The 101,281-nt window shown below is 36.8% G+C and overlaps 1 protein-coding gene across 1 annotated transcript; it reads left to right on the top strand.

Moving 5' to 3' along the window:
• The first annotated feature begins 3,314 nt into the window (after window positions 1-3,314).
• On the top strand, window positions 3,315-101,055 carry kel (kelch protein). Its single transcript, XM_089089982.1, has 13 exons — window positions 3,315-3,409; window positions 23,624-23,753; window positions 25,796-25,942; window positions 34,058-34,283; window positions 36,971-37,146; window positions 59,104-59,200; window positions 69,579-69,735; window positions 73,047-73,156; window positions 74,218-74,330; window positions 77,203-77,380; window positions 86,542-86,682; window positions 89,071-89,326; window positions 98,733-101,055. Exons 2-13 carry the CDS (start codon window positions 23,710-23,712, stop codon window positions 98,903-98,905), a joined length of 1,818 nt encoding a protein of 605 aa, XP_088946108.1. The 5' UTR covers window positions 3,315-3,409; window positions 23,624-23,709; the 3' UTR covers window positions 98,906-101,055.
• The last annotated feature ends 226 nt before the right edge of the window (window positions 101,056-101,281 follow it).

Here is a 101,281-nt window from a genome sequence, read left to right as displayed (position 1 = left end):
TTTTTTGAACAAAATTTACATAAATAAAATTGATAGTCTATGTACAGACCACTTTGCTATAGTTTGCTCCCTAAATGAACCTGCTGAAACTTTATCTCATACATCCAAATATATCAACACTAAAGCAAATTGGTGTATTTTCCAAAATAAGCTAAATGATGAAATTACAAGTTTCACCCAAATTTCATGCATTTCTAACACAACAATTGACAAACATGCTGAAGCATTGACATCTTTTTTAATAAATACAGCTAATCATGCTATCCCCAGGACAACACCTAAGAAAACATTCCCTAAATAAATTCCTAAAGCATGGGGAACAAATGAGTGCCTAAATAAATGGAGAATAAAAAAGGCAGCTAGGACAGAATTCATAAAAAAACCAACACCTACTACATATTTGAAAAAATTACAAGCAGAATCTAATCTAAAAAGGACTATAATATATGCTAAATATAAATACTGGAAAAATTTTGCAAATAATCTCTCCAGAGAAACAAATGAGCCAATTATACATAAAGTCATAAGCCACATATGTGGGAAAAAGACTTCTACCAACCCACTGCTGTATGAACTTATACATAATAATACCCATTATGACAATGATAATGAAAAGGCTAACCTATTTGCAACTCTTTTTGTTAATAAGCTAACATCAAATTATCAAAGCAAGCTGTCCACAATTCCTATGAACCCTAGTTACCAACCACCCCCAGGTTCCGAGCACATAACTAATCCATTTTCAATCCAGGAATTGAATAATGCAATACATCATATTAGGTCCAAAACTAGCAGTAGCTATGACAATATACACCCTATATGGATAAAGAATCTAACACCTTCATACAAACAAGAACTGCTAAATTGTTATAATCACGCTTGGGTATCTTTTAAGTTCCCCTATATATGGAAATGTTTGTCCCTCATACTAATCCTAAAGAACAAAAAACCAAAAGATAACCCTGAGTCTTAGAGGCCCATAATGATTACACCTGTTATAGGGAAAATAATGGAGAAAATGATTTATCACAGACTCCTCTGGTTTGTTGAGAAAAATAACATGATCCCACACACTCAAACTGGATTCAGGAAATACCACTCCTCAACAGATGCTTTCATTTTGCTAACAAATGCAATAAATGAATCTTTCTCAAAAAATAATATCCTAGTGGCAGCTTTCCTAGATTTTGAAGGAGCTTATGACAATGTGAACCACCAAATCCTTTTAAATAAACTTGCAAACCTTGGAGTACCCCCTAAGCTAGTATCTTTTATTAAATCCTTCATAGAAGTGCGAAATTTCATTGTTTGTGTTGGTTCAGCCTCTTCACCCCAAAAGACAATTTCCAAAGGCCTACCTCAGGGAGCAGTCCTCAGTTGCCTCCTTTTTGCCCTATATCTCTGGGACATGAACCTACCCCACACGAATCTACAATATGCTGATGATCTGGTGCTATGGTCATCTGGCAACACCTTTCAGATAGCACAGTCAAATCTGCAAAAGTCACTTTTCCAGTTTGAAAAAATCTCTCAACATTCAGATTTACCCATTGCACCCACCAAGTCAAAAATAATCCAATTTCACCGGAAGCGAATCCATGTTAATGCAAAACTAACTCTAAATAAAACAACTATTTCAGAAGATAATAATATTAATTACCTAGGTCTCATGCTTGACCAAAAACTTAATTTCCACCTCCACATTTCAAACACAATAAAAAAATGTTATAGAAAAGCAAATATACTAAAAAGACTTCTTTCCACACCCTGGGGTTGTAAGGAGAAAACCTTACTCCAGTTTTATAAATCACATATAAGACCCCATATTGACTATGGGCTCATTGTCTATGGTGCATGTGCAAAGACCCAGATGCAAAAAATTGAAACAACACAAAATGATATAATACGTCTCATATTTGGTCTTAGGAAACCCACAAGCACCAAGTCTCTGCTTATGGAGAGTGGATTAACAACAATAAGGGAGAGACGTAGCTTTCTCTTGATAAAACATCTTACAAAAATTGAATCAAATAGCTCACACACATTACATAATTGGTTAAGAAATCCAGCCATGTATAGAGGTATTGCAGATGAGTATGCCAATATTCAAAAGAAGTTCCCTGTACCAGCAAAGTCTATTGCACCTACTTTCCCCCAATCCCCTCCATGGAATTGGTCATTTCCCATAATAAATACTGAATTTTCAAAATGGAATAAAGATTTAACCCCCATTGCTTTTGTCCAGAAAAAATTTGCAGAACTTAATACAATTACCTATAAAAATCACTTCCAAATATTTGTTGATGGGTCAAAAATGGATGAGAAGGTTGCAAGTGGTGTTTTCCTTCCTCACCTGAAAATTGCAATGGGCGAGAGATTATTTAATAATTTATCTATAATGTCTGCTGAGTTAAATGCCATAATCATGGCATTAGAACACCTTAAGCAAAACCAACCTTTGATTGAAAATTCGAATAATATTATCATCTATTCCGACTCTTTATCAAGCCTTGAGTTGCTGGCCTCAGCTCCTCAATATAAGTTGGATATTGACACTTATCATTGTCTCAGTTTTATTGATAATCTTGCTTCAAGTGGCATAAAAACTTACTTTTAGCACATTTCTAGCAACTCTGAAATAAGTGGTAATCATCAGGTTGATGAAATAGCAAAAAATGCTATAAATATTGACCAGCCAAGTGGGAGACCAATCCCAATTAGAGATATTTACCGATGGAGGCTATCAGATATTAATTTTAATAAGATTAATCCTATCCTTTCCCCCTTTCCCAATAAGTATCTTTCTAAAATTTATCATAGAATTCGTTCTGGAACAAATGGACTAAATTTCCTTGCATTCTCATATAAGCTTTCTAATTCAAGTGGCTCAATTCCCCTGTCCCCTCTTAGCAGACATTGTAATATGAATAATGAAACAATTGACCATTGCCTATTTGAATGTAATATGCTGACGTCTGCACAACATACCTTGCTTTGTAAACTGTTAAAATACTTCAAACACCACAAAAGCCCACTATCAGCCAAGAGCCTAGCCAACTATACCTGCACACAGAGTATAGAAATCGACATCTATCATCTTATATTTGAACTCCTAGAGTCGAAAGATCTGCTGAAAGATATCTGAATATATCTAATAAATATGAGGCAATCAAGCCAGTAGCTCTGTAGCCCACAGAGTGAATCAAAAGGAAAAGGGCTAAATAGTGTTACTGAAAACCCCGCCTGCTGTTAAATAGAAGAAGAAGAAGAAGAATTTGAGTTTAATAGGTTATAATGTAAATATGTATTATTTATTATAATTGTCTTGTATAAGTATTTTAATTGCTGTATGATAAAGCACAGTTGCATTATTTTGATTCCTGTTTTTCAATGCAGGCAGTTGCTGCAGGTGAATTACTCCCTACCAATAGCAAGATAATTGATACATGATCAGGTTCAGTGAATATTGACTGAAGTGACACCCAAGCAGGTAAATATTTACCAAATCATGCTATTGACTCACGAATAAAGTGATTATACCACTTGATGCATTTTTATGCTCTTTACAAATATAATAATAATTTTTGTTGGAAATGAATTTACCCCCCCCCCCCTATATATTTAAATTCAGGGTATATATTTGCACATTAGGGGTTGGGGGTAAAGTTTAAACTTAACTCCCATTTACATCAGAAATAAAATGTACCCCCATCCCCCTAATGTGCAAATATATACCCTGAATCAGTATATATATATATATATAGGGGGGGGGTTAAAAATCATTTTTGACAAAAATGATTGTTATATTCATAAAGAGCATAAAAAAGGCATCGGTAAAATTCTACTTTAGTTACTTTTGGCTATCTTGGAAAGGGGTTAGGTTAAGAAAATGAGACTTTCAGGGATGGGTCTACAGGCTAAAGTATGTCCTGGGAAGATATTTTGAAGTACTCAACTCCACTCCTTCTCCCTCTAGAGGGTCCTGACCTTTGATGACCTTTAAAAATATGTGAGGTATAGAAGTGAAACCTTGCAAAATAGATCTTCTGCTTAAATGAAGTACAACAAAATTGTTTTCAGCTTCACAACTTTGCTCAATCCCAATTTATAAGGTTTTATAGGTATGCAAATACATTTCCTAAATTTTGGAAATAAACTATTTATGTGTCTTAAAATTCTGCTCAAATAACTGAAATTGCATTTTCAGAGCTAAAGCCAGAGAAAAAGAAACTGACAACTGAAAATTAAGGTAAAATGCTGTCATGTAGGCAAATTTCATGACCCTCTAGAGGGAGAGGGAGTGGAGGTAGGTACTTCAAAATACCTTCCCGGGACATACTTTAGCCTGTAGACCCCTCCCTGAAAGTTTCATTTTCCCAACCCAACCTCTTCCCAAGATACCCAAAAGTAGCTAAAGTAGAATTTTACCAAGGCATCAAGTGGTATATTCACTTTATTTGTAAGTCAATAATATGATTTGGTAAATATTTACCCCCAAGCAAGCTAGTGATTACAGAAGGCACAAAACAATTGAGTGATATGAATGCATATGAACTATTGGTCAAACATATCAAACCCCAAACAACAACAACAACAAATTTGAATTTTTTTTTAAGGTAAAAGACGAGTGCTAATATTTTAATGGAATTTCCAATGACAGCCAGGTCTATTGCCCCCAAACCCTTCCATGGACTTAGATTCTCCCCATTACAGGCTAGATACAAATTTTTGAACTGGACAAAAGAACTTAGCCCCCATTAAGTTTATAAGAAAAATTTGCTTAAATTAATAAAATTACATACAAAGACAACTTCCCAATTCTGGTTGATTGGTCTAAAATGAATAAAAAGGTCTCACATGGAGCTCATCAAAGCCCTTAATATTGCAATGGGTGAGAGACTATTTGATAATATTTCTATAGGCCAATGTCAGCAGAGCTAAATGCCATAATCATGATGTTAGCATATGTTATGAATGCTCACTTATTGAGTCCTAATGCACAAACTATTATTGTGTATTCTGATTCAATGTCAAGTCTGTATATAACATCTCAGCATAAGATGGATAGCCTGTAGTATAAGATGGATAAGCATATCTGTAAGAACATCATCTTAGTCTTACAGATATGCTTGCTTAAAGAGGCATAATGACATATCAATATTTAAAAAACCATTCAGGCATTACAGGTAATCATCATGCTGGTGAAATTGCAAAAAAAGGGTAAATTTTTGACAGTTCATATTATTGACTTACAAATAAAGTGTGCATACCACTTGATGCCTTTTTATGAATATAATAATTGCTTCTATTAGAAATTCAAATTTACCTACCCCTGCCCCTCTAATGTGCAAATATATACCCTGAATTGGAATATACCATGAATTGTTGACAGCAAAGTCTTGAATCTGCAAAGACAGCAAAGTCTTGAAGCTAAATTCTTTGCTGTTTCTGTTGACTGCATTTGAAAAACTTGAAACAGTAGGAAAACATTTTATATTTGAGTTGCCTAATAAATGAGGTTTGAATTGTTATAAATAAGTGTTTTTGGAATATATTACTCTTGAATAGCTTATGTATAAACTAGTGATATTTTTTTAACCACTTCTCAATAACTTAAGTTGTGTTGATAACTTCTTTGTCTGGTTACAATTCAGGGTAAGAAATTCAAATTACAGATTTGAAAATCTGATGGAAGCAATTATTATATTCATAAAGAGCATAAAAAAGGCATCAAGTGGTATGTTCACTCTATGCCTTAGTCAATAATATGAACTGCCAAAATTTGACCAAAAAAGACCCTAAATATTGACCAGCCAAGTGAGAGAACAATCCCCCTTAGAGATATATGACCTATCAGTGGAGATGGTAAAATTCCAGACAAGGTGCTTTTTGCTATCTTGTAAAGGGGTAAGGTTAGGAAAATGAAACTTTCAGAAACAGATTTACAGACTAAAGTATGTCCCATGAGGCATTTTGAAGTACCTGCCTCTGCTTTTTCTCTCTCTAGAGGGAACTAACCTTTGATGCCCTTTACAATCTTTGTGTTATAAAAGTGAAACATTGCAGAATAGATTCCATATGTTTGCAAACTCCACAACCAAACAAAGGCCATGGAGGAACTAATGAAACTGTTTATGGAACAAGAGCTTGTTGAAGCTTTGGAGGAAGTGAATGTTGACTCAGCATCTAGAGAGAATAAAATAAGTTACTTGATGCTGATTAATTCAGGGATGAGATTTAGAAGAGCCCTAATTGCTGTGTAATAACAAATCCTGGAAACTAAGTACTTTTCTTGAAATTTAAAAGAAGTCAATAATTACTCTAGTGAAAAAGCCAAGTAAACCACCTAAAAGGCTATCTTTTTACAATCTTATATTGCTTTTACTGGTCCTGGGCAAGATTATGGAAAAGATGATAAAGAAAAGACTTGAATGGTTTTGTGAACAAAATGGCCTCTTTCTGCAACAACATTGTGGTTTAAAGGAAAGGCTTCTACACAATTGAATTTGCACTTCAGAGCAAATTAAGATTCATTGTGATCTGTTACATGGTCCATACTTGATGATGTGACTGATTAAACATCAAATGCATCCTCTGGCACTTCCATGGAACACCATACCATTCAACATCCAATGAATTATTGAACACTTCTTTATTGGGTACTAAAAGTCAAAAGAAGGTCCTCATAGCAGCATTTGTTGACTTTGATTGCACTTTTGACAAGATATTAGAGAAGAAGCTCTGTCAGATTTTAAAGACCATTGATTACCCAGACAAGTTTAGCAATCTTGTCTCTGATTTTCTTAATGATAGAATATTCAAAGTGAAGATCAATGGTGCTACATCCTTTACTTATAGGCTTCATCAGGGTTTACTGCAGGGATTGCAACTTAGCCCACTTCTTTTCCTCCTCTTTCTAGCTGAGATCCAAATTTTCAAGTGTTGAGTGTAAGGCCAGCAACCTTTGCAGATAACCTCACCATTTGGGAAGTAGGAGACTGCATCTGCTTTGAAAGAATTAGTTAGATTCTCCAAAGATTTGGAATGAGTGTATCAGCCCAAGATATAAAAGTAGTGATGTCTATTACCCAAAACATTTCCACTTCAATGGTTAAGAATAAGTATTGGAGAAGAGAGACTTGAACTAGTTAAAGAATGTAGATTACTAGACTTAACAATTGACCATCAATAGACTTAAAAAAAACAAACAAGTAGAGGTGATAAACAGGTTGCCTGAAAAGAATTGCAATTCTCAAAAGACTTGCTTCTACAAGTTAGGGAAATTTTTTATAATCAATATATAAGGCTAAAAATGGAGTATAGAGTAGTTCCTTGTGGCCATACCAATAAAAAAAACTTGTCCAAATCAGAAACAATCCAGAACATGGCACTCAGAATGGCTCTTGGCTCATACTCACACACTTCTAAAAATCATACCTGGAAACTAGCAGGAGTTGTACCTATAAGCAAGAGAATAGCCAATGCCACTGTCAAATGTTATACCAGGATTCAAGCTTATGGAGAGCCACACCCTATTTTCACTCTTTGTCATAGAAGTACTAGGCAGCAGAATAAAATCAGGATTGCATCTTGGCAAGCTTTTTAGTACTCTGTCCTAAATGTTCATTTGATAAAATTTGGGTTTATTTTTTTTAAGTTTCCTCCTCCATGGAAGTTTTGCCCACCAAATGTCAGCCTGGAGGTTATACAGGGTAAGAAAGAGTATATCTCACATCAACTAATTAGGGCTGAATTTAAAAAAAAAGATACAGAGTCCAAATATCATCTATGTGTTTATACTGACTGATCCCTAGTAGAAAACAAATCTCCTGTAGCAGCAATAATCCCACAAACCTCTCTGACCATTTAAAAGCCTTTTCCACTGGACTCCTCAGTACTGACTGCTGAATTGGCAGTGATAGCTGAATCACTGAAGACATTCAAACATATACTTTTCCATTTACATAAATTACCTTAAATTGCATTGTTATATGAATAAGGAATTATCCTGTAGGTGCTGGTTAGTCAAGATGTTGAGCCAACATGTTGGCTGTGTAAAACAATTAGGCTTTTGACTGAAGAAATCTTGCAACACCTTCTCTTTGAATGCATGGCAAGGACTCCTAGAATTTATAAATTGAATGCCCTATCTCAAAGATGTAAACTTCCACATGACATTAACCTGGTTATGGATGCATCTTCACCATCTTCCATTGAAAAGGTATTTCACAGAGAGGCAATTGATATCTTAAAAAATTTAGATATGTTTTGTGGGATTTATTATGTCTATTGTAAACTCGTGCAGAAGAGAGCTTGAGCAAGCAGGCAGAGCCATATCAGTACCAGCCAGCCCGTTGGCCTTAAACTGTGGGCAATAGGCAGCTTGAAAACTTGCACTGTCTAAAAGTCAATGAAATTATGTATTATGTCTTGAATTGTATTTGAATGTCCCATTATGTATTTTGTGCAATGTATTATGAATGTGACAAAGTGCAGTTGGGAGCCAAAAGGAGCCTGTTCAGTATTCCAGGTACTTTTCTTAAAAAGAAGAAGAAGATCTTCTGCTTAAAAAGAAAAGCATTTTCAGCTTCACAACTTTGCTCAATCCCAATTTATGAGGTTTCAGAAATCTGCAAATACCTTGAATTTTAAATTGCATTGTCCAGCAAAATAAGGATTAAACCCTGTAGAATTGCTGTTTAGTGATGACAATGACTAGACGTCTTAATGGCATTCAACTCAATTTACCACAGCTTTGATGACAATTTGCCATCAATGGCTCTTTTAAAGGCAGCAGTACTGGGGGGAGGGACTGCTTCTTTGGTGAGCAAATTCTACAAAGTCACTATTCTATTAGTGAAGAAGTTATTGTGTAGTCTAGTAGCAGCCCTGTTCTGATATACTCTCCAACGGTGCCCCCTAGTTTGGCAGATTGGGCAAGCTGAATTGGCTTATTTAATGGAGAGTTAGAATTCAGTAGCTTATGCATCATAATAAAATCACCCTTTTTACATCTATAGACAAGAGTGGGGAGTTTTGGTCTCTTCAGACAGGATGAATAGTTTAAATATTTGCATCTGTCAATTGCTTTTGTTGCCCATCTCTGAACTGATTTTAACTTCTGCTTCATTCACCTTTGTTAAGGGGACTAGCAACACAGATGCCAAACTCCAAATTAGGCCTGACCAATGCCTTATATAATTTACTCATTACCATAGGTGACCTACTAGTGATTGTTCTTTTTATAATGCCAAGGGTTTGGAGTGCTTTGGTTACAACTGTCTGTGTGTACATAGTGAATTTTAATTCTTTATCAACCATGACCCCCAAGTCTCTCTCCACTTCAGACGAGACAATACTCTGTCTTGATCCGTCCATCCCTAACATATGATAAGTGCATTTCTCATTTGGCTTCCCAAAGTGGATTACTCAATGTTTTTTTTACATTGAATTTAATCCTCCACAAAGTTGCCCACTGGGAAAGTACCCATAGGTCATTCTGAATAGAGACTCTCTTATTAGGTGTATCAATAGGTCCTATGAGTTTGGAGTCGTCAGCATAAAGACTTATTTTATTTTTGACTGTGGTTGGTGCACCATTAATATAAATGTTGAATAGTGTTGGTCCCAAGGCAGTTCTTGGGGGCACTCCACTTAATATTTCCACTTCTTCTGAAAAGGATACCTGTCCATTTTTTCCTAATATTTTCACCCTTTGCTTTCTCCCAGAAAGAAACTGAGGCACCCACTCAACAATTTCATTATGTATTTCAATTACAAATGACTTGGTCCTTAGTAGATGGTGACATACTTTATCAAAGGCTTTTGCAAAATACAATAGAACCAAGTCAACAGGGATTACTTGATCTAAATGCTCATTAATGTAATCATATGCATCAATTAAATTAGTCTCAACTAAGCATCCATGTCTGAAGCCATGCTGACTATCACTGAGCACCTCATTAGTGGTCAGGTGTCCTACAATGTAAGGATTCGTGATTCCCTCTAAGATTTTATAAGTTACAGATGTGAGACTAATAGGTCAATAATTGCAAACACTGTTGCAGCTACCCTCTTTGTGTACCGTGTGATGTTAGCATTCCACCAATCCTGAGGAATGCTGCTTAGCATCAAGAGACCTTTGAAACATGTTTATAAGGGGAAGGGCTGATTTCCACATGAGCTTCTTTCAATACTTGTGGATGAACTTCATCAGGGCAAACAGATTTGAAAGGATTAAGCAGCTTCAGTCAAGTCTCCACATCAGAGGCAACCACAGTTATCTTTTGTATAGGTTCTTCAATAGAATATTCTAGTGCTTCTGGTAAGGGGGTATTGTCTGGAGGTATGAACACTGACTTAAATTGACTACTCAGTTCAGCTGCTATATCTTTATAACTATGTATAAATGTATTGCCATTCACAAGTAGTTCTGTAACTGAGTGTCTCCCTGGTTTCCGAGCTGAAGCATACTTCCAAAATCTCTTAGGGTTAAAGTTTGAATCAAATGCCAATCCCTCTTCATATTTTGTTGTAGGTTTTCTCCTGAGATACCTAACTTTATTTTGGGTTTGTTTAAATTTTTCGTGTTCTCATGGGAAGGGTTACTTTTGTATTTGCTCTAATACTTAGGTCTTCTTTTCCAGGGAATTACTTTATGTTTTTCTGTTGCTTCAATTCAAACCCTTTTCATTTCAAGTCTCCTCCATATTCTTAACATCAATGAATGACCAATCCTGGTGTGCCAACTCTTGTCTGACCTGGTTGTAATTTGTATACGCATGCTTAATCCAATTATACTTTTGTGGGGACAACCTAAGCCTAGAAGTGATTGCAACATGGTCACTCACTCTGAATGGTGGTTTCAAATCAACAGTGATGAGCACCTCATGGTCATTAATAAACAAAAGGTTTAGTAGGGTTGGGTTCTGCCCACTTCTATACTTGGTCAGAGAATCAATTGCTTGATGTAGCAAATGTTCATGAAGGCACTCTAGAAGTGGGTCAATAGTGGTTCCAACCCCTTCTGTGACAGCAAACCTATCAATCCACTGTAGTTCCAGTAAACTAAAATTTCCAACAATAAGAACATTCTTATAATATTGCTTCATCACACTATTAATAGAATATGCAATTGCTAGAAGGGAACTTGACTGACCTGGGCAGCTGGGGCTTCTATAAAAACAGCCTGTGACTATAGGGAGACTTCATTGCAATATCATTATACATATTTGCTGAACCAAAGGTTTGTAATCTGAATTTACTGTAAGAGTTCTTACCTGGAGTGGATGTGGTGATGCTGTCCAATTAAGTCAAAATCAGATTTTAGTAAAAACATTAAGACGCAAATACTAAGTTTCAAAATACCACTTTTTATTAAGATAAAGAACACATCCTGGTATGTGCATATTGAATAGGAAATTGAGAAATCATTACTTCCTTGCTAAGTGCATCAATGGGCCCGATAAGATGTGGTTGATGCAATGTATAATAAGTACATTTTATGGGAACGGGAGCCTGATACCAATTTTATGTTGGACTTACCTCTGGTCTGTTTATCTTAGAAATGCCTTGGATTATATGACAAATATTCTAAGTATTCAAGTGTCTTATTATGTTGTATCTTACCATAGTATTCATATAATTGTTGATTCCTTGGGACAACCAGTCACAGCTGCTTATATACTATCAAACCCTGGATTGTTGTGTGTTAGATAAATAAAAGTATGGTGTTATAGCCAACTTCTCTGCAATTTTATTTTAGTTCCCTCAAATAATTCCATCTGGTACACCCCATTAGTTAGGTCATAGCCTAAGGTACGCTACCAAAGTTTATTTACCTTAGGACCAATGTTATCTCCCCTATGAAGGGAGAAATAAGGTATCAACTACAACCTCACCCTAATACCTTAAAACCACTTTGCCACAGCTGATGGCAGTTGGAAAAACTGGGTCGAGAGGACTAAATACAAATTGTATACTGGAACAAATGGCTTTACTAGATGAAAAAATGGCTTCCCTATGAAGGGTGCTTGGAATTGCCAAAATTATACCAGAATATGTGGGAATTTCAGATGTCAATGAGTTTATTGTAAAATTGAACATTTGTGACAAATTAACCGAGTCGTTTGACGATAAGGTCAAAGAGCAATGCATTGCAGCTAGATTAAAGGGAAGCGCCCTTAAACACTTCAAGGCAAATAAGGAAAAAGAGCCCAAGGACATTAGCACTCTAATAGAATATTTTAAAACAAAGTTAGTAGAAACGAGTGTTTCCGAGAGGCTAAGAGGAGAGGTAGTGACATCCAATGCCTCAACTAGTATTGGGAAATATGCAGACAAAATTTGTCGGTCTGTATGTTTATACTTAGAGAAAGGTGGAAGTGATGAGACAGTACAACAAGTTCAATTACATACTTTTATGCAAGGGTTACCAAAAAAGCTGTTAAGACTAATATTATCACGTAAAACAGAAAATCTAGAGCAGGCTATAATCCTAGTAGAAACAGAGGTAAAAATTGACGAGACCATGAAAAAGTTTGATCAGATGTCAATAAATAACACAGGAACCCAAGAAAGTGTAAAATATGGAAGGGGACAAAAGCAGGTGAGCTTTGAGGAACCAAATCATGAACCAAAAAGGCACGACAGAGGCCAAGGGTCACTGTCTAGAGAATTAGCTGACAGATTCCACAACCTTGATTTGCTAGCGGCTAGTAATTATAGAAAAAATGGGCACCCACCGCCACCAAAGACAGATAGCGGGAAAACTAACAACAATAGATCAACAATATATAGAAGTAATTACACACCATGTAGAAACCAGGAAACCAACGAACAATTTAGGAGAAGGTTGAATTGCCATTATTGTGGCAAACCAAATCACTTGCAGCTGATTGCTGGCATAGAATACGCTAAGAAGGCCCAACATACAACACAAGACACCAGTTCAAAGCATGGGGGGCAGAAATTGAGGGACTTATGGTATTATATAGTAATGTAGACTGTAGACTTTACAGTCTACATTACTACATAATACCATAAGTCCCTCAATAACAGTCTAGTCATCATTAGCTTTACTAGATCCAGATTCACTTGATTCAAAAGAAATGGTATCCAATATGGGTTCATTATATCTGTTATCTGATTTAGCACTAAAATACAACTCAGTTTCAATATATTTCGTAGAGCCAACTTCACTAGTACTATCACAAATGGAAACACTACTTATAGAACTATCTACAAGTTTTAAAGGGGTATCAGATATATCTATGATTCCATGAATTTCTCTTGCAATGGTGACTGACGCATTACAAGGGTTTGGAAGTTTTTTGACACAATTTTATTTCCTCTGATTACTATGTCCACTACCCCATTTAATATTTTCTTATGTAGTTCTTCAGACAATCTTTGTATTTTTTCGTGATCCTGCTTTGACATGTCAAAGCATAATTTATAATTTACAATACGTTTTCTAAAATTAGATAAAATTAGACGATTTTCTAAATTTAGGAAAAAAAACCATTGATTTGGCTCAAAATTCTGCTCAAATAACAGGAATTGTATTATCAAAACTAAAACCTAAGAAAAAGGAACATCCGATTAACATAGTAGCTTGGCAATACCTTCCTAGAGTACCATATGTTTTTGGCCCTGGCTTTATTACTGAAAGTTTTATTTTACTAATCTAACCACTTTCCAAGATAGCAAAAAGCACCTTATGTAGAATTTTAACAACAGAACAATTGACCATTGCCTATTTGAATGTAATATGCTGAGGTTTGCACAGCTTGTCCTTCAAAGTAAACTGAGTAAGTGCTTCAAATACCATAAAATATCATCAATAGCCAAGAGCCTAGCTGACCTAACCTGCACACAGAGTACTGAACTTGAAATATATTCCCTGATATTTTAGTTCCTAGAATCAAATTAGCTACTGCATGACATGTAATCATAACCAAGCCATTGAATAAGCAACTAGCAACCACTCACAATAGTCCAACTGATCTCATATAGAGAGTCAAAAGGAAAAGGGCTGAATAGTCTTGACTGGAAAGCCCATTCAACACCAAACTGAAGAAAAATGTGTTGAGTCTGCAGTATTATTTGGGCTTAGTCAGTATATCATTGTCAAGCTTGTTTGTTTTATGTTATAATTATTTGAAAAAAACTACGTTTTCTAAAGAGTTAAAGAGGCTGAGTTACAAGGTCGAACCTTAAAACGTACAGGGATTAGGAGGCACAGTTGGGGGGCTGCCACCCCCCAAACCCCCCACTTTCGCAGCCTTTAAATAAAAAAAAAAGTTTTTTAAACTGAAAGTAAGGAGCGACATTAAATCTTAAAACGAACAGAAATTATTCCGTATATGAAAGAGGCTGTCCCCTCCTCAACGCCTCGCTCTTTACGCTAAAGTTTGACTTTCTCACAACTCTTTTTTTTAAACCATAAATCTTTAGCATAAAGAGTGAGGCGTTTAGGAGGGTACAGCCTCTTTCATATACGGACTAATTTCTGTTCGTTTTAAGATTTAATGTCGCTCCTTACTTTCAGTTTAAAAAACTTTTTTTTTTTATTTAAAGGCTGCGAAAGTGGGGGGTTTGGGGGGCGGCAGGCCCCCAACTGTGCCTCCTAATCCCTGTACGTTTAAGGTTCGACCTTGTAACTCAGCCTCTTTAACTCTTTAGAAAACGTAGTTTTTTTCAATTAATTTCTGCACTTTTTTGTACAGTTTATTACTTATTATTGCTTGACTAACTATTAGCTGATTTGACAGCTTGTGGGCTAGCCCGAACGGGAAACGATAAGAGCCCGCTTATAGCGGGTTCTTATAAGAAAACGAGGTTTTTCGTAAATGTAAATTCGGGGGATAATTTTTTCGGTCTGAAAATATCAAAAGGCCCTAACAGGTTAAATTCTGCTTCGAATGAGTCCTCATTCACCCGGATCAGTTGCCAACTGTGGCCTGTAGGCGTGTATAACAAGAAAAAAAAGAGAAATGAATTTTAAGTGGCTATATTTGTTTTGAAAACAGGGAAGGAGTTATCGGATTGAGATGAAATTTCAAAGATAAGCTCCCGGGTCCTATTAAAGCCTAACCTATAAATTTCAGCCCAATCGGACAATGTTATCGGCGGGCTGTGGTGGCAGGGTCGAAACTTCCGGCCCAGTTTACCCCATGAAGATAAAGTCGGAGGAGGATGAAATTTTGCACGTTTCTTAGTTTGAGCTTGGGCTACAAAATGCAATCACCGTCGTCTCTCTGCGACCTCTAGGACCTAAAATCGCTTAACATTGTGGTGGGTCGCCTCTTTATAGAGGCACAAGTGTGCCTCCTTGACTAAACAAGGGATCAATATCCTGATGAACCATTTCAAATTTTAGTAATGAAGGCCAATAATCAAAGTGGTAGGCTAGCTTAACAAATAAACAGGTCTTCACTCAATTGTTTGATAGTTTTTGGGTTGCAAAACCAAAAACAATGAAAGAGGATAAAAAATGTCAAATTATGACAGAGCAATTTATTTTTATAGATAGTCTTTAACGTATCTTAATCCTTATGCAGAAATTGGATAATAATAAGTAAAGATAGGTTTTGATAGGTGTAATACAATCAGTGTAGTGATTATGGAAGAGATTGAAAAAAAGTAGTGCATCCTTTGTAGAATGTCTTCCATCAAACCCTCTCAAAGAGCTGTAAAAGTCTATAAATAGATGCATATCCATATAATTTAGCTCGGAAGAAAGAAAATACGTCATTTTATGCTGATAATATTAACTCTTCAGGAAGAATAATAATCGACTGTGAGTGACTATAAGCAGATCTTGACTGTATTCAAAATTTGGCAACAGCATGGCACATAAGTTTCAACATTGAAAAATGCAATTTTATACATTTTGGCAAGTCCAACCCTGGTTTTAACTATACTACAGTCAATCCAGCTGTATGCATAAGAGAGCTGCAAAGTGTAGATCAAGAAAGGGATCTTAGAATTGTTGTTGACAACCAGTATAAATTCCATTCAAACTGTAAGAAGATTATGTCTCATGCAAACACTGTCCTTGGACTCTTAAAAAAAAAACATTTCCAGTAGATCTCCCTGTGTTTTTGTGCAGTTGTACAAGGCCCTTGTCAAGCCAGTGCATGATTTTGGAAAGTGCATAGCATCATCAGGATACAAGGATGATGTACTGCTTCTAGAATGGGTGCAAAAGAGCTAAGGCAGCAACAAATATGTGAGACAAGCCTTATGATGAACATTTGAAGGAGCAGAAATTATCTACACTGGTGTACTGATAAAAAGACAAAGAGCTGATATGCTTATGACTTATAAGTTTAGTTCACAAGACCCCCACCCCATCCCCCTCCAATTCATTTGTCAACTTCCCAAAATATTGCCACTGAAACAAGGGAAGATTCAAAGAAGCTGTTCAAGCCATCAGTCAAAACTCAACACCACCAACATTTTTTTCCTCCTATGTTGTCAACCACTGGAATAGTCTCTCAGATACAACAGTCTCATCACCCAATGATGAAGCTCTCAAGAAGCTACTAGATGTCAAATGGAATGCTGTTTACTGCAAGTACCAGTGGGATGTATTAGATGTTTGATCAACCACATCAGTAACTATGGAGTGATTCACAGATCTTGAAGGATTTTAATTTACTCCAAAGTACAAATTCATGTAATTAGTCTAGGCTAGTAATTATAACTAAACTATTAGGCCTAGTAATAGTAATTCAGATTTATTAGTTATTATTCAGGAGTAGTAGTTATTGTTTTGATTAATCTTAAATGCAAATTGTTATTTGAAAGCAAATTTGCTAGAATTTTTAAAAAGAGCCTAAAAACCCTCAAAAAAAGGCATCGTTGCAACATGAAAATTACAACCCCCGCCATGAAAAGTAAGGAAAATTACATCTTGGTATAAAGCTAGATTTTGGGCAATTGAGACAGAAACATATTAAAAAAATTCTTACTTCGTTATATACAGAAAAATCATAGTTATCACATTATGAATGTACTTCCACTAGGATCTACCCCCCTCCTGCTAATATGCAAATATATTTCCCCTGTAACTCTTGTTTCAACCCATATACCTGTCAATTGAATCAATACCGAAAAATCGAGAGATAAAGTTGCCCCAGAAGCGATTATTGAATTTGTAAAGAGTGTAAAAAAGAGCATTAAACAATGTATTCATTTTCTTCCTAGCAAAAATATATGAATATGTATATATTTACCCAAAAGTGTTAATAAAAGAAAAAGGTCCACACGTTTTAAGAGTGAATGATATCACTTGAACTCCTACCTCCATCAATAACAACAAAAAGGTAAAAGTTTGTTTGGTGTTCAGCATTATTTGGATTTAGTCAGTATTTTGTTTATTAGAAAACAAACAAAAACGGAGCACTATAAGCCCTAAACTTGTCTTGCTTCAAATACAGCAGAAAAATACAGCAACCAAACCCTAAATTTAACAGTGTCATAGCCCATACAAAGTAACAACAACAGCATAACAAAAATAGAGACAACACTTCTGATTCTGGGAAGCAAAGCCATAAATGTTATAGCCCCATTGGCCCTTCACTTGTTTGTCATATATTTTAGCTAAGCAAGGAATCAATGTGCTGATGAACCATTTCAGGTTTCAACAATAAAGGCCAGCAATAAAAGAGGTAGCTTAACAGTTTTAAGAAGGCTCATCATTGGGACAATTTGCAGTTGATGTCTAGTGCATGACCATATCTAAAAGGAAACACACTAGTGACATAAAACTAGTATCATTCGACTCCTTATTTTATGCTCTGTCATTGTTCAAGATTATGGGCTCCCCAGAAGAAAAAATTGGAATAAAATTAGTTAGTACTACTGCTGCATTCCCAGTTTTTAGAAGAAAACACTAAAATTCCAAAACTATTTTAAAACATTCTACAATGCTTACTGATATCACTTCTTAAGGTATAATAATAAACTTGACCCCCCCCCCCAATGCTCCCCCTAATGGTTAAATATATGTCATTAATTGTATTTGTTACTGTGAATGTCCAAAGTAACTTTTTTTCTCCTTGGATTTAGTCAGTGTTGCCAGTCAACTTTTTCAGTTTAATACAAATTTTGATTATGACAGGTTTGGTTAGCTTAGGTTTCCATCCATTTCTGATATTTTTAACCAAATTTAACCTAACCTAACATAGACTAACATAATCTAACCTAACTTTGACTTTTACCATCATAGTTTGCATAAGACTGAAGAACCTGATTTGCAAAGCTAATTGAATCCAAGCAGAGGAAAGTAAATTTTGGACATTCACTAGTGAATGTTAACATTAACAAGATTTCGGACATTCAGGATAACTTATACACAATAAAAATCCCACATGCTGTATTTGCTGTAATATTTTTTTGGCCGCCATCAAATCAATTTGTATAAAAGATTTGTATATAGAAAATTCATTATGTATGTACATTTTAGGGTATATATTTGATCATTAGGGGGTGTTGGTAGGGGGTAACATTTATTTGTAGGCTTATGCCTAAAGGACTGATATACTACTTTAAAATATTCTTAAACACTTACTAAATATCATTCACAATCTTGGACACACACAATCTTATAATATTGTATGTGTCATTCAATATATTCTGCAATGTACTTGCTGAAAATTATTTCTTTCTCAACATAAAAACAAACTATGTGTTTACTCTGTCTTATCAAGTGGAAGACAATGTAGATAATTTTTGTTATCCTTTAAAACTGATTAATTTTTGGAACCTTCAAGTTATTTTGATAACATAATGCTATTACGATCTAAAGCAAAACTGGTAATACCATGACAAAGCAGAGAAGAAAATCTTGAAAGGCAATGGGATTATGGCTATTAGGAGAAAAAGGAGATCAACATAATTTTTTTTTTTTTAGCCTACGCTAAAACTCTGCATAAATGTCTCTAAAAGTACTTTAAAAGACAAGGGGGAGGGGGGGGGGGTCACAGCCGTGGTATATATACAGTTAAGTACATTCTTTTCTTCTCTGCTGATGAGTTATGGGACACATCATATGTTGCAGGTTTTTCCATGGCCCCTTCTTCATGGGTGCGCAATGATCAATTTTTGATGATGGCTGGTCATACATGCGATGGGAATGTAGGAGACCTGTAGTTCACTCTGCTGATCAGTTCTGTTTGTGGGGCTGTGATGTGTCCCATTTCTGAAGCAACCGTTCATGACTTTATATATATATCTAGGCTGTGGAGAGGGTAAAGAAAGCAGATTCATGTCACCTGTTTAAAGGCAACTAGACTACTGGACATGCCAAGGTTTACCAAAGCTAGGCTTACTTTCCACAGACTGGATTTTGAATTGAAGTTATTCTTAAAAAAAATTTGTTGACAGAGAATTTCAGCTTTAACATTGCAGATTAATTGTACCAATTATCCAATTCTCTTTCTATCTTCAACATTATAAATGAAGTTGCCAGAAGTCAGAAGTGCTAATAGTTTTTAATCCATATTTACAGATCTAAAAAAAAATTGGATAGAAGAAAAAACGAGAACGTTTCCAACCAGTAAAAAAAAGAAAGGATACACATGCAGATATTTCGGTCGAGATCACTGCTCAATTGTGCTCAGTGCACACAAGTTGATAAAGAGTACAAAATATATGACAAAAGTCCTAAGGCCAAATAAAATAAATACAAACCTCAAAACAAAACACTAAATTAAAATAGGCCCTCTCCAAGCAATGGTGAGAGGGTAACTTCTTCTCCACAATTTTTGACATTTTGTCATGTCATGCATAGCCAGTGTGGTCTTAGATATTATTTATCCCTAGGGGAGAATGGGGCGAACTTGGACACTTTTTAGTTTTCCAAGCATAACTAGGTACTGAATTGACATAAAACAATTTAGTGTGGGTCGTTAGACAGTTATAAGTCTCATAAATAATGGTGAATTTTTTTCAAATTTTTTAAAGACCATTCTGAAGTGTGAGTACCATGAAATTAGGACCTTGTCAAGTGTCCTGTTTTACCCCGTACATTGGGTGAACTTGGACAGACACGGGACGACCTTGTACATGACATATCTAAGCAATTAAACTTTATCCAAATACAGAATTGTCGTGTAAAATGTTATATACTAACTCAAAATCATATGAAAACTAAAAATAGCATAAAAAAATCAGCCAGGAACATTGCAAGGGCATTCTGGTTTTAACTAGAATTGCCATTTTAAAGCGTACATTGAAAGATCACAACCAAAGAAAAGCCCCTGAACTGCACGACTGGTTCCACCAGCTGAAGAGGGGACATGAAGCTTCAGTTCTATGTCGGTAACGTCTATCTCAGCAATATCGGGAAGCTGAGGAAACATGAATTTGTCCCCTTGTTTCAGAAGAAAGTTAAACCTTGCAAACTGCTTTTCTACAACATCAAGAACTTCGCCAACATAATACACAAGGGCTTTCTTCTTTCCATACTCGAACTTGACAAGAACAAAGTCTTCGGCTTGAATGTCCTTGTCTACGTCATCCTTATCAGGCTCATGGAGGTGCAGAGAATCGTCAGATGAATTGTCGTCAAGTTCAATGTCATCACCACTACTTTCCACTGGAGATTCAATTTGCTTTCTTTTCTTGGCAGTGGGCTGCTTGGCCTGCTTGGGCATAGGCTTTCTACTCTGCTTTTCCTTTCTTGCTCGTGCTTCAGCTTCTAAAGCATCTTTTTCGGGTGTATCGGTAAGAATACGAGTTCGACCTTGCTTTCTCGCATTCCTTCTGGGCTTTGTCATATCTGCTCGTTGAAAGGGTCTTACTGCTTCAGGAGTCTGTTTTCCTAGCTTGCTTTGGGGAAGAGAAGGCGAAGGAGGAGAGAGGGAGGGTATCGACTCCACATCTAGTAATAAATCATCTAGGGGTGGACGATTTGTCACCTCAGCAGGTAGAAAGTCTACCTCAGAAAATACACTTCTGTTGAAGGGCCAAATTCCAGCTTTCGTGAAACCAACTGTTATATTTTCCGGGTTGAACTAGCAAAAAAATGGTTCTTTGCAGAGCTGGGCAGTCTCGTGAATCGTAATTCGTTTACCTGGATGGATCTGCAACCAAGTGTTCAGTGATTCTCTCATCGCAAACTTGAATGGTCCGTAGACAGAGACGTCCAATGGCTGTAAGCGGTGGGAACAATGGGGAGGAAAGGTCAGGAGGTGGACCCAATTATCTTTGCACAGCCGCACTAATTCCACCGAAAGATGGCTATCGTGGTTGTCAAGTAGCAGTAGCACAGGGTCTTCTTTCGATGGCTTCACCAGCTTGATGAAGTGCTCAATAGCAGCTACAAAGTTGATGGAAGTCATCCAACCACTAGGGTGAGAAAACCCAAGACATCCTGGGGGGCCTTCTAGAAAAAGCCGGTCATTCACCTTCACCCGTGGGAATATAAAAACGGGGGGAAGAGCTTGACCAGTGGCTGAAATAAACCCGAGCATTATAACATTTTCCCCTCACTCTGCTGAAACTGTCTGGGAAACTTGCTTCGATCCTTCCCTTGCGATTACTTTTGGAGCTGGAAATACAGTAGGAACCCCAGTTTCATCACAGTTCCAGATGCGGTTTGGTGGGAACTTGAATTTTTCGTAGAGTTTCTGCAGGTTGTCGAAGAACAGATTCACAACCACTGGATTGAAGCCAGCAGCCCTTGCCTGGCTGGTATTTTCAGGCTTACGAATAGATAGCTCTGGGTTTCGTTTCACAAAGCCTGAGAACCAGTCAACCCCAGCTATGTCGTCTCGCACCCAGCTCTCCGGCGTTTCGACGCCAATCAATTTGCCCCATTCAAAGGCAAGTTTCCTTGCTTCTTTCGGAGTGAGGCCGTGATTAATCAGCTGACCTTTTAGGAGAGACTCTACAAACTCTGTTTCGTGTTTGTTAGAGAAAACAGTTTTTCTCTTCAGGTTGGGCGATGGGCTTGGGCGACCTGGGGGTGTAACTGGATTTGCTCAAGGTTCTTCAGTAACTCCTTGTCGATTTTTCAGAGCATAGGCGACGGTTGATTTCTTCAGTCCATAGGTTTTTGCGGCATTTCTAATAGATAGTCTACACTCTAAGACTGCATTCACTGCCTGCTCCATGGATTCGCCATCTGGTAGATCGTGTTTCCTGATGTAGTTGCGAACCATTGTCCAACTAGAAAGAACAAACAGTAAAGGCACAGGAAATAACCTGGAAATAGCTTTAAGAAGCAATGATATGAACCGGGTCCCTCCTTACTTACAGTTCGTTACCATTAATTTTTTGATCATGTAATTAAAAAAAAATTATATTAAAAATTGAATTTTTTTTTTTTAATTAACGGCTTTTGTGATTAAGGGGTCATTCTTAAAGCATTGGAACAAATTTGAACTTTAGCGTAGAGTGAGGTATTGACTAGGGGGTGAACCCCCTAAAATACGTAATAAAAATATACGAATATAGTTTGTTACATGAGTGAATTCATAAGTTACGTCAGAACAAAATTTCGAGAAAGCCATTTGGCCAAAAAATAAATAAAATTGATATATAAATTTTGTTTGAATTATTCATGTACGATGAGCCAAAATTGAAGCTTCATTAATTCAAAAACGCCCTGAAATTATATTACAAAAGACAAGTTTTCTTAGCTGAAAGTAAGTAGCGTAATTAAAAACTAAAACAAACAGAAATTATTCTGTATATGAAAGGGGTTTTCCCCTCTTCAATGCCTCATTCTTTACGCTAAAATTTTTTATTGTTTAAGGAAATAGAGTTGTGACAACGAGTGAAACTTTAGCGTTGTAAAGAGCGAGGCGTTGAGGAGGGGATATACGGAATAATTTCTGTTCGTTTTAAGTTTTAATGTTGCTCCTTTCATTAAGCTAATGAAACAGCCAACTTAACCTCGTTGTGTTGTGCAAAAAAAAAACACATCTACACACAAGCAACGCCATCTAGCATCATCGATCAAACTCCAAATATTAGTTAAGAAATTCTCTAAAAATTGCCTCCAAAGAGGCAAAGACATTCTCTAAAATGATAAACAAAAATAGCACGGGGTGAAGTTGGACACACGGGGCGACCTTGGACAGTGTCCAAAGTCGCCCCCAAATTGCTGTCCAATCTCGCCCCTATCAAACCAATTTTAGAAAATGGCGTCCTGAAAAAGAAGTACTTGGAATAGACAAATCAAACTCAGGGCATAGATAGAGGATGTATCTAGCAACTGTACAACATCAACAACAAAGAAAAACTACCACCTTTTGTTACCGCAAATCGAGCTGATGTTGCAACTCCCAGATTTTTTTTAAGCATCAAAAAACTTTCTTACCTCTTATCCTGGTGTTAACAGTTCCGTTAGATTTCAAACTTCCCGCCAATGTAGACACACATAAGCCCCATCTACCCTATTTTTGTGGATCGATAGAAGCAATAGGCTAGTTGTCAGGTTCAACATCCAAGTTCGCCCCTGTCCCATTTCACCCCGTTCTCCCCTATCTACCTATGTTAAGTTGCTCAAGATCTAACTTATAAGTCTCCCATACTCTTGGCCTTGCTGCATAATCTTGAAAGATAGTTAGTCCAACCAATAACAGTTTGTTTTCTTACTTTACAGTTTTTAAGCTTTGAACTGGAGAGCTTGTAGCAAACAATATCCCCTTGGTTTGGTGTAAAGAAAGCTGTTCTAATAGTTCCAATTGAATGAGTTGCACAGAAGATTCTTTACCTTGTGATCGCCAAGCTGGGTAAGTCAAAATTTTGAATATCTGGCATAGTTCAACTGGCTAATTCTTGTTCTTATAGTTGTCTCGTGCAACTTTACCTTAGTAAAGAAAAAAAAACCTGATTTTTCTTATTTGGCAGAGAGCTGACTAAGAACACTTTTGTGTTAAGAACCAAGCAGAAGATGGAACATTCTCTCAAGTAGAGTAATAGAAATACCATTACGTAGTTGTTAGATATAAGCGCCTAAGCTGAGGAAACAAGAGCAAGTTGTATTTGTGTTTTTAAAGCAAAGAAGTGCATTTTTGTTTCTTGTTTTGACTATGAAATTAGTGTTGCTTAAAGTGATTGAAAGGTAAACCAAAGAGCATGGGAAATAGAATCGAAGAGGGTGATAGCGTTTGTTCAAAGCGGCTTATGGCACATGTGACCCTTTATGACGCGAGAAGGGCAAAAAGAGGTGAGGGGGGCTGTTGGGGAGTGGTAGCTCTCCAAAAGCCCACACGTCTGCACACAAGATAGAGTGATATCAGTTCCCTGTGAATTTTAAGGTGAGCTAGATATAACTCAATATTGATGTTTAACCAAAAACGTTCACCTACAATGAGCATGAGTAATATGGTAAGGAATATTAATGTAATATTGATAGCATAACACCCAAATTCAATCAATCAATCATTTTATTCTAAAATAAAACTTTCTTGGCCATTGCCAAATTACGGTTTGCATCATAAATATATATTATCAGTCATTATAACATAGGCTATTGGTAAAAAAGAACAACAATAAATAAACAATATATTTTTGGGCAGCATTGTACTCTTGCACGAAAATTGGGACAAACGTTCTTTCATACCGCGTATATCTTGCGTTTATTTCTGTCAGCTTTGGGACTGGTCCTGCAACATTTCCTGGAGGTCATTTGGTGATGAAATCTGAGGGGAGGACATCATGGTGTTTATGTGTATTTAGGCTTCTTTTTTTCCAAAATCCATACTCAGCTTCAACCTTCTTAGCTCCAGCGAAATTAACTCAAATCTGACTAACAATTCAAAATATGGAATTTCCAGGCTAGGGGAATTAATAGCCAGAGCACGTTTATGAATTTTTTCAACAAAGTTAGCTTGTTCCAAATATACACCGAAATGTCACACCATGGCAGCATACTCTAAAAGTGATCTAATAAAAGTACAATAAATTCTTTAAAAATGGGACGATGAAGCACAAAATTGGCCTTAAATTTTAACATTTGGAAGCTAGCATTGCCTTTCTTCACCTACTGTGTAGTGAGCAGCTCCCACTTAAGATCAGAAATGTGGGTTATTTCTAGTAGTTTCTTTTATATATATATAATTAATTGTTCAAAGCAGGGGGATTAAAAGTAGAGGCTAAAGTTCAAAAAAAAAAATGGTAAGTTGTTACTCTTATTTTTATTCACAGTCATTAGTGAAGATGCTGACTACTGTCTCATTTATTCAATGATTGCTGCAGTTCTGCTGGGGTCACTTTTATCACATATTTGCAGTTGAGGAAGGCACTGACTACTGTCTCACCTTTTCAATGATTGCTGCATTTCTGCTGGGCTTACTTTTGTCACATATTTCTACTAGGCTTAAATCGTAAATGCACTTCTATCTAGTGTCCATGTCAATGGCAATACTGTTAACCATGACTAGAAATAAGATTGAACCTAAAATAGTCCATTGAGGAAGGTGCTGACTACTGTCTCATCTTTTCAATGATTGCTGCATTTCTGCTGGGCTTACTTTTGTCACATATTTCTACTAGGCTTAAATCGTAAATGCACTTCTATCTAGTGTCCATGTCAATGGAAATATTGTTAACCATGACTAGAAATAAGATTGAACCTAAAATAGTCCCTTGAGGAAGATGCTGACTACTGTCTCATCTTTTCAATGATTGCTGCAGTTCTGCTGGGGTCACTTTCATCACATGTTTCTGCTAGGTTTAAGTCGTAAATGCACTTCCATCCACTATCTATATCAATTGCAGTATTCCTTGTAAAACTCTGAGCCTTCTTAATGATTTAATATTGTATTTCTAGATATTTGTTGCTAAGACATGCAAGCCAAAGTTCATTGGATGAAAGCTCTCAGAAGGACTACTCCCGTGGAAGCACCCTTGATAGAGTTCCCTATCGAAATAGTAATCACTATCAAAAGGCTTTTTGCACCTTGAACTCCATGAGAAGGTTTGTAGTTGCTTTTTGGTTGTAATAATGACACGGTACCACGGAAAGGCTCCCAAAAGTCAATATGTGTAAATAAAGTGGCCCCAACGCAAGATTGGTTGATTCGAAAATTACTTTAGATCAGAGCCGTAATTTGCTATGGGACAGTGGGGGAGGGGCAACTGCCTCCCCCCCCCCCCCAGTTGAAATTTAGTTCCTCCAAAAATATTGTCAAAACCAAGATAATCCTACACAATTCAAGCATCCGCAGAAACGGGTCAGTTTTCTTTAATACATCTTTACCTTTATGGTACTATATGGTTCAGTTTTTCAGTTTTCACTGTCATTTACGCTTGATTTGGGAAAATTGGCTACAGCTTTGCCTCCACTCCCCCCCCCCCCAAGATTTTGACGAAATTACGCCACTTCTTTGGATTCATACTTGCATTGCAATTGCTTCAACGACGATTAGAATAGTAATTTTTTATTTTTCGGCTGGTCACTTCAAATATTATAATAGCAGTTTAGGATTATTCATCCCAATTATCTAACGAAACAGATCTCCTCACATAGCTGCACACTGAGGGTTCTAGGGTTTACTGCTTGCAGAAACCCCTCTTAATTGGTCCAAAGATCTACCGTACGAAAAATCGAAAATCAGTGACGTAAAATACGTTTTTTGTGTGTCTGACCATCCCTCCGCTATAAGAAGAATATGATCCCCTTTGTCCCCTTATGATGGTTGCATCTGTGTACACTAGGGCCCAACTGGTATGAGGGTCAGTGTGATTATTGGATGTCGAAAAAAATATCGGTTATTGGTCTTTTTTTTTTCTTTTTTTTTTTTTCTTTTTTTTATGTGCAGCTTGTCCAGAAGATGGCACCAGTTTCTTTCAGGTATTTCGCTTGTTCAGTCATTGGAGGTATAACCACCAGCTAACTCTGAACATGGTGGAGAGAGCAGCAGAGATGAGTCAAAGTATATTTGTTGTCAATACTCACCTGGTGCAGCAATGTTCTAAAAATATGATGATTTAAAGAACGTACATCTTCTACCAAGACAACTGAAAAGAATATAATAAACTATACGGTTCCTGTTTAATGAATGTTCACTTGTGTCAGATTTTCAGATTCAGATTCAATCGGGTTTAATTAAAACAAATAGAAATAAATAAAAATAAATAAACTTCTCTATGCAAAAAAACGCACGTTGAGTCCCTTAAAAAAATAACGATTCCTCCTAATCACGCTTTACGACTCTCGCTTTACTCCTCAACACAACCACATCCCTCAACCATACAATTCACTATCTAAGAGATTCCCCCCTTCCTCCCCAAAAGCACAGCTACCTTAACCTTAAAAAAAAATAATCAATAAATAATAAAAAAAAAACGAGATAATAATGATAATAATTAAAAAAAAATATCAATTATTAATAAACTCTATTTATTGAACATTCAATAAGATTTTTTTTCAAATTATTTTTAAAAGACCCAAGTGAGCTTCTACATCTCAGCTCTTGTGGAAGCATGTTCCACACTTTTGCGCACGCCACATCCGGTGCAAAATCCGACCGTACTGTAGGTGTTCGTCTCACCAGAAGGTTTGAGGCATATATCGTGTTCCTAGGATGATGTTCTGATACCAACTGGAATAGACTGTGGAATGCTGATGGAAGTAATCCGGAGAAAAATTTGAAAACGATAACTGAGCACGATAAATGATAAAGTGATTCACGGGAAAGAAAATCGTCCATATTTCTGATTATTTTCAGGGCATGTTTGTGGATTGAATCAAACCTATTCAGGTGGGATGTAAATATTGACTGCCAAATTGACACACAATACAGTAGATGAGGCTTGATAAGTCCATTGTGAAGTAGACGAAGGGTATTTTTAGGGAATATGTGCTTTAGTTTCCTGATAATCCCAAGATTACGGGAGAGCTCTAGCTCTACAGCGTGGATGTGATGTACGAAGGAAAAGTTTTCGTCAAGGAGTACACCTATTACCTGGCATAGTCAGTTTTTGGTCGTCTGATCGTTCCTCGAGAAGTCGTTATGCCCGATACTTCTGGGCGAAGAGGTCTAATCCTTGAGAAGAAGAGAACGCAAGATTTGTCAACATTTATTACAAATCAATTGGCATCCATCCAAATGTAAGTTTTTTCTAAGATGACCTCAAGTTTACTCTGGAGTGCTGACATGTCGGTGTCACAGGAGGCCATTGTAGTGTCATCCGCGAACGCCACAAGTTCATCCGATTCATCATCGCTGCTCGAAATTTCTGGGTCGTAACATAACTTGCAGTACCGTGAAGTCCTGGAGTTAGGGCTCAGAACGCGACTTAGGTCATCCACATGAACCAAGAACAACAGTGGGCCTAAGATTGAGTCTTACGGCACACCGAAGTTGACAACGGTGTCATTCAGCGGATCTTCTCCTATATAAACACGTCGGCTACTAAGGTAAGACCGGAACCATCGTAAAGCCTCTCCTCTAACCCCAATGTGCTCTATTTTACCTAATAGAATCCCATGATCCATACTGTCGAACGCTTTTTGTATGTCAAGCAAAATAGCAGCTGGCACAAGTTCCAGATCAAGTGCTTTATTAATGAACAGGCTTAGTGATGCCAGGGCATCTTCCGTCGAGTGTCCGGGTCTGAATCCAAATTGGCGTAGGTTAAGGAATCCCTTAGCTTCCAGAAAAGAGTAAAGTTGGTTCTTCATAGGTTTTTCAAACACTTTGTGGGTGAAAGATCCAAGATTCCATCGGTTAAAACCATGATATCCAGTCAGAGGCATAGATAAGGGAGAGGGAGGGGTTGCTGTCGCTGCCGCGTGCCAACACCTTGCAAAATTTTCTTTTTATACCTTGGAAATTTAGCGTATGTGTCCGCATTTGTCAGCATACTGGACGATTTTGTCAAAACATTTTTAAATCCCTCCTCCAAACTTAAAACTCTTGCTGCCCTGTTCCCAGTATGCCAAACATGGATTCGTTAGTAAGAGACCATACCATATGAATGTAAAGTTAATTTTTCACATTAATATGTGAATGACTAAACTTCAGCCCCCCCCAAGTCCCGCTATTGAAATTTGGATTTAAATAATTAACTTCAATAAATATCTTACACTTCTTTCAATCTGTTTTTCACGTATTTGTGTTTGTGTAACTAAACCGGCTTCTTTGATTATTTTTGTTCTTATTTGTCACTTTTGCAAATATCCGCCATTTCTTTTGTGTGCTCAGAAGCTGCTGATCGAAAAAGATAAAAAACTCAAACAATTCTTGTAAATAGCCTAGCCAATTCTTGTAATAGGCAAATTATATCGGTATCGTATCGGTACGATGCCAATATATATATATATATATATATATATATATATATATATATATATATATATATATATATATATATATATATATATATATATATATATATATATATATATATATATATATATATATATATATATATATATATATATATATATATATATATATATATATTTATATATATATATATATATATATATATATATATATATATATATATATAGATATATCCTGCTATTCGAAAGAGTTCAGATGATCGACCTTCGGGGGGGGGGGGGGCTTGGACTCGTAATTAGTCGAGAGCTAAATGCATCCATTATTGCATCATTTGATTACTTCTTAGCAGTTAAAGCTGAAGCAGCTCCGATAGTCAGCATTGTGACTGTTTACTTACCCACGAACTAGAGAAACCAGGCCTCAGAAATGAAATTCAACGACGCCTGCTCTCGCCTTGGCCGACTACTAGCTTGGCTGTGCAATGAAAGAGTGGTAAAATGCGGTGACTCCAATTGCTCACCAGACGACGATAGGCGGTTCACTACACTATTTGCCTGTTTGCCTACAGGCATGCGACTTGTACCAAAGACAATAGTTTTGCCTTCGTCCATAATACCTCTGGTGCAACTTCTGATATAGACCATTTTTTCTGCAACTTTACTGCCTGTGATAGACTGAGTAAAGTTGATAGTAAAGGCGTTTATAGTGACCATTTTGGCCTTAGCCTCCGAATAAGTAGGGCTTCCCCCAAACAGGCTAGAAAGTCGCAATGATACACTCATAATGATTGGAGTAAAGCTGATCCTGTGCTATATAGAACGCTTTTAGACTCTGTGCTTTCAAAAATTAAGATCCTGTTTCAGCTACTTGAACATGGTTGTTGTGAAGACCGAACTGGGCTTAATATTTGTACTGAGTAATTTATTCATAGTATGAAAGTAGCACAGAATTACGCTGCACCTGTTTCGAGAGTTCGCCTTGGCACGCGAAAGCCGGGATGGCCAAACCCACAAGTAAAGGCAGCAGCAAATCGTGCCAAACAGTGCTTTCGGAAATGGAATTTGCAAGGTCGACCTAGATCTGGGACGGTGTTCCGGCTATTTCGCGAGTCTAAAAAGCAATATAGTCAAATAGTTGATGAACTGCAAGTGCAAAATGTGGAAATGTTATCAAAAACTCTGTCAGATTCACCCGAAAAGCTGTGGAGACTGTTAGTCACAGAAACGAAGTACTGATGGTGATGTGAAAATATCCAGTGTGCGGTGGGAAAATCCCTATCGGAGTGTGTATGAATCCGTGGACCTAACCTTGAATACGAAATATGAAAAAAGACTTCAAGCCTCACTACAGGTTTTCCCTAATCACCGTAGCTTAATCAATGTGAGTGTTGGTCAAATTATAGCTGTTGTTGTGAAATTGAAAAAAGGGAAAGGAATGGGACTTGATAAGAATTAAAATGAGTTAGGTTAGTGAGTAAAATTAAGTTAGGTTCGAGGCTTCTTTTTGAGTTGATTGCACTGCTTTTTTTGATGTGTCTGAACACTGGTATGGTCCCGCAGAATTTTTTTTGTGGAAAAAAATTAACATAAAGAAAAAAGGGGGTGACAAAAGTATATGTTCCTCATTTCGCCCCATAACAGTTTCTTCGGTTCTTGGTAAGGCTTTCGAAAGAATTCTGTTGCCACATCTAGTCCGGTCCTGTGTTATGGGTTTTATGCAGTTTCGTTTTAAGGCTCGTCATGGTTATGCAACGACGCATAGATTAATGAAAAAGATTTTCAGGCGAGTAACCGAGTCAAAAACAACTCTCTTCATGTGTAGTGTTGATATAGCTTCAGCATTTGATTCAGTTTTGCACCCACAGTTTCTTCTGACTATTCTAGAGAATGGGGTTGATCCCAGCGTAGTTGATGTCCTGCATTTTTGGTATAATAATAGTGTTATTCGTGTTTGTACCGATATAATGGAACGTGAACATGGACAAGAGTTGACCTTGTTGGAATATGTCTGTTCATAAAAATGTAGTGCTTTTCTCGAACCCCACATTTAAATTTCTCCTATAAAATATCGTATGAAATGTACGCCTATAGAATGACCTGTTTCGTGTAAACGCTTTTTTATTCAATTTGTTAATTTTCTGTATATTAGTTGATTTTTTCCGCTCTTTATGGCGCGAAAAAAACTAAAGTTCTGAACGCTTTATGTTTATGGGTGGAGATGGAAATTTAAAAACTTTGATAAAAAAAAGAAGTTTTTGTATGTTGGCTTTTTGGTTTCGTAGAAAAAAAAATATGCCTTTTGGTATGCATGCTTTTAAGTTTGGGCTGAATGCTCAAAACAAGTTTACATAAGAAAGATTTGTCTGGGAATTCAATTTTTTCAAAGGAATACTCTAATACAAATTGTTTCTAATTGGTTGTCCCCAAGTTTTCTGAAAGCTGTATATCCAGAATATGCTGAAAAACTAGATCCTTAAAAAAAAAAAAAAAAAAAAAAAACGGGAACAAATATTTTTACAGATTCGTTATTTCAAAGTTAGCGAAAGATAACTTGTCAACTAAATCAACATATTTCGAGCTTCGTTTATTTTTTTATACAAAATATAAGACCTTAAACTTTTAAAAGGGAAGTGTTTTTTAAGAAATATAAAGTCGGTGTAAAAGCAGCAGGGAGCCTGTATTTTTTTCTAGAACTAAATATATGGTTGAGACACAAATGCTGGATCTTAGATGTAAGCTGCGACTGCGATTTAATTCGTGTATAATTCGTATTTTTTACTGGGTCAAAATTTCACACAAAAGAACCACAGTCACATTTTACTTTGTTATAAACGAATTATAACAAAATATTGGCAAATACTGAACCATCACATAAATCTTGACGTTTTGTATAGAGATCGTCAGAGATACAAATAATATATATCATCAACGAAGAAACAAAACCTAATTTTAGTTAACAATGAAGCCTTTGAAGGTAAAATTAACACAAAAAAAAACTAAAGTCTTGTTGTTCTCTCATTTGAATCTCATTTGCACAGTAATGAAAACAAAATGTTTTTGAATAGCTTTTCTCTTTTATTAAAAAAAATGAAAATAATGCTAAAATAGTGAAAATTGCCAAACACATATGGAAACAATCAGCCTAAGAAGGTGTAGTTTTCCTTTGAAGGTGAAGTTATGTTTGGGGCTCGATATACTGTTAATGTTTTAGGTTTTGCGATGAAAAGAGTCGTCAAACTTAAGTAACGAACTTTGTTTTCTAAGACTGCCGCAAATTTTATACTGACCTAAAAACTTCATTATTTTAAACCGTCAAAAGAAAAATGTTAGATTCGTGGCTTTCAGGTATTAATAGAATTAAGATGGATGAAAAGACAAAAGCTTTTTATTTGATATCTATGGTGCTTTAAGAGAAGAAATGCCTAGGGATTAGCAGATCTGAAACATAGTCCTCAGTGTTTCCCAGCACGAAATTTTCTACAGTTTTTTAAAAGGACCTTAGTGCAAGCCTTTTTGTAGGCTGCAATGTTATTTTTACTGATTTTTTTTTCCTGATTTTTTTATTTAAAGAAAAAAACTGGCTCAAACCTGATATGCGTCTAACTTTTTTGAAAACAAACTGAAAACAAAATACATTTAAAATATTTTCATTTTTACTTTAATAAGCAAAAAATTTAAAATATTAAAACTTAAAAGAATAAATATCAGTATATGCATATTAAACTGACAATCCATGGTCATTTGTTTTATTCAGTAAAGTGTGAATTATGTTCCGGTCTTGAGAAGGCATAGGGGTTGTCAGCCCTACTCATTTTAGATTTTGCTCGTTTTGAGCTCGACTCGGTTATTTATTGTAATTTCTATTCTTTGAGTTTCATTGATTTATTTATGGTGATTTGTGGTAGTTTTACGCTTGGAAGGTCATTTGACTTTATTTTCTGCTCATTTTTGGCTTAGTGGAGCTCTACTATTCTTTTAAATTTTCTTTTCTGGAATTTTTTTTAAAATTAGTCTTTGAAAGGGGACTTACTCGGCAATGCTTCTTATATACGGTTCCTTTTGAGTGCTAAAAAGAACTTTGAATAGATTGGGATGGAGGAGGAGCGTGCGTAGCTGTGTTGGCCTCAGGCGGTGCTGCGTTTAGTTGTTAGTAGTAGTAGTAGTAGTAGTAGTTATGAGTGCTAAGCTCACGCTTAGTAAAATCTATATTTTTAAATTGCTAAAAGTTACTAAACAGACATTTAATTGAACAAAAATTCAAAATCAAAAAATAGTTTTGTGACTTTTTGATTTGTAACATTGTAAAGGCAAATCCTCCCCTAAACCTAGAGCGTTCAAAATGTACATGTTTTCATTTTGGACCAAAGGGAATTAGAAAATATCTGAGCATCACATTTCAACATCATATTTCTACTCAGAGGTGCTGGGATATGTGTTGTTATTACCAAGGTAAATGCCCTAGTTTTGTGTGATTCCTACCTAGATACTTCAGACGTTTGACAATTTAAGATTTTAAGTACAATTTTTACTTGCAACATGTAAGAACTAAACCGTTTAATTCAAATATACTTGAAAAAGTAGCACCTACTTCTGACTAAATCGTAATGTTTTCCAAAATATGGTCGCGTCGTTTTTACCAATGCTTTCATAAAACCATTTTTTAATCGCATTCCGAAGTGGTATCGCTTGTATCCGAGATAGGAGTATTTACCCTACCTGCATTATTGTGTATGTATCATTTTTTTTTTAATTCTTTTAAATTTGTTAATTTTTTTTTTTATTTTATAAAGTTTTTTTTAGTCGTGGTTTCTTGTGCGACATAATTTTGGTCTCGGATGGAGTGTCCTTCCCAGTTCACAAAGCAATATTATCATCCTGTTCAGCCTATTTTCATGCCATGTTTACGAACTTTGAGGAAAGTAAACAGGATATGGTTCCATTGCAAGGAATAGATCCACAAGCATTGCAGATTCTTCTTGATTACATATACACTGCCGAGGTACATGTGACTGAAGATAATGTACAGGTGAGACCATGGGGCTACGGGGCTACGCTCTGTAGTAAAATGAAGAGTATAGCTCGTATTTAATTTTTTCATCGTTGCTGTTACTTTCAGGGCTATGGAGTCGGTCTAATTTACCACCGACTCCAACTCTTGAAACTTTGAACATAATTACTCCATTTCCTAAGATTTCTCTAACATACCTGCTAATTTACTGCAGGAATTAACAAGAGAAATGAAGAAAAGTAATTTTGTAGGCTAATAATAACCCATAATTAGCCTACACAACAGGGCCGTATTTACAAAAAAAAAAACTTCAAAAAACGCATAAAAAACTTGTTTATATTCATTTTTGTTATGTTTTTATGAGTCAGACAAACATTTCGGTGGGGGGACGGGGGTTCATACCCCCTAAACCCCCTGGATACGGCCTTGGCCTACAATATTAATTTTGTTTATTATTGCCACTTTTTAGCAATATCTAAGAGTATTTGACTTGATTCCAGCCTTTATGTGTTTGCGTAACTCTGACTCCAAATAGTCAAACATATTTCTGTTGCTCCGACTCCATTCAGCAAGAATTTACTAAAACTCTGACTCTACGACTCTTACTCCACAGCCCTGGCTACTCCTAAAGGTCGTTTCCTCCCCTCAACGAGGTAATCAGAAGAGTAATTTAGTTCAATAGCACTTTGATCTTCCTGAGATACAATCGCTTGCTTTGTCGTCCCTTTGAAAATTCCTTAGCAATTAGTTTTTTTCTATTATTTGAATGGTGTTAAAACGTTTGATGCGACCTTAAAGCCTAAAAGACGATATTTCTTCTCCTAATACAAAAAAATAAATAAACATGTTTCAAAAGGAAAGAAAATGGATTTCGGAATGATTTCTAACGAAGAATTTTTCTATATCTTTGCCTCCACCCAAAAATAAAACCATCCCCTCCTTATTAGTTGCCAACTACTGACGTCCAAAAAGAGTGCAAATCAAGTCCAAAAAAGAGTGATTTTTGCTCAAAAAGAGTGTAAGTCAAAAATGTGCATGCGCACGGCTGTCAAAGCTTATGTATCACCTCTGAGGCATAAAAGAGTATATTTCAAATGAAAAGAGTGCAAGTTGGCAACCCTGTATCTTGGGTTTTATACTTCTGACGAAGTTACCGACTACTGATGTTCAAAGTCAATAAAAACTAACACCCAAAAAGAGGGATTTTCGCTCTTCCACTTCCCCTCTGAGGTAAAAAAAGAGTGCATTTCACAGGAAAAGTGTGCAAGTTGGCAACCATGCTCCTTATCACCCAAAGAAAACATAAAATGGTATCTGAAACTCTGAGAAGAGTAAATTGGACATCGTCAAACTCCAAGTGATATAGTCTTGTAGATCATTATTTGTATACGATTCTAAAGCTAATTTGCATGTGAGCGCAAAGGCTAACGATTAGCTCATAATTTTTCAATGTCCCAGTTGGTAAGATGAGCTGGGGACCAGGGTCTTGAACTCATTTTCTGATTTGTATAGTTTCTTTCATTAATTGTTGTATTATTTGCTGTATGTTTTGATGAACTTCCCTTGCCCCTCTAGCGTCTAAATAAAATCTTTCTTTATAGTGATTCGTTAGAAGAGCGTTTTTATAATTTAATATCAATTATTCACAAAATATAACATGAACACATCCCTTCTAAATGCCACAGCATGATATGGAGGAGGATAAAGAAACAAATCAACAAAAGAAAAATAATTAGCGTTAACCTCAGAAGGGGTTTGAGAAAACAAAACACAATTAGAACATCATGGCACTCTGCTACCATTAACTTAACACTCAACTCCTTCATTAGCACACATCAATCGAAATAAAACAATAAGTTTAATGATTTAATACAATTTTACTCTATCAGCTATGCATCCTATTAAATTAATCATTTAAATCATACTTAGAAAACAATCCAATCTTCAACAGACTTTTAAATTTCTTTAAGTTATGCCAGAAATTGAAAACGTCTTAGCTCAAAATCCTGTGGCAAGAATTAATTTCATAAATAATTAAATAGAATAATCCTTACAGGTGAAAACATTAATTCGATTATTGCTATAAAAGAAAATTAAGTAAAATATTATGTAGTGATAAAAGGAATATGCACACTAGAATACACTACAATAAATGTTGTTTTAATTACACTCTAGATTGGAAACTATTGTTGAAGTATTCCTAAGTTTTGAATTTAGATAAAAAAAAATATTGAATCCCAGTGTTCATGTCGAATCGTATAGAGGGCATTATCGGTATTCGAAATAGATATTTTACAGAAAAAGTAATTTGAAAACAACGTTACTAGATGCATGGGCGCCTGGAGGAATTTTCCCTGGGTGGCGAGGAGTACCAGGACATATCATCGGTGTATCGCTTGCAAAGACAACGCTGTGGACATTGTACCAAATAATACTGATTAACAAAATACTACTACTACTACTAACAACTCACCGCAGCACCAAGCCGCCTGAGGCCAACACAGCTACGCACGCTCCTCCTCCATCCCAATCTATTCAAAGCCTCCCTTTTTACACCCTCCCACGAGGTTCCTATTTCCTTTTAAATCTTTCTTAAATCATAAATCTATTAAATCTTTTTTTCCTTAAATCTTTAATTCTTTTTTCTTAAATCTTCTTTTTTAAATCTTAAATCTATTAACAAAATAATTTGTTTATTTTTTCAGACACTGTTGCCAGCTGCCAATTTACTGCAGTTAAACGATGTAAAAGACGCGTGTTGTGAATTCCTTGCCTCCCAGCTTCATCCTTCTAACTGCCTTGGAATTAGAGCATTTGCTGATGTTCATGGATGCGTTGAACTACTTAATTTAGCTGATAAATACACGGAACAATATTTCTCGTAAGTTTCGATTGTCATTATAGTTGAAAACTGGCTGAAGGCATTTGTGTCTATATCAAACAATTCATGGTAACGAACTGCGAGTAAGGAGTGACTCGGGCTGATAGTAAGCAAAGCTCTAAAAAAAATGAACTTTGATAAGAACTTTGTTAATTTAAAATGTACCCATCAAAAGCCACAAGCCTGAGAAAATTTGTCTGATTTTGAAAAAAGAGGGGAAACGCCCTAAAAATGGCAAGTAATTTTGATGAGAATCACGCCATTAGATGCAGCGTATCAAATGCGTAGGCCTATCAACATACAGTGTGGAATTTCGGTATTTCTTCTCGGAGGGATGATCACGGATGCGTGTTTATTTGGACTTTTTTTCCTACTGCTGATCGTATCAAACCAATGGTCCTTGAAAGTTGGGAGAGGGCTCAGTGCAAAGGAAATTAAAAGTTTTAGTGCCCTTTTTAACCAGCCAAAAAATTGTGCCATGAGAAAAGTGGTGTTTAAGTAACACTGGGTTTATTTAAAAAATAAATTATAAAACATCGATTACCTTAAGCAGGCTTGTACGGGAGAAAACCCACCTAATAAATCAATAAACCAAAAAAAAAAAAAAAAAATCATAATTAGAGGTCAACTTATCGGACCCGAAAACCACCGAACCTCCAAACAGTACCCACCAAAATTATAATATTTATAATCGTAATCATATTCAGCTGCAACTAAACTGCAACCTTGTGGCACTAGACTAAGATTTTGCCTCGAAGAGGCCAAATTTGCCATAAATTGAAAATCCTGATATAGCCAACCGACTTGAAAGTGTCAAAAACTATATAATGAGCTTCCCAGTTGCAGAAGAAGTAATGCCGCACGGTAGTGCATTTGTTCCCCAAAAGTCACGTAGTTTATACAAAATAAATTGTTAATATCTGTGTCCAAGATAAATGGGTAATATGTTAATATTTTTAATATTTGAAAAGGTAAATAAATTTAAATTTATCTTATTGCTTGATTTAACTAAGTTGATTCACTTGGTTAAATTTTTCATAAAATTATGTACAGTGATGTATAATAGCTCATCACTTATTATGAAGGATATTACTTATTATGTATGTCACTTATTATGTATTGGCAGGGGGGGGGTCAGATGCATGAAAGAGTGCATTTCAATGCCAAAACCGTCTAGCTCTCCTTGAGCCTTCAGATAAACATGAAAGGCGTGTACGTATGGGGGGGGGGGGAATTAATCCCTTATCTCCCTTCATGTAGACTAAGTCTGAATAAGGGTGCTATGATGGTAATAGCCCTTTCTGTGTTTCTTTATGTTTAAAAAAAATCTCAAATTTGTTTTAAAGCTTCTTGTAACCATATTGATTCGCTTGATATTTCATAAAATCATGTAGAGTGATCTATAAGTGCGCATAAGCAATTACAAATAAGTGGTACTGGGTCATTGTTAGGGAGGAGGAGCTGCCAGATGCCTCAAAGAGTGCAAATTAATGCCCAGATTTCCTGACTCTCATTGAGCCTTCAGAAAGATATAGATTGTTTTGGGGGAAGGTAGGGGGAGATAGAAATTGATATTTAGTCCTTCTTGATCCCGGGAATATTGTTGGTCTACGCGTTCATTATTGGTGTTATGGTAATAGAAATCCTCCCATCGTGACAATCTTTCTATGCTGCATAAAAGATTATATTAACATGCCTACCGTCCCAGAGATCGAAAAGGGATGTCTTGGGATCATTCACATCGCCCGACAATTTCTGGAGGGGGGGACATGTATTTCTAGAAATTTTATTTCCCTATCATACAATTTTTAATATCTGGAACAATTTTTTGTTCCACGGGGGGCGCCGACCGCCTACCAGCGTCCACAGGCCGTCCTGACCAAGTGGACGTGCGCTGGGTTGAGAATCCTTTGTCCAAGGGGCACGGGTTCGATCCCTGGCGTGGTCAGTTATTTGGTTTGGGACGAGGGTCAGTGGCGTGACTCTGTAAGCTCAGCCAGAGTCAACCCAGCTCTAAATGGGTACCTGGAGAAATATGGGGAAGATAAGCAGGAAGGGTGTGTGAGAGCACAGGATGGCTGGCCCCCAACCCCCCATTGTACTTCCTGGCTGAAGGGCCACGAAACGGAGATCAGCACCGCCGGTTTGGACCTTAAGGGTCTAGTGCTGTCATACTTACTTACTTACTCTTACTTACAGCGTCCACAGGTAATATGCTTATAGAACAGTTTTGTTAGCCCTTGTGAATCTGTCTTTAAGATCGTGAAAATGATAGCCCTATAAATACCTTTTTATATTTGAACCCTTACCCTCATAATAATTATTCGAGAGGTGTATTTTGTTAATATCATTCTCAAAGCATTGTTTTACAGATATTAAACTTGAAAGTAAAAAAGGGAGTAGAAAGAGACAATAGTGGCCCTCCTTTACAGGGGATGCTACCATTTCATCTAACCGTCACAAGCACTAAACGTCATTTTGTTGACAAGGAAAATCCGTCAGAACATCAACACGTCAAGACATCGACAGTCACAATCGCTACCCGTTGGAACGTCGACAGTCATGAAAAAAAATTATAAGTTTATACAATAGTAATAAGTATATAATAGTTTAGAAGCAAATTTCGGCTTTATATTTGCACATCAGGGGGGTGGGGGTAAAGCATAGCATATATTAAATACGTAACCCACCCTAACCTAGGTACCTTTTCCTCCCTAAACCCAAAAAAACTAAAGTTTTAAAATTTTAGATGTTATGACGTGTCGATGTTATGACTGTCGACGTTTTGACGGTTAGGGGTTCTGACGGATTTTCGTTCTGAAAATTTTTTAGATTTTATGGCATGTCGATGTTATGACTGTCGACTTTCTGACGGTTAGTGGTTCTGACGGACCTTCGTTAGGAAAAAAAAAATTGATGTTATGACGTGTCGATGTTATGACTGTCGACGTTCTGACGGGTAGCAGTTGTGACTGTCGATGTTCTGACGGGTAGCGATTGTGACTGTCGATGTCCCGACGTGTCGATGTTCTGACGTATTTTTTGTCGATTTTTGACGGATTTTGTCGATGTCCTGACGGTAGTGGTCCTGACGTGTTGATGTCCTGGCGCCTTCCTCTTTACAGTTAAGAGATACTTTCTCCAAATGGCCCTTAGTAACAAACTCGAAGTAACGCATCTGTTTGCTACTCTTTCCTTGCAAAAATGGAGGGCTCCGCGGGGAATACATATAACGTCGAAGGGTCCCAATGATTTGCCTCTTTCATTTTTGACACGTTCTTATTCTTGCTTTTGCTTGTAATTCTCGCTGGCGCTTATTCTTTTAACCGCGTATTTTTTTTGTTCTTGCTATGGCATATCTTTTAACTGCATATTTCTTTGTTCTTCACTTTCATTTTTAATTTTTTCTGTTTGTTGTTGTCGCACGTCTTGTAACCGTATATTTCTTTGTTTTTCACTTTTATTTTTGACTCTTTCTAATTCTTGCTACCGCTTATCTTCTAACCGGATATTTCTTTGTTTTTTAATTTTTTTTTTTGTTCACTTTGTTCTTCATTTTTCATTTTGTTTTTCACTTTGTTCTTCAATTTAGTAAAGCTTTGTCTAGTCGTAACCACTATAAAACAAAACAAGAGGCATAAGCAACTTGCCAGCGATAGACAATGTAGAGTAGATTTTTGTGTCCGGGGAGCAGTGATAAGTGATATCAAACCGTTGCATGCTTATTAAGTGGCCACAGCACTGCCACCGTCCAACTCTTCTGTCCTTGGTCTGCCCTCTCCTGGGTTCTCTCTTACCTCACGGGAACGTTATAGTCTTGCGTTCATAATACTGACTTTTTATGAACAATTGTGTTGTGTTGATAAAACAAATGTTAAAATTCTGTTAAAATTCACATAAATGGATTAAAAATCTGCATAATCTTTGGCCTTCCACACAATTGAAGCCATTCCGAGCTCTATCATGTTACAATCCTGTAAATAGACAAATATTAACTGAGGGGGATCAACCATCCCTCTAATAATACATTATACCCATATTGATCTTTACTATAAAAATTTCAAGCCTTCTAATAACTTTTCATTATTAGAAATGGCACTAGGCCTTTCGATTTCCAATCGAATGAGCCCTTTTTGAGTTTCTACAACAACGCTTTCTATAAACACCTTATTTGCCCCCAGGGCATAAAATATAACCCTTACCCCCAGGGCTGTGTGGGTGGTTGTAATCCTCTAAGACATAATTTCCAGAACTTTCAACTAAGTTAAAGAAAATGGCTATCTCAAAATTTTGATTGAATTTGTCTGGGAAAATGGTGGGCGTGAGAGGGGCTTTAATCGCTCTCCAATCACTTCCGACTATTAAAAAGGGCAATTTCAATTTCCAATCAAATGAGCCCTTTTGAACTTTCTACGACAACGCTTTCAATAAAAAACTTACATGCCCCCAGGGCAAAACTCAGCCCCTGCCCTGAGGGCTGGCGGGGGAGTTGTCATCCTCAAAGACCTAATTTCCAGAATTTTCTGTAAAGTTGAACAAAATGGCTATCGCAAAATTTTGATTGGATGTGTTTGGGGGAATGGTGGGCGTGAGAGGGGGGTTAGTTACCATCCAATCATTTTCAACTATTAAAAAGGGCACTACCCCTCTCAAATTCCGATTGAATGAGCCCATTTTGAAGTTTTTTACGACAACCCTATCTATAAAAACCTTATATGCCCCCAGGGCATAACTTACAACCTTTGCCATGGGGGCTCTACCTTTGCCCTGGGGGCTCTGGGGGGTTTGTCATCCTTAAATACATAATTTCCAGAACTTTCAACTACGTTGAACAAAATAGCTATCTCTAAACTTTGATTGAATGTGTTTGGGGAAATGGTCAGCGTGAGAGGGGGGTTAATTACTCTCCACTCACTTTCGACTATTAAAAAGGGCAATGCCAATTTCCAATCAAATGAAACCCTTTTTGATATTTCTACAACGAATTTCTATATAAACCTTGTATGCCCCCAGGGCATAACTTACAACCCTTACACTGAGGGCTCTGATGGGGTTATCATCCTAAAAGACCTAATTTCCAGAACTACTGACTACGTTGAACAAAATGGATATCTCAAAACTTTGATTGGATGTGTCTGGGGAAATGGTGTGCGTGAGAGGGGGGATAGTAGCCCTTCTATCACTTTCGACTAATAAAAGGGCACTAGCCCTTTCAATTTCCAATTGAATGAGCCCTTTTTGAAGTTTCTACAACATCGCTTTCTATAAAAACCTTATATGCCCCCAGGGCATAACATAAGACCCTTGCCCTGAGGGCTGTGGGGGTGGAGGGGTTGTCATCCTTAAAGACCTAATTTCCTCATAAAATGGCTATCTAAAAATTTTGATTGGATGTGTTTGGGGAAAAGGTGGGCGTGAGAGGGGGGCTAGTTGCCCTCAAATCAATTTCGAGACTATTAAAAAGGGCACTAGCCCTTTGAATTTCCAATCGGATGAGCCCTTTTTGAAGATGCTACGACAAAGATTTCAATAAAAACTTATGTGCCCCCAGGGCATAATTTATAACTCTTGCCCTGAAGACTGTGGGAGTGTTCTAATCAAAGGTATAATTTCCTGACCTTTAAACTGCGTGGAACAAAATGGCTATCTCAAAATCTTGATTGGATGTGTTTGGGGAAATGGTGGGCGTGGAAAGGGTGTTATTTGCCTTCCAATCACTTTTGACTATTGAAAACGGCACTAGCCATTTCAATTTCCAATTGAATGAGCCTTTTTGAAGTTTCTACGACAACGCTTACTATAAAAACCTTATAGGCCCCAATGCCTAACTAACAACCCGTGCCCTGCGGTCGGGGGGAGGGGGGGAGTTGTCATCCTCAAAGACCTAATTTCCAGAACTGTAAACTGCGTTGAACAAAAGGGCTAGCTTAATGTTTTGATTGGATGTGTTTGGGGAAAATATGGGCGTGAGAGGGGGGTTAGTTGTCCTCCAATCACTTTCGACTATTAAAAAGGGCACTAGCCCTTTGAATTTCCAATCGAATGAGCCTTTTTTCAAGTTTCTGCGACAAAGATTTCAATAAAAACTTATGTGTCCCCAGGGCATAACTTATAACCCTTGCCCTGAAGACTGTGGGGGGAGTGTTCTAATAAAAGGTATAATTTTCTGAACTTTAATCTGCGTGGAACAAAACGACTATCTCAAACTTTGATTGAATGTTTTTGGGGACATGGTGGGCGTGGAAGGGGTGTTAGTTGCCTTCCAATCACTTTCGACTATTGAAAAGGACACTAGCCATTTCAATTTCCAATCTAATGAGCCGTTTTTGAAGTTACTACGACAACGCGTTCTGTAAAAACATTATATGCCTCAAGGGCATAAATTACAACCCTTGCCCTGAGGGCTGTGGGGGGGGGGTGTCATCCTCAAAGACCTAATTTCCAGAACTTCCAACTACGTTGAACAAAATGACCAGCTTAAAGTTTTGATTGGATGTGTTTAGGGGAAAGGTGGGCGTGAGAGGGGGGTTACTTGTCCTCCAATCACTTTCGACTATTAAAAAGGGCACTAGCCCTTTGAATTTCCAATCAAATGAGCCCTTTTTTTAAATTTCTACGACAGTGCTTTCTATAAAAACCTCATATACCCCCAGGGCATAACTTACAGCCTTGGCCCTGAGGGCTGTGGGGGATTGTCCTCCTCAAAAACATAATATTTATCTGGAAATCACTACCCTGAACAAAATGGCTATCTAAAAATTTTGATTGGATGTGTTTGGGGAAAAGGTGGGCGTGAGAGGGGGGTTAGTTGCCCTCAAATCACTTTTGTCTATTAAAAAGGGAACTAGACCTTTGAATTTCCAATCGAATGAGCACTTTTTCAAGTTTCTACGACAAAAATTTCAATAAAAACTTTTATCCCCCCAGGGCATAACTTATAACCCTTGCCCTTAAGACTGTGGGGGGAGTGTCCTGCTGGAAGGTATAATTTCCTGAACTTTAAACTGCGTGGAACAAAAAGTCTATCTCAAAATTTTGATTGGATGAGTTTTGGGAAAAGGTGGGCGTGGAAGGGGTGTTAGTTGCCTTCCAATCACTTTCGACTACTAAAAAGGGGACTAGCCTTTTCAATTTCCAATCGAATGAGCCCTTTTTGAAGTTTCTACGACAACACGTTCTATAAAAACCCTATATGCTCCCACGGCATAACTTACAACCCTTGCCCTGAGGGCTTTAGGGGGGTTGTCATCCTCAAAGACCTAATTTCCAGACCTTTCAACTACGTTGAACAAAATGCCTATCTTAAAATTTTGATTGGATGTGTTTGGGGAAAAGATGGGCGTGAGAGGGTGGTTAGTTACCCTCCAATCACTTTAGACTATTAAAAAGGGCACTAGCCCTTTGAATTTCCAATCGAATGAAAATTTTTTGAAGTTTCTACGACATTGCTTTCTATAAAAACCTTACATGCCCCCAGGGCATAACTTACAACCCTTGCTCCGAGGGCTGTTGGATAGTGTCCCCCTCAAAAACATAATTTCTATCCGGAAATCAAATACGCTGAACAAAACGGCTATCTCAAAATTTTGATTGGATGTGTTTCGGGAAATGGTGGGCGTGGAAGGGGTGTTAGTTGCCTTCGATTCACTTTCGACTTTTAAAAAGGGCACAAGCCACTGCGATTTCCGATTGAATGAGCTCTTTTTGAAGTTTCTACGACAACTTCTTCGATACGAAGTGCCCTGGTCTAAAGGAACAAAAATAATAAAAAATGAATAAATAATAAATAATACATTGTGCCAACATTGTTCGTATATGCCCCCAGGGCATAACTTAAAACCCTTGCCTTGAGGGTTGTGGGGGAGCGACCTCCTCAAAAACATATTTTCTATCTGGAAATCAACTACGCTGAACAAAATGGCTCTCTCAAAATTTTGATTGGATGTGTTTGGGGGAATGATGGACGTGGGGAGGGGCTAATTGCCCTCCAATCACTTTTGACTATTAAAAAGGGCACTAGCCTCTCCAATTTCCAATCGAAGGAGCCCTTTTCAAAGGTTCTACGACGACTCCTTCGATACGAAGTGCCCTGGTCTAAAACCAAGAAAAAAAAATAAAATAATAATTTATTGTGTAAACATCGTTCTTTACTTAGGCAGCGCTATTGCACTGCCTATGATAAGCATCTTGCAGACATCTGCAATATTGAGAACAATCAAAATAAAAAAGCTTTTATCTTAAACGTATCCATATTAAACGTAATTAATACCGTTCAGTATTTGAAATTAATTATAACTAGGAAATACTAAATTCAATCTACGTTATTGATAATGCGCTTAATATCACGAGCACAATTTAGTAATTAGCTGTATTTCTTGTACTTACTTGTACTGGGATCAGGACACAAGCTATGTAGCTCTCCCTGGCGACAGGATCTGGCAGATTGTTGAATTCCACAGGTTATGGTCTTGGGTTAATGGGGTGATAATTTCAAGCCATGAAGGGTCCCATCTGCAAGCATGTCTCCAGAAACCGCTAATTGGCTCGAGGTCAGATCTGACTGTATTAAGCCAAGTTTTGGCTTGTCCTCCATGTCGTTTCCTCCACTCAGGTGCTGGTTTGCAGCGTAGGCTTTGATTTTTAAAAGTTTCGGCTGGTCTTCGGCAAACATGGCCGAACCAGGTCAGGCGGCGGCGTTTAATGATAGATGTGATGTCATACCTCTGGTCAGATCGTTGGCGGATGATCGTATTTGGGATTCGGTCGCTGAGTCGTAACCCCAATATGCTCCTCAGGCATCTATGTTCAAAAGGGTTGAGGGAGTATGCCTCGGTGTCTTTTAAGGGCCACGGCTCGCAGCCGTGCAGTAAGACCGATCGGACTACGGCATCGTAATTAAGAATTTTCGTTTCCCGATGGATTTCCTTCCTTTTCCATAGCGGCTTCTACAGCTGTGCAAAGACAGCGGAAGCTGATGCAATATGGCATTGGATTTCTTTCACTAAATCCGCCGTTAATGTTAATGTATGATCCGAGATACTTGAATTTATTGACAACTTCAATCTGCCAATGGTTAAGGGTTATACGGATAGAATTTGTAGCCGGGGCGTTTGACACAGGTTTAGTCTTGTTAATGTTAATCTTAAGCCCCACTGAGGCAGCAACTTTGAAGACTTTCAGTAGCATTTTCTGGGCTTCGCCAACAGATTTTACAAAACAGCAACATCATTGGCATGATCCATGTCAGTTGTACTGAAATCAGGGCTAACCTTGACTCCTGCGAAGTTAAGCATTGCTTTTTTCATTACCCAATCGACGACAAAATTGAATAGTTCGGGAGAGAGTACACACCCTTGCCTCACACCGAAGTCGATATCAAATAGCGGAGAAAGTTCTCGTTCATCTTGATGCGGGCTCGTGTGTGTTGATAGTAAGCCTGAATCAGTCGTGTGATCTTAGGTGGGACACAGTCCTCTTCCATTGCTATCCAAATTCCTCCCCGGATGACTGAATCGAAGGCCGTAATAAAGTCGATAAAGACAGCGATGGTGATTTGTTGATGCTTGGCTCTATGTTCAAAAATCTGTCTCAGGGTGAAGAGTTGGTCAATACAGCCCATGCCGGCTCGGAAACCAGATTGGTTTGGGCAGGTTCTTTCGTTGTGGACTTTGCGGAATCGGTTAAGCAGAATCATTACAAAGATCTTTGCCGCAATGCTCATAAGTGAGATCCCTCTGCAATTTTTGCATTCAGTGCGGTTGCCTTTCTTGAAGACAGGCAGTATAACTGAGTCTTGCCATTCCTGGAGAAACCGTTCCTGAGACCAGACTGAGCAGAAGAGCTTCTGTAGTGTCTCTGCGAGAATAGGAGCAGCTTTGTAGACTTCTGCCGGGATAGAATCTGTGCCTGGCGCCTTGCGGTTTCTACACTTCTTGATTGCCTCTTTGATCTCTTGTATTGAGGGCAGGTGAATACTGACCTTATTATATGGGGCTTTGTGACTCGGTAGTACTGTGTGAAGGATCGGAGTCCTTGGCTGGAGTGGCGTGGCGCTATTATTGGGGGGGGGGCGTTTGAGTGAAAGGGATGTTGTGACTGGGATTCAGCAGCTTCTGGAAGGGATATTGCCATCTTGCGATTATGTCATCTTTTCTTGACGGAAGCGTTCCATCTTCGCCTCTCACTATCTTTTTACTTTTCCCAGTTGCTTCTTTTAGTAGTTGGTAAAGCTTTCTGGTATCTGAATGAATAGCAGGCTTCTGCATATCTGCTGCCACGTGGTCCCAGTAGCGTTGTCTGTCACGGCGGGCGGATTTATGGCATTCTTTTCTCAGTGTTTTGAACACTGTGGACTTGGTATTTCCGGTTTGTAGTTTCTTGTTTATTAGCTTCATGGTGTCTTCTGAGATCCACCTCTTCCGCTTCTGACTTCCGAGATTCCGCTTCTGACTTCTGACTGCCGAGGACTTTTTTAGAGGCGTCTGTTATGGTGTCTCTGATCTTCCTCCACTCGTCTTCTATGTTTATGGTGGTTGGTTCGTTATCATAGTCCGCGGACAAGATGTCAAAACGGTTATATAATTCCAAGCGGAACTCCTCTGCGACTGCTTTATCATGAAGATGTGCTAAATCGTATCTCGGAGGAGGTTGCGTTCGTTTCCTGGAGGCGAGTTTTGAGGTTAGGGAAGCTTTTGGCAGCTTATGATCGGATCCATTCTTCGCTCCTGTGTCGGCTCCACGGTAGGCTCTACAGTTCTGTATAGAGCTTCGCCATCAGGAGGAAATTAGCAAGTAATCCACCTGGGATTTGGCTCTTCCATCTCGAGAGCGCCAGGTGATTTAGCTGTATAGGCTACTACTAAAATTGGAAGTGCCTAAAGAGAGTCAGGTTTTGGGGGGGAGATTGAAGATCCAGCCTGCAGAGCGAACAAAGAACAGGTTTTTGGGGGAGGGGTAGAATTAAAAAGAAGAAATGTAAACTGTATGGAAAATATAACAAATTATGTGAGAAAGTTGCACAAATCTTCGAATTTTCACAATGGTTAGAGATAGGCTGGCTTAGCTTCTTTCTTGGACAATTCCTAGGGGACAAAAACCTGTGATATGTTCCTTCGCCTTTGTGAGCGACCAGTCCTTACTTTATCGCTTTAATTACCAGCGCTTTCTATTTTCAAATCTTATTTCACATTGGCTACTCTACTTTTTACATAAAAAAATTTGTGACATGTTCCTTAGCCTTTGTGAGCGACCATGTTTCAGATCCTTACTTGACCGCTGTATTTTACCATTGCTTTCTATTTTCAGATCTTATTTCACCTTGGCTACTCTAATTTTTGCATCCTTACGCATATACTATATATATCATATATATATATATATATATATATATATATATATATATATATATATATATATATATATATATATATATATATATATATATATATATATATATATATATATATATATATATATATACATACATATATATATACATATATATATATATATATATATATATATATATATATATATATATATATATATATATATATATATATATATATATATATATATTTTTTTTTTTTTTTTTTTTTTTTTTATATATATATATATATATATATATATATATTTATATATATATATTTATATATATATATATATTATATATATATATATATATATATATATATATATATATATATATATATATATATATATATATATATATATATATATATATATATATATATATATATATATATATATATATATATATATATATATATATATATATATATATATATATATATATATATATATATATATATATATATATATGTATATATATAGAATAGAACTTATTGACACAAAAGCCCAAAGGGCCGTGGTCACAAAAACAAAGACACTTTCATACAGACATAAATTGGCACAAAAGTATAATCTATGCTAAAGAACTATCACCCTCATCCCTAATCTTCAAAAAACCTTTCTCTATGTTCTATGCCCATCGTCAGGAACCTTCCGAATCTCTTTATACCTCCCATATCTTTCCTTGCTAATAAATTTATTATCTCATTTCTCTCCCAAACCTCAACCTCAAACAATTCTTTTGTTAAATCTATTAATTCACTACACTTCCCCGCAAAATGAACCAAATATTCCTCTTTCCTGGACATTGGACAGAAGTAAGGACCAGAAGCTTGCCTAACCTCTCCCAGATACTTCCTTCTCTCACCTAGTGGTAACCCATCTGACCTAACACAAATAATAAACTTTAGCTGCCTCTTTTGAAGCCCCGCCTTAAAATACAATTCTTCTCCCCACTGCTCCTTAGCCTTTGTATATAACTCCAATGATCGGGTCTCATTCACTCGCGCATGCCACACCTGGATCTCATCGTCCCTTAACCTCTCCCTGACCCTACTTGCAGCTTCTCCTTCCTTTAATCCAATCCCTTGCCCACCATTCCATAGCTCTGAAAATCCACAGTCATCCAATATCTTCTTTATTTGAGATGGCCATGTATCGCTCTTTGGGATCCTCAGAGCTTCTAAATATGCTGCTTTTGTTATCCTTACTCTGGGCATACTCAGGATTTTCTTCCGTAGTCTTATCATCCCTACTAGCCTATCACTTCTTGAAGAAAATAAACCTAGATCTCCTCTCAATACTAAACTATTCGTTGAAAAATGTAGAGCTAACACTCTCTAAAAATACTGAAGTTGAATTTCCTCCATCCTCTCATCAGCTATGTATCCCCTAACTTCAGATCCATAATGCATAGCCGATGCAATCTTTACCTGAAATATCTGCTTATACATCTTCAGGTTCTGTATGTTCACTAATTGGCTAGCAGTCACAGCATAGGCGCAGGACTTTCCTTTAGCATGACTTAACTTCAGTTGCTTTCCAAACTTACCATTTGACGAATACTTACATCCTAAATACGTAAACTCATCCCTACTTTCTAAATCTATTCCCTCCCATTTTACTCTATCCCCACTTGTAATCTCACCCCCTTTTCTAAAAACCATAAATAATGACTTCTCTACATTCAGACTCAGTTGTTTCTTATCTATATATTCCTTAGTTCTATCCAACAAGAACTGTAAATCCTCTCTAGACTTCGCTACTAGTGCTAGGTCATCAGCATGCATAGTTTACACACATATAGTGACACCATTGGGGCTCCTTGCTGCCTAAGAAAATCCGGCAAATCATAAATAAAGAACGAAAATAACCGCGGAGACAGGGGGCAACCTTGTTTAACCCCCTTTCTAGCACAAATTACATCTGAAAATTTTCCTGCCACCCTAATAACAAACTTTGTAGCTTCATACATACTTACTAAAATCCATACAAGTGGGTATGACAGGCCAATATTTATACAATCCTTCATTAACAGTTCCCTCTTTACATTATCAAATGCCCCTTTTAAATCCAAAAAAGCTACATACAATTTACCTCTCTTCTTATTTATAAACTTGTCAACTAAACACTTTAAAGTAAAAATTTGATCAATCGTACCATGTCCCTCCCTGAATCCTGTCTGCTCCGCGGCTAGCTTTTCAGTTTTCTGGAGCCAACTTCGAAGTCTGTTGTCTAATACCTTCGCCATTAGCTTTCCTAGTGTGTTACCTAACTGTATACATCTATAATTTTCGTATAGTTTCCTATTCCCTTTCTTAAAAATCGGCACTCCTACTTACAGGTTCCACTTACTAGGCTAAGTTTCAGATCGAAGAAATGCTATAATTATCAAAAAAATAATATACAATGTTACTCTTCCACTATATTTCCATAAAGCTGCTGGAATACAATTAGGACCAGGTGCTGAACCGCGCTTCATCTCTTTTAAACGTTTCCATGCTTCTTCTACCCTTACTGGCTCGATTAAAGCATCATTTTCTTCCTTCATACGGCCATAAGCTTGATCTTTGATACTCTTCTTCCAATTATCTTCAAATACACACTCATTTTCCGTTGTCTCCTGTCTCTCTAATTCACTCGACCATGTGTCCGCGGAGAGGGGGGGGGGGGTATCTTGGCTTTTCTCCCTTCTGGTAGAACTTGTAACCTTCTTCCAAAAAACTTTGCTATCCTTATCCTTTAATGCCTGCTCTATCTCCTTAATATCTTCTTCTTCTTTCATCTTCTTACACTTTCTTACTACTTTCTTATACTCTCCTAATTCTTCGGTATGCCAATAAATTATTATCTAAAGTCCCTGGAGCCTGACTACATCTAACGCTTGTTGTAGCCTAGCTTTTAACTTTTTACTATCCATTTCCAATTTCCTTTCCTATGAATTCCTAACCTCAATTTTATCACTTTCTCCTGCTCTTACGCATATATCATACACTACGTTGTTCAGTCCCTTTAGACTCTCCTCCACCTTACCAATTTTACAAAATTCCTCACACTCTTCTACTAGCTCCTGAATACTACCTCTTATTATGCCTTGTTTTAGTATCTCTTCTGTCTCCTTGACTATTTTTATCAGTTTTCTAATGCAAAGATCATTCTTTGTAAAAAATACTTATCTCCCCTTCTCTTTGCCAATTCCGAACCCTTATCTCGCATATAGACCCATGGGACGCAGGAAGACTCAGATTAAGAGCAATTGGGACGTGATCCGACCCTACACAACCCATCACTCTAAAATTGTAACACATTAGCCACAGATTAAACCTAACCAAACAATAATCTACCACACTTGGTGACCCAGAAAAACAAGTAAAATTCCCCACTTCTTCATCTTCTCCTTGTCAGTATAGATTCAGTCATTGACTAGTTAACACAAGAGAATTGTATCATACTTTTTTGGATATTTTAACTTGGATACTTGGTAAATTTTCCATTGGCTGTTTTCAGCTCTACCTTTTTTTGATCCCGCCCACTGTCATCAGTCGCTGCTAGGCATTCATGCACATAAGGTTTGCGGACGTTTTGAGAGAGAGATTTTGCTTTTTTTTTTTAATTTTGTCATTTGCCGAAGCTATGCAAGTGGGAAACCGGGCGTTTGGTCAATTTAAAAATTAAAAACTGTGGCCTTTCAAAATTAAGCCGGGGATAACTGTCAAATGTGATTGAAGTAATTATGAAGTTTTCTGTTAAGGAACTGACGAAATTAAAATAGTAAAGTCCGAGAATATATGGGCTTACGCGGAGAAATATGAAGAAGCGCTGAGAGATGGCAGAAAAAATGTTCAGAGAGCGATAAGGCTGTGTACGGAGGACTCGGAAGGTTTAGCCGGGGATTTATCTGAGTCGGTTAACTTGATGCAGTCAGAAATTGTTAACCTTCGTGACGGCATACAGGATGAAATTCGTAGGAGAGTGGAAGAACAGTGCAGTAGATTAGGGAGTTCTCCGGTGACACAGATTAAGTCAGATTTTCTTGATACTGTTACGCAAGCTGTCTATGAGGCGATCGATCTGCAATTCAGGGGTAAATTTGAACTGCTTGAGAAATCACTTGGCGATTTGCGGGCAAGAATTGTCCAAAATTGCGCAAAGCTCCAAAAGCTTGAAACTAAGCTGGATGATATAAACCAGTCTTCTCTTTTGACTAAGGTCATTGTATCTGGGATAGACTCTCCCACGCGTGATTTTCCTCACCTTGTTAAGAAAGTATTAGCTCGACTTAACAGTGAAATGGGACTTAATCTTGATAAATCCGTTGTCAAGGGTGCAAGGCGTTTGGGAGGTGCCTCGGAAATAAAAACTCCGATTGAACTTACATTTTTTACCGAGGCATCTGCAGTTGAGATCCTGCGCAATCGCAAGAATTTGAAAGGTACCCGAATCTATGTAAATGCTCTAACCAGGGAAAGGCAAGAAATCTACAAGCTTGCGCGCAATAAGTTTGAATTGAAAAATGTATGGACTTTACGAGGTGTTGTTTATGTCAAGTGCGGTTCGCAAATCATTCCGTGTAAAACGAAATCATTCCGTGTAAATTCCGTGTCGTCTAAACTAAGAAGCTGTTAATTTTTCTTTTCTTTTTTTGTTTCATGGATCGTTTTCAGTGTTTTCTTGATTCTCGTTTGAAATTAGATGTTATTCTAAATTCAGCTACCGGAAGTGATAAAGATATGCCTTATGTAAATAATCTACCTGAATGTGATTATTCTTCAGGCGAGTTTCTATCGGATAAAACAAAAAGTTGTGATTTTCCTATCAGATCGTTACATGTAAATGCCCGGGGGATACAAAGTGCATTCAATTAACTGAAGCTTTTGCTTGCATCTAGTCCTATAGACATTGTTGGAGTTTGCGAAACTTTTCTGTCTGCTAATACACCCCTTACAATGTTAGATCTGCCCGGGATAAAGTGTATTTCGCGTACAAGGTGTCAGAATGCGAGAGGAGGTCAAATGCTGTATATTCGTGATGACTGGTCTTTTAGTATTCTCAGTGATTTGTCTGTATTTGATGAAGGGTTATGTGAGACTTTTTTTGTTGAAGTTGTAACTTTGTTCTGTAATAAATTTATTTTATGTTCTGTTTATAGATCTCCGTCGGGTAACCCAAAAATATTTTTTGAAGTTTTTGAACCGCTGTTGAAAAATCTGGAAGCGTTGAAAAAACCGCTTATTATTTCGGGTGATTTTAATTTTGATCTTTTGAATCTCGATGTTGGAAATAATAAGGAGTTTTTAACTATGATGTTGTGTTCTAATTTTCTTCCAGGTATTTCTCTGCCGACAAGAGTTACAGCTAACACAGCTACATTATTAGATAATATATTTTTTTCTCCTGTTTCATTTGATGCTGAAAAATCGTCAGTAATTTTGTCTGATATGTCAGATCATTTTCCGGTGAGTGTTCTTTTAAATTTAAATAATAGCAATAAACAACATCGAGATTCAACAATTGATAATTCAAAAAAGCGATATATATGGATTGATTGTAAAGTTCTACGTCAGTTAATTGGTGACCATGATTGGAGTTCGGTTTATGGCTCAGATGACGCAAATTCTGCGTTTTCAGATTTTATTGATCAAATGATGCGTCTGCGGGATCGGGCTTCTTCAACACGAGTTTCGCAAGGAAAGTTTGCGCAGAAATTTGACCCATGGATTACTGAAGGTATTTTGGCATCGTTAAAACATAAAAATAGAAAATTTAAGAATTATTTAAAATTACAGAAACCTGAGTCGTTTGAAGAATTCAGAGTTTATAGGAATAATTTAAATTCAATTATTAGACATGAGAAGAGAAAATATTATAAAGAGAAATTTTTTGTGTATAAATCGGATATGAGAAAAACATGGCAATTGATAAATGAAAAGATACGTCCTCATAGTCGTAAGAATACTAGTGTTAATTGCCTTGTTTTAAATGGGGAAAATGTTACAGAGCCCAATGAAATTTTAAATGCTTTTGGAGATTATTTCAGTAATATTGGTTCTAGACTTGCATCGACTATGAATATGCAACTGAATTCCCCCTCTGTTCCAGTTAATGAGCAACATGCGGAAAATTCGTTTTCTTTTTATGAGATTAAGCCTCGTGACATTGAAAAAGTTATTCTGAAGCTTAAATGGAGTTTTTCTAAGGACGAATTTGGATTTTCGGCTCAAACCGTAAAGCAAATAGCGTCAAGCATTTCACCTTTGCTGGCACATATTTTTAATTTAATCACTTATGCATGGGGTTTTTCCTGAGCTTTTAAAAAAAGCAAATGTTATAGCATTACCTAAAGCTGGGAGTTCAACTGACCCTTCAGAGTTTAGAGGCATTTCTCTACTTTCGGTTTTCAGCAAAATTTTGGAAAAACTTGCAAATAGTCAATTACAAAAATATATATTTGATAGTAAGATTTTACACACGTCTCAATATGATTTTATAAAAGGAAATTCAACTGAACTGGCCATTCATGAGCTTTTACTAAATATTAATGATTCAATAGACGATGGTCAACACGCGTTGGCGATTTTTCTTGATGTCGCAAAGGCGTTTGACACCGTAAATCATTCGTTGCTTCTTTTTAAACTAAAGTCTTATGGGTTTTCAACACAAGCTGTTAAATTTTTTTCATCTTACCTTTCTGGGAGACGACTCGATTGTGTTGATAAATCTCGTGATCTCCGTTCCGAAACTTTTCCAATTAATTACGGAGTGCCTCAGGGCTCTGTTCTTGGGCCTATTCTATTTATTCTTTTTATAAATGATTTGCCAGAAGTTTTGCCTCTTTGTAAAATATTATGTTTGCTGATGATGTAGTAATTTTTGCTTCTCACCGGGACCTATCAGTTCTTTTCCAGAACCTTGGAAGTACGTTACTAACTGTATCTGATTGGTATTCAAGGAATTTACTAGCTCTTAATGAAAAAAAATGCCAGTATATGTTATTTTCGCGAACTGGATCAGTAGTGTCAGATACCTTCTCTCTTTTTTTGAATGGTTTTGAATTAAGACGGGTAGGCCTATCAGTTCAAATATCTTGGGATTATTTTGGATGAAAATTTGTCGTTTCATAAATATGTAAAAACACTGTCGTTAAAAATTTCCCGAAATATTGGCATGCTAACTCGTCTTTGTCACTTTTTTCCTGAAGCTATTCTAAAATCTATTTATTATTCTTTCGTCCACCCATATTTTCTCTATTGCATTTCGGTTTGGGCATCTACCTTTCCGTCTGTTTTCAAATCTCTTCAAATACTTCAGAATAAAGCAATGAGGATTCTTTTTAATATTGATTGCAGAACTTCAGTTAGACACCTATATGGGACTTCAGGAATTTTCTCTTTGGACCAACTTCATTTAATTTCTATCTCTAGTATTTGTCATGATTATGAATATAGTAATTTACCTGTAAATTTCTCCGGCATTTTCTCAACTAATTCTCAATTTCATAATTATCCTACTACGCATCGTTCAGACTTTTCGTGCGAAATTCGCCCGACGCGTTAAAGTCACCTGTAAGAATAAAATAGCTATCACCATACAATTCAACATATTTTCTCATCTCTTTTGATACCAACTCCCAAATATTTTCCTTCATATACGAACTATTCTGTGGTGGTATATAAACAGCTCCTATAACCAGATCTAATTCATTCATTTTTCATTTACCCACACAATATTTTCAGACTCACTTTTTAATCTCAAAACCGAGCGGAAACAACTTTCACTGCATAAAACAGCAACTCCTCCGTACACTCTGCCATTCCTCGATGATTTTCTACAAGCGCATTCACATATAAACCCTTAAAAGCAAATACAAGAACTTCTCCACGTCTCAGCTAGGCTTATAATATCCCACTCATCTAACCTACATAAATCACTTAGTTTCTGACCACTAAATCCCTGAATATTTCAGAAACATATTTTCAAATTCATTGCACAACGGCCCACAATATCCTATTCCCTAATTGCCGGATCAAGGATAAACCTACTAGATTCGTTTCTTCCTCCCAAGCCTCTGCTTCTCGTTCGTCCTTCCCATACTTTTCCTCCCGACCCGCTCGTGCTCCCTCTTCCCGCTCTAGTGCTGAGTCGACGATTTGCATCTTCCGGTCTTCTCTCCGCCAGTCTTTTTTGAACCCGTATTGGTCTAACTTCCGAATCCGCTGGCCCTTGAGACACCCTTGCCGGCGTCTTTGTTGCGTTGCTGTCGATGACCGTAGTATCGGATACCTCACTCATAACCGATTCTGTTTCTCCGTCTGCAATCCCGTCACTTTCCCCGCCGACCACATTCATACGTGTCAACTTGTTTCTCGCTTCCCATTCAGCCTTGGTATAATCAGGGACCACTTTCAACCCGTATTCTCTCAGATATCGACTGCTCCGTAGAAGCGAGTCGTGAATATCTTTAGTTGTGAATCTAATTAGGAGCGGAGAGACTTCTCCTGAACGACTTTTATTCTAAACGCCTCTTTAATGTCACTCCAGCGAATGTCTAAACTGGGCACAACCCTACCAAAACACTGTAATAAGTCATCCTTTAGCGAACGACCTCTTGCTCCTGGGTTGAACTCGTATAGCACCAAGTTATTTTTCTTAGGTTCTAATTCTAACTTTTTCAACATGAGCGAGAGTTCCTCAACTTTAGTTTCCAAAGCACTAACTTCTTTATCTTGTTTCTTCTCAAACGTAGCCCATTCCCTCAGTACAGGTTCAGCGCTGGCAATGGCATTTTCAATTCGCTGCAACTTCTCCGTAACATCACCTCTCATCTTTTGCATTTCGGATAGTAGTTCTTCCATTTCAGCATTAGATTCTACTTCAAATAAAATATCAAGTACCTTAAATAACCTTTAATATTTATCCACGCAAAGGTTAATCATGCATTCTGCTTTTGCCTTCGGTGCACGGCTAAGGACGGCTTTGCGACTAGACCACCTTTTCCAGAAAAACCTAATTGGTAACAATTGGCAACTAGAATAGCTTATTGCTTTTGCCCTGAGGGCCGTGGGGTGGGGGGTTGTCATTCCCAAAGACATAATTACTTGATCTTTCAAACATACTTAACAAAACGGCTGTCTTATAATTTTGCTTGGATTTGTTTGGGGGAAATGAGGGGCGTGGGGGGGGGGGCTGGTTGCTCTCCAGTCACTTTCGACTATTAAAAAGGGCACTAGAACTGCTGATTTCCATTTAATGAGTCCCCTCTGAAGTTTATGCGACCACTCTTTCCTTAAAAACTTTATATGCCCCCGGGGCATAACTTACAAGCCTTGTCCTGAGGGCTGTAGGAGGGAGGGTTGTAACCTTCAAAGACATAGTTATTCGACCTTTCTACTGCACTGAACAAAATGGCTATCTCTGTTTAATTGGATGTATCTGAGAAAATTATGGGTGTGGGGAAGGGGCTGGTTGCCCTCGTATTACTTTTGACTATTAAAAGGGGCACTAGAACTTGCAATTTCCAATCGAATAAGCTCCTTTTGAAGCTTTTACAACAACTCTTTCTATGCGAAGTGCCCTGGTCTTAAAAAACATAAAAACCAAAAAAAATAAATACATAAATAATACAATGTATCCACGTTGCTCTTTACTTAGGCACCGCTATTGCGCTGCCTGTGATTTTGGTTAATATGATTTTCTTTCTTTTTTTCTTGTTGATATAACGAAAAAAATTGTATTTTGAAATAAGAAATTGTTTTCAGTAAGGGACAAACGACGTTCCGGTCTTTACAAGGTCACTCTCCATATAATTTTCATTACTAGCTATTATGCTTGAATTGCAGAATAGGCTTGCTCATTTAAATCGGTTACAGCAAAATATATTTTTCAAACTATGTTGTAGCAAATATGTGATTATAAAAAATAATGTGTAAATATATGCTAATTATTTGGGTCGTTCCTCCACATAGGGGGAGAGAGAAGTGGCGAAAATTCTCCATCTATGTATGAGAAGCACGAATTTTGTGGTTTGTCTTTTCAGCTATATGTATTTCCCAGGAAAGTTCCATCCAAAAAGTATTTTAAAGAAGGTCTCAAGCTTTACGTTTATATTTTCTGGTACCAAGGGAACGAACTTCCCTCAGCGAAAAGAAAGACACTTCTTTCTCGTGTTACTACTTAATTTACTACTATTTTAATTTTTCTGACGCAATGCAAAGCATTTGTTGTGAAGCAATTAAGAATCCGAGACCTATCACAGCTATCAAACGGGAATGTGTATCTAAAAGCTTGGAACCAATAGATTTGCCAATAAACAAATTACTTTTGAAACTCCTATTTATGATCAGGGCTTCCAACCTTCAGGGATCTCAGTAGACGTTCGATGAAAAATATTAAGGGGTCTTGGAGGGGGAATTGAATTTCCCGAAGTCGTGACCTATCTAGATCGTTTTTTTTTCACACTAGAAAATCGTAGCATGCCAATTTTCAGAAAAAAAAATTATTGTGCCGTTTGTGTTTAACTGTTTTTTTTTTCAAATTGATTTATATGGGCTTAATTTAGTGTGGTTATTGTTTATTGTTTCTTTTCTTCAGGGACGTTGTTGAATCAGAAGAGTTTTTTGGTTTGAGCGTAAACCAAGTTTGTCGTCTAATAAGTAGTGACAAGCTTACAGTACCTAGCGAGGAAAAGGTAAGGTCCCTTAATGTAATGTATAATATAATAAACCTTAAGACAGTGTAGAAATTATATTTAGATAAATAGTCATAAAGCCAATACCTTTCCATGGAAAATGAACAAAAGCTAATTGAAGAGATATGACTTTCTTCTAGAAATAAAAGGATGAAAAAGTAAATAAAAATCAGTAATATCGTCTTAAAACTAAAATTTGACAAAATAATACCTGACATTGAGAGAGCCTTTTAGCTTAAACAAATTTCACCAACGACCTTGTGCAAATGCAGGATCTTGTATCGTTTGTTTTCATATATTCTCATTCTAATTATTTTTTTTTTCTGTTTTTTCTGGAGATGAATATCGACAAAATATGGATACAATTTTCTTCGACGAATACTTGTTGATGTGTGCAATGACTTTGACGGCAGTGACTCTGTGACATTTCATGCAGTGACTGTCTTGTCAAAAAGGTTTTCAATATACATGACGTTACAACTCAGTAGCCGTACTTTATTTTATTTTGGAATACTAATGTTAGCTTACTATTTGTTCTAAGTAGTAAAGACATATTCTAATGTATAGGATTTTCAAAATGGAAGCTATCTATTTTGTTAGGCTAATTACATAGTGTGTCTGAATATTCTGCATATTGTGTATGAATATTTTATAAGGTTTTAATGGGTAGCAGTACAGGCATGTAAATTCTGTAATAGAAGGGGTAGAATAGAGTAAAGTGGGTAGGGGTATATGCAAATAAAAGAGCTTATTGCAAGAAAATGCGTAAAACTAAGGAAAAAATCACAAAGATCTCGTACTCCCAAGGGGGCAGTCACCCATGGAACTATGGATGACTTTAGTACCTCAGAATTTGCCAAATCGACCATCTTTGTGTATTATTTTCTTGACAGGACGTATTGAAAATCGAGGTTGTACCAGATCTTTCTGGGGACTTGAGCTTGCGTCAAATCATCAGACTTCAAGGGTCTGTGCTTTGATGCTAAAGAAAGGCATAACGAAGAAGGGTGCTTTCGGCTCGAGTGGAAAGTAGGCTTCATTGTCTAGCATCTCGTCACCTGCCATCTTATCATAGCCAAGATGACTCTTGGGTCAAATTTCAGGATTCATGGTACATTCAAATCTTCCAGCGATGGTTGTTTCAACTACTTCTGCCCCTTTATTTTTAATCAAGCCTTACTTTCTACTGAGAATGGCAGTGAAAACACAGATCATCGCTCCTACAAAGAGAGTGTCAATGTCTTTGCAGTTGATCGACTGAAGACATTTCAACTTTTACTCGAGCTTGTAGTCATCTTTTTGGGTCGTGATTCTGTCATAGAATGCATTTTTTATATCCTTTCTGGGTTCAAGAATAGGTTTGAAAGTTAATGTTGAAAAGACTAGGAATAAAGGAGGGTGAAGGGGTGATGATAACTAACCAGAAAATTGATCAAGTGGGTTGGTTTTACGTAAATTGAGTAGAATTATTAGCAAAGATGGTATATGCGTAAGGATGCAAAAATTACAGTAGCCAAGGTGAAATAAGATCTGAAAATAGAAAGCAATGGTAAAATACAGCGGTCAAGTAAGGATCTGAAACATGGTCGCTCACAAAGGCTAAGGAACATGTCACAGATTTTTTTATGTAAAAAGTAGAGTAGCCAAGGTGAAATAAGATTTGAAAATAGAAAGCGTTGGTAATTAAAGCGATAAAGTAAGGACTGGTCACTTACAAAGGCGAAAGAACATATCACAGGTTTTTTTCCCCTAGGAATTGTTCAAGAAAGAAGCTAAGCCAGCCTATCTCTAACCATTGTGAAAATTCGAAGATTTGTGCAACTTTCTCACATAATTTGTTATATTTTCCATACAGTTTACCTTTCTTCTTTTTAATTCTACCCCTCCCCCAAAAACCTGTTCTTTGTTCGCTCTGCAGGCTGGATCTTCAATCCCCCCCCAAACCTGAGTCTCTTTAGGCACTTCCAATTATAGTAGTAGCCTATACAGCTAACTCACCTGGCGCTCTCGAGATGGAAGAGCCAAATCCCAGGTGGATTACTTGCTAATTTCCTCCTGATGGCGAAGCTCTATACAGAACTGTTGAGCCTACCGTGGAGCCGACACAGGAGCGAAGAATGGATCCGATCATATGCTGCTAAAAGCTTCCCTAACCTCAAAACTCGCCTCCAGGAAACGAACGCAACCTCCTCCGAGATACGATTTAGCACATCTTCATGATAAAGCAGTCGCAGAGGAGTTCCGCTTGGAATTATATAACCGTTTTGACATCTTGTCCGCGGACTATGATAACGAACCAACCACCATAAACATAGAAGACGAGTGGAGGAAGATCAGAGACACCATAACAGACGCCTCTAAAAAAGTCCTCGGCAGTCAGAAGCGGAATCTCGGAAGTCAGAAGCAGAAGAGGTGGATCAAAGAAGACACCATCAAGCTACTAAACAAGAAACTACAAACCGGAAATACCAAGTCCACAGTGTTCAAAACACTGAGAAAAGAATGCCATAAATCCGCCCGCCGTGACAGACAACGCTACTGGGTCATTCATGTACCAGAAAGCTTTACCAACTACTAAAAGAAGCAACTGGGAAAAGTAAAAAGATAGTGAGAGACGAAGATGGAACGCTTCTGTCAAGAAAAGATGACATAATCGCAAGATGGCAATATCACTTTCAGAAGCTGCTGAACCCCAGTCAGAACATCCCTTCCACTCAAACGCCCCCCCCCCCAATAATAACGCCACTGCACTCCAGCCAAGCAACCCGATCCTTAACTCAGGACTACCGAGTCAACAAGCCTCATACAGTAACGTAAATATTCACTCTCCCTCAATACAATAGATCAAAGAGGTGATCAAGTAGTTGAGGAATCGCAAGGCACCAGGCACAGATTCTATCCCGGCCGAAGTTCACAAATCTTCTTCTATTCTCGCAGAGAAACTACAGAAGCTATTCTGCTCAATCTTGGCTAGGAAACGGTTTTTCCAGGAAGGGCGAGACTCGGTTATACTGCCTGTCTTCAAGAAAGGCGACCGCACTGAATGCGAAAATTACAGAGGGATCTCATTTATGAGCATTGCGGCACAGATCTTTGCAATAATTCTGCTTAATCGAGTCCGCAAAGTCCACAGTGAACGAACTCGCTCCAAATAATCTGGTTTCCGAGCTGGCATGAGCTCTATTGACCAACTCTTCCCCTTAAGAAAGAGTTTTGAATATCGAGCCAAGCATCAACAAATCACCGTTGTTGTCTTTGTCGACTTCATTACGGCGTTCGATTTAGTGATCCGGGGAGGAATTTGGATGGCAATGGAAGAGGACTGTGTCCCACCTAAGATCACACGACTGATTCAGGCTTACTATCAACACACACGAGCCCGCATCAAGATGAACGAGAACTTTCTCCGCTATTTGATATCGACTTCGGTGTGAGGCGAGGGTGTGTACTCTCTCCAGAACTATTCAATTTTGTCGTCGATTGGGTAATGAAAAAAGCAATGCTAAACTTCGCAGGAGTCGAGGTTAGACCTGATTTCAGTATCACCGTCCTGGATTATGTCGATGATGTTGATCTTCTTGGAAAATCCGTTGGCGAAGCCCAGAAAATGCTTCTGAAAGTCTCCGAAGTTGCTGCCCCAGTGAGGCTCAAGATTAATATTGACAAGACTATAGCTATGTCTAATGCCTCGGATATAAACTCTACCCCTATAACCCTTAACTATTGGCAGATTTAAGTTGTCAATAAATTCAAGTATCTCGGATCATACATTAACATTAACGGCGGATTTAGTGAAAGAAATCCAATGCCATATTGCATCAGCTTCCGCTGTCTTTGCACAGCTGTGGAAGCCGCTATGGAAAAGGAAGGAAATCCACCGGAAAACGAAAATTCTTATTTACGATGCCCTTGTCCGATCAGTCTTACTGTACGGCTGTGAGACGTGGCCCTTAAAAGTCACCGAGGCACACACCCTCAACACTTTTGAACAGAGATGCCTGACGAGCATATTGGGGTTACGACTCAGCGACCGAATCCCAAATACGATCATCCGCCAACGATGTGACCTGAAGTACGACATCAAAACCTTAATTAGATTCCGCTGTATGTCCTATTTTGGTAATCTTTGCTAAAGACTGACCAAAACTTCTAAAACTCAAAGGCTACGCTGCAAACCAGTACATAATTGGAGGAAATGGCACGCAGGACAAGCCGAAACTTGACCTAACACAGTTAAATTTTACCTCGACCCAATTGGCAGTTTCCGGAGACATGGTCGCAGACGGGACCCTTCATGGCTTGAAATTATCGCCCCATTAACCCAAGACCGTAACCTGTGGAATTCAACAGTCTGCCAGATCCTGTCGCCGGGGAGAGCTACATAGTTTGTGTCCTGATCCCAGTACAAGTAAGTACAAGTATACAGCTAATTACTAAATTGTGCTCGTGATATTAAGCGCATTATCAATAACGTAGATTGAATTTAGTATTTCCTAGCTATAATTAATTTCAAATACTGAACGGTATTAATTACGTTTAATATGGATACGTTTGAGATAAAAGCTTTTTTATTTAGATTGTTCTCAATATTGCAGATGTCTGCAAGATGCTTATCATAGGCAGTGCAATAGCGCTGCCTAAGTAAAGAACGATGTTTACACAATAAATTATTATTTTATTTTTTTTTCTTGGTTTTAGACCAGGGCACTTCGTATCGAAGGAATTGTCGTAGAAACGTCGAAAAGGGCTCATTCGATTAGAAATTGGAGTGGCTAGTGCCCTTTTTAAAAGTCGAAAGTGATTGGAAGGCAACTCGCCCCCCCCCCACGTCCATCATTCCCCCAAACACATCCAATCAAAATTTTGATATAGCCATTTTGTTCAGCGTAGTTGATTTCCAGATAGAAAATATGTTTTTGAGGAGGTCGCTCCCCCCCAACCCTCAAGGCAAGGGTTTTAAGTTATGCCCTGGGGGCATATACGAACAATGTTGGCACAATGTATTATTTATTATTTATTCATTTTTTATTATTTTTGTTCCTTTAGACCAGGGCACTTCGTATCGAAGAAGTTGTCGTAGAAACTTCAAAAAGGGCTCATTCAATTGGAAATCGCAGTGGCTTGTGCCCTTTTTAAAAGTCGAAAGTGACTGGAAGGCAACTAACACCCCTTCCACGCCCACCATTTCCCCAAACACATCCAATCAAAATTTCGAGATAGCCATTTTGTTCAGCGTAGTTGATTTCCAGATAGAAATTATGTTTTTTAGGAGGACACTCTCCCGCAGCCCTCAGGGCAAGAGTTTTAAGTTATGCCGTGGGGGCATATAAGGTTTTTATAGAAAGCGTTGTCGTAGAAACTTCAAAAAATTTTCATACGATTTAAAAGACAAAGGGCTTGTGCAATTTTTAAATGTTGAAAGCGATTGGAGAGCAGGTAACCCCCCTCTCACGCTCTCCATTTCCCCTCGCTCATCAAATAGAAATTTTATGATAAGAATTCATTTCAACATGTTGAAAGGTTGAAAGGTATGCCTTCAATAATGGGAACCCCCCTACTGACCCCAGGGTAAGGGTTGTAATTCTTACCGTGGGAGCATATAGGGTTTTTATAGAACGTGTTGTCGTAGAAACTTCAAAAAGGGCTCATTCGATTGGAAATTGAAAAGGCTAGTCCCCTTTTTAGTAGTCGAAAGTGATTGGAAGGCAACTAACACCCCTTCCACGCCCACCATTTCCCAAAACTCATCCAATCAAAATTTTGAGAAAGACTTTTTGTTCCACGCAGTTTAAAGTTCAGGAAATTATACCTTCCAGCAGGACACTCCCCCCACAGTCTTAAGGGCAAGGGTTATAAGTTATGACCGGGGGGCATAAAAGTTTTTATTGAAATTTTTGTCGTAGAAACTTAGAAAAGTGCTCATTCGATTGGAAATTCAAAGGTCTAGTTCCCTTTTTAATAGACAAAAGTGATTTGAAGGCAACTAACCCCCCTCTCACGCCCACCTTTACCCCAAACACATCCAATCAAAATTTTTAGATAGCCATTTTGTTCAGGGTAGTGATTTCCAGATAAATATTATGTTTTTGAGGAGGACACTCCCCCACAGCCCTCAGGGCAAAGGCTGTAAGTTATGCCCTGGGGGTATATGAGGTTTTTATAGAAAGCACTGTCGTAGAAATTTAAAAAAAGGGCTCATTCGATTGGAAATTCAAAGGGCTAGTGCCCTTTTTAATAGTCGAAAGTGATTGGAGGACAAGTAACCCCCCTGGAGGACAAGTAACCCCCCTCTCACGCCCACCTTTTCCCTAAACACATCCAGTCAAAACTTTAAGCTAGTCATTTTGTTCAACGTAGTTGAAAGTTCTGGAAATTAGGTCTTTGAGGATGACAACCCCCCCCCCCCCCCCCCACAGCCCTCAGGACAAGGGTTGTAAGTTATGCCCTGGAGGCATATAAGGTTTTTATAGAACGCGTTGTCGTAGAAACTTCAAAAAGGCTTATTCGATTGGAAATTGAAATGGTTATTGCCCTTTTCAATAGTCGAAAGTGATTGGAAGGCAACTAACACCCCTACCACGCCCACCATGTCCCCAAAAACATACAATCAAGATTTTGAGATAGCCATTTTGTTCCACGCAGTTTAAAGTTCAGGAAATTATACCTTTTATTAGAACACTCCCACAGTCTTCAGGGCAAGGGTTATAAGTTATGCCCTGGGGACACATAAGTTTTTATTGAAATCTTTGTCGCAGAAACTTGAAAAAAGGCTCATTCGATTGGAAATTCAAAGGGCTGGTGCCCTTTTTAATATTCGAAAGTTATTGTAGCCCCCTCTCACGCCGACCTTTTCCCTAAACACATCCAATCAAAACATGAAGATAGCCATTTTGTTCAATGTAGTTGAAAGTTTTGGAAATTAGGTCTTTGAGGATGACACCCCCCCCCACAGCCCTCATGGCAAGGGTTGTAAATTATGACCTTGGGGCATTTATGGTTTTTATAGAACGCTTCGTCATAGAAACTTCAAAAAGGGCTCATTCGATTGGAAATTGAAATGGCTAGTGCCCTTTTCAATAGTCAAAAGTGATTGGAAGGCAACTAACACCCCTTCCACGCCCACCATTTCCCCAAAAACATTCAATCAAGATTTTGAGATTGCCATTATTTTCCGCGCAGTTTAAAGTTCAGGAAATTATACCTTTGATTAGAACACTCCCACAGTCTTCAGGGCAAGAGTTATTAATTATGCCCTGGGGGCACATAAGTTTTTATTGAAATCTTTGTCGTAGAATCTTCAAAGAGGGCTCATCCGATTGGAAATTCAAAGGGCTAGTTCCCTTTTTAATAGTCTCGAAATTGATTTGAGGGCAACTAGCCCCCCTCTCACGCCCACCTTTTCCCCAAACACATCCTATCAAAATTTTTAGATAGCCATTTTATGAGGAAATTAGGTCTTTAAGGATGACAACCCCTCCACCCCCACAGCCCTCAGGGCAAGGGTCTTAAGTTATGCTCTGGGGGCATATAAGGTTTTTATAGAAAGCGATGTTGCAGAAACTTCAAAAAGGGCTCATTCAATTTGAAATTGAAAGGGCTAGTGCCCTTTTATTAGTCGAAAGTGATAGAAGGGCAACTAACCCCCCTCTCACGCCCACCATTTCCCCAATCACATCCAATCAAAATTTTGATATATCCATTTTGTTCAACGTAGTCGAAAGATCTGGAAATTAGGTCTTTTAGGATGGTAACCCCATCAGAGCCCTCAGTGCAAGGGTTATAAGTTATGCCCTGGGGGCATAAAAGGTTTATATAGAAATTCGTTGTAGAAATATCAAAAAGGGTTTCATTTGATTGGAAATTGGCATTGCCCTTTTTAATAGTCGAAAGTGAGTTTAGAGTAATTGACCCCCTTCTCACGCCGAACATTTCCCCAAACATATCCAATCAAAGGTCAGATATAGCCATTTTGTTCCATGTAGTTAAAAATTTATAAAATTATGTAGTTGTGGATGAAATAACCCCCAGAACTCCCAGGGCTAAGGTTGTCAGTTATGCTCTGGGGTCATATAAGGTTTTATATAGATAGAGTTGTCTTAAAAACTTCAAAATGGGCTCATTCAATTGGAAATTGAGAGGGCTAGTGCCCTTTTTAATAGTTGAAAATGATTGGATGGTAACTAACCCCCCTCTCACGCCCACTATTCCCCCAACCACATCAAATCAAAATTTTTAGATAGCCATTTTGTTCAACGTTACAGAAAGATCTGGAAATTAGGTCTCTAAGGATGACAACCCCCCCCCCCCCCCAGCCCTCAGGGCAGGGGCTGAGTTTTGCCCCGGGGGCATGTATGTTTTTTATTGAAAGCGTTGTCGTAGAAAGTACAAAAGGGCTCATTTGATTGGAAATTGAAATTGCCCTTTTTAATAGTCGGAAGTGATTGGAGAGCGATTAAAGCCCCTTTCACGCCCACCATTTCCCCAGACAAATTCAATCAAAATTTTGAGATAGCCATTTTCTTTAACGTAGTTGAAAGTTCTGGAAATTAGATCTTAGAGGATGACAACCACCCTCACAGCCGTGAGGGTAAGGGTTGTAATTTATGCTCTGGGGTCATATAACGTGTTTTTAGAAAGCTTTGTCGTAGAAACTCAAAAATGGCTCATTCAATTGGAAATCGAAAGGCCTAGTGCACTTTTTAATAGTCAAAAGTAATTGGAAGGCTTGACATTTTTATAGTAAAGATCGATGTGGGTATAATGTATTATTTTTTTGTTGGTGTTGTTGTTTAGACCAGGGCACTTCGTATGGAAGGAGTTGTCGTAGGAACTTCGAAAAGGGCTCGTTCGATTGAAAATATAAAGGGATGATGCCCTTTTTAATAGTCGAAAGTAATTGGAGGGAAACTAATCCCCCTCCCATGCCCTTCTTCCCATTTGCCTTTATGTTTAAAAACTAAATGTTGCCTTAAGATTAAATCAAAATGTGTTAATGCTAATTCCCAATAAGGCATCTTAGCAGTATCCCAAGAACGACTGATCATATTATGTTCAAACTTTTTGGGCTACTTCTGCTCTTAAAATTTAACCTAATCAAAATAGCCTGAGAGTTTCCACAATATCAGAGAGATTAAGCAGATTTTTTTTGCGAATGGTATCCAGTTTTTCATTTCAAGGTGAACTGGAGGAGGGTTAAAGCTTAATTAAACACTACTATTTGTGTCCAGATTTTTAAAAGGGTGTATGTTGTTAAAAATTTCTGGAAAATTTTCTCCAGCATACAAATAGCAGGCCAAACTATAAATTTTTGAAAAAACGAAAAGATTTAAAGTATTATTTTTTTTCCCCTGAAAAGACTATGTCAATATAAAACGAATAGAAATTAATTGAAAAATCTTTTTCCACAAAATAAGTTTTTCAAAGAAAAGTAAAGAACTCCATTAAACAAAAAATTAGTAAAAATAAAATCAAATAATCTACCAAGCGTGAAACTACCACAAATCAGCATCGATAAATAAATGAAACTCAAAACGAACAGATATTACAATAAATCACTTAGTCAAACTGAAAACGAGCATAAATGAACCTGAGTAGGGCTGAAAATTGCCATGCCTTCCTAAGACCATACCAAAATTTGCGCTTTATTGAAAAAACTTCAAATGAATTTGCTTTATCAGGTTAATATACATATGCTGATAATATGTAATCAAAATGTTAATATCATTTGATTTATTAAAGTTATAAAAGTATAAACATTTATATTTTTTCAGTTAAGTGCAAATTATGTTCTGGTCTTTGGAAGGCATAGGGGTTTTGAGCCCAATTTACGTTAATTTCTGCTCGTTTTGTGTTTGACTCGGCTATTTATTGTAATTTCTGTTCCGTTTAGTTTGCATAACAAGGATAAAAACTACTTATCGGTAAAGAACTTAACCATTACAATCCTGGCATTAGTGTTCGAAGAGAAACGCTTATAGTTAGAACAGTTAGGGCGGTGTTAGAACAGAAATACTTATAGGTCTACTTGTCATAACTGTGGCAAACTTGGCATTACAAGATTGGCAACAGTGTTAGGAAGGAAATGCTTATATTTAGAACAGTGTTAGAACAGAACCGCTTATAGGCTTACTTGTCTCAAATGTAGCAAAGGATTTGACCATTACAAACTTGGCAACAGTGTTAGAACAGTCAGAAAACAGATCCTGCTGACCTTTTTTTTCATCTTCTTTACCGTCTGTTGAAGTGCAGTTTGCCTTCCTGACTAAGAAAGACAGACTGGAAAATACAAAAGAAAATACATGCCTAATATTTACTTTTTTATTTCTTTATTTGGTAATCAAGTCTTTACGAAATCTTTCAGTCTACTCCTATGTTTTAGGTGTTCGAGAGTGTGATAGCCTGGGTAAACCATGAGGGTGAAACACGGTCCCAGCATTTGCCTACTTTGATGGAGCAAGTCAGATTACCTCTAGTCTCTCAGGATTTTCTAGTTCAAAGAGTAGAAGAAGAACCGCTTCTTCGATCTAGTTCTCAGTGTAAAGTATCACCTTTTATTCTTAGAAAGTGTTCCAATTTCTTACAAAAAAAAAGAAAATTTTCTTTCACTAAGTGTCTTGGAGAATTTGAGCTGCTTTTTTACAAGACCTTCTTTTAACAAGCTGAGGTTTGTCGATTAATACTTTTTATTACTTTTCTGGTGGAACTGTTTAATCTGAATATAAAAGTGTAATCAGAACGTTTGCATTGCCAGTGGTTGCCATTCAGGTCTCAAAATCTGCAATACCTAGAAGCCTAGTTGATATCCTTTGAGAACCATGTTTTGCCATTCAGGTCTCAAAATCTGTCATTCAGTTCCATTCAGATCTCAAAATCTTCCATTCAGTTCCATCAGACATCAGAATCTGCCATTCAGTTCCATCAAGTCTCAAAATCTGCCATTCAGTTCCATTCAGGTCTAGAATCTGCTATACCTAGAAGCCTAGTTGACATCCTTTATCAGCCTTATTGTACAGCTACAACGACATAACTCTAGTTAGAACTGTATCTGTTATTTTTAATTCAGACCAAGAGTTTTGTAAACCCCAAACTCGATTTTATCCATATAGTTAGCCACGAAACGAGACAACACGAAGAAAACGCCTTAAAAGACAATTGGATCTACACTTTATGGGACGTTTATGTGGTACAAGCATCTGAAATCAAAAGCAAAAACTAGATTAAGATCCAGCCCCTCCCCCTCAGTCTTTGTTTAAGTGCCTACCATAGGAAAAACAATGAATACACAGATGGGGCTTAAGACCTGTTTACTAAAGTTCCATGATATACACTATTTTTCACATTTCAGATAATATTCGTATGATTTGCTGATGTTATTGCTATTTGGCGAATTTCCAAGAGCCAATAATTTTATCACATGAAGCTATGAACTGTGCCTGTTATATATCATGTCTTAGCCAATAGTTTTGCAACTCGTGGATTCGATTTAATCCATGGTATTAGCCACAAAAAGAGATAATACAAAGAAAACACCTTAAAAAGTGCTTTGGGTCTAAATTGTTGTTGTTGTTGTTGTTGTTTTGACCTGGGCACTTTGTATCGAAAGAATTGTCGTAGGAACTTCGAAAAGGGCTCATTCGATTGAAAATAGAAAGGGCTGATGCCCTTTTTAATAGTCGAAACTGATTGGAGGGTAACTAATTATACTAAAAGTGAAATGAGAACTGAATACTCGTCCCACATATGGAAATTTTTACTAAACTCTCTCTACCAACGTCTTAGCCAATAGTTTTGCGAATCTTGGATTCGATTTAATCCATGGTGTTAGCCGCAAGAAGAGAGAATACAAAGAAAACACCTTAAAAAGTGCTTTGGGTCTAAATTGTTGTTGTTGTTGTTTAGACCAGGGCACTTTGTATCGAACTATTGGCTAAGATGTTATAAGGGTCTTGCCAGCGGTCTGGTATTTTTCCCTTTGTTCAGTTTGAAACTTACCGCCATAAGTCCCTGGGCGAAGGAATGCCTAAATAAGAACTGTGAAATCGAAATCGTATATTCAGATTCTTCTGCACGGAAAGCAACTCATTATAACTACAGAAATAAAAGCGTAGGTTGATTGGACGTCGTTACTTACTGTTGCAAACTTAAAACTTAAAACGCCTTAAAAAGTGCTTTGGGTCTAAATTTTATGCGACTTGTACGTGGCACAGTATTCAAAATCAAAGGCAAACACTAAACTGGATTGAGATCCGGTCTTGCCATCCCGTATTATAGCTGCCAAAAAAAATTGAAATATCATAAAAAATGGAATTAGAGCAGCAGTCAGAAAGGTATGAAGGACACTAAAAATGAAATCAATTCTTTAAATTGATTCAGTGGAAACCTACACAGCCGTGTACATCTTTAAAAATTATGAAAAACCGTCAATTCAAATTATAGTGGAAATAATCTTCAAGAAAACACAATGACTGGCAGCCAACTGGGTGTAAATCCAGTGATTGAATGAGTAGAAGTACGTAAAAATATAGGCTAGCCCTAACTTCTGATATTTAAATTGTTAGTTGTTGACTTACCTGCAAGACAATCTTTTTGGAAAGACCAATTATTCTATTTTGTTGATAGTATATTTATCCCTTCCAAATATTTATTACAAAAGTATCACTTTTATTGCTGAACTTGTATCACAAAAAGTGCAAGTAATAAATTCATTGTTTCACTTCAGAAAGCAAGAAAGAAAATACAGACATAACATGTTCAAGTGTAACAAAGATTTATATTGAAAAATCACCCTAATCTGTTCGGCTAGCGCTAGAAATATGATAGACAATTAGACTTGCTCGCGGAAGATAAACATGAAATATTATGTAATGGAAATCTCAAAACATGTCTTTAAACGGTTTATTTGCAGGTTTCTGCAATATCTTTGAATCTTTAAGTGTAAAAAGCGTTGCCAAATTTACCGAACTAGTTTCCGGATGTTTTGCACGGTTCGGTCTGGAAACACTGGCGAAACTTTCTGCATACACATTCTGATCTCTAATATTTTGTACAAACCAAAAGAAAGATCATAGAAAATGTTGGCTTTCAGGTATGGATAGACCTAAGATGGAGCCATTTGGCAAAAAATGTTTTCATTTTGATGTCCTTGGTACTTCGAAGATTTTTTATACTGTACACCAGAAACCAGATTGAAAATGATTTACTATGTGGCAAATGGGAAAATTGAATATAAAATAAGGCCAACCAAAAAAGCCTAAAACACCAATTAAAAAAGAACTTACATTGAAACCGTATGGTTAGTAGCATTTATAAGGATATTTCCTATTCTACACCAGAAACTACATTACAATTGATGTAACATATGACGGATACAAATTGAGTTTTTGAAGTATTGCCTGGATTAGTTGAAAATACTTTTGACCAGTATCTGCTCATTTAACTTTTAGTTTAAGCAGCTTAATATCAATAACACAAACAAGTATTTAATTTTAAAAACACTTAAATAGAGTGGTTAAAACCATTAGGCTATCTATCCCACCTCTAAAAGAGATGGAGAAACCTTAATAGGATATTTGTTGTATGAGATAAATGTATGGGAGAGCTTAAAGTTGGCAGGCCAACAGTTTTGTGAATCACAAGCCTGATTTCGTCCATGTTCATAGACAAGGTCCCTTCTCTGCATACGAGTATGCATGAAAATGTCAAATTCCATACTTATTTGTTTTAAAACACACTCTTTTTTTAAGTACTCCTTTTCTTTTTTGTGTACTTGTCTTCTCTTTTGAAGTCCTCTCTGTATTTTGTTTCCATTTGTTTCTTTCTAATCATTTATCTTTTTTTCAATTTTTAGGTAAAGATTTCCTAATTGAAGCTTTAAAGTATCATTTATTGAAAACCGAACAAAAATTACTCTATCGATCACCTCGAACGAGACCTCGTTTTCCTTATGGACTGCCTAAGGTAAATTTGACCACGTCTTTCTGAGATATGATATATAAATGATTTAATAGTGTACGCGATTTCATTTATTTTGAATTAATAGATTCATCTAAAATATTTATCATTGTGTTTCGTTTTTCTTTACATTTGAAATCGAATTACTGATAAACCGTTTTAATATACTATTTTGGACTAGTTTTGCAATGTAGAGTAACTTGGTTTGATCTGTAGACCAAATTGCTTTCAATGGTTAATTTTATTTTAGAAAAAATGACGATTTGTAATTTTTCTAGTTTGCTGGGTTAATATACCGTACGTTCTTTCATAAGAATAAAAAATTAGGGGTTGCAAGTACATGGCTCAAAATAATAACTTCTGGTTCATTCACTAAATTTGTCTGAGAGAATTCAATAACTGAACTCTCAATAACTGAAAAGAAGAAGAATTTACGTCTCGAGATTTTGGATGAACCCAGTTATTCAACTCTCTCAACAAATCTAGTGAATGAACCGGAAGTTATTATTTTGTCTTTTATAAATATGTTACTTTTAATTTTAACGGTTTAGTATTTATGCTTATGACGATCGCTGTATATGTGGTCGAAATATACAGACTTTTGTGTTGGTTTTCAATGTCTAATAAATAGACTTGTCCCCTTTTGAACGTTTATTTGTTCTTCATAGAAAGGTAGTGTGGTCCGAGTAAAAAAATCGCCTAATATAAGGTATTACGTCGAAAATATGTGCTGATGAAAGTGCATTCGTTTTAATGGCTGAGATCCAATGATATCTGTGCATGTGAAAAGCATGGTGAGGAGTGACAGTTATGTATATTTGGGAGGGAATTTTATGGCACTGTTATGCAGTTAAGAAAATTCCTCAGAGTAACTGTGGGTCAATTTGGAAATGGAAGGGCATTATAGAGCAAGTGCTTTCTTTTTTAATATTTTGATGAATTGTTCATTTATTTTTTGTTTACCCGTGATTATTCCGTTATTTTCTTTGTTTTCATGGTCCTGTGGCTTTGGTACAAGAAATATTGTCTATTTATACCCATATCTATATAATATTTATCTATGTCAGGTGCTGGTTGTTGTTGGTGGTCAGTCTCCCAAAGCTATAAGAAATGTTGAGTGCTACGATTTTAAAGAAAATAAATGGTCAGTTCTTGCGGATATGCCAACTAGGCGTTGTAGGTGAGTTGTTGTGGTATATATGTTTTTAAGCTATGAAATTTTAAGTGCCTTAATAATAATACCTTAATAAGTAGGATTAAATCAATTAGTTTAGTACTAAGCTATTAAGTGTTAAGTGCTTTAAGTGTTTGTATTAATTAAGTGTTGTTAATAATTACTTTCATTAGTATAATTAAGTATTAAATGCTTTTAGTTTGGTTAAGGGCTTTTAGTTTGAAGCTTTACACCCACAGAACACGGATGTCAACCGTTGGTTCTTGAATTAAAATCAAGTTGCTGGCATCAAGCCATGGCTAATTGGAGGTAAAGCCAAGACAGACAGTGTGAATGAGAGGTAAATCTGGCATAAGCTTTTTTTAGGATTGTATAAAAATGATGTCATTTCACTTGTCGGGTTAGGTTAGGTTGCAACATTACCTTTTGTGCAAGTTGAAACGAAGCTGTTTTTAGGTCAGTTTTTTTTTGTTTCATTGTCAAGCAAAGCGAATCATGATAAACGGTAAATTGTTGTGTTCTATGGGTATTTGCCTCTATAATGATTTTTGTTTCAATCTATTTCTTATTGGTTGAGGCTGTGTATATTTTTAAATTGAAATATTCTTACAAAAGTTTGTAGGAAGTCGGCTTTGGATTTATTTTTTTGTCGAAAAAAAAAATGATTGGTTGACATGGTAGCATGAGTACAGTTAAATGAAATAAGCTCTGAAACAAGGCTTGTACTGGTTTGTTATTGGGTATTTTAGCCTTCTTAAAAGAATTTTTTTTTTAAACAAAATTCTTATGAAAATGAATGAAAAAGCAAATTTGGCAAGCACCTTTGGAAGTTTTCTACCAGCACATTACGCGTCAACGCGTCATTAGCAATATCCAAACCTAATTTTTAATTGAATGTCTAATTATTTATTGTTGCTCATTCAATTATGGTCGTCACTACCAGACTTGTTCAGTTCAATATTTAACAAGTAATAAAAGTCTTTTAAGTTATAGGGCCAATTGTGATGCTAGTATTTGAGTAGATTTTAACATTTTGTATCATGACAAAGATAAGCATACTAATTTGACTTATTAATGGTCAAACATTTTGATTGTTACTAACCAGGAATTAAAGACGACTCAGTACACCCTTGAAACTACTCAGAGTGGGGAAAGAAAGAGATACTTCAAGATTGTTTGAAAGGATCTCCTGCATTATTTGACAAATTTGCCCTTTAAAACATGGTTTTTTATGTATTAGACCCAATTAAGGGTTGGATGTTTGCATAACATTTACTTAGCATTGATTTGGCAAGTAATTGCATTCGAATTTGACAAATAAGTAAATGTCATGTAGTTTTATATCATGCTTTAATCAGCTAAATTAAAATTGACTTTCAAAATATTTTATAAATTATTTTGAGTCGTTCATTAAAGTGGATTCGGCCTAAAGAAAAATTCGAAATTTTGAAATTTTCTAATTTGCGACCCATATTCTCCAGAAAAGTTAATCGACTAAAATTTTTCTTTCACATTGTTTTTTAGTTCCTTTTTGTTTCTATATTTGCAGAGCTTCCCAAAATCCTAGACTAAGGGGGTGAAGTAAAACAAGATTTGGGTGGCTGCTGTCCCCCTTTCGTGTTTTGTATGCTTGGTAAAAAGAGGAACTTTTATAAAATTTGCTACTGATAAACTCTGAAGCATACTGAAAGTACTTTACCTTCTTGTATAAGGAAAACGGCTATAAAATTATGGCTCCCCAAGGTCCCAAAGAATACTTGGACAAATAAGGAAAAGATTAAATGCATATTGTGATGTGGCGCGCAATTTGTCTTCTTTTAAGGTACCACTTTTATCGTCTGATAGCCCTTTTGCTAACGAAATAATGAGTTTCATCTTAGTGAAGTCTCAATTGCACTCTCCAGTGCGTGAAGTTTGAGTCCTAAGATATGCCCCCCTGTACTCACTTTTTATGTCAGGGTGAAGCCATTCAGGTTATTTGGTCCTTTACCTCTCTGGTTTATACTTCCTTTTGAGTAGGAATGATGTTACGTGAATCCTTTAAAACTTTATTTCATATATTGTGAATTTTTATTTTACCCTCGATTTGGTACATTAATACTGGAATAGTTGGTAAATTCAATTTTCCATGTGTAAGACTTAGGTTTACTGTGCAGAGCTAGGCTATGAGTCACGATATTCCTCTGAATTTCACCCCATCATGATTAAATTCATTTCTTTATTAATTGAAATATATTTTTTTAATACTCTACAAGTTTTGTACCTTTTGTGTAATTAGAAATAAATTATTATACCGGAGAAGTATTTATTAATTTGTTTCTATTATGTTCTATATGTTCTCTTTGTTCTATTATGTATTATGCAGTGAAAAATAGATGCGCATAGGTCTAAGGGAGGGGGACTCAAAACAGCTTACTTCTAGGCCGTTATACTTCCTAGAGGGGAATCCCCCCTGCCCCTTCTGTGCAGTATACAAGAGAAGAATTTTAGATCAAGGCAATATTGCAACGACTTGGTTTGGAAACTTATCAAGTCCCAATTATTGAATTTTATTAGTCAATGTATCAGCCAGAACGTGGTGATAGCCAAAGTCTTTTCAAGCATATTTAGGAATTTGAAATTTTTGAATAATGCTATTTCCATGGAGATTGTGGGCTGCATCCCCACCCCCTCCCCACCCAAAAAAAAAAAAAAAAAAAAACGACAAGACAATGATGAAAACAAGGTACGTTTGAGAACTCTTAAAGAATGTTTGGGCAATGTCTCCTAAAATGTAGATCCCAGGTATTTGGCACTCTGGAACGAGTTTTTGAGATATAAGTTTATTTTTAAGTTTTGACCCCAATTTTACTGAAATGCCTTTCAATTTTGTCGGTAGGGCTGGACTAACTTCATTAAATGGAAGGGTGTATGCAGTCGGCGGTTTCAATGGATCATTAAGGGTGAGAACGGTCGACACATACGAGCCAGCATTAGATCAGTGGTTCAACGCACCGGATATGCTAACTAGACGGTCTACCCTTGGAGTGGCTGTTCTAAACGGGTGTGTTTACGCGGTATGTATTTTTATTTTTCTATGTGTACCATTTCTTATTAGTTTGCTTTGATTTAAATGCTGAAGGCCTTAAGGGGCCCTCAGCCTTTGGGTCCCTTAAATTGACTGGATACAATCGGGATCTATATTATTGAGCCCTATACACCAATATAGTATGCGCAGAGGGGAAAAAGGTTAATATAAGTAAAATAAACCAGGTTAAAATCTAGTAAAATGGAATAAAATAACACCTCCTTGCCGTATTTGCTTTCTGTATGTTCTGTAGGTATATGTATATACATAAATATACATGCATTTACAATTTTCTGTAGGCTTTGTCCAAGTGGGCATGTTTAACTAAAACGAGGGATTATTTAGTTGAAGTTTAGTACATAGTCGCTCTTCAAGATTTTCACGGAAGGTGTTCTCTCTTCTCTCTTGTTTCCAATTTTCTAATCATCTTCTTGATCAGGTTCTTTTTGTACCCTTAAGTAAAAATGACAAAAAGAAATGCTCGACACTTTGCTAAGACCCATCGATACTAAAAAGAATTGCCCTATCGCGTCCATTATAAACGTTTTTAGTTTGGGTGGCCAAACTATTAAGAATTATGGTGGCGACCTTGATATTGCTTGCAGAACTTGGATAATAGATTTGAATAAACCAGAGAAAACTAAAACCCGACACCGAATTTCCCAGATATCTCAGAAAAACTATTTAATTTCTTTCAGTTTGGGCTTGATGTAGAGATATCCGATTTTGATGAGACTTACATTAACTGGAAGTCAGAATTTGTTTTTTTCTGTGAATTGGAGCAGAATTTTCTAATTTAGTTTCAGGAAAGGTCAGTCCCTGAAAATATTTTAGTCTACCTGCTCGAAAACCCTGAAAATCAGTTCTAAGGAATTATCATTTGATTGATCTTGCCGCTTTGGGACTTCATGTACTGTCACCCACCTTGATTGACAGGTTACCTGAGAAAAGCTAATTACATTTCAGTGTATCTACCAATATTTGTAAACTGATTGGTAGCTTCCAGCTTTTTGATTTTGCTGCTTGAGAATTCATATTTAGTTACAATTTTCAATCAATTTTTCATATCCCTTATCATTTCCTGAAAGTTCCAAATTAATAAACTTGACATTTTTGACTTAAAACTTTTTGACAACCCGTATACACATAACGTGTTTTGATTTAGTTCAACACTTCACTCAACATTCTCTGAAAGGCACACCTGAATAACCTTGGTCTTTTTGGAAAGTAAAAGTCAAACATGCATACTTTTCTCAACAACATTTACTATATGTAAACAATGAACGAATTGCCTAACTTACAGCCCTTGCCCTGAGGGCTGAGAAAAAGGGGTGACATCCCCAAGGGTATAATTACTGGACCTCCATAAATATTTATTCACGTTTCTACCGGCACAGAGGGAGAAAAGGCGAGGCAAGGCATCATGGGCCTTGCCAGGAAATTACCATGCTGGTAACATGGTAATTTCCTGGTAATGGTAATAACATGGTAATGGTAACATGATGGTTGGTAACAAGTACTACCAGGAGCATTGTTTTCACTGATCTTTAACGGTAATTTTCCTCTTTCAGTATACACATTTTTTAAATGTATTTAAGCCAACGCATACAATGTATTTAAGCATCAAAGAACAGAATTGTGGGAGTAGTAATGTCTTCACCCACGTAGAAGACCAATTCATGCAGAACGTCCATCCACATGAACAATAATGCCCGTCTCTATCCAAATTTCTTTAGTAAAATTATTGTAAAGAACTTGTTCAACAAAATTTCTTTTCATCGAAATTTTGACTAAATAATCTTGTCCAAAATTTTACTTACAATTCAATATTTGAATTCGCAAGCAGAAAACTGAAAAAACGAGAAGCTACCAACCAACTTTCAAGCATTGGTACATGCACTATAACAGCAAGAAAAACAACTTCCAATATACAACAAAGAGAGAAAAAACTTATAGAAAAGACGACAAGCGACGCAAATATTTCGCCTTTATGTAAACGAGGCTTCTTCAGAGACAACAAAGATAAAAAACCAAAATAAACTAAAAACAAATAAAACCACCACCAACATTAATAAAATACATTTGTCGCAGCTGATCCACGTAGGTCACAAGCTAATAGAGTTACTTCGATGAGAACACCAAAGCAATTGCTTTGTTGCTTTTAGTTGCTTTGGTGTTCTCATCGAAGTTAACTCTATTAGCTTCTGTGATCTAGGGGACTTACGCCAACTCAATTTTGCATGTTGAGATGCTACGGGGAATTATCTTGGGATATTTTCACTGTGTTTGGATTTCTGGGAAAAGATTTCCCCAGAAGGGGCGATTTCCTGAGTGATCGAGAAAACAATTAAATATTAATATATTTTTCAAATGAAAGTATGCTAAAGAAAATTTTTCAGTTTGAATCGTCCTACGAAATTTTATGAAGGGGGGATTGTCAGCAAGGATGGAATTTTCCGCAGGGAATCTTATGGTGGGGATGTGTTGGGAACTTTCCACGGAAGAGTTTCCCGTGAGGAGAGAGAATTTTTCATGGGGTGTGTGTGTGTGTGCCAGATTTACCGGCATTATTTGAAAAACGATCAGAAATTAATTGTAAAAAAAAGTCGTCCGAACGATCACGCCACTTTTGTCCTTAGCTTTATAGGTTATAAACAGGCATTTGATTCAGCTTTTAGAAAAGCATCTGTGGAGGTCCTATTATAAGAAATGGAAACGATCAAAAATGGGGTTTTAAGGCCAAACGTGAATACTGAATAAACAAACAAAGCGAATATTTCGAGAGGACAACCGCCTCTCTTCTTCAGCGCAAAACTAAATACTGTATTCAAGAAAAGTGCCGAAGAAAAAAAAAACAAAAACAAACGCGGCAATCACTGGCAATCAGCAACAGAAACCCTATAAGAAAATTAAAATATATTTTCTTGTGAATTATTATCGCTTCTAATCAGCAGCTGTACCAAACCAATCTTGCTCAACTCATCCTCAGGGCTATACTGTGCTGTTTCTCCTCCCCATAGTATAGTGCAGACGGTTTGATATCATTCTATTTTCCCTTCTTGTAAAAGTTTTTTTTTTTTTTTTTTTTTTAAAGCTTTTTCCAATAGGCAATGTTTAGAAGTACTCCAAAAAAAAAGTCCCACCAGATCCCAAATCAAATTCCAGTGAAAGTGCCACAGTGAAAGACACCCATCATGGCTAGTCAAGCACACTATCTCAAAGTTCAAATGATAGCTCCGATTCGAAGAATAGGACAATGATAAGTGTACGGGCTAATGTAACCGTAAATGATGATAATGGGTTACAAGAGGTCCTTTCTAGAAGCTCTAAAAAAAGGAAAAAAATCTCCTTAATCAAAAGCATTTCCCCTCTCCCTGCCCAAGATCCTCCCTCCATAAACTTAGGAATTTACCTTAAAATTACTCCTACTACCCCCTTTGAAATAAAAATGATCACTGTAAATAAGAGTTGTAATTTTTAAATTGCTAAAATCAATGTTCTCTCTTAATATTAACAGTGATGGATCTCTGCTAATCGCTGTAGAAGATCAGAATTCAGCAGATACAATAATTAACCTAAAATTCCTTCTGAATACCCCAATTATTGCATCCAATTGGAACCCAAAACAATCACCAACAAAAATAGTAGTTTATAATGTTCCCCCAGAGATATCCACTCAGGAGTTAGAAGAAGGCCTCTCAGATAGGACTGGAAACACAATCCCAGTTGAGGATGTTACCCAACTTGGCAAACCTAACTCTAATGGCTTAAAAACTAGTAGATTCTTCTTATTCACACTGAAGGAAAAAATTAATATCCCAGAAAAATTATTCCTATATGGGCAAATCAAACCACACAAAGAATACAAACCTAAGCCTATCCAGTGTCAGAAGTGTCACAAACTGGGACACACGACAAACAAATGCAATGAAATTCTCCGAGAGTGTAGTAATTGTAAAGCTTTCCATCCTAAAGAGCTGACAACTTGCAACAACACTCAGCCTACATGCATCAATTACAAAGGCCCACATGAATCTACAAATAAATCATTATGCCCTGCATACAAGAAAAGAGCTCTAACACTCCAAATATCAACAGAGAAGGCCATCCCATACCCCTTTGCAGCAATGGAAGCAAATGCTGCCCACCAATACCAAATAAAGCCTGTAATGAAACCAACCACAACCCCCCCGTCAAGCGCCCCCAATGCATCAAGCACCCCACAAAACACCATCTTCTAAGCCCCCTAGCTCAAATCCCTATCAGAAGGAATCACCAAGCCAACAAGCCTCCTTGTCCGGTAAGATGAGGTCCGTCTGGCCCCCCCTCCCGAGAAGAAACAAACCAGAAACACTACCAGGAATCAATCCCCTAACCGACAAACAGGATGCACAACCAAAAATGCAATCCCCAAATATATGCATATTCATTCTAAACTGTAATGCAGTTCAAGCCATGAACATACATCAACTACAGAAAACAAAAATCATTGCAGAATTGGCAAAAATCTATATCCCCGATGATATGCTCATTCAAGAAAAAAAAGATCTTGCTTTAATTTTAACAAAGCTGAACATTAAGACACAGTCATATGAAAAATAAATCAACAACAAAACATATATCAATACTGCAATGGAACGTAAGATCCCTCACAGAAAATAAGCTAAATGAACTAAAATCTTTTATGAATAATAATTCCATTAATATTGCTTGTCTCCAGGAAACTCATTTAACCCAAAATCAAAAAATTAAGTCTCCGGAATATACTATCCTCAGAAAGGATAGATCTTCAGAGAGAAAAGAAGGTGTGGTAGCTTTATTATTTAAAAATAATATAAAATTCTGTGGCATCAATTTTCCAGATTTTGCAAATGATGTTGATGTAATTGGTATCAGTGTTTGGCTGAATAATTTAAAAACCTACATAATAAGCTTTTATAACCCTAATGGCCAAAGTACAGATGCCAAGGATTTCTTTAATTATATGAATAATCCTAATGTTTTAAAAAATATAATTAATTGTGGAGTTTTCAATGCCCACAGCCTTTTGTGGGGGAATAAACCAGCAAATAAAGCTGGTAAATTCATTGAGCATATGACTTCAAATAATAATGAATTATCTGTTGCTACCCCTCCAAACCTGAATACATATTTCAACCCCAGAAGTGGCAGATTCTCCACAATTGACCTACAAATTGTGTCATTAAATTTTTTGAACAAAATTTACATAAATAAAATTGATAGTGTATATACTGACCACTTTGCTATAGTTTGCTCCCTAAATGAACCTGCTGAAACTGTATCTCATACCTCCAAATATATCAACACTAAAGCAAATTGGTCTATGTTCCAAAATAAGCTAAATGATGAAATTACAAATTTCACCCAAAGTTCATGCATTTCTAACACAACAGTTGACACACATGCTGAAGCCTTGACATCTTTACTGATAAATACAGCTGATCATGCTATCCCCAGGACAACACCTAAGAAAACATTCCCTAAACAAATTCCTAAAGTATGGTGGACCTATGAACGCCTAAATAAATGGAGGATAAAAAAGGCAGCTAGGACAGAATTCATAAAAAAACCATCACCTACTACATATTTTAAAAAATTACAAGCAGAATCTAATCTAAAAAGGACTATAATAGATGCTAAATATAAATACTGGAATAATTTTGCTAATAATCTCTCCAGAGAAACACATGAGCCAATTATACATAAAGTCATAAGCCACATCTGTGGGAAAAGGACTTCCCCCAACCCTCTCCTGTATGAGCTTATACATAATAATACCCATTATGACAATGATAATGAAAAAGGTAACCTATTTGCAAACCTTTTTGTTAATAAGCTAATATCAAATAATCAAAGCAAACTGTCCACAATTCCTATGAACCCAAGTTACCAACCACACCCAGGATCCGAGTTCATAACTAATCCATTTTCAATCCAGGAATTGAATAATGCAATACATCATATTAGGACCAAAACTAGCGGCAGCTATGACAATATACACCCTACATGGATAAAGAATCTCACACCTTCATACAAACAAGAACTGCTAAATTGTTATAATCACGCTTGGGCATCTTCTCGGTTCCCCAATATATGGAAATGTTCGTCCCTCCTACCAATCCTAAAGAAAAATAAACCAAAAGATAACCCGGAGTCTTATAGGCCCATAATGATTACTCCTGTGATGGGGAAAATTATGGAGAAAATGATCTATCACAGACTCCTCTGGTTTGTTGAAAAAAATAATATGATCCCTCACATTCAAACTGGATTCAGGAAATACCACTCCTCAACAGATGCTTTCATTCTGCTAACAAATGCAACAAATGAATCTTTCTCAAAAAATAATGTCCTAGTTGCAGCTTTCCTAGATTTTCAAGGGGCATATGACAATGTGAACCACCAAATCCTTTTAAACAAACTTGCAAACCTTGGAGTACCTCCTAAGCTAGTATCTTTTATTAAATCCTTCATAGAAGTGCGAAGTTTCATCGTTTGTGTTGGTTCAGCCTCTTCACCCCAAAAGACAACAACCAAAGGCCTACCTCAGGGAGCAGTCCTCAGTTGCCTCCTATTTGCCCTATATCTCTGGAACATGAACCTACCCCACACGAATCTACAATATGCTGATGATCTGGTTCTATGGTCATCTGGCAACACCTTTCAGATAGCACAGTCAAATCTGCAAAAGTCACTTCCAGTTTGAAAAATTCTCTCATCATTCAGATTTACCCATTGCACCCACCAAGTCAAAAATAATCCAATTTCATCGGAAGTGAAACCATGTTAATGCAAAACTAACTCTAAATAAAACAACTGTTCCAGAAGATAATCATATTAATTACCTAGGGCTCATGCTTGACCAAAAACTTAATTTCCACCTCCACATTTCAAACACAATAAAAAAATGCTATAGAAAAACAAATATACTAAAAAGACTTCTTTCCACACCCTGGGGGTGTAAGGAGAAAACGTTACTCCAGTTTTATAAATCACATATAAGACCCCATATTGACTATGGAAAATATTGAAATAACACAAAATGATATAATACGTCTCATATTTGGTCTTAGGAAACCCACAAGCACCAAGTTTCTGCTTACGGAGAGTGGATTAACAAAAATAAGGGAGAGACGTAGGTTTCTCTTGACAAAATATCTTACAAAAATTGAATCAAATAGCTCACACACATTACATAATTGGTTAAGAAATCCAGCCATGTATAGAGGCATTGCAGATGAGTATGCCAATATTCAGAAGAAGTTCCCATGCCAGCAAAGTCTATTGCACGCACTTTCCCCCGATCCCCCCCCGTGATTTGGTCAAGTCCCATAATAAATAATGAAGTCTTAAAGTGGAATAAAGATTTAACCCCCATTGCTTTTGTCCAGAAAAAATTTGCAGAACTTGATACAATTACCTATAAAAATCACTTCCAAATATTTTTTGATGGGTCGAAAATGAATGAGAAGGTTGCCAGTGGTGTTTTCCTTCCCCATCTGAAAATTGCAATGGGCGAGAGATTATATAATAATTAATCTATAATGTCTTCTGAGTTAAATGCAATAATCATGGCATTAGAACACCTTAAGGAAAACCAACCTTTTATTGCAAATTCAAATAATATTATCATATATTCCGACTCTATATCAAGCCTTGAGTTGCTGGCCTCGGCTCCTCAATATAAGTTGGACATTGACACTTATCATTGTCTCAGTATTATTGATAATCTTGCTTCAAGTGGCATAAAAACTTATTTTCAGTACATTCCTAGCCACTCTGGCATAAGTGGTAATCATCAGGTTGATGAAATAGCAAAATATGCTATAAATATTGACCAGCCAAGTGGGAGGCCAATCCCAATTAAAGATATTTACCAATGGAGGCTATCAGATATTAATTTTAATAAGGTTAATCCTACCCTTTCCCCCTTTCCCAATAAGTATCTTTCTAAAATTTATCATAGAATTCGTTCTGGAACAAATGGACTAAATTTCCTTGCATTCTCATATAAGCTTTCTAATTCAAGTGGTTCAATTCCCCTGTCCCCTCTTTGCAGACATTGTAATATGAATAATGAAACAATTGACCATTGCCTATTTGAATGTAATATGCTGACGTCTGCACAACATACCTTGCTTTGTAAACTGTTAAAATGCTTCAAAAACCACAAAATCTCACTATCAGCCAAGAGCCTAGCCAACCATACCTGCGCACAGAGCACAAAAATCGATATCTATCATCTTATATTTGAACTCCTTGAGTCAAAAGATCTACTGAAAGATATCTGCGAATATCTAACAAATAAGGGACAACCAAGACAGTAGCTCTGTAGCCCACAGAGTGAAGCAAAAAGAAGAGGGCTAAATAGTACCAACTGAATAGCCCGACTGCTGTGAATTAGAAGAAGAAGAACGCGGAGAGTCAATGTGGAAAGAACCACAAAACTAATGAAAAAAAACAAGAATTAAAAGATGAATAAAACTCAATAAAAGCCAAAATTATAAGAATAAGAACCAAATACCTAACAACCATAAAAGCGAGTCATTCGCCAATATCCGCGATTTGCATAAAATCCAAAAAAAATTATGAACTGCCATCGACGGGTGCTAACAAACAACTGAGAAGTTGAAAGACAACAATTCATTCACTCAAAAACAAAACGAACCAGCAATTAAATAAGTTGGAGAACTATATCATCATATTTCCGATTTTAATTATTGCATTCCTTGCAGATACCCTTTGAGCCTTAAGGGGTTGTTCACGTTTTTGATTATATGATTGGGAAAGTGGCTGTAAAAAAAAGAAATATTAAGAGGACCAAGCCACTTTTACAGATGCAGAATGATAAATTACCAAAAATTGTGCTTTATGGCATTTGTTTTGAAAATTAAAAATTCGTGGGGGGGGGGGGGTTAAGTGTGGAATTTTTGATGGATAGGGGTGGTGGAAGTCTGCGTAGCTGTGGCCTCTAATGGCTTGGTGCTGTAATCAGTTGTTAGTAAAATCAGAATTAATCTCCAAAGCATCTTCACACAGAGATCACTTGCAGTGCGTTTTCATCCTTGATACTGTCATGTTCTAAGATAAGTTTAGCAACTCTTAATTATTTTTATTGAATATTTTAAGGTCGGTGGATTTGATGGAACGTCTGGTTTAAATACTGCTGAAAAATACGATCCAGCTGTGGGTGAATGGAGAATGATAGCTAACATGTTTACTAGACGGAGCAGTGTGGGGGTAGCCGTACTTCATGGGATCCTGTACGCAGTAAGTTATATCTTCATATCTAAAAGGTTTTCATAAAAGGGAGGTATGTTTAAAGGTCTGGGTAACCATTGCACTCATATTCAGATACGTATTCCGAAATTTATTTTAGGGGGCGAATAAACAGACTGCAAAAACAATTAATTTACCCGAAAAAATAACATAATCTGGCTGACTTCGAAACAATCTGGATATTTTTCAAGGGGGGGGGGGGTGTATTTTTGAAGCTCTTCCCTGTACTTGTCTGCTCGTCTTTTACAATTTAATATTTTTTCTAGTTCTAGTAAGGTCTGATCTTAACGGTTGTCCAGAATATTTCCAACAATTAGTTATTCAAATTGTCAAAATATTTAATATTTATCGCAAGAGAGTTGAACTGTACGCTCCATCCTATGGGGCTCCAAACCATCCCTATTCTTGGACCACTCAAGGCTATAATCCCTTCCTCCTGATATTTTTTCTTTGGTTGGAATAAAAATCACAAAAATCAACTTTAAAATGTTTGCTTATCTTGTTCCATGGGGCTAAATCTGAAAAAAAACGTGACACATTTGTTGATCCTAAACAGAGACCATAGACGGGAAACTGTCCAAACACCACACAAAAAAAAAACAACAAATAAAGACCTACTCTAGTGTTGCTGTTGGACATGGAAAATCTTAAATATACCCCTCCCCTTCATTGACCCCTTCCCCTTCATTCTCCGTACTGAATGTTTTCCTATATCTGACGTTTTTTGACAATTAATACATATTTCAAAGTTGTTGGTTTTCTTTTTGTACATTTTATTCTGCCTGAAAGTCTTGCAATCGAAAACATCAGCCTCAGCAAAGGGGCTTTGGGGTAGAAGCCACTAAAATGGCACTAGGGAGCAGTCTATATAAAGAGTGCATTGTACATATATCACTAAGAAAATACAATCAAAGTAGTAAAACTGCCCAAAGCCATAAATTCTGACTTCTAGGCATTCGACCAAGGAAGCAAACATTGTCGACATTTCCTCTAACGTCATCATTAACGCCGTCAGGACGAAGCCGCTTGAGACCTACGAGTTGCGCGCGCTCTTTATCTGTCCAATCTGCTTAAATTTTGCTGCTTAGCCCCTCCCGCTAACTCCCCCCCCCCCACTCTTTCTCTCTTTTTGTATCTCTATCATCCATTTGTTTAGTTCATACTTTTTTGCTCCTTCCTCGTTCTCTTGCGAGATTTACATCCGGACATGTCCGAGTTCGAGAATCACAGAGGGGAAATTTGAAAAATATATAGAAGAAATAAAAAATCAAATCGAAAATCACGATGAAACAATATTTTACAATATTCTCGGATTCCAAAATTCAATTATTGATGTAATATTTAATTCAACTCAATATTCAATTCAAATTACACCACGAAAACCGGGCATGTCCAAGAATCCGAGAGTGAAAATTTTAAGCTCTAAGCTAAAAAAAAAAAATCTAACAAAAAAATATGGGTTTAAAAAAGGATACGATACAATAGTCATCATTTCAGTCAAATCTTCTTTGTGGTTAAGAACGTAGACGAGACAAAATCCAAAAATAAATATATAAACAATCCAAAAAAATCCAAAAATAAACAATAGAAAACCTTATGAAACACATAAAAACTTCACGTACAGTTTTGTTACATTTTTAAGAGTCGGACAATATTCAAGGAGAGGGGGTCAAACCCCGTAGCCCCCCATTTGGATATGGCCTGGCGTTACACATATATTGACCTTGTTTGCGGTCCGTCTCCTTATAATTGTGATGGGCTCACCCTGTAGAGCTTGAATGATAAAATTAGAGAGTACTCGTCCATAATCGAGATGCATACGGGGTCCGTAAGATCCTTGCTATTCGGGCACCAATCAGGAATAACGTATGTTATTCCTGGGTACATATTTTTTCGAAATCCTAGTCTGAAACTTGTTACTGTCACTGAAGTATATGTGTTACTGTGAATGTCCGATATTGGCGAGTGTCGACATTCACCGGTGAATGTATGAAATTCCTTCTTTTTTTTCTGCTTGGATTTAGTCAGCTTTGTCAGTTTTATGCAAGGTTTGATGGTGACAGGTTAGGTTAGATTAGGTTTCTAACCTATTTAAGAGATTTGTAACATAACCTAACTTTAACTTTTACCATCAAACCTTGCACAAGACTGACAAAGCTGATTGAATCTAAGCAGAGAAAATTTCGGACATGCACCGGTAAATGACGACATTCTCCAATTTCGGACATTCACACTAACATATGCACACATGTAAACCCTGTAAAAATTTAATTGCATAAAAAGCACAGAAATAATTTATATTAAGCTATATATGAAAAAAAAAATTCACTTCAAGAAATAATTGAATCTCTAAAGCTAGCTAATCCCTTCCTATTTCAGGTTGGTGGTTATGATGGTCAGTCTCGTATGTGCTTGGCTTCTGTGGAGACGTACAATCCGGAAGCAAACACGTGGAGTCCAACTCCTGATATGAGTGCTCATCGAAGTGGTGCTGGTGTGGCAATTCTTGATGGTCAGCTGTATGCTGTGGGAGGGCATGATGGACCACTTGTCCGCAAATCTGTCGAGCGGTTTAATCCCTTAACGCAAAAATGGACCCCTGTTGCTGATATGTGTTTATGCAGGCGGAATGCTGGTTAGTATTTTCCTCTTTATTAATTAAAAAAAACTTTCCGAAAAATAAGTTTTTCTAATAAGAGTAAAGGCCATTTTAAACTTAAGCTCAGCAGATACTAATACCTGTTAAAATTCAAACTCAAAACGACCAGAAATTACTATCAAGGAATAAATGAAACTCAAAACCAACATAAATTAAATAAACAATCATAGCAAAAACACACAACAAGTAATAATATTAATGAATAAATAGATCTTAAAGCAAGTAATGCTTCGATTGAATATGAAAATCAAGCTTAAAACGAAAAAAAAAATTTTGCTAGTGAAGTATAAATGAAACTTAAAACGAACAGAAATTAAATAAACAATCAATGCAAGCAAACATACAATAAATATTAATGTAAATGAATGAATAAATCTTAAAACGAGTGAAACTTAAATTGAATATGCAAATCAAGTTTGAAACGAACAAAAATCACTACAAACAAGAGTTTGGGTATCGCCTCCTTCTCTCACCGTAAAAGTCTAAAACCTACTGCGTCATTGGCGCTTTACTGAAAGCCAATTATATTACAAATGTATTCTTTTGTACTTAGTATTGAAAGTCAACATTAAAATTATAGTAAACTTTTCAACTGATGAGCTTTCAGCAATTAATATCATTATACATCAAATATTCAGTTTAAATTACTAGTTCTTTCTAAAGTTGTTCAAGGCAAATATAGTTTCACTACAAACAAGAGTTTGGATACTGCCCCCTTCCTTAACTGTAAATAAAAACCAAAAGCCTACTCATTGGCGCTTAACTGAAAACGAATTATATTACAAACATTTTCTTTTCCAGTTCTTACAGTGTTGAAAATAAAAATAAAATTACAGTGAAATAAATTCTTGAACTGATGGATCTTTCAACTAATTAATGTCATTATACATCAAATATTCAATTTGATGTTGTTTATACTTTCCAAGACTGTTCAAGACACGTATAGATTTCTTTAAAGCGCCAATGACGCAGTTGGTTTTAGACTTACAGTGAGAGAAGGAGGCGATACCCAAACTCTTGTTTGTAGTGATTTTTGTTAGTTTCAAGCTTGATTTGCATATTGAATTTAAGTTTCACTCGTTTTAAGATTTATTTATTCATTTACATTACTATCCATTGTATATCGGATTTTTATCGGATGCATTTGGAGAAAAGGGGCGTGGGGGAGATAGTTGCCCTCTGATCTTTATTGACTCTTAAAAACTGAACTAGAACTTTCAATTTCCAATCAAATGAGCCCTCTCCGAAATTTATACGAGCATCCCTTCCACAACAGCTGTATATTCCCTCAATGCATAACTTAAAACGCTTACCCCGGGCCCTGAAGGATTGTGTCAAACTGGAGTTTTCGTTATATGAACTTGGAACCGTTTTGAAAAATGGCTCTCTCAAAGTTCTTATCGGATGGATTTGAAGACAATAGGACGTGGAGAGGGGGGGGGCTAGTTGCCCTCCGATCCCTTTTGACTCTTAAAAAGTAAGCGAGAACTTTCAATTTTCAATCATATGAGCCCTCTCCGAAGTTTATACAAGCATCCTTTCAATAAAACTATATATTCCCCAGAGCATTTCTTACAACGCCTGCCTTAGGGCCCTGGGGGGTTGTGTTAACCCCGGAGTTTTCATTATATGATCTTTGAACTATTTTTGAAAAAATGGCTATCTCAAAGTTCTTATTGGATGGGTTTGAGGGAATAAGGGCATGGAGGGGGGGGGGGCTAGTTGCTCTCTGATATCTTTTGACTCTTTAAAAGTGAACTAGAACTTTCAATTTCCAATCAAATTAGCCCTCTCCGAAGTTAATACAAGCATACCTTCCATAAGAACCATATATACCACTAGAGCAATACTTACAACGCCTGCCCCGGGTCGTTGGGGGCTGTATCGACACAGGAGTTTTTCTTAGCTGACCTTTGAACTGTTTTCAACAAAATGGCTACCTCAAATTTTTGTCTGATGTATTTGGTGAAAAAGAGCTTTGGAGGGGCTAGTTGCCCTCCGATCACTTTTGACTCTTAAAAAGGGCACCAGAACTCTCGATTTCCAATCGAATGAGCCCTCTTTGAAGTTTATACGACCCCTTCTATGTGAAGTGTCTCTGGGAAAAAGAATAAATGGAGTGTAGGGGGGAGGCTAGCTGCCCTCCGATCACTTTTGACTCTTAGAAAAGTAAATTCCAACTTTCAATTTCCAATCAAATGAGCCCTCTATGAAGTTTATACTAGTATCCCTTCCATAACAACCATATATGCCCTCAGGGCATAACTTACAACGCCTACCCCCGGGCCCTGGGGGCTGTGTCGACACCTGAGTTTTGTTATCTAAACTTTGAACTATTTTAAACAAAATTTCTATCTCAAAATCTTTATCTGATGCTTTTAGGGCGTTGAGGGGGGGGGCTAGTTTCCCTCCAATCTCTTTTAACTCTTTAAAAGTGAACAAGAACTTTCAATTTACAATCAAATGAGCCCTCTCCGAAGTGTATACGAGCATCCCTTCCATAGAACTATATATGCCCCCAGAACATTACTTACAATGCCTGCCTCCGGGCCGTGGGGGGTTGCGTCGACACAGGAGTTATTCTTATCTGACCTTTGAACTATTTTTAATGAAATGGCTATCTAAAAGTTTGTAGCGGATGGGTTTGGGGAAAAAGGGCGTGGGGTGGTGGTGGTTTGTTGCCCTTAAATCTCTTGACTCTTAAAAAGGGAACTAGAACTTTCAATTTCCAATCAAATGAGCCCTCTATGAATTTTATACGAGGATTCCTTTCAGAAGAACCATACATGCCTTTAGGGCATAACTTAGAACGCCTTTCTCCGGGCCCGAGGGGTTGTATTGACACCGGAGTTTTTCTTATCCGACCTTTGAACTATTTTTAACAAAATGTCTCTCAAATTTTTTATCAGATGGGCTTGGAAAAAGAAGGCGTGGGGGGGCTAGTTGTCCTCGGATCTCTTTTGACTATTAAAAAATGAGCTCTAACTTTCAATTTCCAATCAAATTAGCCCTCTCTGAAGTTTATACAAGTATCTCTTTCATAAAAACCATATATGCCCCAGGGCATAACTTACCACGCCTGCCCCCGGGCCCTGGGGGGCTGTGTCGACACCTGAGGTTTCGCTATTTTACTTTCGAACAATTTTTAACTTAATGGCTATCTCAAAATTTGTATCGGATGCATTTGGGGAAAAGGGGCATGGGGGGGCTAGTTGCCTTCCAATCTCTTTTGACTCTCAAAAACTGAACTAGAACTTTTAATTTCCAATCAAATGAGCCCTCTCTGAATTTTTACGAGCATCCCTTCCATAAGAACCATATGTTCCCCCAGGGCATAACTTACAACACCTGCCCTCGTGCCCTGGGGGGCTGTGTCGACCCCAGAGTTTTTGTTATATGGTCTTTGAACTATTTTCAAAAAAAAAAATGGCTATCTCAAAATTTTGATTGGAGGTGTTTGGGGAAATGGTGGGCGTGAAAGGGGTGTTAGTTGCCTTCCAATCACTTTCAATCATTAAAAAGGGCAATTGAATTAGTCCTTTTTAAAGTTTCTACGACAAAGCTTTCTATAAAAACCTCATATGCCCCCAGGGCATAACTTATAACTCTTGCCCTGAAGAATGTTGGGGGAGTGTCCTGCTCAAAGATATAATTTCCAGAACGTTTATTTACGTTGAACAAAATGGCTTTATCAAAATTTTGATTGGATGTGTTTGGGAAAAAGGTGGGCGTGAGAGGGGGGTTAGTTGCCTTCCGATCACTTTTGACCCATAAAAAGGGCACTATAACTCTCGATTTCCAATTGAATGAGCCCCCTTCGAAGTTTGTACGACCATCCCTTGCATATGAAGTGCCTCTGGGAAAAAGAAATAATAATAATAAAACATTGGAGCCGTATAGCCTTTACTATAGGCAACGCTACAGCGTTGCCTCTTAATCTATGCTTCTTTTCATCTTCTCTTGATGCCAATGTTTCAATAACCTTGGTTTTCGTGTGGATGACGCTTTTTAAAGTACAAAGGGCACCAAAATAAAAGTATTTTCTCCCTCGAGACGGGTCTTAGGACTATCCATATCTGAAAACCGTGTTTTTATAAGGATTTTCTCTCGTGTTTTTTCCATAATTATTAAGTTTTAGGGCATACCACGATTTCGTCACTGTTACCACGTTGGATCGTAACAATCAATAAGCGAATGGTTAAATTTGACCACGCTTTTCCATAAAAATTCAAAATATTGACAAACTCCTTTTGTAAAATTTGCCGAAAGTTTCAAAAATAGACTCATATTCAAAAATATTTTCCATAAAAATTCAAAATATTGAATTCAAAAAGAATTTTCCATAAAAATTCAAAATATTGAATTCAAAATATTCAAAATAAAAATTCAAAATATTGAAAATTCAAAAAGAATTTTCCATAAAAATTCAAAATATTGACAAACTCCTTTTGTAAAATTTGCCGAAAGTTTTCAAAAATAAACTCATATTCAGTTAAAGCGTCCTATTACAAGAAAACAATTTGACAACATCAATGAAAAAAAGTAATAATACCTTTGCTCATTTCTGACTTAAGGGATCGCTCCATTTGAACTTCACTATTTATGGCACAAAGTTATGTGAGCTCATCGCGTTTATCTTTGACACGAGCATGCAACGCTTATTTGTCATTATCAGTCAATATTTCAGTCAATATTTAAAAAAAAGTTAATGCGAATTCGAAGCATTGCTAGAGAATCCATACTGAAGTAAAATTGCTTAACCTTCTGAGGGCAATGCACAACGTGTTTACGGTTTAAAACTGAGAGGAAAGTAAAAAAACAAAGAAAGTGAACCATCTCTCAAAATATGAACTTAAAACCCATTGACTTCCGTTCATCTCTTTAAATTGAAAAAAAAATTGTTGCCATCTAGAGATTTTCGACAGCACTATGTGGTTTAAATTTAACAATAATTTGCTTATCGGTCCCTTTAATCTGTCAGGTCAAGAAAGAGTGTCCTATGATTGGAGATATTTTGAATTGTGCATCTATTCAATGGCTTTTATCAATGTTAAAGTACCAAGGACATCAAAATGAAAGCAGTGTTTGTCCCCTGGCTCCATCTTTAGTCTAATCATACCTTAAAACCGGGATTGTTTATTTCTTTTGGGTGTTATACAAATATTAAGATTTTTTCGTTTCGTAAATTTTCTCCTTTGTTGCCAAACTGAATTGTGAAAAGAAACAAGCGGAAACTTTTCTTGTTTAGAAACAAGTCCAACAAATGGTTGTAACACCATTAGGGTGGTACATCCGTTACGTTCAATGGGGCTATTGAAGAAAACAGGCTAGTGGGAATTTGTAAGAATTAAATAAAAAAAGTGATATTGTCAGAATCACAAAAAACAAGCATTTTGATGTATCAATAGTGATCTAAAGGGATAATTTTTACAAATTCTATCATCTATGTATTCATTGAGTAAAAGTTTTGTGAAAGTTGTTAGGAAGGGAATATCTCTGCCTTTTTTCTCGAAAAAGGGCGTGCGACAAGGAATTACACTCTTGCCAAAATTATTTGCTATGTTTATTAATGATATTGTTCCTTATTTCCGACAAAGATGGGCACCTACTCTCCGACTGGGAAATCTGAATATGTCAATGCTACTATTTGCAGATGACATTATATTACTGGTAAAGACAAATAATGATTTACAAACTCTCTTGAATCTCCTTGAAAAATGTTTGCAAGAGAAGAAACTAGAGGTGAATGTCACGAAATCCCAAGTCATGATTTTTAGCAAAAAACCCTTGGAATCAGCACCACAATTTTTATTGAATGGAAAAATGCTGGAAGTGGTGGAAATACTTAGGTTTCATCCTTTGTCAAAATGGAAAATGGACGAGTCATATTACAACAATGGCACAGAAAGGAAGAAATGCATTATTTGGTATATACAGAAGCACACCAACAGCAGAAATAAGTGAACTAAGCCTCCACAAACATATATTTAATACTAAAATTATGCCTATCTTACATCACGGATCAGAAATATGGGGGTATCAGCCGGCAAAGCAACAAGAAACCCTTCAACTTCAATATTATAAACGAGTTTTTGGCCTACACAATACAACACATACGTTAGTTTTAAAAGGTGATCTTGGTATATTTAACCTGAAATTGAAAAGATATACCCAAATCATCAAATTTTGGTTAAGACTTCTAGAACTTCCCCAGACTAGACTTGCCCGAGCAGCATATGAAGATCTTCTCCTTCAGTGTAACAAAACATCATGGACACCACAAATCAAAAGGATATTAGATGAGAATGGATTTTCAAGTTCGTGGGACAAGGGAAAAGGGCCAGAAGATCATGAAAAGTTCTTCAAGGAATTTAGTACAAGACTTGAAGACCAAGAAGTGCAACTATGGCAATCAGCTGTGGACAAATCTCCGAGTCTTACTGTGTATAGAGAAGTAAAAGAGAATTTTGGTCAGGAGTTTTATTTCAAGCTGGGATTGCCCAGTAAATATTTGAGGATTTGGATTCAGATTCGAGCAAATTGTCTTCCAATTTATACTAAGGTTGCAAGGGAAAAGAGGGAAGGTCCGGAGGCCGGGTGTAATTGCTTGAGATGTGGGGAAAATGATTATGGGTTGGGCCATTTCCTCCTCCGGTGTAAGTAACTATCTCATTTAAGGGGATTAATTATCCAGGAGGGGGAAGATAGGCTGCTTTGTGAGTTAATGAGGTCTAGGACTCCCCGTTATATTGTGGCAGTATGCAATTTTGTATTGATGGGAAGGATGTCAAATGAACTGTAATTTTTCTTTAGTATTTGTCTTTTTGTATATGGCTTTAATTGGCTTTTAAATACAGATTATTATTATTATTATTATACAGTAATCTGGAAGGTTGCAGTTTCTAGAGCACCATAATGATATATTTTTTTCGTTCATTTTCTACTGATTTGTCACACGTTCCTGATTTTCAAAATTGTCACCCGTTAAGTGCTAAAACTGCATGACGGCATATGGATGTCATTTTCATTAAAAATTGACTTCCCGGGTTTTCCTAATTTTTAAAACGTATGTGGTTATGCAAGTCTCCACTTAACCAATTTGAAGAATCAGATTTCATTTTTAGTGTAATTGGTGCTTTAAATAATAGGGTTTAATAACACTAGTAAAACAATCTCTCAACCAGAAAAATGTTTTTTCAAATAATCATCAGGGAATAGTTTAAATCCGTTTCTATCTTGGTGTACAGCACAGTGGAAGTACTTTGGAATAGCTTCAAGGATGTCTTGTCCCCTTCTCCTGCGTATAGGTGTGGAAGTGAAATAAAGTGTATTTCTCATAGGATTTTAAAAAGACGTTGAAAACGTCAGGCTTAGCATCTCATTTCTTCTGACCTCTCATGGCGGGAGAATACAAAGATAGTAGTAGAGAAAACTAACAGCGCAATCCAAATACTAAAAAAACACTGAACAAATGTCGAGGACCTAAGGACAAGCTGAATGTAATATTTTGCTCGTTCCTCCGCCCCTAAGTGGAATGTAGTTGTCCTTTTTAACGATTTTCCCTAACCAAGGGTGAAACTTGTAAAACGCGCTAGTTTTAGAAGAGATCACTACAAATCTGTTATGACGGTTCCCCTCTATCGTGTCCCATCTATATCAGGGAATTTAAAATTAAATCCCCTCCTTCTGGTAAAAAAAAATTTGCTTAAGATTTGGCTCCTCCTTCCTTCAACATCCCATCTACCGATCATTCCTTCCCCCACGTTTTGTCCCTATAAGATCTCGTCCGCCCAGGGAAGTGGCTGAGAAGGTTCCGAAACTAACCCTAGTCCACTGTAACACCATGCGCTACAGTAAACGCTTTGTGCCAAGCTTTGTGAAATATTACAATGATCTCTAGTGTTTTTATTGTTTAGTTTATTTTATCCTGACGAAGTTTTATCAGACACTTTTATTCTCAATCTCAAGTGTTTTTATTCTTTATTATATTTATCCTGACAAAGTTTTATCAGACAACTTTATTTTGCTAATTATGACTAAGAGACATCATATTTGGGCTTTGCCCACGAGAGCTATGTCTTGTTTTTGAATTAAATGAATTCGAATTAGCAGTAATAAACCAAAATTTCAATAGTCAACAGTAATGTTATTAGCAATAAAGCAACATGTTTTTTAAGTGTTCTAAGATCCTTTTCCCGCAATTAACATTTTCGCTATTAAGGGAAATCGCCAAAATATCGTGAGGAAGAAACAAAAATATCACAGATCTAATTTCAATTCAGAATAATTTATGATAGTCTTGAACTATCTTCTCATGTCATTCACAAATGACTTCTTTAAAACGTCAAATGTGGATGAACTAAGTAGGATATCCATGGTAATAGTAAATTATTCTGAAATAAAAATTTGATTTTGAAAGTTTTGATCTAGGTTGTGAACTAAAGATGCTAAGGATGAACTAAGTTGGATTTCCATTATAAAAGTAAATTATTCTGAAAAAGAATTTGATTTTGAAAGTTTTGATCTAGGTTTTGAACTAAAGATGCTAAGGATGAACTAAGTAGGATTTCCATGATAATAGTAAATTATTCTGAATCGAAATTGATAAAAAAAAAATAAAAAAAAAAGGGTTTCTCATACTTCATCAATTGGCATAGTACAGTTTATAGTAATATATCGTGCATGTAATTCAAAGTTGAAAATATACATAATGAGTACTAATTCACGTTCCCAGATTCAGTCAAATGACTTCTTTTTTTTGCAAAACCGAGTCTTAAAATCCAAATCGAATCGTGTTATCTGTATTTATTATTTGTTTTTTCTTCTATTAGAATTTATTTATTTGTTTGTTGATTTTTTTTTTGTGAACCAATGATCAAAACTGCTTTATGCACTGAAAAAAAAACAAGCATTTACATATTGTAGTTACAACATTCCCGATTATGCTGAAAATAATGCTACAAAGTAAGTTGAATCAGAAATAATAAAAAAAATTTGAACTTCATCAATTGATGAATGATGAAGTTACGGCAGCGTCTTGAGTTGACGTCTATTTTGGTGCTGTGCAAGTATATACTGTATTGTTTAGTGGATCGGCTATCCGATGCACTGCTCAGAGTTGGTGGAGCCAAGCCGATGAGGTTTGCTAGCCATAGTGCTGCTCGTCATAACTGCCTATAGTAGGAAACATATTTAAACATGTTATATATGCCAAGAGTAGCTGCGTATCGTCAGATTCATGACGCTATTATGCCTTACAGAATAGAAATGTTATTCAAAACCTTGAAAAACGCTCATAGCCTGTTCTGATTTGGATGGGCAATCAGTTTAATGACCTGTTTAGATATTCTGTTATTTTTTTAACCATCACAATTTCTTGTAGGAGTTATTGCTCATGACGGTCTGTTATATGTCGTTGGCGGAGATGATGGCTCTTCAAATCTTTCTTCTGTTGAAGTATACGATCCAGCTTTGGACTCATGGACCCTACTGACTGCGCATATGGCTAACGGACGGAGCTATGCTGGTGTTGTTGTAATTAATAAGCCACTGTAACCGTTTTATTTTCTTTTTTTCTTTTTTGAATAATTTTGAAAGCCAAAAAAAAATCTGACAAAAAATCAGAAAAATTATCTTTGGAGTTTGGACTAAAATTGGAACCAGCAATATATTAAACATGACAAAACTATCAAAGAACTGTCAAAAAGACCTGGATATGTAGTTTGTGTAACATTTTTTATTCTCCTGGAAAAAAAGTTGTATTTCCTAAAACAATTTTTTTTGGCTTCCTACATTTTTGTTCTATTTCAAAACGGTTCCATATTATATTCTCTTATTATTAAAAGAATTCGGCAAATGTGTCAGGCTTTGCGTTCGGAAAGAATAAAGATGATATATGTACTAGGCTATAAATATGTTATTAACCTTCAAATTTAGTGATTTTGTTGTTTTAGACACGCTTGAAGTCCCAGCTTATTAATTTGCATCTTCTTTTTAATACCCTGAAACACTTGGCATTAACTAAAACTGCAACATTTGTTTTTTGACCCATGATATCCTCACTAGTCCTACCCTGGTATCCTGCACGTATAAACCCTAGTCCCGTGTACTTCTAAGCAAGGAAGAATTATCTGATTCTCATGTTTTGTAATGACCGTTCTAGTGAAATTTCCAACTTATTATGGTTTTATAGAACTGTATACAGAATTCTAAAATTCTATATATAGAATTTTAGATTAAATTACTTTTAATTTGAATCAGTACTTATTAAGATATATATATATTTTTTCAATTGTCTTGTATCTTTCATTTGAGAGTAACTGTGCTGTTTTATGATACTACTTAATAAATCTTAACCTAAAATTTTTCAAAATGCGTTTTTTTTCGGTTACTATGGGCTGTGGTTTGCTATTTACGTGATTGCAATTATGTTGCGTATTTATTACCTCGATTAGTTTTTCTGGGATAACTACGAGTTGATTAGTTTTACACCCCAAGATTGCTTTTGGCTTCCAAAATCTTCAAAAGAAATTTACCATTTTCAGTGTTATATTCCATTATTTTTCATTCAGTATGGCTGAATCTTTATGAAAAATTCGTTTATTTTTTCTACTACCAATGTTTATTATTTCTATTATCAGTTCTGTTATCTATTATCTATTAGTAATGAGTTTGAACAAAACCATATAGCGTGGATATTCTACGAACATTTTTAACTTGAGTGATCATGTATTTTACAATAAATCCATCGATAGACTAACAACTTCAATCTTATAAGTCCGTTGCATCAAAGAAAAAGATGAGTTAAATGTTTCGTTCTTTCAAAAGATGGGACGATCGTAGCTATGGCCGTTCCTTGGGATGGTGGCGTCCAGGGCAAATTAATTATCGTCCCCATCCCCTACCGACTCAAATATAAATTAAAAAAGGCTAGGATCGCCCCCCCCCCTCCCTCTAGCCACGGCGCCCGAGGCAGCTTGCCCCCCTTCTCCCCTATGAACGATCCTGGTCGTAGCTTTAGTTTTTAAATTTTGTTGAGAAATTATGTGCGATCAGGCAAGGATACAGGGGAGAGGAGGAGGGCTAGAGACCCCTATCCTGCTGAAATATCTTTTTTTGAGTTTTTTAGATACCACCTCTCAAAAAGTATTAATCTAAGAATTAATACTTTTCTAGTTTGTGTGCTTATGCATAGTTTAGGTGCTGTTTTCAATGCTGCAGGTTTCCTTGAGGATTGTTGTTTCATCTGTTTCTATCTTAATAGACCCCGGAAAATTTGTCTCTGATGTTTTTTTTAGCATAGATAGCATATGATTCAGTGGAGGTTAGGACCATAACTAGGAGGAGGGTTAACCAGTTTGTCCCCCCCCCCCTTCCTCTCAAGTTTTTTTCCGACTCGTGCAAGAGTAACGACACCACATGTAAACAAATTTTTGATCACAGAAACCTTGATAATCACTAGGATTTTTGTGTAAATTTACCCCGCGAAAAACAATCCTGGGTATAGCCCTGCAAGAGGCATTTCTCTAAGGTTGTGTATCCCTTGTTGATTTTATTATTTAAGTAGATTTTGGTATTCACCTTTTTTGCTTCCTTCAGTTTTTTGAGTAAATACGCCAGTCCTGCCAAACGTTCAAGTAGGAGTGATGTTGACTTTTTTGTTATGATTTACTTTGGTTTTCAGTAATAAATATATTTCTTTATAGTTTAGTTTTTACAAAATGGAATTAGGTGAAAGGGCAAAGGAAAATGGTTCAGACTTGTGTTACAAGTTAAAAATTACCTCCTGCTATGACCTTGATCAAATTAGAAGCCTTAAGGAAGTTGGGGAGCGACAGAACAGCTGTGGCAATAATGGTGAAAGGGTCAAAATTTTCAGTTTGTGAAATAAAACAGGACCAATTGAGCTCAGCCATCATCAGTGCTAAGTAT

The sequence above is a fragment of the Artemia sp. Qi Xiang Cuo genome, chromosome 5, assembly GCF_049724085.1.
Source record: "Artemia sp. Qi Xiang Cuo chromosome 5, ASM4972408v1, whole genome shotgun sequence".
Taxonomy (NCBI): domain Eukaryota; kingdom Metazoa; phylum Arthropoda; class Branchiopoda; order Anostraca; family Artemiidae; genus Artemia; species Artemia sp. Qi Xiang Cuo.
The sequence above is the reverse complement of the archived record's forward strand: the minus strand, read 5'-3'. Positions and strand labels throughout refer to the sequence as shown.

Coding starts and splice junctions, on each gene's coding strand:
- kel (XM_089089982.1), top strand. CDS start 23,710: ATGAGTTGCACAGAAGATTCTTTACCTTGTGATCGCCAAGCTGG. Junction 73,157..74,217: donor TTCCTTATGGACTGCCTAAG/GTAAATTTGACC, acceptor TATCTATGTCAG/GTGCTGGTTGTTGTTGGTGG. Junction 86,683..89,070: donor TTCATGGGATCCTGTACGCA/GTAAGTTATATC, acceptor TTCCTATTTCAG/GTTGGTGGTTATGATGGTCA.